At 36.8% G+C, this 119,021-nt stretch overlaps 2 protein-coding genes, 1 non-coding gene and 1 pseudogene across 5 annotated transcripts; 1 reads left to right on the top strand and 3 right to left on the bottom strand.

Annotated features, from left to right (window-relative positions):
* Positions 1–3,804: 3,804 nt before the first annotated feature.
* Positions 3,805–61,872, bottom strand: LOC113689139 (anthocyanidin 3-O-glucosyltransferase 2-like; annotated as a pseudogene).
* On the bottom strand, positions 36,567–41,230 carry LOC140007635 (zinc finger BED domain-containing protein RICESLEEPER 2-like). 3 transcript variants are annotated; one of them, XM_072050537.1, is made up of 3 exons: positions 40,822–41,230; positions 37,043–39,148; positions 36,567–36,950 (listed from the first exon to the last, which is right to left on the bottom strand). In XM_072050537.1, the coding sequence occupies exons 2-3, from the start codon at positions 37,967–37,969 to the stop codon at positions 36,882–36,884; spliced, it is 996 nt and encodes a 331-aa protein (XP_071906638.1). In that variant the 5' UTR covers positions 37,970–39,148; positions 40,822–41,230; the 3' UTR covers positions 36,567–36,881. The 3 variants fall into 3 exon arrangements, 2 of the variants coding, with proteins under 2 accessions (XP_071906638.1, XP_071906639.1); XM_072050538.1 differs by having other exon boundaries at positions 37,043–39,138; XR_011814970.1 differs by lacking the exon at positions 37,043–39,148 and having other exon boundaries at positions 36,869–36,950.
* Positions 61,873–67,768: 5,896 nt separating the features above from the next.
* Positions 67,769–76,169, top strand: LOC113690294 (110 kDa U5 small nuclear ribonucleoprotein component CLO). The gene is made up of 11 exons (XM_027208132.2): positions 67,769–67,909; positions 68,813–69,572; positions 70,316–70,384; positions 70,498–71,691; positions 71,807–71,905; positions 71,990–72,148; positions 72,888–72,973; positions 73,043–73,241; positions 74,673–74,783; positions 75,254–75,460; positions 75,708–76,169. The coding sequence occupies exons 2-11, from the start codon at positions 68,826–68,828 to the stop codon at positions 75,798–75,800; spliced, it is 2,964 nt and encodes a 987-aa protein (XP_027063933.1). The 5' UTR covers positions 67,769–67,909; positions 68,813–68,825; the 3' UTR covers positions 75,801–76,169.
* Positions 76,170–89,577: 13,408 nt separating this feature from the next.
* On the bottom strand, positions 89,578–89,685 carry LOC113691233 (small nucleolar RNA R71). Its single transcript, XR_003448642.1, has one exon. It is a non-coding gene; the product is annotated as a small nucleolar RNA R71 (small nucleolar RNA).
* Positions 89,686–119,021: the final 29,336 nt, after the last annotated feature.

The raw sequence follows: 119,021 nt of genomic DNA, 5'->3' as shown, positions 1-119,021 counted from the left end.
CCTTATTTCTGTTACTCATAATGGCTTCACAGAAGGGCCAGCAATTTACACTATTGAAAGATCAAAAGCCAAAAGTTTCCTCACAATTGTTGAAGGAATAAAACTTTATATGGTTAAAAGTTTGAGGGCCACTAGGACTTTTTTTCCTTTTAGGAATGGTTTACTAATTTTCTAGTAAACATATATATTACATCAAAAAGGCAGGAAAAAAACTTGATTTTATTTTGTTTTAATTAGGAGTGCTTTTACCATTCATAATAGGAATAGTAAAATTGGTGCAAATTTCTAAACAACAAGCAATGTACACATGACTATGGGAATTTTTTACGTCGATCAGACTAATATAATAAATGTATGCCACAAACTAGTTTTAATAAACGTATGCGATAAACTAGCTTTAGTAAATGTATACGATAAACTAATATATGGCATACATTTATTAAAATTAGTTTATGGTATAGATTTGTTACATTAGTCTGAATAATAGAAACAAATCCAATAATCATGTGTACGGTGCTTGTTATTTTGAAATTTGTACCAATTTTACTACTCCTATTATTATTGGTAAAAGTACTCCTACATAAAGCACAACCAAATCGAGTTTTTTTTTACCTTTTTGATGTAGTAGTTATGTTTACTAAAAAATTAGTAAACCATTCCTACAGTACATAGTTTCTCCTAAAAGTACTAACATTCTATAAAACAATTGGAATAATTTTGTGAAAGATTTTATGCATCAAGAGAATTTTGCACTTTAAAACATAAATAGAAAGAAAGAACAATGGCATGAGTATAAACGTGACCAAATGCGGTACATATCACATCATGAGTTCAGTTATGATTTGTTTAGATAATCAGTAATTTAATTCTGATCAATATATTGATTTCCTACAAATGAAAATATAATTTAGTAGTTATGCATTAATGGAATTCATAGTTTGAATGAATCAATCGAGCACCTATTTCCTTTATTTAAGTATTTATTACTTTTTTTTTTTTACTTAGGTTAAATAGTTACATGTAAAATAATAGAAACAACATGCCATTCTTCGACCAACAGAACATCAATTATTATTAATTACACTAATTTTACATTGATGAAAATTAGTCTCGAAAATGAAATGTCAATGGCAACAATTGCTAAAAACTAACAATTGTTTTTAATTTTGGGAAAATAAAAAAAAAGCTCCCAAAATATTTCACTTTTATTTTTTAAAAATATTGCAACTTTTTAATTAGATTCAAAATAATTCTATTATAAAAATATTATTTCTCAAATAAACATCAATGATTAGATGTGAGACACAAATATGGGCAAAAAGAGATAGAAATACGGTGAAATATCTCTCATACATATGTCATGAATATTTGAGACTTTTAGCAAACATTTTTTTGCTGTTAAAATAATTTGGTATTATAGTGTGCTAATTATTTTAGGATCATTTTATACATTAATTTAATTTAATTTAAATAATACAATATATTATATGTGCATGTAATTTTCATTTAGTAGTTGGATCTCATTTTTATGAACAATCTTCCTAGAAAAAAAGTCCAGATTATAATAATTTTGTCATTTTTATTATTATATTAATTGTTATACTATTTCTCTCATTTTGTTAGGTATATATTAATACAAGTTTAACTCTTATTAATTCTTATGTCCTAGACAATAAATTTATTAAAACTTTATCATCTTATTATATTCATAGATATTAAATTATAGAAATTATATAGACAACTGATATTCTATATACAAATAGGAAGATTTGTTGTTATCATTATCCAAACTTTCAAACAATTTCAAAATTTGAAAATAATTCAAAAATTATAATACAACAAATTATATTACATATTTATAAGGTTATGTGAGAAGTCAAAATATTTTTATAGTATTTAAAATGCATAAATACAAAATATTTTGAAATTATACATACAATTATATATTATATAGGTGTATTATGAGTACGTTCTAATTAGAGTACTAAGTTCCAATCAATAATAAAAAATCTTATTATTATTGAAAAAAACTTCCTAATACTAGTTTGATATAAGTTTTTTAAGTAAAATAGTATATTTGTGCCATAAATTAGTAGTTTTGATCATTAATCAAATTTACTATTTTATCAATAAGAATTACCATTTATGTATAAAATTTTACTAGTATTTGAACTAAATTTACTCTCTATAAAGAAAGCTTGGGATATAAAGCAGTAATTTATTCCTTTAAAAAGTAAGTTTCATATTTATTCCATTTATCTTTTGAGACATAAAAGTTACTATTTTATTACATTAACTTATAATTTTAGATGAGAAATTTACTTCTTTATTTTTAGACATTATTTTATTTAGGTGAATAGCTCCAATAGGTAATCAAATTGCTATTAAAAGTGTGATAATCTATTATATCAAATAAAAATTATTTCCTTACCATAACGATGGTTACCGGAGCATTTTTCTTAATTGAATCAGAATTTGCTTTCATCATTTATTCAAAACTAGCTACGACTTGTTTTGTCCTTTCCATTAATCTTTTTTTTATCACTTGTTATTATCTACATTTACTCCTATTCCTATTATATCCTATTTTGGGGGTGACCCAACATGATCATGAAAAATTGACGGGAACTAAATTATCATCCATATGAATCTAAAAAAATCATATTAAGTGACAATTTTGATGAGAGGTAAAGTTTGAACCTTAGACCGCTCACCCAGAAAACTTCTGGCTTCTTTTCCACTAATCAGTCAATGACCAGTTCAGTAATATAGCCTGTCCCATCTTGTGAGTTCCAGTTATAAGATCTACGAGGATATTGTCTAGCTGAAGATCTACGAGGATATCGTCTAGTCAAAGACATAAATTGCACAAACTGGCTACGTATTCAGGAAGTAGGGCAGGTAGGTTCATGTTGTGTCCGGTTCCATCTGGTTATTATACATAGCTGGTTATTCCATATGTCACAGCTCATGTATACAACTACATTATATTATTTTATCAAACATTTATAAAATATTTTTTTATCAAATTTTATACGAATATAACAATATAATATGATTATACTACAAATATGTTTTGTTTTTATGGCAACGATATTTGCATAATCTAATCTATCCTAATTTAGAAGAATGAGAGATTAAAGAGATTGTGTATAAGAGGCTAGTAGGTATAAAGATCTGACTAGACCAAAGGGATATTTTGATACTTCCTTTTGAATTTTTTTTGCCCGACCTACAATTCATAGAGAAATTTAGTTCCTTTTTTATGGCCAGTAAGCCAAAACTCAGTGGTTTTATACTGCAAATATTGCAGAAAACAAAACAACCGCATTGAACCAGAAGACAGTACAATTGCACTGATCCCCTGTCCTGTGTCCAGTCTCATATCATCCTATCATTTCCCTTTCTCGTTGCCAATCAAAGTACGTTTTACTCTTGGATGAGGCAAATTGAGATATCAGCCATGGTTGAGAAACTGGTACAGCTTTTTTTCCAATCACTACCTTCACCGCCTCGCACCAATGAAAACTCCTTATGGACTTTTTCAGTGGTAGTATTTTCTTTTTCCTTTTGTCTTTCTCTTTTTTTTTTCTGAATTTTAACTGACTGATAATATTTAGTTGAGCTTTGTGACAAATCTGTTTTATTTCAGGGAACCAACAGGTGTTGCCCATGAACAAAAATACCAAAAAACAAAAACGAAAGGAAAATGACTTGCTAAATATTACTATGCAGAGTTCATAGGTTCAGTCATGGTTGATCTTCAGCTCTAAGTGCCAAAAAAGAAAAAGTCCATTAGGACCATTACTGGATTTCAGATTTGACATGTAATTTTGGAACGTTATCCCTTACGTCGTCCAGAAAACGTCTCAAGGAATCAGAGGATGATCCTCCTCCATGGAGAGCCATCCTGCTCTTCTCCTTCATTTCCTATTTTCCTTCACCTTATTTCTGAATTCACTCTCAGAATCCATGAGCTGTTTAATCCCATTTTCAATCACAACTGCCCTTACAATCTCGTTATCCGCCATTAAAAAATCTTTTCTGAAATCCATCTTAATCTCCACAGCCATCCCCAAGTCCTTCACCATTAGGAAGGCATTCACCCGCTGCTCGGCATAGAGTGGCCAGGTTGCCATTGGAACGCCGCACCAAACGCTCTCCAACGTTGAGTTCCAGCCACAGTGAGAGACGAATCCTCCCACAGTAGGATGGGATAGCACTGCCACCTGCGGTGCCCATCCAATGACTTTTCCCACCTTTGCAGTTTCCTGCAAGAACCCCTCTGGCAGGACTTCTTGTGGGTCCTCATAATCAACTGGAAACTAAAACTTTCCTTTAGGTAGAGGCCTTCTCAAAGACCACAAGAATCGAACTCCACTGCGCTGGAGTGCATGAGCAATTTCCTTCACTTGTTCACCATCGAAAGATCCTGCGCTACCAAAGCAAAGGAACACCACAGAAGAATCAGGCTGATTATCAAGCCATTTCATAATCATCCCTGTGTCTTGGTTTGGACCATTGCTTCCCTTAAGATTCAACACAGGCCCGACTGCATAGACCGGTGGGATAGTTTTATCGTTGGATAAAGCCTTTACTGCATGGGATTCTAACTTGAGGAAAGTATTAATGATGATTCCCTTGGTCTCAGTGGCGGAGCCAGAAAAAATTTTCAATGGGAATAAAAATAACACTAAAATTTTTTTCTACTATTTTGTCAGTTTTTTATGTAAAAAAATATTCAACAACAAATTAAAATGAAAAAGATTTTTTGAACTTATTTCAAATGAAATTTTGTAACCCACATATCATTTTAGAATATTAATTTATGAACCAATTTAAAAGATCACGTAATTCTTTCACTTATTTCATAAAAAAACTTTGGAAGCACACTTAAGATAATATCAAAATTCTAGGATGTTGCTGCGTATGTTTATTAGTTAAAGTAGAGGTGTGGAAAGTTGGGGCTGCGTGATTATGGCCACAAACAGTAGGAGAGTGTGTTCACAGGGCACGTGTAAAGGGTTCTTGTGACCTGCAACCTGCGTTGAAGGGGATTGTGACCGTAAATGTGAAATGTGGAGTGTGTAAATTAAGCAACTTGCAAAGTGAGAGGGTCGCACGCGAAAGTAAGTGTGGAGTGCCTAAACTAAGCAACGTGCAAAGTGAGAGGGTTGTACGCGAAAGTATGGTCAGGCAAAAGGCAGCGAAGCTTGGCGGAGAAGCTAAACAGTGCCGGCATATTAGTAAGGACGAAGCGCGAAACCGGACCAAGAAGAATAGCAAAAGATAGGGATTTCTTATGAAGGGGGCGGTCGAAATAGATGCTTCGGATATGCAGTGGGATAGCGAAGCAGAAAGCGAAAATCTAGCATCGCCGATGCATAAAAGTGGAATACCATCGAATTGTAAAAGTTGCAGCACTGAAAGGAAGCTGCTTCGGCGGACGGCGGACGGCGGAAACAATGGTAAGCCACTCAACTCATCCCGTAAAGAATATGATGAATTGCCTTTTGGATGAGCAACGGTAGGCTATCAGAGAGTTTGGGTTCGGGTCAATTATGAATGTGAAGGGAGTAGAGGTTGACAAAGAGATGTTGAACTGGCTGGTGGATAACTTTGATGTAGATGGGAGGACATTGAACGTCCATGGGTACTGTCTACACGTGATGGCCGGGGATGTGGAATGTGTACTTGGCTTGAGCAGTGTGACAGCCCCACCTCACCCTAAGGTGAACCAAAGGGTTCGGCGGACCGCCTGCCCAACTCTCGTCAGGACTAGAGACTCGATTCACACAAACCCAGTATAGTACGCGTGATAGGACCCAAAGAAAATGAACAATCGGAAACTACTAAGGTGAGAACATGCCTACCAAACCATAAAATTATAGTCTCAATGGAATACATTTAATCGACAAGGTCAAACACTTATACATATATTTACATTGAAGTCTTGAACAAATTGACATACAGTGCGAGCCGAGGTACTCACACTACACAAAATACAATTAGGGTTTCGTTTTTAAAGAATTTAACAACATGACATATATACTAGCTTGCCCCTTTTCTTCCAAAATTATGATTTTCAAGTTTGTCCCCTATAAGGAAAACAAAGGCAACAGAAAGGGGGTAAGCTTACGCTCAATGAGGTACCAAATATATAGGGGTAAAATCATGGCCTTTCACATTTAATCAATCAGATACATATACCAGATATCAAGGAAAATATTTAGACACAGTGATTCAAAGGGAAAGAATACAAGTGGCTCTCAGGAGCCAGATTTTCATTTGCAGTACTTGATCCAAACCCGTTGACTCTCCGTCAACGTCAATAGAACCAACATATCCGTAGACCCCACTTTACACCAATTTTCGTCCACCAAATATACCCCTACCGGGCCCGAACTCCATTCAGGAACAGTAATGGTAATACTCGAGTATACTGGAATCAAGTGTCTTAATACCCAAAAATTCTCAAAACAGACTACCGTGGTTTGTTATCTAATCGATCAGACCCTTGCCGGCCCGACTTGAGTAACTAGTCACAGGTGTTGATCTCAGAGATGACAGAAAGGTCGTTGGATACCAGCCTCCAAACAACGTCTGAACAGATTTAGATACAGTTACCAGATTATACACAGTAAATAGGCATATGGACAGACAAGAGAACGAGTGTGATAAAGTACACCCTCGTCTCAAACAGAATAAACAGATAGTGCAGTCATTTAAATTGCAGATTGCAGGGGCAGGAACCAAGTTAAACAGCAAATGAGGGGAGTGGTACACTCACCGGTTCAAGTACAGATACTTCAAAAGTTTTCACTTCAAACTGGTTTTAATCGCCAAGAAACCCTAAAATCATCAAAGTAAAACAATTGAAGGTTTCACATCCAAAATCGAGTAAACGGGATGTACAAGTGAGGCTCGACTACACGTCGTACGCCTTTCCAGGTTAAGTACTAGTACAAAAGAATAAAATATGACTTTTGAGCAAAAAGATAACAGTTGGTCCTAGGGTTACAAACAACCCCCAAAATCCCACATTTGTACTAAGATCAACTCAATTGAAGGAATCGTGTAGCCCTAAAATTTTGGGCAGCATGCCCTCTATATTTACCTATTTTTCCCAGCCACTTATGGTTTCATTATTTTCTCAATCAATCCCAAAGTCATACGCAATATAAATTCATCACAACAGCCATTCAATAGGCTCAAAGTCATTCAAGTACAAAATTTAGCTAGGAAAAGGACCGGAAATGAAAGTTAAACCCTAAAACCCAAAAACAGATTTAACGTCATTTAGCGTATTGAACACAACAGTGCTACTATTATCGGATTGGGGTGTAATTTATACCATTACGAAGCTAAAACAGAAGGCTACAACTTTGATGAAGGCTACTCAGTCCAGTTTACAATGTATCTAGGTCAAATTCACCAAAACAACCCCAGATTTTCCAATTCGAAGTTTACTGTGGCAGTTCTGATTCATGCAGTCATATCTCAGCATATACAATTCCAATTCAAGTGATTCTAAAGCCATTTGAAAGCTAAGATACAAGGCTATAAGTCTTAAGAGACATCGACAACCAAATCAGTAGTATTCCTGGTCAAAACAACCAATTACAGAAGCTGATTAGCATGTTCGGATAGAAACAGGGCAGCAGGGGTATTTCAGTCTTTTCACAGGCTACGTTGCTCCGATTGAGCTAACATTTTGTAGGCTACTATAAAACATCATTCCCTACAACTTTTATGTTTTGTGATAAGGCCAATTCGGCCTTTAACTAGATGTAATAGTACCAGGCAGAATTGGGGAAAAATGAAACCCTAGTCTGAAATTTTCCGCACAAAGTGAAAATTTTCCGCAATTAGCTACAATTTATGCACAATAGCTTCATTCTAAGCTATCCCAAGTCATCATCCATGGTCACACAATATTAACTCTATGAAAACAGAAAAATTCAAGAATAAATATAAAAGTCACCAATCTCAACTAAAAGTCATGAAATCTTCCACCAAATCACATCTTTGACTAACACAAGCTACCAATTTCACATTAGCAAGACCAAAGAATGAACTCCTTAGCTACTCACCTTGAAACTCAAGAGAAGAGCCAACTAAGTACCTTTGTTTCTCAAACCACTTCACCAACTACCTCAAGACCACTTAGCAAAGGGATTTTATGGAGTGATTTGAAGTTTTATCGGTTTGATTTGAAGATTGGAGCAAGATTATGAAGTAGGAAGTTGGAGGATTTTTTTCTTTTCTTGAGCAAGAGGTTCGGCCAAAGGGGAGCAAAATGTGATGAATTTTTGGTCAAATTTTGATTAAATGGTAAAGTAGGAAAGTTAGTCAAAGTCCAAGAATAAATGGCATGGTGACACTTGTCACCTTTTGGCCCTAAAGCTTATCCTTTTTCCCTCCAATGCTAATCCAACAATAATACAACTAAGTAACCTCTAATTACGTCTTATCACCTAGTACATTAATCCCGGTATACAAAACTTAACCTAATTGGCCGAATTTTATCAACTTACCGCACAAGTGGGTCCCACATCCGGTATACAATCTTAAAATCTCATAAACTAATTTATACTAGAAAAAATGATTTCAAAACCATCTTTACTCATAAAAATTATTTTCACAATTTTTTTGAATAAATAAAATGTGGAAAAGCATGCAATTAATAGAAAATAAAACCTAACAATTATGAAAATTACGGGTTCTCACAAGCAGCCGTGGGAAAGATATTGAAATCGAAAAGCGAAGGCAAGAGATGGATACAGAGTTGGAAAGAGAATTGAATATCACAATAAATAGCGGAAAAATTGTAGTGGAGGAATTGAGTGACAGTCTATGTAGTTTGCATAACGAAGGCCAAGAATTCAAAGTGAAGTTGGTACTGTTTGTCGTTGGTAGGTTGTTAGCACCAACTTTGGATGACACAGTGAGTAGGGATCTCGTGGCTGTAGTGGGTAAAGAAGAGAATATGGAAAATTTGAACTGGTCGAAATTCATACTAGACAATTTGGTGAAGGGCATCCGGGAAAGAGACGGCAACGGAATAGCAGGATGTGCACTATTCTTGATGGTATATGAAGATGCCCCATTTTGTAATAGAGATAGGAATTGCTGGAATAATTAAATTTTACTTTGACGTAAAGGACCTGTAAATGATGATTGGAGTATTTGTCCGTGCAGATTTACTATCTGGAACGATTCTATATCGAAGGTAAGGACGAGTTTCGCAAGTTCCAGTCGAGAGGGCCGAGACTAAGATTTTGGGGAAGGTACGAGATGAATGAAAACGTGCGAATATTGTGGAGGAATCACATATTTGAGGGCGAACAGGTAATGTAAAATGTTGTCTTGTGAATTATTGTTGAAATTGCAATTGCATTATGTGACGTTACTAGTAGGACAAAACTGAAGGGTTGTATTGACAGGGCAATGTGCAGTTTTACAATAACGTAACCTGTAGAGAAGACATTGACAGAAGACTGATTGAAATTGAACGTGGTAATAAAGATGTGAAGGACAGTATTTGTAGAATGGAAGCAATGATTGAAAGTCGTTTTGAAACACTGAGGAGCATGTATGAAAGTGGAAGGGTGTGAGGACTCGTAAAAACTATTATTTTATGCCTAATTTATGGCTTAATAAATTATTTAATTGGATTTTATTTCCAAGGAATATTTTCTAGTCTTATTAGACCTAAATACATGGTAATATAACTTCATTATATTTTTAAAATGATTCGTTTCGAAAATTAATTTCCTAGAGCGCGTTTAGTAAAAATAGTGAATAGTACTTGGAGATTTTATCCGCGTAGTAGCACAATAAGCTTGGAATATTGAAGACTTGTACTATGGTCCTAAAATAGGTAATCTTATGAATAAATATTCAAGTGATAGTTAATAGTGCAATCGTTATAAGAAATTCTCGGAAGTTTCACGTTATAACGTTAAATTTGACGGTACGCGTTTTCACGCGCGCGACTTCAATTGAGGGACTTTAGACCCTTATTTCGGGACAATTAAGAGTGAATAATATTTACATGAATATATATGCCTTGGAGGTTTAGTGCACTAGTGAACCAAACGTGCGAGAAAATCGAGCCGTAATCGCACCAAACGGCCCCTAATGAGAGTTGACTTTTGGGTGAATTACCACCACTTATTTCACCTTCTCTTGGAAGCTAAAAGAAGTCAGATTTCCCTCCATTTTCTCTCTCCTCACAGCCGACCAAACACTCTCCTCTCTCTACCACATTTGCTTCAAAATTTCTGCTCACTAATCTCACTCAAAACCACCCCAAATCATCTCCAAATTTAACCAAACTTGCACCACACCTAGCTTGACACTTGAGGATCATTTTGAGCTGCAAACAAGGGCTGGAAATCACGGTTTTTCTGGTGCATTAGAGGGCCGAAATTTCTGCTTGAACACCAACCCAAAGTAAGTGATGATCCACTCTTGAAAACTTGAAGTTTGGAAGCTATCTTACCTTGTTAAGTTCATGCATGCATTTGGTTAGCTTGTGTATGGTGTAAAAATGTGATTGCGGGCTCTTGGAATTCCCACACTTGGGTTGTTGTTGCTGATGTGATGATTGATGGTGATTATATTGTTGGTTTAGTGGTTATAATGATGCTTTAGTGGTGGGTAATTAGTAGAAACTTCATTGGGTGTAAGAAGCTAAAATTTCCGATTTTGCCCCTGCCATGTTCGGCCATTTCCAGGCCAATTTTTAATGGTTTAATGACTTGAATTGGATGTTTATAGGATGTATTAGATGTGTGAAAAATTTCATTGGAAAATATTGAGGATTGATTGAGCAAATGAATTTTTCTTCAGAAACTAGCAATCTGGAAAACTGATTCGCGTATGTCTCTGACCAGCAGTAGTATTTTGGCTATAACTCTGTCCTCGGATGTCGAAATCATGTGCCGTTGGTGGCGTTGGAAACTAGACATTTCTGGCTTTAATTTTGTATATAATGCACGTTCTGATTCTTTGTGAACAAGCCGAACCAAATGTTTTAAGTTCGCTGTCCTGTTGCTCTGTTCGTCTGGAATGAAGTGTTCAGGCAGCAACTTGATGCCCGATTTTGAACCAGATTGGTGCCAAATTTGGAAACGATTTCTTCTGTGATATTTTAACTCTATGAATGTATTTTCCCACGGCGTAAGCCATGCTCTATTTCGAGCTATATTGACTGAGTTGTGACTGAAACAAGTGGACTGCTCTATTTTGAAAAACCCTAATGTTTGGACTGGTTTGGAACAAAATTTTGGGAGTGAACTTGTTAGTTGATGTTCTTGATATTAAACACTTACCAAAGGTATCATGGATGTATCTTAGACCCTTATTTCACAAATGAACCATGGTTGGATAACTTTCTTGGTTAAACGATTGGAAATTTGGAAAATGAAAGTCAAAGGCAGATTGCCTTAGGATTTTTCTTGAACTTTGGTTGGCTAGTTAACTACCTTGCCGAAGGTATTTTTCCCCGAAATTCGATAGAGAGATACTTTCCATATAGTATTGAAATACTGCCAATTTTGGTGCCAATTCAAGTTCGTTTCGATACCCAATTAAATTACTAAAGTTAGAGGTTCAAATCTGGAAAATTCTCATCCAGTCTTGAATTTGCTCAAATTTGAGCTACCGTATCTTGGTACTCGAAACTCCGATTCTTGATCCGCTTGTTTTGTTATAAACTTCACTTGCAACACTAATTGAGCTGCAAATTTCAGAGGCCGGTTTGCAACGTGTGAATCATGCCGAATTTTCAAAGTTGGCCGAAATCCAACTTAATTCTGCCATGAAAACCAACCCTGCGTCTTCAAGCTCATTTTTGACCACTTTTCACTTCGATTCATGGAAAAGTGTCCTCTAGGAACTTATAGTACTCTCTAAGAGGTTTCCAACGGTATAAAGTTTTCCAATTCTCGACTTATACCGAGCGAGTTACGATTTTTCAAAGATTCATCATAAAACTGGAAAATTTTCCAATTTCAAAGAAATAGAGTTTTTCAAAAACTCTTTATTCTTTTGATATTCTTAAACGTTTTGCTTACGATTTTCATGATAAAAACTCAAATAATATTGTACATAATAAAAGGCAAGTTGAACCTCGATTTACGTGTAATTGAGGTTCCTTTTTGCGAAATAATCCTTAGATTGTACTAGTGTACAATCTTCTTGATAAGTGGATTAATTGTGTGATTATCCACTGTTAATTGCCAGGCGCACAAGGAGACCTTCAAGAGGATCTCACAGTGGACACTTGAACTCCCAGAAAATAATTCTTATTGAATTGCTCGGTGAGTGTCAAGTGTATGAATTTGATACTTGCTTATTTGTGGTAATTGTTGGAAGTTTTAAAAATAAGGGCGGGTGCGTACTTTATCGCACTCGTTCTAATTTCAAATGAATGAATGAAATGTATTGAATGAATGAATGAAATGCAATGTTATGTCATGAATGCTTGTGTCGTTGGAGTGAACCTCCTCGACCTTCAAATGAATGGGGGACGCCCAAACTCATAGGCCGTCCTTAGACTTGAGCCAGCAATGGGCTTGGTCGGGGATTTGGGCGAGCCATGAGATACATATAAGCTCGACCTAATAAGAGGTCTTGCTTGGCATACTCGTCGAGTATCGCCTTATACTAGACTTGTGGGCCCTTGGGGTGTACGGTGGACGGAGGGAAGTAAGTGGTGATCTACGGAAATGGAAATACCGACCCGGTTGACAGGAGGGTTAATGCGGGAAGGTATACGAATGTCATCGGCAGAGCGAGTGGAATTTAGCTCCTGAGAGCTACTATATCCTTGAATTGTTTCTGATTACATTTCCTGTTTGAATAATTGATTGTTGAAAAGACGTGATTTTATTTATTAAATTTGGGATTGTTATTTGACTAAGTGCTTGCATGTGTGTTCTTGGCCTCACGAGCGTTTTGCTCACCCTATAGTTTTGTTTTCCTTAACAGGACCGAATCTTGGAGAAATATGAAGGAACCATCCGTTGTACTTTTGTTAAGACTCCTGTTATATATTTTGACTAGGCCCTGGTTTGGGTTGTACTTTTGGAAATTGTAAACTTGAAAAGTTTGGGGCCTTGATGTGTACTTTGCATTTAAGTCATTTCATGATTACCCGATGTACTGGTGATACATTAAGTGACTTGTTAAGCTTGAACGCTTCCGCATTATTGTATTCGTGTTGCTCTCATCGAAGTGTTTAGTTCGAGTTTAAATTGAATGGAATTGCTTGAGTCCTGGCGTGAGCTGGGCAGGCGTCCGCGGATACCCTTTGGTCCGCCTTAGGGAGATGTGGGGCGTCACAGTTGGTATCAGAGCTTAGGCTTCAGATCTCTGTAGCGTATCCTAGGCTTAAAGTTTAGGATGCTTGACTGTGGGATTAATTTGGATATTATGTGAACAAGGATCTATTGTATCTTAGGGGTTAAAGAAATTGATTATTCGGGAGTTCTTATTTGGGACTTGCAGAAGAAACTGAGGAATTAGGTGATGTTATATTGAAGGAAGATATGGGAAGAGAGATTTGAAGTGAAAGATTGGATGAATTTGAATTATCATTATATTTGTAAGTGTGGAAAGAATTGAAATAATTATTAGTACTGGCTATGGAGGATAAGAGACCGAGATTTGATAGTCAAACTCCATGTGTGATGATTTTGAACCAAGATAAAAGTACAAAGGAATAAAATGCATTTTCCGCCCAAATATCTTCTAAAGAAATTCTGCTTTGAAAATTTAAAGAAAAACTAGGATGTACTAGTTTTATTTGTAAGCGATGAGTGGAAATAAGATATATATGCTTTAAATATGTGTAATTTTCCGATTTTGGTAAAAAGGTGAGTTTTACTTGAATTTCAAATTTGAAAATTTGTGAATAACTAATGAGTTGTTGAACTTTGTATATGATGGGTTAATACAAGATTTACATTTTCTAAACTAAGTTTTTCCCTTGATTGTATATTGGTGTAATCTCACACTTGAATTTGTCCATTCTTTACACGAAGAAAAAAAAAATATATATATATCCTGAGTTTTCGAAAGAATGACAAGCTTATGTTTAATAATGTGAATCCTGAACTTGATAAGATTTCTGATTACTTGAAATACTCTTCTTATGTTTTAAAATTCTTGACTTTCAAGAAGAGTGAGCCAATTTTAAATGTACGGACTGAGGCAACTTTGAGATATAGAGCAACTGCATTCAAGAGTACAAGTTAGTGTGAATTGATTTGGTTTCCATTTGACACGTAAGGTAGCAAGTTGTACTTATTCTTGGGTTTGAACTTGGAGCTTGAAACTTTAATTACAAAACCCTAAGATTGGTTATTTTTGGAGATAATGGTGTTCCGACTGGTGGCTGGTTATTAAAGATTTTGAACTCCGAATGGATAATCTTGGTTTTAGCTTGCGTTATGGCTTTATTGGATCTAATTTCGTAAAGGAGTGTGATCTGATTGAAATTAGTGATGTCTGGACCCCTTTGGTTTAACTATGGGCTTAGAAAGGGGTAGTGCACGCTGTGAGGCCTTTTGTATCCTGCTTGTATGTACTTCTATATTTTTGTGGCACTTAATTGCCTATGTGCAATATTGGACATATTGGTCTTGTTTTGTAACTTCTAACCGTGTTATAACTTTTGATATATGTAACGAATCATGACCTGATTTTAAATGTGTTTGCAACTTGTATACGCAATGTGCTCTTTATGCTTAGTTATGCCTTTTCCTGTGCTTATAGACTTTTCTTAAGTAGGGTAGCAGGAACGAGAAAAGGGGACCGTGACCGAGGGCTTAGACAACCCTGTACTTGTGAGACAAATTGATAGACAGTTTCATATAATTTAATAGGTCCCTAGTACCGAATATGAATCGAACATAAACCCGAAGATCCGATCTACTAGTGTATAATGGATTAACCTAGCTAGAAACTTGGTGAGCTTTTCTTGTGCGCAACATATGTTATGATTGGTTCTGTGCCAGTATTTCAATCTTAGGAAGTTTGAACTCCGAAAGTATTGCAGTGGGTTGGTAAGAGAACTCGAACTGCCTGAAACCGATTAGACTGAGCTTACTTGAGACTTGAACCTGTTTAGGCTAGTGTGCTCTTGCGTATCCTCAATGGACCTAATTTGACTGAATATATGGAATGTGGACTTGAATTTTGTGACTGTTTAAGAATGTGAATTGCTGGACAGAGGTTAGGCCAGTGTGTTCTTACTCGTACTCATGACCCTTGAATTTGAACTCGAACTTGCACTTGAACTTGAACTTATACTTTTGTTCGTACTCATACACCATGAACCTGAAGTATTTGGCTCTGCTTTGACCCTACTCTTGAACTTATTCGTACTGGTGTGGTTGTAGACCGGCTACTACTCTTCTGTAGCGGTTGAACTGAACCTCTCTGGTGGGGCATTGCTTGTTGTGTTGTCCAGCACTACCAGGGATGAACTTTTGATTTGAAGCTTCGCTATATCCTGAATTTCTTCCAAATGTCTGGGACTTTACGTCCGACTTCAAGCCTTTTGCCTGTTTTATCTGATTACGCGATTAATTCCCTATTGGACCATGACTATTTGATAGGTTGGATTGGTGTGATATGTAATACTTGAACCTGATAAGTGATTATTATATAAACCATGCTCTACTGGATGTAAGGGGTAAGTTAGCCTCGTCTGCACTTATTTCGGGAATTCGGGCTAGAAAATTTTTAAATAAGGGAGCTCAAGGATATTTGGCTTTTCTTATTAATACCCCTAGCGATAAGGTGAATCTGGAGGACACACCGGTAGTGAAAGAATTTTCTGATGTTTTTCCTGAAGAATTGGAGTCTCTACCCCGGAACGGGAAATAGCTTTTAAAATTGATTTAGCTCCGGGAACAGCACCTATATCAAGGACACCATACAGGATGGCTCCGGCTGAGTTGAAGGAGTTGAAGTTACAATTACAGGATTTGTTGGAACGGGGTTTTATACGAGAGAGTGATTCCCCGTGGGGAGCTCCAGTTTTGTTTGTAAAGAAGAAAGATGGGAGTTTGAAGTTATGTATAGATTATCGAGGCTTAAATGATGTTACGGTTAAGAATAAATACCCACTACCCCACATTGATGAACTGTTTGACCAACTGCAAGGGGCGGTAGTGTTTTCAAAGTTGGATCTAAGACAATGTTACTATCAATTGAGGATTTTGGAGAAGGACATACCTAAGACTGCTTTTAACTCAAGGTATGGGCACTTCGAGTTTGCAGTAATGCCTTTTGGATTAACCAATGCACCTGCCGCTTTCATGGATTTAATGCATAGGATTTTTAAGCCTTACTTGGATCAATTTGTGGTGATCTTCATTGATGACATTTTGGTGTATTCTAAAAATGTGAATGACCATGAGAAACATTTGAGAATTGTTTTACAAATCTTGAGGGAACATTAGTTATATGCTAAGTTTAGCAAATGTGAATTCTGGCTAAAAGAAGTGATTTTCCTAGGGCATATAATTTCTCAGGAGGGAATAAAATGTACCAAGACTTGAAAAGTCTATATTGGTGGAAAAATATGAAGAAGGAAATTGCCCAATTTGTTCAGACATGCTTGGTTTGTCAACAGGTTAAAACCGAACATCAGAAACCATCAGGGCTTTTGCAACCTCTAGAAATACCTGAGTGGAAATGGGAAAATATTCCCATGGATTTTGTATCAGGCTTACCTAGGACACAGAAAGGCCATGATGCCATTTGGGTGATAGTGGATCGATTGACTAAGTCGGCTCATTTTCTACCGATTAACATGAAATACCCGTTAGAAAAGCTGGCCAAGTTGTACTTGGATGAGATCATCAGACTACATGTTATACCTGTGAGTATTGTGTCAAATAGGGATCCAAGATTTGTTTCGAGATTTTGGCAAAAGATGCAAGAAGTGTTGGGGACTAAGTTGAACTTTAATACCACCTATCATTCCCAAACTGATGGACAATCTGAAAGAACAATTCAAACTCTTGAGGACATGTTGAGGACTTGTGTACTGGATTTTGGAGAGAATTGGAGTAAGTTCTTGACTTTAGTAGAATTTGCCTACAACAATAGTTTTCACTCTTCTATTCAGATGGCTCCGTATGAGGCACTTTATGGTCGGAAGTGTAGATCCCCAATTTGTTGGGACGAAGTAGGTGAACGGAAAATTTTAGACCCGACTACCGTATCTTGGATTGAGGAGGCTAATGAAAAGGTGAAATTGGTACGGCAAAGAATTCAAACCGCTCAGAGTAGACGAAAAAGTTATGCCGACAATCGGAGGAAGGATTTGGAGTTCACCGTTGGAGATATGGTATTTCTCAAGATTACGCCTTTAAACGCAAGTTTGATGTCCGGAAAAGGAAAGAAACTACAACCAAGGTTTGTAGGGTCTTATAAGATTATTCAGCTAGTTGGGAATGTAGCCTATAAGCTGGAATTACCACCGAGCTTATCTCGTATTCATAACGTGTTTCATGTGTCCATGCTTAAGAAATATCATCCAAACTCCTCTCATATTTTACAACCGGAGAATATTGAAATTGATGAAACCCTGACCTATGAGGAGAGACCGGTAAAGCTTCTGGATCGAAAAGTGAAGGAATTGAGGAACAAGCAGATACCACTAGTGAAAGTTTTATGAAAGAACCATGGAGTAGAGGAAGCAACATGGGAAGTTGAAGAGACAATCAGAGAGAAGTACCCAGACTTGTTCATCAACCAAGGTAAATTTCGAGGACGAAATTTTCTTAAGGGGGAGAGGATGTGAGGACTCGTAAAAACTATTATTTTATGCCTAATTTATGGCTTAATAAATTATTTAATTGGATTTTATTTCCAAGGAATATTTTCTAGTCTTATTAGACCTAAATACATGGTAATATAACTTCATTATATTTTTAAAATGATTCGTTTCGAAAATTAATTTTCTAGAGCGCGTTTAGTAAAAATAGTGAATAGTACTTGGAGATTTTATCCGCGTAGTAGCACAATAAGCTTGGAATATTGAAGACTTGTACTATGGTCCTAAAATAGGTAATCTTATGAATAAATATTCAAGTGATAGTTAATAGTGCAATCGTTATAAGAAATTCTCGGAAGTTTCACGTTATAACGTTAAATTTGACGGTACGCGTTTTCACGCGCGCGACTTCAATTGAGGGACTTTAGACCCTTATTTCGGGACAATTAAGAGTGAATAATATTTACATGAATATATATGCCTTGGAGGTTTAGTGCACTAGTGAACCAAACGTGCGAGAAAATCGAGCCGTAATCGCACCAAACGGCCCCTAATGAGAGTTGACTTTTGGGTGAATTACCACCACTTATTTCACCTTCTCTTGGAAGCTAAAAGAAGTCAGATTTCCCTCCATTTTCTCTCTCCTCACAGCCGACCAAACACTCTCCTCTCTCTACCACATTTGCTTCAAAATTTCTGCTCACTAATCTCACTCAAAACCACCCCAAATCATCTCCAAATTTAACCAAACTTGCACCACACCTAGCTTGACACTTGAGGATCATTTTGAGCTGCAAACAAGGGCTGGAAATCACGGTTTTTCTGGTGCATTAGAGGGCCGAAATTTCTGCTTGAACACCAACCCAAAGTAAGTGATGATCCACTCTTGAAAACTTGAAGTTTGGAAGCTATCTTACCTTGTTAAGTTCATGCATGCATTTGGTTAGCTTGTGTATGGTGTAAAAATGTGATTGCGGGCTCTTGGAATTCCCACACTTGGGTTGTTGTTGCTGATGTGATGATTGATGGTGATTATATTGTTGGTTTAGTGGTTATAATGATGCTTTAGTGGTGGGTAATTAGTAGAAACTTCATTGGGTGTAAGAAGCTAAAATTTCCGATTTTGCCCCTGCCATGTTCGGCCATTTCCAGGCCAATTTTTAATGGTTTAATGACTTGAATTGGATGTTTATAGGATGTATTAGATGTGTGAAAAATTTCATTGGAAAATATTGAGGATTGATTGAGCAAATGAATTTTTCTTCAGAAACTAGCAATCTGGAAAACTGATTCGCGTATGTCTCTGACCAGCAGTAGTATTTTGGCTATAACTCTGTCCTCGGATGTCGAAATCATGTGCCGTTGGTGGCGTTGGAAACTAGACATTTCTGGCTTTAATTTGGTATATAATGCACGTTCTGATTCTTTGTGAACAAGCCGAACCAAATGTTTTAAGTTCGCTGTCCTGTTGCTCTGTTCGTCTGGAATGAAGTGTTCAGGCAGCAACTTGATGCCCGATTTTGAACCAGATTGGTGCCAAATTTGGAAACGATTTCTTCTGTGATATTTTAACTCTATGAATGTATTTTCCCACGGCGTAAGCCATGCTCTATTTCGAGCTATATTGACTGAGTTGTGACTGAAACAAGTGGACTGCTCTATTTTGAAAAACCCTAATGTTTGGACTGGTTTGGAACAAAATTTTGGGAGTGAACTTGTTAGTTGATGTTCTTGATATTAAACACTTACCAAAGGTATCATGGATGTATCTTAGACCCTTATTTCACAAATGAACCATGGTTGGATAACTTTCTTGGTTAAACGATTGGAAATTTGGAAAATGAAAGTCAAAGGCAGATTGCCTTAGGATTTTTCTTGAACTTTGGTTGGCTAGTTAACTACCTTGCCGAAGGTATTTTTCCCCGAAATTCGATAGAGAGATACTTTCCATATAGTATTGAAATACTGCCAATTTTGGTGCCAATTCAAGTTCGTTTCGATACCCAATTAAATTACTAAAGTTAGAGGTTCAAATCTGGAAAATTCTCATCCAGTCTTGAATTTGCTCAAATTTGAGCTACCGTATCTTGGTACTCGAAACTCCGATTCTTGATCCGCTTGTTTTGTTATAAACTTCACTTGCAACACTAATTGAGCTGCAAATTTCAGAGGCCGGTTTGCAACGTGTGAATCATGCCGAATTTTCAAAGTTGGCCGAAATCCAACTTAATTCTGCCATGAAAACCAACCCTGCGTCTTCAAGCTCATTTTTGACCACTTTTCACTTCGATTCATGGAAAAGTGTCCTCTAGGAACTTATAGTACTCTCTAAGAGGTTTCCAACGGTATAAAGTTTTCCAATTCTCGACTTATACCGAGCGAGTTACGATTTTTCAAAGATTCATCATAAAACTGGAAAATTTTCCAATTTCAAAGAAATAGAGTTTTTCAAAAACTCTTTATTCTTTTGATATTCTTAAACGTTTTGCTTACGATTTTCATGATAAAAACTCAAATAATATTGTACATAATAAAAGGCAAGTTGAACCTCGATTTACGTGTAATTGAGGTTCCTTTTTGCGAAATAATCCTTAGATTGTACTAGTGTACAATCTTCTTGATAAGTGGATTAATTGTGTGATTATCCACTGTTAATTGCCAGGCGCACAAGGAGACCTTCAAGAGGATCTCACAGTGGACACTTGAACTCCCAGAAAATAATTCTTATTGAATTGCTCGGTGAGTGTCAAGTGTATGAATTTGATACTTGCTTATTTGTGGTAATTGTTGGAAGTTTTAAAAATAAGGGCGGGTGCGTACTTTATCGCACTCGTTCTAATTTCAAATGAATGAATGAAATGTATTGAATGAATGAATGAAATGCAATGTTATGTCATGAATGCTTGTGTCGTTGGAGTGAACCTCCTCGACCTTCAAATGAATGGGGGACGCCCAAACTCATAGGCCGTCCTTAGACTTGAGCCAGCAATGGGATTGGTCGGGGATTTGGGCGAGCCATGAGATACATATAAGCTCGACCTAATAAGAGGTCTTGCTTGGCATACTCGTCGAGTATCGCCTTATACTAGACTTGTGGGCCCTTGGGGTGTACGGTGGACGGAGGGAAGTAAGTGGTGATCTACGGAAATGGAAATACCGACCCGGTTGACAGGAGGGTTAATGCGGGAAGGTATACGAATGTCATCGGCAGAGCGAGTGGAATTTAGCTCCTGAGAGCTACTATATCCTTGAATTGTTTCTGATTACATTTCCTGTTTGAATAATTGATTGTTGAAAAGACGTGATTTTATTTATTAAATTTGGGATTGTTATTTGACTAAGTGCTTGCATGTGTGTTCTTGGCCTCACGAGCGTTTTGCTCACCCTATAGTTTTGTTTTCCTTAACAGGACCGAATCTTGGAGAAATATGAAGGAACCATCCGTTGTACTTTTGTTAAGACTCCTGTTATATATTTTGACTAGGCCCTGGTTTGGGTTGTACTTTTGGAAATTGTAAACTTGAAAAGTTTGGGGCCTTGATGTGTACTTTGCATTTAAGTCATTTCATGATTACCCGATGTACTGGTGATACATTAAGTGACTTGTTAAGCTTGAACGCTTCCGCATTATTGTATTCGTGTTGCTCTCATCGAAGTGTTTAGTTCGAGTTTAAATTGAATGGAATTGCTTGAGTCCTGGCGTGAGCTGGGCAGGCGTCCGCGGATAACCTTTGGTCCGCCTTAGGGAGATGTGGGGCGTCACAGTGGGTGTGTAAAACAAACCAGCCAGTTGCTGTGAAGGGTGGGCAGAAGGACGATTGGCGCGATAATACCAGAAGAGGCGGTGAAATACATAAATTTAGTCCTAGAACGCCAGATGTTAGGTCCAAAAGCAGGAGTGAAAATGATAGAGTAACTAGGGGTGAAAAGACTGCGGCGAAAATTACAAAGCGGAGAAGTAGAAAGAGACTAAGGATGGACAATATGGAGAAGCCTGTGTTGGAAGACAAACAAAACAGAAGGCTAGGTAAAAGAACAAAGGTATGCGAGAGTAATTGACAAGGTATCTGGTAGCATTTAAAAAGTAACGTATAAATTGTAGTTTTATGTACAGATGGATAGCAGTGGGATAAAGGAGTGTCAAACGAATATGGTTGCTTTATTGGCAAAGGTGAGTATTCCAACGTTCCATAATTTCTAAAGGAAACTACTGTAGACAAGGAAAGATGACATATTTTTCTGGTAGCAGGAAACTAGGCTGGCATCAATCGGTGGAAAAGTGAGCGAGGGACGCGCTAAAATACTGAAGTTCTTGTTTGACACTCAGCTCTTTCAAGGGTATGTAGTGGCTCATGGTTTTGGTAAATCATCAGTTGTATTTTCCTTTATTTGAAATTGCAATGACATAGGGGGCGCAAAAGTAGTTAGAAGTAAAAGTTTGATTGAATAGGTACTATGATTCTCCCCACAGGGGACCGGGCATGTGAACAAAAATTTTAGAAAGTAGTTAAACTTGGATTACAAGTAAGCGTCAAGTTTACAATTTGTGTGCTGTCAATCATGCCTGGTTATATAAATAGCAAGTGTAGGTAAATTATGGTTGCATATAGAATATAAGGTGAGTATTTAATACATTAAGCGTAGAACTAGAGTGATAATTAACTATGGCAGTAGTTAACTGACCTATGTTTTTGGCAGACGCCCCTTTATGGTCATTGAGTTAGCCCTAAGGAAGTTCAACGTAATTGATGGTTGTATTAATGAGGAAGAGTGAACCTACTCCAACTTGTTAAGTCAAGTCATTGAAAATGATGATATCAATCTTGTAGCGCATAGAGAAAAGTTGAATGTAACTTTATAATAGCAGGGAAGTATTGATGTCAATTAAGGGGCAGACAGCAACTCGGGATGCAATGGAGTCCTTGCTGCCCGAAAAAGTCATGGCATGTGATGTGAGTAAATGGAGGAATTAAAATTGGGCGGTGCTTTGTGGACTGTTTCATTCCTGACAAAGTAATTTTACTTGAGTTTAGTGCAGATAATAAATTGTTATTGTGCGATGAAAACAGCAAGGCAGCAAAGGCGTGCTGTAGAGAAGTCAATTCGATAGTGGTTCATGCCAACTTGGTTTCAGGTACAAGTATTAGTCCAAAGTTGGGGGGTGTAAGTACGTATATTCATATAGAAATGACATAATTTTGTTTTGTGTTGTAGCAAGAGATTTTGGAGTTCAACAAATCTGCAGACGAACTGTATTATGCATATCTACAGGAATGTAAAGTAGGAGGTAATATAAAGAAGTGTGAGAAGGTACAACAACCCGCCCTGTTATGTAGCATAATGGAATATCGCATAATGTTGAATAACTAAGCGCTGCTATTGTCAGATTTTCGTGCCAATGTGGCACGATGCGCATTGGTATATGTGTGTGGTGGACATGGCAAGCGAAAAAGTATTAATTTATGATTCAATGAGAGGACACGAGCAAACGGATATGATTAGGCGCGGGTTTGTGGAGACAATGATAACCTAACTTGGTTTGTCAAACATTTCATGAACACGAGCATAAACTTTTGAATTGGTGTGAGTAAACTTAGTTTTGTGCATATGTTTTTCTACTATTGCCCTCAGATTGAAAGGTTGGAAGCAGCGCAGACTCATGGTTTGGAAGGGCAGTATTCGTCATGCCTTTGGCTGTACAAAATAAAAGCTGCATACACATGTCCACAACAACGGAATGCGTAAGCTGAGTGTGTATAGCTTGGCAGGTGTTTACATAGTTCAGCAACGGTTGTGTCTAAATTTGTGGTTATGGTTTGTAATGCAGGTGGGATTGTGGGTTATTCATGCTGAAGTACATGGATATGTTGTCAAGTGGAATTGGAAGCTGGAAATGGAACCAGGTAAGAAAAAAAAAGAGCGTTGTAATAGTAAAAGTGTGATTGCTTGGTTTAGGTTGCGAACGATGGAGATAGTAACAAATGAATCGGTGCAGTACAATTCGGAACAGGAGCGTCGCAAACTAGCACTGTGTTTGGTTCTGGATGATGCCAACGTTGTCCGTCATCAAATTATGCGCAAAGCGAATATGCATAGGAGCTTGGAGATGAATAAAGTCGAGGTTGGATGAAGGTGGAAACACAGAGAGACAGAGTTTGGCTAGTGGTAGCGTCATTTTGTGGAAAGGTAGGGGATATATACTGGGACGCACGTCGTCGTAGGCCAGAATCCAGAAGAGGGCAACAGAGATTCCACAAGCTATCATAGTAAGACAAGCGGTTAGTGTGTATCTATCATATGCATTAGAGGCAGGGCAAGCAATGTAATCAATAGCGAAGCTGAACTTGAACCCAGCAAAGTCGCCAGCGGTGGTGTTGGGAGGCCTTACCTTGGGGATAACGACAAGCACAATCCACAATGAATAAGTTATGACTAGCTTACAATGCTACATGCCATGAACAATGATTTTTGATATAAATACAAATAAATTAAATATTTGAATGGTGGTCATAATTTACGCGTATAAATTTATGTTCCGTGAGAGTTTATGAATTAGGTGTGTCGAGTGTGCAAAAACAATTTGTGCTGAAACGGAGTTTAAACTTGGTATGGGTTAGTTTGTTGCTTACCGTTGTATCCTAAAGGGTGATGTGGCATTCAACGTAATTTAGTTCTGATTTTATCGAACAAATAAATTATCCATAAATAGCTGGTGTTTGTATTGGAAACCGGGCTTAATTAAATTGTATCCGATAAGTAAATTTGTATTTTAGCAAAATGGAAACTCTGTTGTTGTGGCGTAGGAATTCCATAAAGAGCTGGTGTTTTATTTGAAAACGGGTTTAATTTAAATTTAGCCAAGAAATGAATATTTTTCTGACGGAAAATGGGTAGTCTGTAATTATAATAGGGGAAAGCCATAAAGAGCGGTTTTATTATCGAAGAACCCGTTTCAATATAATGTTGTCAGATAAATAAACATTTATTTAAGGGAAATGGGTACTCCGTTCTTATACTGGACCAAAGCATTGAAAAGTGGGTTGTCTTATTAAACACCGACGTGTTTATTTTTTTGCTTTTCGATAAATAAAGTACCCAATTTAAGGAGATTGGGTACTGCTGACCGCATGATGGACGAAAGCCATAAAGAGGTGGACGTTTGTAAGACAACGGGTTTAACCAATATTTTTTTTGGATAAATACATTTCAGCCTTTTGGCACATTGGGTACTGTCTCAGTGCAATGGACGAAAGGCATAAAGAGCTGGTTTTTTATTCATCCCTAGGTTTATTTTCAATTTATCCGAAAGACATAAGGCATAAGGCATAAGGCACCTTGGGTAAGATGTTGTAATGGAGGAAAGGCATAAAGAGGTGAAACATTTAAATTGAAACGCTCGTTTGGATATATGAATGGGCCTCTACGGAGAATGGGTTTAGTCTTTACTTGCAGTGGAGGAAAGCCATAAAGAGTTGGGGTTGTAAGGAACAAAGCGTTTGAATACAATGTTGTCCCATAAATAAATTTTTATTTAAGGCAAATGGGTACTCCGTTGTTATTATGGACGAAAACGTTCAAAGTTGGGGTTTTTTTAATAAAGTTAACGGGTTTATTTCGTATGCTTTTCGAAAAATAAATTACCGTTTAAGGAAATTGGGTACTCCTGACTGTATGATGGACGAAAGCAATAACCAGCTGGTCTTTTATAAGACAAGGGGTTTAATTATATTTTAGCTGATAACTACATTTGTACTCAAGCCCGCTTGAGTACCCTGTTGTTGTAATGGAGGAAAGGCGTAAAGAACTGGTCTTTTATTGAATAACGAGTTAATTTTGATTAAATTCGATAACCAAATTTTGTATGTACGCAAAAGGGGTACTGTGCTCGTATGATGAAACAGAGCGAACAGACACGATGGGACAAAACAAGCGTAGAAATGTTTACTATAGGCGCTTATGGTTTGGACTGGGCTAACAAGATTGGAATCATGTGAATTTAGTCATTCTTTTGTTGAACTCAAAACCATAAGTGAAAAGCTATGGAAATAGGTATAATGATGAATAATTTCATGTTAACAATCAATGCAAAAAGTAACCAACATCAACATCACCATCAGTGTTGCCATGTACACTTAGCTACCATACCATGGCATGTGTCTATACACATGCCATATATACACTTTTATACCAGTAAAACGGGCAGGAATCATAGAATTCAGCCTCGAACATTTTGATTTGCAAACCGTTCATAAATAAATTCAATCAAATTGCCCTTTCTAAACAAACACGACTTTGGGCAAACCAGGAACTTCCCATGAATTTTCTCCAGCTGCAACATTCCATTCCAGTAATAATACTGATTGCTTTCTTCATGCAAGTCAATCTCTTTGTTCCCTCAACTCACATCCCCAACCGGAAGTATGGCTAAGCTGTTGGGGATGTTACCTGTTCCATCCAACCATTTGCATCAGGGTTGACATGTGTGCCAGCGTCATGTGGATCCCTTCGATAACATATTCCAATTCATCTAAGGAATCCATCACGACAGGTCCATTTTAAAATGCAACTTGTCCAAGCTTGTCACCAGCATAGACATTCCCATTCCAAAGCTCCAAAATCTTCACCTCCTCCGCCAGCAGCTATGTTTCCCTATCCAATGATATAATCAACCATCGGTTAGCTAAAGGAATAGATTAGTCATACAGTCTTCGGGTTGGTAAGAGATTCCATTTCTGGACTTTATTTTGGTACAGACGCAAAAGGAGGAGCTTAGCTCAAATAATGTCAACCATTGCTCCCTTAGCCACTATGAGTATTGCATCTATCCGACAGGTTGACCAGATGGACAGATTCAGTGAGTGGCATTTATGATTTGTAATGGTTAGACAAGAAAAGTCGTCAAGAAACAAATACAATGAAAAAAGGCAAAGCTTACTACATTCCAACGTATCTAGCACGAGTTTATGATAGGCGGATCCCCTATATGTAAGCAATTAAACCCACAATCTGATATTCGTTCCTCATGTGCACTAGGGAACTTGCAGACCGCATACACCACTCCCAACTTCCACCAGTTTAAAATGACATTCATAAATTTACTCAGCGACTGCCCTTTGTAAACAAAGAAGAAGTGAGGTTAGAAAGTAGTACTGCCATGATCTGCAGTTTGCCATCCTAGTGTCCGACCAAAGCATACCAGTTTTTTGGGGGTTTGTCCAATCAGAAGAGAGCTTCTCTGCTTGCAAGGGTTTGCAGAAGCTTCCACTACAATCAACCGTCCATAACCTGATCTTCGTCAAACCTTGACATTTTTCTTTTTTTGCTTGCTCTGTATAGATGATTAGCGCAATTTTAGCTAACATAACTAGCCGTTGAAGTATTATGAATATATTCCTAAACATGTATGCAATGGATACCTCCGGAATATATCGTTTTGGAGCTTCCCGTTTGAGCTTCAATTGCTTTGGTGGGTCTCGCAATCCAAGAGTGCTGACAACATTACTGTAAAACTTCCAATCCTCACTGCCTTCTGTTATGGGTGATTGTCCAAAAGGGTTGTGTTTCCTGAATTCTAGTACATTATCAGCATCGGCCAATTTCTTCAAGTATCGTACAAAATCTCCTTCAGGATCTGCAAATATTTTCTTTGTGTAAGCAAAATATACATTCTGCGGTTACCGTAGCAAAAACAAAATTTCAGAGCAACGAAAATTGCGTCTTACCCAAATAATTGTCCTGGACAGTCCAAGATGTATAAGTGGTGGGGAAGATGGCATTGTACGCCTATAGAATTAGTAATATGGAAACAGTTAGACCTGATCTAACTTATTTGTAAAAACATGAGCATATATAACATAAGGATCAGTTGGGACGGTGCACTTACAGAATTAAGGAAGGATTTATATGGAGAATCATCTACTAATATTGTGTTAGAGCTATTATACGACTTATATTCTCCCCACACATGTTTCAGTTCCTTAAACATCACATTTTTGTTTGGATGGTCCCTAAGCTTGGTTTCTGCCACAGTGCAACGAGACTGATCCTGCAAAATATTGAATGTACCCGACTTGCATTTAGCATAAGTTGTACACAGTGACTTACATAGACAATCGTAATAATAACGGTTGCCGTCTCACCCAAACAAATAGCAGTTTCTGCTCCAAACGTTCATTCATTTGTGTGGACATACTGTCCAACACTGGTTGAATGTTATGCCTGCAGAGAACACAAATGTCTTGAATTTCAGCCGGTAAATAATTGTGGCCGTTTGAATCAATTAATTCGAATATAGGTTGGCGGATACCTTAGCTTTGATGACCAAATAGCCACATCAAAACATGACAAACAGACCTTCAAGAATTCAAAGCAATGTGGTCTAAAGTTATGGTAACGATTTCTGGTCCTCCTAGTAAATGCACTGCCCAGAAACACTCCATTCAAATCAAGAATAAGAAGCTTCTTCTTTGAATCATTGGTAGACGCTAGTTCAGGTATGCTTGTTGTTAGGGTTGTACCTTCGCCTAGGGATAAAACTTAAGGCATACAGCATTACATCACTTGGATGTGGCACGTGAAAAAAATTTTCTGATAACATAATGCCAGTTCAAACACAAGTGAAATTGGAAAGTGCAAAGCAAAGTTCTGGAAAGTGCAATTATTACGACTTCGTGATAAACACCCAGGCAACTAGTATGTTGCGGGACTACGAAAACAACTTCTGAATGCGATGGTCATGAAGAGATGCATTGGAACAGAGGCACATACATTTTTTCTGGTTTCCTTCATACAATGATTGATTTGGTAGCAATAAATTCCTAAAGCCGTAAAGAATTAAAAATCGATCGTAAACCCTTAATTTCAAGGAACCAATCACAGTAAAGGCGAGACATAATGTACCGTTCTTGGCCTGCACATGGCCCGTTTTATTGGTAGCATCATCTTGCAAATCTCCTCTGCCATCAGCCTCATTTGCATGTTTATGCTCTTTCAGAAAAGCAGCATAAGCAAACGGGTCTGCCAGTTTCCCCAAAGCGATCTCCCAGGCAATAGATTTTCTAGCAATGCCAACATCAAACTGTACATAAATGCAGAAACAATGTCAGAGGCAATAAAGTGAGCTTGCTGCAGGCAACACAAGGAGTTTGGACACCTACAACTTGTGGTCGACATCCCATTGCCCAGCATTGCGTAAACTTCAGTGCGAACACCCCACAACTTGACGCATCTTTCTGTTTCAGTTGGTATGTTACACGAATAAATGTCCAGGGGCGATTTTCATGGCAAATTTCCATCAGGATCCATTCCTAAAAACGAATAGAATTATCGCAAAATGTAATGTTAGAAATATGTAATAGTTGTTTCATATGAAGCTAAGCTACTATTTTGAATTTTCCTTACCACAGATTGCATTAAACCCTGGTAGAAGGTGCAATAATTGTGCATAGAATCAACTATGTACACTTCTTTCTCCTTCACATGTGCAATCATGAGAAACCAATTATTCGAATAAATTATTGGGAAAAAAATCTGCAATGGCACACAACATTTTGGAAGAATGTGTTAAAAGGTATGGAATATTAGGCTGCATCCAATTAAACTGACAAATAGATGCTACTTTTTTTGTATAATCTAATATTGACAGTGATAAGCAATGTTTACCTTTTCAGGATTTTTGAAGGAGTCGGCATTGGTTTCACCAACAAATGTCATCTTGGTTATGGGAGATATGCATGGATAATCTAACACGCATTTCAGCTACAATTGAAAGTAAATGACAAGCAAGTCTTAGGTATACATTTTGCAATCCACAGCAACATATATACAAATTTTCTTTACGTACCAAGAACATAGGAGTGAAGAAAACAAATTGCTAATACTGTCTCTGGAGTAAATGAAGGTACTGGGTCACGACCTTCAAAAAATGGAACAAATTCAGACATTGAAGACAATGTGAATGCAAAGACAGGTTGCGAAGAAGCTATTTGTGTGTAATCGAATAAACAAATTAACCTTGTTTGAGAGACATTGCTCATCATGCATGATGAGCTCCAATTCTTGTCTTGTAATATCAAAGACATGCTGCTTATCTAGCACATTGACACAGCTGTGTACAAGATGCAGAAAATTACAATAAGCAGATGAAAGTGATATCAGTGTACAATGATTGAAAGTACCGAGGTTTTTACATACATCTAAGGAACAAGTTCTCTAAAATGAAAGAAAACAGCTTCTTCCAAATCCTCATGTACGGCAGAACCTTCTGCCTCACCCTGAATAATAAAGGAATTAGCACATAAAAAAATAAGTTAAGAAAGCGCACAGAGCATGTCTTACATCTCGTAGAAATGGCAATGTCGCAAATCCGAACTCCTTCACTTGGACGGAACCAACCTTTTGTAAAATTTGTATCACTTTATGTTCAACCTAGTAATACAACAATCAGGTTATGCACCTGGGTTACCATACAAAAGCACATACAAAAAGGAGCAAATTAACATTTTGACATACACTATTCTGAAATCTGGCAACTTGAGCAATTATAACAACATCTTCGTCGTCTGATTTTTTTCCCACCACTGGGAGCATCTCGACCCCAGCACACTCCCCCCCTCTTATCCAATACTTTTGTTTCTTGAACTTTTTTATTCTCGTCCCCACTCTGTCCAATGGCAGCAGGAGCAGTGCTAGATTTCTTGCACATCCAATTCCCATCTTCAGTCTTGAATGCTAGTTTCTTGAAGTACGATACTTCGATTTTCTGACTGTAAAATCCTTTGTCAATGTGATCAGCATAAAATGGTGCGCTAAACCACCTAAAGATCTTGGTCAGCAATACACCAAAAGGGAGATGGGATTTCTTATTCTCCCTACTCTTAATCTTCCTAATCATGTTGAACATTGTTGCAATGATCAATTTGCCTGTGTTCACTGGTTGTTTGTGTAAGAAATGCCACAATATAACTCTTTCCACTGCACTAACGGAGCTCAAACTTCCAGCTTTAAGTACAATGTTATGAGTTATTACCAGATGTAACAGCCTTGGCAACACTTTCAAATCAGGCCCATAAAATTTACTTTTTTTTATCCATGTTCATCATTTTGTCACCATTTTGCCGACTTTCTCGCAGAAATTCAATGTCACTGTACCCAGCCACAGCAACCTTATCAATGTTCTTTACACTAATTTGTTTATATTCAATGGTATATCCAACATCAACCAAACCAAACTCTGAAAACAAAACCTCACTAGACACCTCGAGTTTTACATTCCTAACCACTGAACGCACAACAGACTTCTGTTGATTTGCACTACAGTTGGTGTAGAATTCTCTAACTAGTGCATCATAGCACTTATCATTATTTGCTAGCAAATTCAACAAATTTTGGGCATGAAGGTATTCCTTTATATTAATACACTCACTATCGAGTGTTTCTGCATCTACCCACATACCTAGAGAGACAGGAAGACTGAAACAGGCCTCCATATTCGCACCTACGTCTACTTCGGGATGCGATTTAAATTGTTGAGTACTATCAGCTGACTTAGACAAGCAAATGATTTAAAACTGATTTCCCGTCGCCTTGCCTCCTAAACAGATTGAAACTGCTCAATTTTTGAAAAGCGGGGAAAACTTACACCGCATCTTTTGAGGAAGTACTAACAACAAGCGAGCTTTTTATCGGTTGGAAAGGAGAAAGGAGTTCCGCCTGTGAACAACACCAGCTTTATGTGGAGAATTGAACAGGTGGAACGGGTTGAACCTTGTTAAAACCTGATTCAGCCTTTCGGAACGGGTTTGGATGGGATTCAAACCCGATTATGTGGGAGAATTGAACCGGCGGGAATGGGTTTGGATGGAATTAAAATCCGATTCAGCCTTCAGGAAGGGGTTTGGATGGGATTGACACCCGAGTGTGTGGGAGAATTGAACAGGTGGAAAGCCGGTAAATAGCTGGTGTTTTATTGGATAAAGGGTGATCATGCATTCGGCACGGACAAGAGTACTGGGTATTTAGGGCAAAATCGTACTCTGTTTGTTATATGTACGAAAGTCGTAAAGAGCAGGCATTTTATTCCATGGAGGGTGTATATTGAAAAAAGGAACTTTTTTTCTTTTTTTCGATAAATGAATTTATGTTTGGTAAAATGTGTACTCTGTTCTTATAATGGAAAAAAGTCATAAAGGGCTGGTATTTTCCCGCAAAAAGGAATTATTTTTGTTGTATTCTAAAAATAAATTTGTTCATGGGAAACTGATTACCTGTTATAATGGGGCAAAGCCATAAATAGCCGTTGTTTTATTAGGAACTGGATTTATTGTTATTCTATTCGACAAATTTATTGATTTAACGGCAAATGGCTACTGTGATGTTATGAGGGAGAAACCCATAAAAAGCTGGCCCTTTACAAGGGAATTATACTGTACACAAAGTGGACGCGATTTGGTCCACGTAATTATCCGAAATACAAATTTATAACACATTTGTCTATTTTGAAAACATTACTTACGCCACATGGGTGCTCTGTTCCGCTGAAGGGGGAAACCCATAAAGAGCTGGCCTTTTCAGCTGGTGTTTAGACTTTACAGAAAGTGGACGCGATTTGCTGTACGCAATTATCCCAATTAAAAATTTATAACACATTTGTTTGTTTTCAAAACATTACTTACGTCACATGTGTGCTCTGTTCTGATGAAGGAGGAAACCCATAAAGAGCTGGCCTTTTACCGGGGAATTAAACTTTACAAGAATTTGCTTGTTTAAATCCGTTGCTTGCTTATGCCACATGGGTGCTCTGTTCTTGTGAAGGAGGAAACCCATAAAGAGCTGGTCGTTTGCCGAGGAATTATAGTCTATAGAAAGTGGACAGCAAAATGGCCTATGAAAGCATTACTTACACCACATTGGAATATCAGCCCTTGAAAAAATGTCGAAAAAAATAAAGACCTGGTTTTTTATTGGGATACGGCTTACTTTTCACTCTTTCCAGTTACTACATTGTAATGTCAGGATAATGGGTATTTTGTTGTGGCTAATGGAGGAAAGCCACAAAGAGGTGGGTATATATTTTCATTTTGTCTTATCCTTTCATTTTTCCGGTGTTTAAATTTGTACTCAAGGACCATGGGTGCTCTGTTCTTGTGAACGGGGAAACCCATAAAGAGCAGGTCTTTTGTTGATGTAACTAAGTTCTCCCGATGTGGTTTAAAATCCAAAATACATTTGTAATAGAATTAAATAGTTATAGTCGTGAAATGAGATGAATAAACCTTTTCCACTAAGATTGAAGTTACGCACGAATGTTTTTCCTTCTGTTAACACGAAGAAGGGAATACATCTTCATTCTTCTAGCTAGTTATGTTCACTGCAGATGCTTATCAATTGTTAGCTGGCTCATCTTTTCCTTGCATACATAGTTTTTTATTAAACTATTCTAACACCATTTCTTATGTATTTAATAAAGTTCTAACTACAGTAGAGTAACCATACAGATGTCCAATACTTTATATCAAAAGCCTAACATATTTGGATGTCAATTCAGTTCATAAACATAACGGATTTGCAGGTGGTTACAAAGTTGTGCATAAAATGACATTGCAAACATTGAAACTTACACAACCAAAACAGGTAAGGCATCACAAATTGCTGCAATTTCATCATCCCAAGCGCAGTCGTCACATGTGATGTCCTCTTCGTCAATTTCATGTATAAGCCACGAACATCTACGACTGTTATGCTGCATGCCACAACAAATGGGCCTTTGGCTTAGAACCACAGGATTTTGGACCCAAATCGTCCTCAGAATCCTTCGCTGCCTATCACGGCAATGTTTCACTTTCCATTTCTGAATTTCTGAATTCTTCATGCCGCCAATCAGAGCCATACCTTTCGACTTTAAGTGGTCCCCACCAAAGAGGAAAATTATTCCTAAGGCATAGGCAGCTTCGTCGTGGCCTGATTGCGCAGCTCCTTGTAGGCATTCCAATGCTGCTTCCACATTCTTACCTCTAAAATAATCAACCTAAGCAGATCACGGTTGAAAGTACAATGTTACGTAAAACTTATTGAAATATTTACAAGACAATGAAAAGGGCACTGATAGTGTTGGGGAATTGTTTGGCGGCTAATTTACGTGGCATGACCAGATTTTTTATTTTTTCCCTTGGGTACGACATTACTAGACTTTCGGGTATGCATACACAAATTCTTCTAACAAAAGAGATCAATCCATGATCTCTTTTGTTTCTTGCTGCTTACTTTCCAAAGAAACCGAAGTTGTCCCAGTGCAGAGCTGGAATTATAATGTCATAGACTAAGTTTATCATTGATAGCTTGAATGTAAAAAGCAGAATAAAATGAAGCAACTTGCCAAAAACCATGATGCCTACCACCCCTTTCCAATACAAGGCTTCTGCATCTTTGCTCTGTCTACACTTCTTCAAGAACCTGGACAGATTGTGATTTTATGTCACGGAACGATTTCAAACTTGTCCAGGGACACACGCTGGTACACATTGTTGTCTTCCGAAACATCGCAAAACAGCTTACAGCTACAAGATATGAATCATGATCCAGTTATTGCATAAGAAAATGACATGTTTCGCAAAATTTAGGCCACCCATGTTTCTATCCTCAATAGCTGAATGAACCTTAGTTTTGCCTGGAAAAGATCAGTGGACGAAGAAGCTGCGACACGTGCAAGAACATCAGCTAGCACCTCTCTCGGAAGGGAGGAGATGGAGGTTATTTTCGATAAATTCTATTCGTTGGCCATGTTGGGTTGCCTCCTTTTCTTAGCCGCAGAGAATCCCGGGTAGCCCCAATAATGATGTAAGATTTGATCCATCACTGTTTCCTGAAAAACTAAAATAACAATTGAACAAGCAACATATCCTAAAATATGTGCATTCGTAGATAACACTAACGGTTTCTGGCCTTGCATGGCGTCAAGTTTCGAAACATGGTACACGTTATATAATGTCGTATCAGGAAAGTAAGCTGCATTAGTTTTGCAATTAATTTCCAAAACGGAATTGGATTATTGAAGCTTCAAAAATCCAATTATGTAATTGTTCTATTTTTGCTATCTGGTTTCATTAAGGAATCTTTTACAACAAAAGAAAAGAAAAAGGAATTTGCGGGGGCGATGGAGTGGGAAATGTACCACTGCATTTGTTCAACTACAGTGTATATTTTGACAATAACGTTATTTTTTTTTCCACCATATGAAGTGCTCAGACATAATTTTTGTGGAGCGTCTCGTTATAGCAATAACCAACTGCATCGGGAAAATGGCGATTTGTACTGAAGACGAAATACCAAACACACGTGAAAAAAAATTCATCCCAAACGTTTGTTGATAACACAGCAAATTATACACCGCCAGCAAATCCGACAACAGCATTCAAGTACAGTAGTATAGTTATGCAATACGTCTAGAAACAAGCAAAGCAGGTGCCATATTGATAACCGGCCAAGATGAGCACGTACTTGTAATCGATCGTCAAACGAAATCCAGAACTCGCTAACAGCGCTTTGGCAGACGGGTTCCGCGGGGCAAATGGTCAAGAAGAAAGTCGCGACTCTTTGATATATACCCGTCTGACTCCTCAGCTACCGCCACGGACGTCCTAACTAGAACCCATTTTGCGCCCCCCCAAACACACACACACACACATGCACATAATGTAATTATGTGATTAAGTAAATCATTAATTTTGGAAATAGTTAGTTAACTAATTTCTGTTATTCTAATTAGCTAATTGTCTAATTAACTAATTAACTAAAACTGTTGGCGGTCCGAAACTTACAAACAGTTTGGTCGTTTTCTTAAACTTTCACATATTAAACTTATGTTAAATACAAAACATACTAATTTTTCTTTGGGCTCTATTTCCCATAAAGAGTTGGTATGTTTCCCATAAAGAACTGGTACAAAACATACAACAAAATCTGCCTTTTTCCCATAAAGAGCTAGTTTGTTGTGCGCTATTTAACCAAATTTTCATATTTAAACAAATCTATTAAAATTAAAATAACGTATTTGAAAGTTGCGTTTTTATTTGAAAGAACGCATTCCTTGGATTTACTTTTCACTCTTTGGGAAGAGACTAAAAAATCGCCACCCTTTGGAAAGTTAGTTAAAATCCTCTCTGTTTTTGGGAATTGACTCCTTTTTAATACAACGACTATATTTACTTTCTAGTAGTAATTTGTTTTATGGTTTATGATTTTGTTATGTTTTATCAAAAAGGTTAATAACTATCATACTAACATTTATGGAGATGTTAATTTGTCGTATGTGTAATTCTTTTATTTTATACAAATTGTTATGGCAGGGGTAAATTTGGAATTTAATTACATTAACTTTAAGAAACTCTCATCAAACCAAGCATCAGAAATAGAGTTGTTAAACGAGCCGAGTCGAGCTCGAGCATATGACAATCGAGCTCGGCTCGAACCTCTAATCGAGCTAGCTCGAACTCGCTCGATTACTAATTCGAGCTTCACAAGGCGTTCGAGCTCGACTCGATATACTAGTAGAGAGCTCGAGCTCGAGCTCGAACTCGAGTTTGAGATCGAGCCGGTCCTGTCGAGCTCGAAGCTCGAGCTCGAACTCGAGCAGAGCTTTTCGAGCTCGAAACTCGAGCTCGAACTCGTTTACGGGTAAGAGCATATCAGTTCCTGGCAAACTCATATTTAGCCGGACAAAAGAAGAGCACATTCCCTAATATATCATCTTCAATTCCACAAGCTCGAATTGAAGCCAAATATTGCAAGCCAGGTCGAATATAAAAACTCAGATTACAATATCCAAACCAAATCAGATTACAACATGTCCAAAACATATCAAATAACATATCCAAACCAAATATCAGATTACAACATGAAAAGTTTACATAAACAGCCACCAAACATATCAGATAACATGTCCAAACCAAATATCAGATTACAACATGAAAAGTTTACATAAACAGCCCCCAAACATATCAGATAACATGTCCAAACCAAATATCAGATTACAGCATCAAAAGTTTACATAAACAGCCACCAAGCAACATTAACAGCCACCAAATCAGCTCGTGAATGATTCAGGAAGTTCAACTTCCTCAAATGTGATTGATTCGGCCGCATCAAGTGATTCCTACAAAACAAAAGTAAGAAAGTTATAAAATTCTTTAAAATCAGATATAAGGAAACTATAACAACAACAAAAACATCCAATTAGTTACTTACGCGAGACTTAGTCTTTAGGCCATGAAGACTGCGGATCCAATCGTTGCCACAAAGCAACATTTGTACCGTCTCAACTAACATAGAAGCTCGTCGATCATCAATTACTCTACCTCCGGCGCTAAAGGTAGATTCTGAAGCCACAGTTGTAACAGGAATGGGGAGTATATTGGCAGCCATTCTCAACAAGATAGGAAATCTCAATCTTTCCCCTTTCCACCAAGCCAAAACATCCAGATTTGCATTTGCATCACAAGCATACATACTTTCCTCTAAATAAACATCTAAATCTGATTTTTCTGGTGGAGCCCTATCAATTTCACTCACATGCATGTGAAACTTTTCTTTACCAGTTAAAACGGCAGGTGCAGCCATTTTCTGTTTCTTACTAGAAGAACTAGAACCTTCATTTTGTCTCTTTTTTACAACCTGCCTCTGTTGTTGTTCAGAATGAGAAACAATGTGACAATCAACATATTCATTGTAAAACTCATAAAGAATGTCTCTAATCTCAGCCATGAATCTAGGAGCTGCCTCCTCACCATAAATCACCGAAAAAGCATGATTAATAAGAAACATTTTGTATCTCGGATCCAAAATTGCACCCAAAGACAGCAGCACATTACTTTCCCCCCAATACTTATCAAATTTAGCAGACATACTTCCAGCCATAGCCCGAATATGCTCAAAAGGGTCAAGAGTTTTTTCATTTAAAAGCTCTTTAATCCTATAGAGCTCCACAAGAAAAATGTTAGATGTTGGATACTCGGACCCGGAAATCATATTAGTGATTTCATGAAATATTCCTAGAAATTTGCACACTTCTTCCACTTTCATCCACTCAAAATCAGTAAGAACATAGTGAAATCCGGGGTCAATGTCTGCGTATCGTGGAAAGACATCCTTAAACTCTAAACCCGAAGCTAACATCAAATAGGTGCTGTTCCACCTTGTTGGGCAGTCCAAAATTAGCTTTCTAGAGGGCAACTGATGTTGTTTTTTAATTTTGGCAAATTAAAGAAGCCTAGATTCAGAATTGTTCAAATACTTTATCCCTTCTCTAATAACATCAATCACACCACCAAGTTGACCAAGACCATCTTGCACTAAGAGATTAAGTATATGTGCACAACATCTAACATGAAAAGTTTTTCCTCAAATACTTAATCTCTTTCTTAGAGAAAAATCCTCTCTAAGTCTCCTAATGCATACATTATTGTATGAAGCATTATCAACAGTTATGCTAGAAACCTTATTCTCAATCCCCCAATCAAGAAAACACTTGCTTAAAGCATCAGCTATAATAACTCCAGTATGAGGAGGAGGAACATTGCAAAAATTCAACACACGTTTTTGGAGCACCCAATCAAAATCAATAAAATGACCAGTCACAACCATATATTGAATTTTTTGACCAAATTTCCACAAATCTGTGGTAACACTAATCCTTCTAGCACCTTTCAACAATGATTTCAGCTTTCTTTTTTCAATTGTATAAGTACTCATACAATCTTCCTTAACAGTCTGCCGATTAATCTTTTTATAAAATGGAGAAACTGCTTTCATGTATTTGTTGAAAACTACATGCTCCATCATAGAAAAGGGGTACTCATGTGCAAGAATCATGTGTGATGCAAGCTCTCTTACCTTGGCATGATCTTACCTTGGTATCACTTCCACCTTCGGTGAATGACAACAATTGTTGCTTTTGTTTGCTTTGCTCCCCAATGGCCATCTTTCTTTGTAGGCAAGAATTCAGGTGTCTCTTGTGCTGAGATGTGGCTTCGGTTGCACTCTTGGTGAAAAGTTCCTTGCAATGGTTGCACTTCACTTTGACCGTCCCATTATCTAGCACTACTTCACTCATTTCATCCCATATGCCGGATTTCTACTTTCTTTGCTTTTTCTCAAATGGACCAGCTCCTCCATCTCCATCTACTTGCTATCCTCCTTCATTAGTATCATCTTCTATCATTTCTATCTCTTTTTCACTCATCTCATCAGCTCTTTCTTCGTTGTAATTCAATTGTTCCATGTCTTCATTATTTTGCTCCATCACAGGACTTGATGATGAACCTTGAAATGAGTTGAATGGAGAGCTGTACATTCCTTAATCAAAAACATTTAATAACCAATACAGATTTTGATTAGCCAAAACAGAAATTTAGAATAATGTTTCTAAGAAATAAGGTACAAAAGTAATAAAACAGATTCCAAGAAATAATGCCCACTTCATGCCAATTTTAACATTTCTTTAACTTGTTCCTATCTCAATTCTCAACCTTACATTCAGATTAATGAAATAATAGAGAAAAGATCTTAAAAACTCTTAAAATGGCAATCCAAACAAGGGACAGCGATGAATTCCAGGGAAATACTGAATCCATAGTTCCAATTAGTTTGTGCATGGGGACAGTGATGAAAGAAAGGACAGTATAGTGGCTTTTCCAATAAATTAAATACGAATAGTGTCATCTGAAGATGGTACACAATTCACATGCGCTCCAGTGGTCTGACTATAGTCTATAGCCAACCATCTCGAATGAAACTCAACCAGATCATCAGAAATAGAAAAGCAAAGCAGTTTTTTACTAAACTAAGGAAACAGGAAAAACAAAAGCTGAGCATGGGCAATGAAAGATAATCTGCCTGATTTATTTTCAGAGAGACAAATATTTGCTATAATTCATTTTTCAAATTGAAATGGGAAGTCAGTCTACTTCTTTTGATTGGAAAGCATACATAGAACGTAGTGTACGTGAATAGTTGGTTGCTCAAAATTGATAACGAAAGCACTTATTACATATTCAACCACTTTTTCATCAAGTTGGGTGTATGGAGCCATATATAGATCCTAAATTCATTTAATTCTAGCAGGCTAGCCCAGAGCTATATGGGGACAGCTATCCAAGATTTTTACATATTGGACAGTAAGTGTCTAAGTGGCAGTGTCACTAATTATTGCCATTCATTCATCTTCTTTAAGGAACTTATGATTAATCGTAATTAACTTGACCAAATTCATCAAGCTAATTCAATGAATGATGTACAGAGTGATGCATATCAAGCCACAGGTTGTTAAAATTTGCTATGCTTAGGCTTTGCCTAGACCAATAATCGAATAGCAATCGAAGCTGCAATTTCTCCCACGTCTTCATATAATGGTCCCAGTATATGTGTGTGTGTGGATATATATACTAACTTTGCTAGCTAATTTTCAAGAAAAGGAAAAAAATGTGATTAAAAAAGAAATTAAGTAGATAGAAATCAGAGAAACTGGTACCAATTAAACACACATCTCTTACCACAAAAAGAAAAACTAATTAAACAAACTAATGACCCAAATAGCAATCAGCAGGAACCTACTGATGCAGATGTTACCATCCTTGGCTAGTTAATTAGTGCAAAACTTGGAAACAGCCATAGGGCCAAAAACATTATCTCGTTTATTGACGTCAACATCCAACTCCAGCGATAAAAAATAGAACAATTTGGATGAATGTGAACAATAATCATTCTATATAAATATTGTAACAAACACTCCAGAAAAAAAACAGTACTTGAAGACAATTTCGACGTTCACTATTAATTTACTAGTATATTTGCTAGTCTTCAATACCATCTTTTTCAGATACAACAATCAGTATATAATCATCAAGCACACTCTAATCTGCTCGATACATGTGTGCTTGTTAAATTGATTGAAATTTAAATTCTTGAACCCAAAAACAAAGAAAGAAAAGGAAAAAAAAAAGAAAAAAAGAATCGGGGTCACTACTTACCAGAATGCAGTGAATCGGGGTATGGTAGAGGCCCCTGGCTCTACCGAGGTGGCTCCGTGTGGCTGCTCCGTATGGTGAGTCAGTGACGGTGGCAAGAATCAGGCGAGCTACTGGCCAAGGAAGGAATTCAGTCGCTTGATTCAGTGGGCTGCTTTTGTCAGGAGGGTGCGGCTGCGGCTGCAGGTGTGGAACGGGAACAAAGTTGACAGAAAGGGGAAAAGAAAAAATTAGGAGAATGGAGGCTGGCGGTGAGAATGGAGGCTACGGGGTGGGGTGAGAATGGAGGCTGCGGTCAGTGCGGTGAGAATGGAGGATGGCGCTTGGCGGTGAGAAGGGAGGCTGCGGGGAATGGGGTGCGGGTGCGGGTGCGGGGTGACAGCTCTGGCCTGTGGGATGGGAAAACGAAATACCAAAAAAGGAAATGAGGAATTAGGGCCACAGCAGACGGGAGATGGCTTAGTGTACCACATACACGCTGAAATGACGAAAATGCCCCTATCTTTCGAGCCTACCGAGCTTATACGAGCCGAGCCTGCTCAGCTCGTTTATTAAACGAGTACTCATTAGAGCTCGAGCTCGGCTTGTTTCTCTCTGTTAACGAGTCGAGCCGAGCCCTTATCGAGCCGAGTTGAGCTCGGCTTGCGAGCTGCCCGGTTCGATTAACAGCTCTAATCAGGAATAGGAATGCACAACATTTCAATGTGTGACCCAAGCTAAGTATTGGACGCCAAGTTTAATTCCAAATTCAGAGTCTATGATTTTATCTCCATTTCCAATTCCAATCAGTTAAACAAGCACCCCCGAGTTCAACATTTTTAAAAATTTGAAAAACATCACAACAAACATTCCAAAAAATGGTGTATTTGTAAATATTCCCAAATATTATACCCACACCGCTTCCCGAAACGTCGTTCCTGGTAAAAAAAAAAGCAGGGAACGAGGGCTGAACACCGCGGGAAAGTAATTTGTTTTAAAAAAGGACAAACCAACGGGAGGGAAGGCTCATCACCCTTCGCATTTCAACTTCGAACGCGTGGATCGAAATGTAGCCAACTCCGGGTCCGCAAGGGGTCCAATTGTGCATACATTCATTAGTCTAACGACCCGTTTGGTAAGACGGTTTCGAATGGGTTCCCGGTTTGCATTGTATCACTAATATTTTTATAGTTATGTAGTTATTTTTGAACTTTTGTATATTTACATTGGATTAAAATATTTAATTTACCTACTTACGCACAATTAATGATATTCTTATTAAGTATACACAATTATGTAATGCGTTTTCATGTACGTAATCTAATTCATACTATGAATTATACTAATAACTATACATACTTATTGATACAATTTATACATTAGTTATTTCATTTTATAAATACATTTTCTCCAGATATGTTTAGTGAGACAAAATCTTTACAAAGAACGAAGCGCGGCTCGAAAATGCGAACCAAACGCTACAACAACAAATCCACCAGTTCCTCCCCCGTGTTGTGACCCATCCCTTGACCTCCTTGCCCCCATTGGGTAGCAGTATGTAAATGGTGGGGAATTTTGCCACACCCGGGAAGAAAGGCCGCCCGCGCCCCTCCCCCACCCCTCATACCAAACAAAAGTGTGTTGTCTGCTCACCTGATTTATTTGAACTCAGGTGGCCTTTCCAACTCCCAATTTTCCCATCCCTCATCGTCCGACCTTGGCTGCTTGCGGAATGCATTTTTTTGTAACTGTTGATTTACAAAGAATTACTATAGCAATTTGAAATTCGGATCCGTTCATATTTTATAATTATGTGTTCATGGACGACGCTGTAGCAAGACACCTATAGTAATGCTGTGATAATTTATGGTAAAAAAAGAACGCCACGGGTCCTCCAAAGCAAACTTACACAAAGCAGTTGAAGGTTACAAATTAAAAAAGAACAGTTATCAACAATAGTTTTCGTAAAGTGCTTGAAATTGTATCGTAATTACACAACAAATGTGGCGATTGCAACATCAGGGTTTTTTTTTTTGCGAATGCGTTGTTGGAATGGTCATTGCTCCGGCTACACAGCTAACGTTTTGCAGTTATGGGCCTTGGGTGCTCATTCTTTGGCAATGTCAATAATCGTGGCCTTTGTTTAAAACAAGCTCATCCGTAAATGTTTGCATCCCGGCACTTGTGTGTCGCCACTTACATCAGAAGGTTTCCCGGCGAGCAATTCCACAGCTACAACAGTGTTTCCCTGTCCGCTCCTAGAGCTTCAATGCACTTTGCAAAATGAGCTGTATTTGTTCTAGCCTTTGCTCCACCACATGTGTGTTCTGCGATACATTCGATGTTAATCGAAATATTTCTGCACTTTTTTCTAACACTTTCTTTCTCAGCCCCATGCATTGTACAAGTAGGTCCTCGTACCATTGTCTGGGCACCTAAGTGGGAAAAACAAATGTGGCTGTATGAATTTTAAACAAATTGCTCAAACTTAGTTAATAGCTGAAATATAGGAGGAAGAAGGCCATACCACATCACCAACAACACCTGGAAGAGGCAACCCTATTATATCGCCACCAACTCTGTGAATGCCCTCTTCCTCCAGTGATCCATCGGTTTGTATGCACATCACTGACCAGGGAGGGTAATTAATTGGATGTTTCAGTGACGATGTCGAAGCCTCACTTAGTGGCAACTGGTCACATATATGCATTACGCACGCTTTGCCACTGGGTGACAAGGAGGACGAAGTCAGTGGTTTCATTAGCCTGTTGCGCACAAATTCGTCATAAGAAGCATCTGGCGGGGATTCTGGGTATAGTGTTGCAATGGCCAGTCCATGAAGCCCGTCATGTAGCGGGGTTCCCGAAATGGTATCGGTGTTGTACATATTTGGTGGCCGATGAGGAGGTTGCTTTGGAGATACACCTACATACACCTGCCTAATCACCCTCTCACCAATGTAGTAAAATCTTCCCATGGGCCCATCCAAAATCAATCTCGTTGCAGTTAGTTCCTTCAATTTGAGATACCGATTCAGCATTGGCATTGCAGCCCAGGGCAGCCAGTTGACCTACGATACAGAATTAAAAAGCGATTTAACATTGCATTGTTCAAGAGGAGGAAATAAATCTGATTAGTGTAAAATCTTGCAGTGGTTTCAAAACTAATAGAAGTTCTTAGTACGGTAACAAACATTTTCCGGGTTTCGGGTGTCAATAACGCGGTGAAAATGTTCAACCGTAGATGGTGAATGGCGGATGCCTCTGTTGGACGAACGCCATCGCCACATTCTGGGCAATACGTCCCTCTCTTCCTATTTCAGTTTATACGGACTTAACTGAAGAATTTCATAAGCCCACACCTACACGTTGTCATACAAATTATGTCCACCGTTGTACATGAAGAAGTACCTGCCACACCGTTGGTTTAACGGAACATGGAATTCTCCAAATGACATATAGTGAAGTCAATTTTGGACTTACCTCCCATACAAAGCTGTAGCCGCCAAGGCTTTTCGTCAGGCGTCGGGAGACGGCAGACATAAATCTGTACAAGGTTGCCATTCCCGCCCCTCCCAAGTTAAAATCCCCTATACGATCTACGTCCTCCAACGCAGGCAGACACCACAGGTGAATTGTATCACCCGTGTTGCTAAGAAAAGTGCGGCCAAGCATGTATAGAACGAAAGCTCTAGTCAGCTGTGACACCTGAATGTCATCGTTTTCGTCAATCGCTTTGTCTTTGTAGAATGACAATATATCTGTAACTCTGATCGCACCCCCAGAAGCAAAAGCTGGCACCCAATCCAATTGCTCCTCGATGTAATTGGCATTTTCCCTAACATTATAATCCCACGGAATGGGCAAGCCGCCAACTGCAACACCGGTTATACAGGAGAAGTCCAACGGTGTCAGTGTCATCTCTCCGAAAGGCAAATGAAAAGAGTTTGTTGAGTCTCACCATCGCTCCGCTAGTGCGACAGGCAACTTTCTATCTCTTTTGGCCACGGGTAAGTGGCTCAGAAAATCCCCAAATCCGGCACTAACAACTTTCGCGGTCACCTTTGGAGGCAGCCTCTTCCACCACTCCATAAGTTCCAATGACGACCCTCTAGGATAAATTGAGTAGACTTCCTATGCAGTAATTTAGAATAAATTCAGCCATTTTTTATTACATGTAAGCGAAATGAGAGGTTGGGGCTTGTAAGCAGAACTAATTAACGAGATTGATTTTGCAACATGTACCCCTTGTGCAAGGAAAATGTGTGATTTGTGGCTGTTCCTATCTACCAGCAGGTCTTTCGAGTGTTCTTCATCCCGCGGTGGCCGGTAACGATGCAGCCTTCCCATCGCAAGTCTGTTCGTCTTGGATGTTGAACGAATACTGTGACGACGCGTACTTTCAGAAAATCCCTTTCCTCGCAGCCGCGATTATGAACAGTTTTGCCGTTAAGTGATGCGTCCTTGTATGTGCGTAGGGGTCCGTACTCATGCGAAATCTTTATATCAAACAGTTTGGAAGGCTGTTCGCTGGTTGGGCGAGCAATTTCGTTGTAATACCATTTGGCAAATTAGGGTTGGAAATTGGGAAAAATCTGTTACAGTGACGGTCGGCGCATGTGATACAAGTGTTTGCAGTAGCCCTGACGTGCATAGCCTAAAAAGCTTGTATTGTACGCCAACCCATCCAGTATTGTTGCCAACCTGCGCAGCCAAACCAATCCAAACTCTCGTACCTTATTTTGATTGTACTTGCGATATCACGCTCGCAAGGGAAAAATTGGAAAACAAAAGATTCAACAGTGGCCATTTCGACTAACCGCAAATTCGGGAGATTAAAAGCTAAAATGGAAAAGCACTTGCTGTTCATGCTTAGGAAGGTGCGTAAGTACGGGTTGTCCCAACTCCAATCACATGCTTCGACAAAAATTATTAGTTGTGTATTACGGTGTCGTAAAGAATTGCCTGTTACCTTGGAAGGCATAATACAAGTTGTGGGGCAAAAGTGGTCAAAGCAAATGTTGACAGAAATTTTGTGTAAGGGATAATACATTTTTTAAGGGTGAAATTGTCTAGGATTAATTTGTATCATGTAAATCATTGTAGATTAATTTTGTATTTAAGAGTGCAAAACCCAAACACATTATCACTGAACTTTTTGGTTGCATTAATCATTTTATGTACTGTTATTGCCATCTTCGTATGTAAATATGTATTTGCAAAGTTAAATATATACATATATATTGATGGTAGTACTTGAGGATATTATACATATTATCAGTTATTCAATTTCCATTTTTAGATCCTAATGAATGCAACCATCGTAATCAATTTTCAATCTTATACTTGCATTATGATTGGTAAACCTAAATACATTGGGTCAGAGGGATAAGAATTTAGAGGTTACATATAGAGGGGGAAGGGTTTAAAAGACAACGGTGAGGCATTAAAAAGTGACTGGAAGGGTTGAAAAATTATGGGTTACAAGGATGGGGGGAGAAGGGAGAGAAGAAGATACGGGATTGCAGGAATATGAAAGACATTAAAAAAAAAATTAGAGAGACTGGTACCATGATACAATATATAAAAGTCGAAAGAGGCATCTAATGACTAGGTGGCCGATAAGAGAAGAGGGAAAGGATGATAACTTTTCATAATTTTGAAAACTAAGCTAACAAATTACATGAATTTTTTTCAAAATTTATGTTCAAATGTATGGAAAATGCTAATCTAAATGCAGTCAACAAATTGATGGGCACAACATATGAAAAAGATTTCTTTTTCCAAAAATGGAACTAAATAAAAAGAAGTTATACTTTATTTTTTAATATGTTCAATAGTGATAGATGGGTCCCGGATATCGATACATTATTTTTTGGGAAAATTGCAGAAATCTCCCCTGAGATTACTACATTTGCACTGATATCCCCTATCAATTTTAAAATAGCAGTAACATCTCCTACAAAAAGTTGGAGTCAATTAAAAAGGTAAAAATGTGTGAATTTACTAGAGTACCCCCGATTGTATTTAACTAATTAACTAATTTCTATTAATCTAATTAACTAATTAACTAATCAAACAATTAGTTAAACTAATCAAGTAATTAGCGATTAACAAATTTATCTGATTAGCTATTATCTAATTAACTAATTATCTAACTAATTAATTAACTAAATAACTAATTCGTATTTATGTCATTAAATAACTAACTAATTATTAAGTATCTAATTAACTGAAGCTGTTGCATGTCCGAAACTAACAAAGTATTTGCATGTTAAACTAATTAACTGATTAACTGCTTAACTAATTAACTAACTAATGATCTAATTAACTAGTTAACTAATTTCTATTTGTCTAATTATCTAATTAACTAATTAAGTAATTATCTAATTAACTAACCGAACTAATTTCCATTTATCTAAATAACTAATTATGTAATTCTCTAATTAACTAATTAACTAAAGTTGTTGTCTGTCTAAAACTAACAAACTATTTGCATGTTAAACTTATTAACTAATTAACTGCTTAACAAATTAGCTAACTAGCTATCTAATTAATTAATTAACTAATTAACTAACTAAGTATCTAACTAAGTAATTAACTAACTAACTAATTCGTGTTTTTCTAATTAACTACTTTATGTTTGTCTAATTAAATAATTTCATATCAAAACCTCTCATGTGAAAATTAACATAACGTATGTGTAATTTGTCATATGTGTAATGCTCTTGTTTTATAAGAATTGTGATATCAACGATAAATTTGAAATTTAATTGCAATTAATTCCAAAACACTCATCAAACCAAGCTAAATATTGGAATGAAAAATATGTTGCATTTATACCCCTTGAACTTGCTTGAGGCTAGAGGGCCTATACCCCTCCCTTGTTAACACTAATTGTCAAGCAAGATCAGGGGTAAAATTGGAAGAGACTTCTTATCTCATTTCTACAAATAATTTTTTAATGGGACATCAAGCCTCAGGGGAGGTTTCTGCAACGATTTGTTCCTATTCAGGGGTGCTAAATGCAATTGCTAAACCTAGAGGGGAGGTCAGTGCAAGTGTCAGAAACCTCAGGGGAGGTTTCTGCGGTTATCCCTTAATTATTTTTTTCAAACCTCTTTTCATCTTACCACCCAATCTAACCCTCTCCTTAAATGTGTTAACAATTATTGTATCATGTAAATCATTGTAGATTAATTTTGTTTAAAACATCAAGCATCACTTCCGATAAATTTTTAGTGTAAATACATATATATATTTTTATTAATCTGTACCATGTATATTAACATACACAATATTATTTTCATTTGAAATTGACACCTGTGCATAGCACGGGTCAAAATATTAGTGTGTTAAACCACGAATAAGTTTGGGGCAAAATTCAGTAATAATTTTTGTAAATTTAAATTTACACAATCACAGTGTAAAGGGACCATGACAAAATGAAAAATTAACTGAAAGATCATTCAACCCTTGCAAACAAAATAAAATGAACAACGCATTTCAAAACCAATTCTTTCATTCTTTCGCTAATCGGGTTATCCGCCAAATGTGAAGTACTAGTAACAAGACTAATGTCCAAGGCTGCACATTACACATGCCGTGTAATGAATTACGTAATTGGTCACATTATTCATTAATTAATGCTACTCAATTTAATGTTACGTAACCGCAGCTTAAAACTGTACAGAATTTTAGTGCCCACATACAGATTGGGTGCTTCATAAAAAATGTTATATAACATAATTTCAAGCTCCTGTTAATCAGATCAATTGGTCGCAAAATTATGTAGATGTTGTAATATATTTGAACCATTTTTTAAATTTTGGATAATACCATCATAAACATTCGGTTTGAACACATTAGCTGCAGAAGTTTAATCACATTACACTTGCATCCTTGAAGTCACTGGACAGATGAACTGGAGTTTGGATATTATAGAGGGGCATTGATCGATGTTAACCCCTTCACAATTGCCGCCCTACGCAAATGTGAAGGGGCAAGTGGCCGGCAAACACGCAATCCATGACACCGTAGCCAAAAGCTGCACTGTTGGTAATCACGTCGATAGGTGGGCCACCATCGAAATATTCACCGTTCATGCCCTGTCGATGCATGTTATCCGACTGAATGTAGTGATGTAACCGTACAAGTCAAAGCAGCTTATCCAACAAGCATCACTGGCGCCAGTCTTATCGGACCAACCCCAAGAAGCTAAATCTTCTATCTAACCTAAGCTAAATGGACCATGCGACTCGGTTTGATGACCGTGTGCAGGCTTTAATCATTCGGCAGCACAATTTTGGCCCCAATTTTTAAGTTTGTAATCTGGGTGTTTGTCAACAAATTTTCCTATAGATTTGAGCAAAGAATTTGTAGCCAGTCATTTTTTTTTTTGGTAAACAATATCTGAAGCTATTCGAGGGATGGTCATAGAAATGCAAAAAAAAAGTTCTGTGAAGGTACTGTAGCTCAAGTTTGATTAATCTTGTAGGAGACAGAATTGGTCAAATGCAGTTGAGGCCGTGCAGTTGAGGCCAAACACAGCCTTGGGCACGAATAACTCCTGTCTTGCATGCCCCATTGAACCGTATTTGTTTCTTTCAATGGAGGAAACACTTAAAGAGCTGGTGTTTAACACTTTTTCAGATTATGTTGCCGGTACGTAGTCTGAATTCAAGCAAAAATTGCTTGGTTACCTCCAAATGGGTACTGTGTGACTGTAATGGACCAAAGCCATAAACAGCACGTGTTGTATTGGACAACGGTTAATTTTTAAGTCAATTAAATACTATCGTTAATTGTATTCGGGTTAAATGTGTACTGTATGCTTACTTATACTGGAGGAAAGCCATAAAGAGCTGGTGTTTAACCATCTTATAATGACTTTTTGTAAAATCCACAAATTTGTTGATGCTCAAAACGGGGTACTCTCTTCTTGTAATGGAGTAAAGCCACAAGCCACAAAGATGCGGTGTTATATTAGAGAACCACAGTCTGACATTGTCACTGATAAAAAAATTAATTTAACGAAAACAACTGCTATGTGCTTGTTCCCGTACAAAGCAAATAACAGATTGATCTGTAACGGAAAACTAGAGGTGGCAAAATGAGCAGGAAGGGCGGGATTTGTTTGGGTTTGAAATAGAATGGAGGCATATGGGTTTGGGTTGAACCTTACCCATATGTGCTTTGGGACTAACATGGGCGGGATCGCTTTGGGATGGGTTTAGATTGATCCCGTCCAATACCTAAATCTATTCTCTACATATTTTTTTCCTTTAATTCACTTTTTATTTTTTTATATAACTTTAATATTTTTCATCTTTTAAATTTCTTTTAGTTTTATTAAATAAACATGCAAGTGTTTTATACTCAGGATTCCCATTTCAAAATTGGATTAACAAATAAAAGAAAATATGTACAGTCATATTCCAACATATATCAAGATGGCCAAGACACCTAGGGTGTTCAATATTTATCCTCGTCATTATTTAAGGATGACAGATCTAAACTGACTGAAGTACTGAAAATTCTAGTATTTAATGACTAGGAAGACTGCTAGATTATATCCGCTGGTATGATTATGAAAAGTATTAAAGATAATTCTTCAATCTAAGACTTCGTTTGGATTGACTATTTTTTCAAAAAATAAGTTTTTCAAATACAATGTTACGGTAACATACAATAACTTAAAAAACATCTCATCCATATTAATATATCAAATATTTCAAACATATTTTATAGTAAAAAATTTTCATATACACTACTATAATAAAATAATTCAAAAATACTCAAAAAACAGCTATTCCAAATGGAGCCCTTGCTATTTGAGTCCAATGGGTACCCAAGTATTTCTCAAGATTTTCCATCAATTAATGTCTACAATTGGGATTTGACCCATTTTAAACCCAATATCATATTCCAATACTCATCCCACCCAATAGCCATAAGGAGCTGGTGCTTTATTTTATAACGGGGCAAATATCAATTTTTTTTCCAACGGAGGAGGAAAAGCCTGAAAGGGCTCTGGAGTATTCGAAAGCATTTTCAATCTTACAACATGCAGTGCCAACTGTAACCCATTTTCCCCCTAACCTAAGTTACACTCACTAATCATACAGTTTGTTAACCGTAGTCAACAAAAGGATGCCTCCAAGAGCGGCAGCGTAGTCTAACCACTCAATCGATGCACTCCATTTAAACTGAGGTCCATGAACCCTAACCTCTCCTATATAAGACCTTCACACAACCAAAACTTGTTCCTTGCATACCCATTCTACGCCACGTTCACTTCACACAACAGCTTTCGCTCTTGCATGCGGCATGCCCATTCTACTTCATACCACAACCTTCTCTAACCTTCACATGTTTCTGTATTTGCTGTAGTCTCTAGCTCCGCCAGACACTCGCTTCCTTTGGTATCTTGTAAACGCTGCACCGAACCATCGTCTTCCACTATTATTCTGCCCAGCAGACTCTACGCATGGCGCTTGGACGATTTCCTCAAATGCATGTGCTCGACAACGGGGCAATGGTCGGCTACTTCCAAGATGAGCACAATCCACTTCACCACATTGGAGTGAAGTGGATTCTTGAGGAAGCACTGGTGCATTTGGATAGGTTCCCCGGAGCTGAGTATCCGCAGTTGCTGCTCGTTTCTTGCATACCCGTGCGCAACCCCGTTGCGAACGGGAAGTGTTCCGGTCGCTGGCCAAGTGGCGACGTCGTCCTCTCTCCCTTATGCACAACCTGAAGGTTTTTTACATCATGACCTACAATGCATGGTTTGTGGGCAAGGACACATTTGTTGCACACTTCCTCAGTTTGAAGACACTGCTTCACACGGACGTCTGGATTCTCTTCGGCGCCCACTTTGAAAACTGGTCGGTAGCACGGTTTATAGCTGAATAGGGACTCCACGCGAGTATGACCCATAACGTAGCCGTCGGAGACAACCTTCACACCGCAACCATTTGCTGGAACCCATCGGCTATTGAGATCACGTTTGAAGACAGAGGTGCTACTAACAGTCTTCTCCACACTGTGCGCCGCAAGAAATACCGCAGCTTTCTGAGAGTAGCTACCACGGTTGCCTCCATTAACCCTATGTTTGGGCTTATTGTGGAGAGGTTTGAGTGAAGGTTCACAGCTAGAGTGGTGTGCTTTTAATTCTGGTTTTGCAACATCATATTTTGTCTTTTTGGTTCGCAGTTAGAGCGAATGGGTTGTTTTTGGTTCAGTCGAATTTGTCTTTTTGGCCGTAGCATGCTTGGTTTTGCTTGTTAGCGTTACAAGAGTGGGGGTCCGGGGCTGCTAATATGTAATGCTTGATAATTAGGAGTGCACCGTTTCATCGTCATAAGGGGAGCAACTTGAATTCCAAATTTAAATGTTTGAACTTCTTTCGTCATTCTACTCGACAAAATTCGCTGTTGTGAGCCTAATAATGCCGTTGTAAGCCTAATATTGTAAGGGGATCATAAATGGTTCTACATAAGCTTCCGATTGTTCACCTGTATGGCTAAGCAGAAGTATGAAAGTAACAATACTGTGATTGCCCGTATAGTGAGTGATGAAGTTCATCGCTGAATCAACGTTCCCTACTACCTCATCCTCACACATATTTCGGGGGAAAAAAGCAATAGGCGTTTTAGCAAAACAAATATAATGCACAATGTAAACTGGCGCCAAAAGCGCATTCCCTCGTGTAATATATGATGCAAAATCGTCATTTACACAGACACACTCCGCCAGTTTCGGTGGGCAGACGCACATGCGCCACCGTCTGCCTGACGAAGGATGGACAAAAGGTAAGGCCACGGCACTAGCAAACAAAGGCCAACAGGCTGTAAATAACGCTAAATGCCCATTCTATGCTATTGGACACCACAGTTGAGTACTGTACAGGGGGTGGGAGGGAATGGAATCAAAACGAACAGAGCACTTCACGATTTTAGAACCACAACAACGAGTATTGCCACGACAGCAACCACAACAATGTTAAGGATCGTCACGTTCCTTTGCATGCTTCTCAGTTCAGCTATGATGCCGGGTAACTCTGCCGCGGATCTATTGCTGACAGGGTCGGCACTTGAGGGGGCGGGATCGGGAACTTGAAACCCTGTTGCTCGAGCAAACTCATCACACCAGGCAATGAATGTTCGACATAGCCTCTGCAATACAAGTACCTTAGCAATCGAAAAATTGTGCCCGGAACAGTACTACCAAAGAACTTACCTGAGCGTTAGCGTGGTGGCCCCTATTTGCTTCAGACTTCCAGACAACCCGAACTACACAGCTACGATCACAATTGCAATATAATGTCGGCCATATCGTGCTATTGACCGACCTAGCAGAAGAGGATAAAGCCATTCACAAAGGTTAATCTCCTCCGCTACACCGCCTAACTTTATCTCTGTCAAACAGAAGAGCACGGCGCTCCCACGGTGTCGAGGGACAACGCCTTTAACAAGAATTTGGGGTTTGGGCGAATAGGTTTTCCCCAACAGTAATGAACAATCAAACAATGGCGGGGATAAGCCTAATGTTTCGCAACGAACGACACACACAAAACGACTCTATGTAAGTCCATTACAAAAACGATAAATATACTACTATATATAGGTCTACCTCTAATGTTAATTCGATAAATATCAGTTAGGCACGTACGTGGGTTGAATAGTTTGTGATGTTAATAGACATTTAATGGAAAGGTTATTTGGATAGATTGCCATGTTATGCAACAATTTATCTTCATTCATTTGTTGTCCGCATTTAGTTTATGATAATGCGGCAAATTTATTTGTATACACGTACTTTTTTAGTTTAATTGAATATTTGATATTTAATAATTGTAATATATATCACAATGTACCTATTCCGCTTTTGTGCAAATACGAGTGTAACAATGTTCCAATTCGACATACAAACATTTACGTATTTAACTTAAATGTAATGTTTCAGAGTGAAATGGCCTTCATTAGCTAGTATTTCGCTGATGTAATGCAAAAAAGCCATAAAAAGCTGCTATGTTACGGCCAATATCATTTTTAGGTACTATCCGATATTTAAAATTTGTTTAAAAGCAGCATGTACCAGTTTCCACTTCATAACAATAGTTGTGGAACACTTTTTCCAGTTTCATTCAACAAACATTTTAGCAATCCACTTAATGTAATGTTTCATGGTAAACTGGCTATACAAAGCTAGAGTTTTGTTCATGTGATGCAAACAAAACCCGTAAAGAGGTGGCATGTTATGCGCAATAAATAACTACAAATACAATGTATCTTCACAATTTGTGATATATCAATATCTACCAGTTTCGCTTTCGTACAAATAAGAGTCTAACACTTGTTCATTTTCAATTACAAATTTTTACGTTTTTTACTAACATGTAATGTTTTAGAGTGAAACATTACGTGTTAGGCTAGTATTTCGTTGATGTAATGTAGAAAACCCATAAAGAGCTGCTTTGTTATGGCCAACATCTTGTATTCATACTACCCCATATTTAAAATTTGTTTAATACGAAATCTACCGATTTCCGGTTGCGAAAGATATTACTTTCACACTTTTCCAATTTTAGTTACAAACATTCACGTATTTAAACACGTATTTAAATGAAATGTCATACATTAGAGTGAAATGCGCAAACATAGCTACTATTTTGTTGGTGTAATGCAAATAGGCCATAAAGAGCTGGTACGTTTTGCCCAATATATTTTTTCCACATTTTATGTTTAACATGTGTTAAATACATCTACCACTAGGCGAGCATCCCAAAAATTTTCAGTTTGGATACACGTTCTCAATCCTAATATTTTATAACCATTTATGTATTTTACCTAAATGTTATGATTCAGCGTAGAATTGGCAAAAATAGCTGGTATTCTTTTGAGGATTACATAAGAAGCCGTAAGCAGTTGGTCTGTTACGCCCAATATCTTTTATTCGTAACTTGACATTTAAAATTTGTTAAATACAAAATCTAGCAGTTTCCTTTTCATAAAAAATATTTGTGTGGAACTTTTTCGATTTTAGTTACCAACATTTATGTATCAAACGGAAATTAGATTTTGCACAGCAAAATCTAATGACAGCGGCGACAATGTATTCATGTCACGGAACGAAGTCATAATAAACACGTAATACTTTTAAGTGGACATGTACGCACAAAGTACGTACAAATACACTGGAATCACAAAAGAATCGGAACAGACAATTAGAATCCACAGTTCCTGAGCCTTGGACGCTTCGTGTAAAGTACAGATACGTGTATTCAATTAAATGTGAAATAGGCAACAATCTATCTTCCCATGAACCCAGTTTTTGCAAATTATAATATTTTAGTAAAATAACAGTTCAAATCAATTTCAATTCCGCGAATGTTGTTACAAAAGTCGGAAACCAACACAGAAACGACTCCAATTTATTAAAATTCGGAAAAAGGATTATGTACTTCAACTCTACAAGTCCCCTAAACCGTCTACACATTACAAAATCTAAAATCAAAATATATTACATAATTAAATAGCTTAATATTTAGAACTAAGCATTGCATTAATTCAGATATTAAATAATGACCATACGTTGCTTCAAAGCCGAACATCTTCTTAGTTGTAAACCTTAACAGACCAAAAACTAGTGCGATGAAGAGATGCATAAGTATTATGAGCAATGAAAAGAGGCGGGGAGAAATGTTAGTTACTGTTCTCACAAATGAATGGAACGATGGCAAAAAAGTGAAAAGGCGTTGGGCCTTACTGTTCACATAACAGCTTACAATGGCCCATCAGACATTCAACCTTACATTATTTCCACTTTGATGGTAACGGAATCAAATTTTATTTTGCTCCATCGCAAGCTGTTGCCAGAATTCTCCACATTCACGAATACCATGTCGCCTACTCATGCTCAAAACAAATTAATGCGAAGGAAACATATAAACTGTTCCACTTCTACAATTTCCTACGTGTTTGATGGAAAGATTACTCTTCGACCTGTACTCATCAAAGTACACCTGTCTGATTTATTGCCTAACTGCACACCGCAGCATCACAACAGCAGTGGCTCATCTTTGTCCTTCACTTCTTTGCTGGCCACCTGTGTCCCTTCCACCACTATCGCATGGTTGTGCTACAAATTCTTGTCCTATCCATTCGCCAGAGTGGCTCCAACCCGTACCAGTTTCAAATGATTTTTCCAGCGACTCATCCAAAGAATTTTCCATCCATTCAGCATAAACTGCTGTGTTGTGGGAATTCTTTTTGTATGGGCATGTTTGTTGGTTGTGACCTGCCTGCAATTTTCAACCCATATATTACATGTCAAATCATTTCTGACTACAAGTAATCACGTTAACTAAACTGTCGGAATGCTAATATTACATCACTTCAACTTTCTTGCATTTCCATTAACAGATATATACTTTGTAGGCACTTTTAATTATTTTTTAAGGTTTTGGTGTTGATAATACCAACGAAAAATACCAACTTTTTCATTATTACCTTCAGTGTCCGGTTCATGTATTACATCGAATAACTACTGTATAACTACGTATGGAATTCCGATAGTACCTGCAATGTCCGCACTTTCTTTTGTTCTTTGCTTCCGCTTGCTTGTGATCACCTTTAGCCCGAGACACCCTGGGGTCTAACAATATGAATGTTCTTCTACTTCTATCGATCCTCACTCTTGAATCCATTGCAAATTCGTCTCCCCCATATCCTCTGTCAATTCACTTCTCCTTTAGGTCCACAAAATGCTTGTCGAACATCTGCTGCAGGTCATTAAACTCATCATCCATGTATGAGGCATAGTAACACATACTATTACAGCTGGACTTTAAAGTGCCATATCTGGCCATTTGTGTCATCTGTTCGTCTGCAACAAATGCTGTCATTCTATTATTATTACAGTAAACTCCCTTTGTCCACCGCTCTGAAATGCATGATTCTAGGATTCTATTCATTTCTTCTACCACCATCACGCGAAACATATGAACACACGGAATTCCCTTTGACTCGAATTTTATGCAAGAGCAGGTTAGCTTCTCCATCGACCTATCATAATCCACCCTCCAAGTTGTTTCATGTTCACCATATTTCGAGTAATAATATGTACAACTCTCTCCCTCCTCGCTCCAGCTCTCAGAAATTAAAAGTCCTTGCCTGTTCAAATGCTTCCTCACCATGAAGAACACATTCCTTGTAAACACCTCCGCTGCGCTTCTCTCTAATTCGGGCAGAATTGTGGTTAACACTGGTTTTGTGTTTGCGCTTGTGTGAACTGCTTTGCTCTCAGTATGTCGAAACCATGCTATTGCCAAGTCAAAACTTCTAACGAATTCATATAGTCGCATTTTTTCATTCAGGTACTCGTTCAGAAAAGCATTCATTTTCTCACACCTTTGAATACTTCTCATACCTGCGAAAAAATTACCGCGTAAATAGGCCTTTGCCCATAACCTTCTCCTCCGGTACAACTTTTTCACCTAGTCATTCTCTCCCACCCTACATTCATTAGCTAACCTAGACCACCGATCCTCAAACTCATGAGTGCTGCACTTTCTCACCATCAGATTATACAACTTGTTATTAAACTCTTCGCAGCGAATATTACTTGGTGCATTTCTGTGCAAGTGCCACGAACATAGCCTGTGACAAGCATCCGAGAGAAGATTCTTTATGACTCTTTGCATTGCACTGTCCCCATCTGTCATCACTGCTACTGGCTTTCTACCTTTCATAGCCTCTATAAATATACTTAACACCCATTCATATGTCTCAATCCTCTCATCTGACAACAGTGCACAACCAAAAACAGCACTGTTCAAATAGTTGTTTACTCCTGCAAGTACAACTAGTGGCTTGCGATATTTATTTGTTTTGTATGTCGTATCAAACACCAACACATTTCCAAATATACTGAAGTCCACAAGAGATTTAGAATCTGCCCAAAACAATCTTGCCAATCTTCATTCGTTATCTACATGATATTTATAAAAGAACATGTCATCGGCATCCTTTTTCGCTGCCAAGAACCCAAGTGCCCCTTTTGCATCGCCATTGAAAATATCTTTTCTACGTTCCTCGTCCATTCGGTTATACAGATCCTTAATGCAAAATCCCACGTTACTGTATCCTCTGGCTTTGATAACAAAATGTTTCATTATTTGGCATATTCTGGCCCTAACCATCTTCAGACTTTTGGCCTGCGCATATTCCGCATCACTGACTTTTTTATGCGACCTAATGTGTTGCACACTTGCCTCTGATGCCAGCGGGTGATTGTGCTCCATAATGAAACATGTCACCACATACTTTACCGATTCTATGTCATATTTCACGCGAAAGCAAGCCCCACACTCGATTCTTGTGATTGGTTTTGCTTCTCTTTTTCAGTTTTCATAATTAAACCACTTTACATCCCTATGGCCTTCACAACAACATACCCATTTTCTAAATCTTGAAATGCCATCTGCATCTCGTTTGCCATTACTTTTACAAATCCCAAATCCGCTTAGTTTCGCATACAAATTATAGAATTCCCCAACTTCTTCTTCCGTGTCAAATGTTAATTTCATTACGTCATCCACGCCTATTGCGCCCACCAATTCATCTGTCTCCTCATCTTCATGTCCTCCAATTGAACCAACGATTTCTGGAGTGTATGTGTCTCGGTCACACTCAGGTTCCATGTTAAGGTCAAATGACCTTTTTTGGCTGCAACCATCCATCTTTATTTTTCCATTCTCTGTTTCCTGCACCATGTCACGAGTTTGAAGCGCCTAATCCTGCCCAATAGTTACAAGCCCTGTGTGGGTCAACGTTTTTTCTAACCATGATCGCTTAACCTTTTTTTTCAGCCTCCCCATATGCTTTTGTTTGTAACATAAATATTGATCGTCTATTTATGGAAAAAAACAGATATACACGATCATTTAAGTTAAGAAACGATACTGTACCTCACAACTTTTACAAAATGCAGACGATAAAGATTACTCTAACATTCATATACACATTATGTGGAAGTGTAACTGATGCAATTATATCAACCTTTAGCACAACATACCACTATCGCCATGCATATTCATTTATACTAAACTACTCAACTTGTACTGGGAGTTTTTTTAATTCTCTTCACAAAAGCATTCGCAATGCAATCTGGGAGCCAATGTCTATGTCCACACAGCCATCCAAATCACTCTGTTTTTAGTCCTGTTACAACATCTTCTTCACGTGCTTACTCATTTCTACTTAATTTCCTTTACACAATTTAATAAAAATTAGTAGACCAACCTTTCAGTTGGTATCCTACGTACACAATGCTCGGTGCACAAAAAAACATCGATAATTTTCTTGCATCTTTTCCTCTTTGTTCGAAGCCAGTGGGTCTTACTCCCCGTATTTCGTATTCCTAATTCCTCTATCATTGCCTCATACAACAACTGTAAACTTCACCGTAGTAGACGTACAAGTACTCGCTATTTTAATCCAATTTTTAAAGTTATGGACGAAAGTACTCACCTTTGATTTCTCTGCTTCTGTTTTACGGCGTTGCATTCAGTCAATATAGTTTCGGAAGGTCCTTCCTCAGATATATCTACCGGCACAGCCGGCGCCTGAAGTTACGCCAGTAGCCACCCCCTCTGCTATTCCGCCTTGCTTTCTTCTTTACCAAATTTTTTCTTCACTTCTGACCTCACCAGCGGTGTTCAAAAACACCTATCACTGCTGGCCCCAGCATGGCTGTGTTTAGTATGTAATACGCTTCCTCTGCGGTGGCACCAGCATGGCTTTGAAAGGGAATAATTTCACAAACCTCCCCTGAGGTTTCTAACACCTGCACTGAGACCCCTCCCTATATTTGTACAAGATTGCTTGTTAATAAAAGGGTAGAGATGATTATGCACTAATATATTCAAACTAGTATGTTTTGTATTTAACAGAAAATAAATATGTGAAACTTAAAAAAAAGAAGAAAAATTGCCCATAACATACCAGCTCTTTATAGGAAACTGGCAAAACTATATTTTGTACCAACTCTTTATGGGAAACATACCAACTCTTTATGAGAACAATTGGTTAAATAGTGCCCAAAGGAAAACTAATATGTTTGGTATTTAACGGAAAATAAATATGTGAAAGTTAAAAAAAAAAAGAGGAGAAATTGCTCATAATATACCAGCTCTTTATGGGAAACTGGCAAAACTATGTTTTGTACCAGTTCTTTATGGGAAACATTCCAACTCTTTATGAGAAAAATTGATTAAATAGCGCCCAAAGGAAAACTAGTATGTTTGGTATTTAACGGAAAATAAATATGTGAAAGTTAAAAAAAGAAGAGAAATTGCCCATAACATACCAGTTCTTTATGGAAAATTGGCAGGTTTTGTGGTATGTTTTGTACCAGCTCTTTATGGGAAACATAACAGCTCTTTATGAGAAAAATTGGTTAAATACCCCTCAAAGGAAAACTAGTATGTTTTGTATTTAACAAAAATTAAATATGTGAAAGTTAAAAAAATAGAGAAATTGCCCATAACATACCAGCTCTTTATGGGAAACTGGCATAGTATGTTTCGTACGGGCTCTTTATGAGAAACATTGGTTAAATACCGCACGAAGGAAAACTAGCAAGTTATGTATTTGACGTAATTTAAATATGTGACTGTTAAAAAAAAATGGCCCATAACATACCAACTCTTTATGGGAAAAATGGTAGACTTTGTAGTATGTTTTGCCTAGGAGAATTGGTTTTTTAATCACCTTCATTAGACATTAAATTTCGATTATTCTAGTTAAATGTAATTACCAACCTCCTGATGCTTTTGTCTACTTAATTAATGTCAGTCATCTAAACCATCCGCTGAGGACAAATAGGTCATTTCAGCGCTCTGCAGCGTGAGCAATGGACCCCAACACTCTGCCAAGGCAGCTAGGTGAAAATTTTAAAACGCGGTCATAGTCTCAGTGCAAGTGTCAGAAACCTCAGGGGAGGTTTGTGAAATTATCCCCTTTGTTTAGTACTGCTTACGCTTCCTCTTCCGTGTTTTATTCCTAAGGCCACTACATTTATGTTAATTCTGTGATACCCCAATACATTTCCAGCAACTACAAACGCAACATTTCCAAACCGCCGTTATCGGTCACCACTTGCTTTCTTACAAATATTCCCTTCATCGTCCCTACTTGTCAGGTTGCAACGTGGCGCCTTCGTTGCCATATTCTTTACTTTCCACACCTGTGTTGGATATGCTGAACACACTACAGAATTTACCTAAAATTCTATGCATATTGTAGAAATTTAAGGGGAGCAGTGGGGCCCGTGCCCCCAGTGCCCCTACCTTAAATCCGCCAGTGCTTGGTTGGTCTCCCTGTATCTTTTGGCTTGGTTGAGAAACATGTCGCAACCTGCGTCCTTGTCAAGGATTACCGAAGGTAGAACTTTAGCCGGAACAGGATTAATATAAGTTCGAATAGCTAACTCAACATCTGAATTCTTGTAATTAGTCACATCTTCATTAAAATCATCTCTCAGACTCTGCATATGCAATACAAGGCCAAGCATTGCAGCACCAGATGTATAGAATATATACGAGGGAACCCCAAATTCATTGGCCACATCAATCATGGAGGTGCAAAACATGTCAATGACAACTCCAGCGAGATTAGACGAGGCAGAATTAGACATTTCTGCAAGAATATCCCTTACACTACTTTTGTGGTTGTCGATAAAATGATACAGAAACGTACTAGAAAATGTCAATTGCGAAGAAGACTCTTCTGGTTTGAGATCAAGAAACCTTATGCGTGAATCTGAAGACTCTGACAGCATACTTGTGTAGCTACTCACCTTTTTATCAAAAGGCAGCTTCATAATCAGAACCGTGATCGATAATTGTTCACCACGATCAATAAGAAGCTTTGCTAGTTCAACAGTTGATACCAGGTGACCCATCCCTGGTGAAGGAATGAAAACCAGCTCTGCTTTCTTCATTTCGTTGATCTTCTGGTTATGTATTTGCTTCAATCACTCGATTGAAGATGAAATTGGAAAGTTAGGCTTTCTAATGTCTACCGAGCTTTTAATAGAAGTGCGTGGTTGTGTGTATTTTGTCCTGTTTACTGCAAGTCTTCATCGTATTCAAATGAATGTGTGCAGATTCTAGTCTTTTGAATAAGAGATGAACGTTCTGGACTCGTCAAGTGTAGGTGAAGTCACTGCTCACATATTCAAGTCTTATGTACTTCTATGGTCAACTTGTCATGCTACAAGTTTCAAAATTTCTCCTTTTTTCTTAAAAAATAATTAAAAAAAAAGTTTGAAGGACCTTTGGTCATTGCCTGATTTGGGCCATCATTTAACTTCAACCGGTAATCCTGCAATTGCGCAAGCCCATATCCACGTTGACACCTGAAAGTAGGTATCCTGCTGTACTTTAGAGTTTTTTCACATAATTCTCTTATAATTTTAAAAATTATATATAATCTCCTAATAATTTGAATTGAAGTATCAAATTGACGAAATTTGCATTTCATAATGGAGTCAATTAAAATGTGGAAAGTGCTCATATGTTAAGATGAAAATTATCTGTTAACTATAGGAGGTTTATGTATAGATCTTAAAAACTATAAGGGAGTTATATAGTAAATCATTAAATCATAAGGGACTAAAATGTGATGCATATTATATTTATATATCTTGGATACTTTAATTATTTTAGTTTCTAAGTAAGAGTAATCAACATTTCAGTTAGTTTCATTACAGAAGACTATTTCTGTCACCTTGACACTTTAGTCCAAATAGTGAAAGGGTTTTGTATAACTTTAAAATATAGGAAAGGTTTTGTAGAAAACGCTAAACCATAAGAGGTAAAATGTAATTAAGACAAGTTTTCAGCAACTATAAGAAAAACCCTTCCTTCAAACTAAATTGCACCACCCAACCAGTATCAGGTTCTCTTTACACTAACTATGATTTCTTAAATTCCTGGCTAAAAGAAAATTACGGAAAATAAAAAGTTTTGGTTTATGGACATGAATATACTCTGCTTCTTCAAAATTTCTTAATGGATTCCCTTGGTGAAAAATTAACTGAGTAGCTAATATCTTATAAGACATGCAACTAATATTATTGCTAATCAAGTAGTCAAGCTTCGATCTCACGACTAATCCTACATTTGCTATGGAAACAAAATTAATAGTACAAGTGTAAAAAGAAACAAAGAAACTAAAAAGGGCATTCAAGACACTGGCTGCCAGTATATAGAATCAAACTAATCAAAATACTTAAAAGAACCTAGTTTTTACTTTCAACATTGTTAAGATGCAAGCGCGGAACACACAACTATTGACATATCAATTGCATAACAATTTAATGATAAACAAATCACAAGTATGACAGATAAACGACACACAATATTTAATATGGTTCGGCTCCACCATTGAGTCTACGTCGTCCACAGGGAGAAACCCGTTCTTTATTATGAGAGGAAAATCCTATACAAGAATATAACTTGAACCCAAATCCAACTCTTATATACTATCTCTTATCTCCTATGTATAAGACTACATATCGCCTCTTGTGTGTCCCTTTTTTTTTTTTTTTTGTATCTCTTGTGTAGTATGGCAACTCATATATTTATAGGGAACATTGTCTGATCAAAAACCTAAATAGTAACAAGAAACCAATTCTAATTTCTAAACTTGTACATAATAGGAAATAACTTCCACTCTTAAACAATATAGGAAATTTCTTGACTACTATTTCAAGTAACTGAAACTAATTAGAAAACTAATTACTTCCACATAAAACAAGAAACCTGCTTAAAAGAAATTAAACCAATTTTCTAAATTTTTTAGCAACCATTTGCCTTCAATTATCAAATAATATGGTACCGAATTGCACACCCGAATCAATATAGTTCTGATATCAAATTGATTCAATCGATAAATGAACATATATAGTTATCCTGAATCCAACCTCCAGTTGACTCGTGAGAAGATGTCTCAATTCACTATCTCCCTTTGTAAGATTTTTTCTCACCACCACTTGCAACTTGAGATCTCCTTCTGTGAGTTCTAATCCTAACCATTGAGGCAATCAAGTGGTAAAATCACCATATTTCTTCCCATCCTCAGGACTGTCTGGCCACGTGTGATTTTCAAAATTCCACATAAAACGAAAAACTTGTAACTGTCAGAGTCTTCTGGCGCATGAAAATTAGATCTCTTTATTTTTTTAGGACACATGCCATACCATCCAAAGAACATAACCAAAATATAAAAGTCACTGGGATGAGATATCAACCATTGGAGGTGTGAGAAAGTTTCCACTGATTCACGCCCAAAAATTAACATTGGATTCCACCTTTTTCTTGACCCTTGATTCACCTACTTAAATTCACCGTCAAGTGTTTTCATGCTTTTCGGCTTCTCATCCTTCACCATCAATGTTTTTTGCCAAATCATTGAAAAAAGGATACCGCCCATTAAATTGTTCAATTGATCATAGCTACCAACTCACTTGATTTCAATAGTTAACCAGGATCCAAGTATGAACCTTGCTCTATTGCACGTGAGCAGTCCAGTCTAGCAACCAATCTCTGATATCACTTGTTAGGATTCAAACACGGAACACACAACTATTGAGATATCAAGTATATAACAATTTAATGGCAAACAAGCCACAAGTATGAAAGATAAACAACACACAATATTTAACGTAGTTTAACTTCACCATTGAATCTACGATCACAAAGAGAAATCCATTCTTTATTACGAGAGGAAAATTTTATACAAAAATACAACTTGTACCTAAACCCAAATTTTGTATACCATTTCTCATCTCTTAAGAATCCTTTCTCACCATCCATGTATAAGACTACATGTCGCCTCTTGTGTGCTCTTTTTTTTTGTGTCCCTTGTATAGTATGACAACTCACCTATTTATAGGGAACATTACCTGGTCAAAAATCCAAATAATAATAGGAAACCAATTCTAATTTTTAGACTTGTACAGAATAGGAAATAACTTTTAATTCTAAATAAAATAGAAAATTCCTTGGCTACTACTTCAAGTAACTAAAACCAATTAGAAAATTAGTTACTTCTACACAAAATAAGAAACCTGCCTAAAAGAAATTAATCTAATTTCCTAACAAACATGAGCTAATGGTTTATAAAATATGTGATGGCAGAAAATTTGCTGCTCAAGTTGCCCACAAAAACAATCTTGCATGGAGGTAATATTACAACTTTTTTCTGAATGTGGAGATTTAGATACTAATTTGTCCTTCCCACCCCTTTCCCCCCTAAAAGTATTGAACTAGTTAGTTGATAGTAATGTGGCACAATGACGTTGAACATGAAGCCGACAAACCCAGATTACCAGCTAAAGAATTTAGTGTATGGAAGGACATCCCAACTAACAAATATGAATGAACATGCAGCTCCAGCAAGAGACCCAAAATTGCCCATCTTTTTGGAACAATCAGGAGTTATAGGAGAAAAGATCAGATGGTAACTGCATTTGACCAAAAATTTGTCCTTTGTGACAACTTTTGTTGTCACTAAAACCCTTACTTCTTGTAGTGACATTAAATGCCTAAATTAGTTTACACAATTATTACACAACAAAAGCAAAGTTTGAGCTTATATTTTATTATCAAATAAAGCAGAAAGAAATGATGTTCAAAATAGCTTGTGACCACTTCCTTTTCTTTTTTCCTTTTTCCTATAACTCATTTCAATTATTCTTTTATTTTTGTATGGAAGATATTGGTAACTTTTTAATAGCTGAGATTGGTTATTGCCTGTATTTAAGGTTCATTAGTTTTCTTGGTCGTGCAGGACCAACTTGAGACAGACTCCATTTTATAGCACAGGTGAATTGAGTTACTTGCCTAATTGTTGTCGTCTCTAATGTCTTGAATCGGGATTAAATTGTAGATTCTTTGGGGAAAAGAAGCAAATTGGTTGTCCTGAATCGGGATTAAATTGTAGATTCTTTGGGGAAAACAAGCAAATTGGTTGAATATGCATTGTGTGCTGGTCTGCTATGCAGTCGCACATTAAGTCTCATGGCACACATTAAATCTCATGGGCTGGAATTTTCCATTTTGGACAGCAATAGAATTTTGGTTGAATATGCTTTCTCAGTGCAGATTATGCTAACCCTTCAAAGTGGATGATCTCTCACAATCATTCTATTAACATTAGCTTTGTAAAGTTTGGGGCGACTTCTTTGTCTCACTTTGTGTTCACGATTGTATGTAAAGTATAAAAAATCCTTCAAATTTGGATTAATTTATACAAAACACGGATTCTATGGCCTCCAACTTTAATGTTGAACATACTTAAAGTAAATTTAAGTATGTCCAAAAAAAAAGTCGTAAACCATTACCATAATCATATAGATTCTATAGATTCTGTGATATATCATCATCACATTAGATGCAATGAAAAGATTTAGAGAACGTATTAGAACATAAATACTACAAGTAGGCTATCAAGCTATGCAATAATATGTGTGTATTAGAGAATGTTGCATAATTTTTTAGTCGACCAAACTAATATAGGCCACAAAGTAGTAAGATTTAATCATTTGTAAATTCACAATTTTAGCAATTTACATACTATTCACCTATAAAAAAATATGATTATTATAAAATGACATTTTATAATAATTTAAGTACCATTTGCCAATAAAAAAATGAGTTTGATAAAAAAAAATGCATACAAATCCATAATGTAAATGATACAAAATATATTTGAAAGTTACGAAACTTAATATATGGGTAAATTTACTGTAATTTCAAAGATTATACTACATTAATCCAACTTTTATACTTGTAACCCAGAAAATAAATTTATTAAAACTTTAGCATTTTATTATATTCATAGGTATGGATATGAAGAAATTGTGATGTATAGACAAGTGATATTCTATATATAACTCAAAAAATCAGTTGTTATTGTCTTCCAAACTTTTAAACTTTTCAAAAATTGAAAAATAATTCAAATTTTATAATATGACAAATTGTTATTACATATTTTATAAGGTCATGTGAAAAAAAAAATAGTTCTCATAGTATTTTTAAAATATATAAAACACATAAGATTTATAAATGATACGTACAATTGTGTATCATACATGTATATTACGAGTAATTACTAACTGTAATACTATATTTCAATCATTATTACGAGTATCATACATGCATATTACGAGTAGTTACTAATTATAATACTAAATTTCAATCATTAATAAAAAACCTTAACATAAGTTCAAATAAACTTCCTAATACTTGTTTCATCTAAGTTTTTTAAGTAAAATAGTAAACTTTTGCCACAAACTAGTAAGTTTTTGTTCATTAACCAAATTTACTAGTCTATCAATAAGATTTACTATTAATTTATAAAATCTTACTATTATTTGAACGAATCTCTAAAAGTAAGTTTCAGATATAGAGTAGTAATTTATTTCAAAAATAACGTAAGTTTCATATTTTTGTAATTTACTTTCTGAGACATAAAAATTATTAATTTATCTAGTTAACTTACTATTTTTTATGCAAAACTTACTAACGGCCATGCTTGGATTACATTTTTCTAAATTTTTTGTAGAAAAAATACTGTAACAATTTGATATATTTAAGGTAAAATTGTGATTGAAAAATGTATTCATGAAAAAGTAGCAAAACCTGAATATGTTTGGATTGCATTTTTTTTAAAATTTTTTGTAGAAAAATACTGTAGCAATTTTTCAACCAAAATTTTTAAGCATCATCTTATTATTCAGGTGATTGATCCAACAAGTAATTAAACAGTCACTTAAAAGTGTAATAACTTCGTACAGTAAATTGCTTCGTTACCCCAGCGAGGGTTACTCGAGCATTTTCCCCAGTGTTAAACCTCAGTCGCAAGCCCGCTTTATCATAAAAACCCGCCTCGCCTCTCAAGCCCTGCCGGTTATGTACCATTTGCATCTTCCCTCCTACTCCACTTTCCCCAGAACGCCCTGCAAGTCCCATCTGAAACTGCCTTGCCTCTCCAATTCACCACCCTACCAATCGTTCTCGTTCACTGACATCTCTCCAGGTTTGCTGCCCTTTTCCTTCCCTTCCCCTATTATACGGTGCCTACTATGTTTGAACGCGTGCTTAATTATTTATATGCTGTGATTTTTGATTCTTAACATTACACCACTGAATCCCACTCCTTTGCTTGCTGTGCCTACCATGTTTGAACGCGTGCTGTGATTTTTGTTATGCTTCATAACGCGAGCTTAATTATTTATGCTGTGATTTTTGATAAACTTCAAATGATGTTTATGAGTATGTGGAATCAAAATTTTTGAGCTTTGGGCGAGTTCTGAGCTACGTAAAGACCTTGGCGTGCAGCAGTTTTTAGGTTTTATTGTTGTGCTGGTAGTGGTGGTCTCTGGGTTTCTGAAATTATACCGTCAGGCTTTCATCTTTTTGCCCTTTTATTTTGCCTTCTCTTTCTCTTCAGTCTGTGGCACCCACTTGCTGTTTAGTGAAGAGTCTTCAAAGGGAGAATTAATTTTGGGTTAAAGATTGATTTGTTACGGCTGTCTTTCTGTGCAATTTTTCATAAATTGGGTACGGGTACGGGTAAGGTATTTTTTTTCCCAAATGTATTTGTTTATACCCTAAAGTCTCTGAAAATCATGGTGAAAGCTCCCGTTCATGAATTTTTTGAGTCAAAACGGGTTGAGTCAGCCGCTTTTTTGAGTCGTGGAGTCAACTTGGCCCCGAATCTTCCAAGTCTGAATGAGTTTCCTGCAGAACTAACGTCTCTGGGATATGGCGGACTGGAAGCTGAAGTTCCGGTGGTGACTCGACCAGGTCAACTAGGACTTGGCCGAGTCTTTAAACCATGACTTGGGACTTTTGTGAATTGAGTAATTTTTATTTTTCTTTCCCCCCACCCTTTTCTGTAAGTATAGGAAATAACTGATTTGGCCATTAATGGTGGCAGATTTTACAGAATCATGGATGATAGTTTGTATGATGAGTTTGGGAATTATATTGGGCCTGAAATTGAATCTGATCGAGAGAGCGAAGAAGAGGAGGAAGATGATGAGCTCCCTGATAGGACAGGGGATGAGGAGGCTGGATCGGATGCTGAGCGTGAACCTGGAGGTTCAAATGGGTGGCTGACTACTACTGATCATGACATTGATATGGAAAACCAGGTGGTTCTTGCAGAGGACAAAAAGTACTACCCAACTGCTGAGGAGGTTTATGGTGAAGAAGTTGAGACATTGGTTATGGACGAGGATGAGTTGCCTCTGGAGCAACCAATAATCAAACCTGTCAAGAACCTCAAGTTTGAATTAGGTGTAAAGGATCCATCCACCTATGTGTCAACGCAGTTTCTTTTAGGTTTAATGTCGAACCCAGCTTTGGTTCGAAATGTAGCTTTGGTGGGACACCTACATCACGGTAAAACCTTGTTTATGGACATGCTGGTGGAGCAAACACACCATATCTCTACTTTTGATGAGAAAAGTGAGAAGCACATGAGATATACAGATACCAGGATCGATGAACAAGAGAGGAAAATATCAATCAAGGCGGTACCCATGTCATTGGTGCTTGAGGATAGCAATTCAAAGTCGTACCTCTGTAACATAATGGATACCCCTGGCCATGTTAATTTCTCTGATGAAATGACTGCAGCTCTAAGGCTCGCTGATGGTGCTGTGCTGATTGTAGATGCTGCTGATGGAGTTATGGTAATTTTGATTCCTTGAAAACTTCTGTTGGTATTTTTAAGCATCTCCTAAAAGAAAACTGACAGTTAGGTGCTATTCACTCTGTTATAGCTATTATTCTAAAACTCTTTGCGAGTTGCCTCAAATATCATGTTCTTGTTGCTTTTTATCCAACCTGTCAACACAAAATAGAAAAGAGAATTTGTTGCAGTCTTGAGAAGTGTTTATGTTTTTCTTGTAATACAGATTATTCCAATGTGGTGCAATATACTTTCTTTGCTGCGTATATGTTTGCTTTCTACTTGTCTTTATGGAGTGAAGTACTGTAATTGGTTCTCTGCATTCTTCAGTTGTTCTGGCCTCAAGTAGCAAACATGTCTGTAGATGTGAGAATATTTTTGCCAGGTTGCCATATAATGTACTTGATCTGGGAATAGCTCCAGTGCTGTCCAATGCCCCTTCTAATCATGCGAGGGTGAAATTCAGTTTGACTTTCTGTTGCTCTATCATCTGAGCACATTGTTAGATAGTCAGGTTGCGTTTAATTCTGGACCAATTCTTAATATTTGAGTACATTGTTAGATTGTCAGGTTGTACCTTGCATACTCTATGGTTTGTGTAGGCACCAATAAGCCATGCTGTGTACGACTCGTTGACTATTGAACTTTTTGTAAAAGTTAGTCAATGTTATAAGTTATTGTCTCTGTAGTTTTTGGATACTGGGCATTAACCTTTAAGCATCTATAATTCTTATGTCCTATCAGGTTAATACTGAGAGGGCTATTCGCCATGCAATTCAAGAGCGCCTCCCCATAGTAGTTGTGATAAACAAGGTACTCTTTTTGCTCCCATTGGTTCACTAAAGAAAACATTATCCTGCTTCCTTCTTATAACTTGCCTTTTCTCTCTGCTTGTCTTGTCTACGCATATTTTTATTCTTCACAAGGTTGACAGGTTGATAACTGAACTCAAGTTGCCTCCAAAAGATGCATATCATAAGCTAAGGCATTTAATTGAAGCTATCAATACCCAAATAACTGCTGCTTCGTCAACTGCTGGAGATGTCCAGGTTATTGACCCCGCTCTTGGGAATGTTTGTTTTGCAAGTGCGAGCGCAGGATGGTCCTTTACACTACAATCGTTTGCTAAGCTATATGTCAAGCTCCATGGCATTCCATTTGATGCCAATAAGTTTGCTTCTCGTCTTTGGGGGGACTATTATTTTGATCCTGATACTAGAGGTTTTAAGAAGAAACAACCTACCAGTGGGGCAGAAAGATCATTTGTCCAATTTGTGCTTGAACCTCTTTACAAAATATATAGCCAGGTAATTGGAGAACATAAGAAGAGTGTGGAGGCTACACTTGCTGAGCTTGGTGTGACTCTTAGCAATGCAGCCTACAGATTAAATGTACGGCCTCTGCTGAGGTTGGCTTGTAGCTCAGTTTTTGGTACTGCTACTGGCTTCACAGACATGTTGGTCCATCACATTCCTTCTGCCAAAGCTGGTGCAGCTAAGAAGGTTGAGCATATCTATACTGGGCCTACGGACTCGATGATTTTTCAGGCCATGGAAGATTGTGATCCCCATGGTCCTTTAATGGTTAATGTGACAAAACTGTATCCTAAATCTGACTGCAGTGTTTTTGATGCTTTTGGTCGAGTCTATAGTGGTAGAATTATGACTGGGCAGACTGTTCGCGTGCTGGGAGAAGGTTATTCCCCAGAAGATGAGGAGGACATGACAGTGAAAGAAGTAACAAAACTTTGGGTTTATCAAGCTCGTTACAGGATACCGATAAGTGAGGCCCCTCCTGGTTCTTGGGTGCTGATTGAAGGTGTGGATGCTTCAATTATGAAGACTGCTACGCTTTGTAATCAGGACTATGATGAGGATGTATATATATTCCGAGCCCTTCAGTTTAACACTCTTCCAGTTGTGAAAACGGCAACTGAGCCTTTAAATCCGAGTGAGCTACCCAAGATGGTTGAGGGTCTGCGGAAGATAAGCAAAAGTTATCCTCTCGCTATCACGAAGGTAGAAGAATCAGGAGAACACACAATTTTGGGTACTGGGGAATTATACCTAGATTCGATAATGAAGGATCTTCGGGAACTTTACTCGGAAGTGGAGGTGAAGGTAATGTAAAATGCTCATTCTTTGTTATGTATATTGGACCAATTGTTATACTGCTTTGAGTTGGCTCAAGTTGATACTTCTCAAATGGGAACTTCACACTTTCAAATGCATACAGGTCGCAGATCCTGTTGTCTCCTTCTGCGAAACAGTGGTGGAGTCATCCTCAATGAAATGTTTTGCTGAAACACCTAACAAGAAAAATAAGATTACCATGGCAAGTAACTCAAGTAGTAATTTTGTATCAAAGTCATGCATGGTTTAACAATTCTGTTTGTCTGATTCAAAGTTTCGATGCTAGATTGCTGAGCCTCTGGAAAGAGGACTTGCAGAAGATATTGAGAATGGTGTTGTTAGCATTGACTGGCCTAGGAAGAAACTTGGGGACTTCTTTCAGACGAAGTATGACTGGGACTTGCTTGCTGCAAGGTCCATTTGGGCATTTGGACCTGATAAACAGGTAATGTAAAATGCTTAACAATAAGGTGTCCATATCAACTAAACCTGATTGATGCATTCAGAAAACAAGTTCTGTTTGCTTCACAACTTATTCTTGTTTGATCTATCTACTTTTATGTCATCTGTCAGTCTTATCTGATTTTATTTGTTTTGACTTTTTTTTTTTAGACACGGAACACTTTCAAGTATATTAGATGTCTTTATGTGACTGTATATGCTGCGAAAATTATGAATTATCTCTTGTTTACTGGGTTGTGGCAGCTATCAGCTATCATGCTTTAGGAACAGTTTCGGACTATTTGTAGCATATATGTCTCTTATGCATCATGTACTTTGCTCCACACAGTGGTTGAATGGTATTTTTGACTTATATGAAGTAGATGGCTAGATAGATAAGATAGCACGCGTTATACATGTCATGTTGGCGAGGCGGATTGTGAGTTAAGTCATTCACGTTCAGCTAACCTGTTTAAGAGTTGCATAAAAAGGCTCATTGGTTGCTGTTAGGTTTGTGCGTTTGGTGGTTACCTGGCTATTAAATTGACATAAGAACCTACTATGACTTTTCCTTCTCAGCCTGTAGTAGCAGTTTTCTGCAGCTCTACATGTAAATTTTGGATTCATCTATGACTTAATAATTATTTCTGTCATGGGTTTCTGGAATTATCTGAGCTTTTGTGCAAAAGTGTATCATTTTCATGTCTAATGTTGTGATTTTCAACATTTTTGGAAATGTACAGGGACCTAATATCTTATTAGATGACACACTGTCTAGTGAAGTGGACAAGAGCTTGCTGAATGCCGTGAAAGATTCCATTGTACAAGGGTAATGCCAGTATTTACTGCTTTGATTATTTTGTTCTTCTATCACAAGCTAACTTAGTGTCTTCGTCAGGTTTCAATGGGGTGCTCGAGAAGGACCTCTTTGTGATGAGCCCATCAGAAATGTTAAATTCAAGATAGTCGATGCAAAAGTTGCTCCTGAGCCATTGAATCGTGGAACTGGTCAGATAATTCCTACTGCTCGTCGTGTGGCCTACTCAGCTTTCCTTATGGCATCTCCAAGGCTCATGGAACCAGTTTATTATGTGGAGGTAAGTAGTTCCTTCACGCATCAATCTTGGATGGTTTCACCCATTTGAGGGTTAATGCAAAAGGCCTTTAAGTTATTAAAATTTGTCACTTGAGCTGTAGTGATGCGGGCTTATTATGTTCAATGGCATCTGGTACTCTTAATTATCATATAAGCGAGCATTGCTTGACTATCATGTTTCAAAAACATATTAAGGGGCCGCTTGGTACAAGGGTTTGGGAATCAAGAACTGGTATCACCACCATATTTGTTGCTTGTTAAATAGGTATGGGTATTGGAAAATTGGAATGAAATCTGAAAATCTGGTGACTCTCAATTCCCGGCTATATTGGGAGGTTTTGGTTGATTACCAAATTTGACTCCCAACCACCATCTCACTCACCCCACTTCCAACAATACTGCTGCCACCTCTTCCCTTCCCCTCCCCCCAACTAAAAAGCCTCACTCAACCCCCACCAACACTCCAAATCTTCATCTTCTTCTTTGGTTCCGGGTATCTTTTTGAGTGATACAGCACAAAACAATCCAAATTTCCAGGGAAAAGAAATGCATTAGAAATTCATATAATTCCAAAGGCTGAGAAAAACTTAACCAAAAAAGGGAAGAAATCACGAGAAAAAAGTGGAAACCTGAGTTGCGTAATAGGTGATGCGGTGGCGGAGGCGATTTACTTCTTTAATACGGTGTTCGATGAGAGCAACGAGAGCTTCCTCTTGCTCTTTCCTCGTTGTTTCCTCATTGTCTTCTTCTTTGTGATTACCGCCATTGTTGCTTCTCTTTTCTTCTCCTGCTCCGCTTGTTTTTTCGATTTTAGACTTTCTGAGAACCAGATGGGGAAGGCCATTCATGTTCATTTAGTCTTGTTTCTTTTCTTCTATGGTTGGCTCTGGTTTTTATAGTGTTTGACCATTTGACCAAAGAAGAAGATGAAGATCGTAGTTTGAATTTAGATCTATCTTAGATTGGAAAAGTTCGGAAATCTTGAGGCTAAATACAATAATTGCAGGAGCTCAAAGGTAGCAATTAATTGTGATTCTGTCTTGAGTTTGCCAGCAGTTGTGGTTCTTGGAAAAGCTGCTATCAATTGGCCGCCGAAGCTGGCGGTATGTGCAGCGAGGAAGAAAGAAAAAATAAATATTTTATTCTGATACCTAAGCCTAGAAAGTGTTTACCAAGCAATATATATATTGAAATGATGACATAGGGTCATACCCATACTAATTATTTATATATGATACCAATTCCAATTACAATTCCGGTTCATGAACCAAGCGCCCCCTAAGTACTTCTGTGCTTTTTTGATTTTAAGTTATCTATATCAGTCTAAGAATGCTCCTTTAGATTGAATTTTCAGCTGTTTTTGATGAGCTCAAGCTTCTTAAAACTGGAGACAAACTTGGTTATTTGACTTGATGTGGCTGCTCTTATTCAGATACAGACCCCTATAGATTGTGTGTCTGCTATATACACGGTGTTGTCCCGCAGGCGTGGCCACGTTACAGCAGATGTTCCTCAACCGGGGACCCCAGCCTATATTGTGAAGGTCAGTTTTTCAAAGTAGTTCAAATGATTACTTTTTCTCTATGAACTCTCTTGGAAGCATTTCTAGCGCTGAAAAAATAGTGAAAAAGGGAAACATTACCATAACTTTGACAGCAGAGTTCTCTTAAGAGATCATAGAAAGGTGTTTTCTTGGAATTGCATCTTCTCCAGACATCACTGAAACAGAAAATAGTTTGTTTTTTGGTGTTACTTTCAATCATTGTTGAGGCCTTTTCTTCAGTCAATTGATCCATTTGCTAGCTTGTCTCTAGCAGTGTTAAGGCTGTCTACGCTTGAAACTGTATTCTGTAGTGTTTAAAACAAAGGGTACTCAGAGCTTACCCTCATATATATGTTGTTTGCTGCTATTTGTATATGACTTCTTGTCTTTCCAGTTGGTTATACTTGTTTGCAATGCAACACTGTACTGTGGGTGAATTTATTTGACCTCTTTCTTTTATGGGGCTGTAGGCATTTTTACCTGTGATTGAATCATTTGGCTTTGAGACAGACTTGAGGTATCACACTCAAGGGCAAGCATTTTGTCTCTCCGTGTTTGACCATTGGGCTATCGTTCCTGGGGATCCTCTGGACAAGACCATAGTTCTACGACCACTTGAACCTGCACCTATTCAACATTTGGCTCGTGAGTTCATGGTGAAGACACGGCGTAGAAAGGTGTGACCTCTTCTCCTCATTCCATCTTCTTACAAGATATTCTTAAGAAGACATTGATTGAAATGATTCTAGTGTTCTTTGCTCGAGTTAAACTCAAGTTAATTGGTTCTCAGATGATTGGTGGTAGAAAGTTTTTATTTTTCCTCGTGTTATTCTTTGAATATCAAGAAACATTAAAATCTTTGACACCATAAAAGAAGAATATCACAAGGAACAGAAGTTTGAGAAACTTGTGTTGTCCTCTCAGGGCATGAGTGAAGATGTGAGCATCAACAAATTTTTTGATGAGGCTATGGTGTTGGAGCTTGCTCAACAGGATGCTGATCAAATGATCCCTTGAAGAGAGAACTCTTCAGCTCTTATGGTGGTATATTCATGGATGGAGGTGAAGCATCATCATTTTACTTGGATTCTGTGTGACATCTGGATTTCTCATGACACAGGAGAGGACTCATGAAGTTAATATTGCTGTGTTTGATTGAAGGAACCGCATGGACAGCGGAAATGATGATTTTTATTGTGCACTACCTCCCCCTGTCCCTTACCTTTTGAAAGCAGAAAAATGTACCCGCTGATGTAATTAACTACTTCGATTAGTAGTTTTTACATTTTCCGTATAATTGATTTGTGCATCTGCTGCAGAAGATGATACAGTGGACCAATCAAATTCAAGATAGTGTTAAACACTGTTGAAGATTTCAAATGGAAATCCGAATCTTGAGTTGCAGGTGAAAAGTTGGGCTGAGGGTTTCTCTGCAACACTAGGTGGGGAAGGGCAAAGCTGGGGGGACAACGGGTAGGAGAAATGGAGGTTTGGGCACTGCCCTCGCTTCGCTCACCCCCTCGGGAAGTAGTATTACATTTTTTGGTTGAACAGCAAAAGATGTCTTTCCTTCCTAGTTCTACTCTCTCTCTCTCTCTCTCTCTCTCTCTATGACCGGAGATTTCTCGCACCACTTATTTTTATTTATTTACTTAGTTTCCTGGTGCTGCAATGGGCATTGAGCGATATGAGGATGATCCCCTCAAGAAAATGAATTTGCTATCTAAATCATAGTCACTAATTAGCTGAAAATTGTGGTGGTTGATGTTATACGATAATTAAACTGGAGATTCTATTTATTGTGGAGCGGCAATAGGTAATCTGTCTGGAAGTAATGACTGCAGATGTTTGAGATTAGATTTTGACATAAAAATTATTGGGGTGGTAAGATGAACATCTTTGAGGCTTCCGACATTTGTTTAGTTCTTGCTTTTGCTGCCAACATAAACTCACCTCGAACATAAGACGCAATAAATAGTACTTTTAACAGCCTAAGCTAGAAAGTGTTTAGCTACCAATAAAAAAAGGGAAAATGACTTATTTCATTCTTCATTTTTAAAAGCGTGATTTTAAGTTCCTTATAATTGGTCAAATTTGGTTCCTACCTAAATTTCTGATTAGTTTTTAGTCGAAATCTACCATATACCTTGCACGTGATTATTTTTTAAGGGCAAAAATATCAAATCAAATTTTACATAATCCGATTTATAGTCCCTCACATTTTATAAAATAAATTTTTTTCGTCCTTTATATTTCACAAAATGAATTTTTTCATCCTTCACATTTTTCAAAATGAATTTTTTTATCTCTCATTGATCATGTGTGCGAATAAATCTTTTTTAAATCCATGTATATATCTATTTGATTTGAAATCAAATAGAGATATATTACATACTATTTGTACTGTTCAGATGAAATCAAATATAGAACCCCAATTTTAGGGTTCTAATAATAATCAATGCATGCAGGGTTACAAAATTAAAGGGATAAAGCAAACACTCAAATATATGTGGGGAGAGAAGAAATAATTAACTCACAATATTATTGAAATCTCAAACAATGAAGAAAGTTACACCACAATAGAAAACCTAACAAATTCTTCTAGACTCTCTTAAGAAAATTGTCTAAACTAATGCCCCATTCATAACTTATCAAACTTGTTGGAAAAGAAACCACTTGCATAAGAAATTACCAAATAAATTACGAATTCCTAAATCATACAACTACTAAAAACCTAACTTCAATAAAACTAATAAACAAATAAATAAATACTTCTAAGCTTGGTTTAGTTTACCAACAAAATATATATATATATATATATATATATGGATTTAAAAAAATTGTTAGTTTTTCACTCATATTCATTTTCTTTTACTCAAAAATTGAAAACAAATAAGACATTTAATCTTGAATATTATTAATATTTATATTAAATTAAATTTGGATAGAAAAAATAAACAAAGGAAAACTATGACAAAAAAAAGTAAGTGATTGGCACTTTCAGATTGAAGACAATCATAAGACAAATAATTCAATGGTTGGTCTTAAAAGTGGTGAGTAAAAATTTTAGATTTAAATTGCAATTTGTTAGCATGACTATAGAATTTGAATTAGGATCTATTAATTAGATGGCCTTATTATACAACTCAATAAATAAATTATTACCAAAAGAGGAAGTCACAAATATTATTGAATAGGTTCATATGGTGAAATCATATAGATATTTACACGAGTTTAAAACCAAATTGTTAGTTTTAAACCCCTGTACATATCTATTGAATGGAATGTGTATAACTGCAAATACAATTAGTCTGTTTAGGTGAAATCAAATAGAAATATATTATATACTATTCATATTATTCAAAAGAAATCAAATAGATATATACATGGGTTTAAAAGAAAAAAAAAAAAAAGCTATTCGTGCATATGATCAATGAGGGATGAAAAAATCCAGTTTGAAAAAATATAAGGATAAAAAATTTATTTTGTAAAATATGAGGGACGAAACAATTTATTTTGTAAAATGTTAGAGACGAAAAAATCATTTTATGAAATGTGAGGGATTATGAATCGGATTATGTAAAATTTGATTTGACAATTTTGCCCTTAAAAAATGATTACGTGCAAGGCAAGTGATAGATTCCGACAAAAAACTAGTCGGAAACCTAGGTAGAGACCAAATTTGATCAATGTCAATTTGTAAGAGATGTAAAATTATACTTTTAAAAGTGAGGGACGAAAAAAATCATTTTGCACAATGTGAGAAATGTTTTGAACGATTTTCCCATAAAAGAAATATGATTTTCATATTTGCAAAGGGATAATTGTAGAAACCTTCCTCAAGATTTCTAACAATTTCACATAAATACCCTCTAATACTAAAATTACACTGACCTTCCTTTCATTGACATGTTTTATAACAAAGTCAGCCTCTGTTATAAAAAATAACCTCAAAAGTGGAGCAAAAGTATTGACGCGCAATTTTCTTCTAAATTTACCCTCCTTGTCTTTAGAAGAAAACAATTAACACTTTTGATGAAGAAAATGTCAATAAAAAAAGGAAAAAGATTGCCATCATTCTAATCCTCTCAGGATAGAAAAAAAAAACATATAATAACTACACTTTTGACTGTTAAGCATAAGAAGAGCCGTTGGTAGGGTTACAAATCTTTCATACCAGCATATAAAGCTAGTGAAAATGCCAAAAAAAAAAAAAAAAAAAAACTCACCCCAACTTGTAACTAAAGAAATTCTATAAATAAAGTCATCTGTGACCATCATCAAGTCGTATAGAGGCACATTCATAAGTAGAATATATAATCTTCTGAGAAATTTAAATTATATCCACGACAATCATTAGGTGCCATTAACATGATAAATAACAATCAATACTTAGAAAATTTGTAAGTAGGTTTAATAAACCCAAAAAAAGTTTTCATCTTTTAGCTTTAGTGATTTTGATGGAGCCTAAATTGTGGTATATTTGTCACCTTTTTGTACAAGTCCTTCATCAAATGAAGTATCACGAACGGCAGAGCCTCTTGTTCACTAATTTTTTTTTGAAAGCTAATTTGATTTTTCTTAGATAATGTTATTACAAGTGCTATTTGTTGCTTTAGACATATATACCTCCAACTATTTGGTGCCAAGTAGCAGAAAAAATTACATTTTAAAGCAATTCCTTTTTCTCATATTTTCAATATTTGTTGGCACAAGATTTTGAGGGCAATTTGGCCATTTGAAGGCTCTTGATGGTGACATTTGGTCATGTCTACATGAAAGGGGAGGCCAGCATAATTTCTAATATTAGAGAGTATTTATGTGAATTTGTCAAAACTCTCGAGGGAGGTTTTTGAAATTATCCCATTTGCATAAGCTTTACACCCATTAGATGGAGTTTACTATTCAAATGTCTAGAAATCAGTGATAAGAAGTAGGATTATTGCTTCTATGCTCATCGTTGGTCCAAAATCACATGGTGGAAGTACAGGTCCTATAGGATGATTTTGAACTATCCCGTGCAAATTTTCATTTGCTCTGTGTCCTTTAGAAGTATTTAAAAAGAAAAATTGTAGTATGTTCGAAAATATGATGCATGCGAGATGAAAACTTAATTGCAATGTATACTAAGACAATACTTTAAAATATTTTGTAAAATATGGAATATTCAAATTTCAACTCAACAGTGTAATTCATTAAGGATTCTCTCCTCTTAAGAGTAAATGGCTAAAAAAGTCACTAAACTATTTAAAATTGCAACGATTACTCATCGAATTTTTTATTTGCCGAAAAAGTCACTAATCACTTTAAATGGGTCCTTTGAGTCATTCTAGCTAGATTAGCTCATTTGGTAACTGGATGACCTACTATTGTAGGTTTCTAGGAGTAAAATTATCGAAAAATAATTGAAGCAAATAGAAAAACACCCAAAATTTCAAGATTGATACGTATTTTGCCAAACTTCAAAGGTGGTAAAAATAATTAACCAAAGAAAAGGCATCAGCACCATCATCTCTTTTTTCTTTCTTGCCACCTACCTAACCCTGCTTCTCCACCATCACTCCCCTATCCCACCCACCTCAATCCTTATCACTGATACCCCTCCCCTTTCCTCTTCATCACATCCCCTCCTCCTTTCTCTTCATTTTCTCATGACTAGATTTGGTCATGCAGGAGATGGATGGAAGTAGGGAAAGGATGAGGAGTTCTTCATGTGGAGGAAAGTTGAAAGCAAAGAAACAGAATGCTACAGCAAACCAACAATTAGGATAGGAACTATTGTTGTTGTTTTTAACTTTTTGTAGATTTGGGTTTTGGATTGTGAGTAGGGTTTGCAAGTAATGGGTATTATGAATTCTAATGATACTACTAGTTTATTGATGTCCATGTAAGGCCTGGTGCAACCCAATGAGTACAAACAATTTCACAATGATGCACAAAGATATATCAAATTTAAGCACAATAAAGGAAACTTAATTAAAGAGAAAAGATGAGAAATGCAAACCAAATATCAATCCAATAGCCTCTTCAATAGATGGCGATGCTAACCAAGATGTACAAGTGAAGGCTCATCCTTCCTCACCCCAAACACACTTTGGTTGAGCCAAGGAGTTTTACAACTATTCTAGTTAACCCTCAACAACCTACACTTGAAAGATCACTCACCCAATTAAGAACTATTTTATACAAATGAGGCAACCTTCACCAAGGTTTTACCACTTCAAGTGATAGGTTCACCTTCACCAAGGTTTTACTCCTCCTAGAGAGTAACCTTCACTTGAGCAACCTCACAACCCAACTTTCCCAACCCCTTATACAACCAACAAAGAATCTTTCTACTCAAAAATCTCACTTGTAAGCTTGTATTTTGTGTTGGCAAAAATCCCTTGTCTTCTTGTGCTTTGGGGTTTTTATAGAAGGTGAGAAATGGCTCCAAAAGGCTCTCCAACGGTCAAATATTAAATGCTGTCAAAACTAGCCATTGGCCTGTCGGACGTCCGAACCCTGCGTCCGAACGTCGTCAGAGAGTCATCAAATCTTTGCGAAATTTCTCGGACGTCCGATGCGATTGATGTGCGTTCGATGCGTGCGTCCGTTGATGTTCTTCATCCTTTCGGACGTCCCACATGAGTGCCCTGTTTTTGCTTCTTCTTTTGTGTCACAAGAATCTGTTCTAACAAATTGCTCACATAAAAATATTAGCCCAAATCTACATTTTGTTTTGTTAATCATCAAAACCAAGGATTGATCGACCAAGGTCAACAATCTCCCCCTTTTTGATGATGACAAACAAAATGAAGATTTCTTTTATCAAATAAGTTCAAATAAAGCTCCCCCTTAGAAAGTGCCAACATACAAAGAAATTTCAATAAATTCTACTCCCCCTTTTGGCATCAATCAAAAAAACAAACTCCCCCTTTATTTTTCAAATCAAGACCATATTGAATATCAAAATTTTCAAATGTACTTACAACCATTCAGCACACCTTGGATCAAATCTTCATGATGTACCTAAATATGAGAAATTTCATTTGGTACCCTTTCTTTATAGGGTCCTTGGGAGTTAATACGACATGATCTAGCAATCCACATGGATTTCATGCCTTTTCTCATATTTTTCTTTACATAGCAATCATTTTGCATATGTCCAAATTTGCAACAAAAGTGACACACGATAGAAGTATTTTGCACATAAGTGGATTTAATGCAACTAATTTTCTTACTTCTTATCATAGCAAACTTATTTGTGTCTTGAAAAGATTTGCTTTCTTTTGTTTGAGAAAACTTTTGTTTTTCATTTTGGAGAAACTCGTTCAAGTCATTAATTCTTTTCTTTAACACATTTTGTTCCTCCAACATTTTTTCATAAAACTTTGTTTTCTCTTCCAACTTCCTTTTCAAATTATTTTTGCAATCAAAAACACTTTTTTGATTTTTTAAATCATCATTTTTCATTCTCAAACATTTGTTTTCTTGAAAAAGTTTGGAGTTTTCTTCCAACAAATCATTTATTTTTGTTTTTAAATCTTTATTTTTAGCATAAGATTTTCTCAAACTTTTATGCATTTTAATCATAAGAATTTTCACATCATCATCTTCATTATCTTCATCACAAGAAAAGTGATAAGAACTTACCTCATCTTCTCCAACGGCCATTAGTGCCATTTGGGCCAACTCTTCTTTTTCTCTTTTTGAATTGCATTCATCCCATGTAATTTTGCAATCTCCTCTTGAACATCTCTTGTTGAAGATCTTCTTGAAACTTTTGATGTGAGGAGTTATATCATTGTCCACTTCCATGATTTCATTACCCATGAAGGATGGGTTATCCCCCACTTGAGATGCTTTAAAAGCTATGCCTCTCTTATACATTCTTGCATTTTCTTCCTCTTGCACTTTGAATTTCAGCTTTAATTCATAAGAGGTTAGTGTATCCACAAGAGATTCAATGGACATAGAATTTAAATCCTTTGCCTCTTCTATAGCATTTATTTTGTTTTCCCATTCTTTTGGCAAGGCATTCAAAATCTTTCTATTTTTCTCACCCAAAGAATATTCTTTTCCAAGCAATTTAAGATCTTCAATAATGTCACAAAATCTACTACACATCTTATCAACATTTTCAAGAGGATGCATTTTGAAAAATTCATATTGAGAAATAAGCAAAGATTTCTTTTGTTCTTTAATATCTTGGTTACCTTCATGAAATACACACAATTTATCCCAAATATCTTTAGCTGATTTACAACCTTTAATCCTACCAGATTCATTTACATCTAATGCATTGTACAATATACACATGGCCTTGGCATTCAAAGAAAGGTATCTCTTGTCTTTTTCATTCAATTCTTGTCTAGTCTTTAATCTACTCAAATTGGTGGTAGAGTCAACTATTCTAGGTTCATAAGAACCATCTTCTACCACATACCATAATTCAATATAAACGGATTGTAAGAAAATCATCATTCTTTGTTTCCACATGCTAAAATGAGAACCATTAAACATAGGTGGTCTATCAATAGATTGCCCTTCTAAAAAAGAAACTTTTATGGTTGCCATGATCTTTACTCTAAGCAGTTAAGTTTGATCAAAAGAGACAAAACTCTGATACCAATTGTAAGGCCTGGTGCAACCCAATGAGTACAAACAATTTCACAATGATGCACAAAGATATATCAAATTTAAGCACAATAAAGGAAACTTAATTAAAGAGAAAAGATGAGAAATGCAAACCAAATATCAATCCAATAGCCTCTTCAATAGATGGCGATGCTAACCAAGATGTACAAGTGAAGGCTCATCCTTCCTCACCCCAAACACACTTTGGTTGAGCCAAGGAGTTTTACAACTATTCTAGTTAACCCTCAACAACCTACACTTGAAAGATCACTCACCCAATTAAGAACTATTTTATACAAATGAGGCAACTTTCACCAAGGTTTTACCACTTCAAGTGATAGGTTCACTTTCACCAAGGTTTTACTCCTCCTAGAGAGTAACCTTTACTTGAGCAACCTCACAACCCAACTTTCCCAACCCCTTATACAACCAACAAAGAATCTTTCTACTCAAACATCTCACTTGTAAGCTTGTATTTTGTGTTGGCAAAAGTCCCTTGTCTTCTTGTGCTTTGGGGTTTTTATAGAAGGTGAGAAATGGCTCCAAAAGGCTCTCCAACGGTCAAATATTAAATGCTGTCAAAACTAGCCGTTGGCCTGTCGGACGTCCGAACCCTGCGTCCGAACGTCGTCAGAGAGTCATCAAATCTTTGGGAAATTTCTCGGACGTCCGATGCGATTGATGTGCGTCCGATGCGTGCGTCCATTGATGTTCTTCATCCTTTCGGACGTCCGATAGCTTCCTTTCGGACGTCTCACATGAGTGCCCTGTTTTTGCTTCTTCTTTTGTGCCACAAGAATCTGTTCTAACAAATTGCTCACATAAAAACATTAGCCCAAATCTACATTTTGGTTTGTTAATCATCAAAACCAAGGATTGATCGACCAAGGTCAACAGTCCATTACATAAAGGAAAAAGACAAATGAACCACAGGTGAAAATAGATGTGAAGTGCTAAATTTGCACGCCTATTTCCTCCGTTATTGGATTTGGTTGCAAGGAGTTGAAGGAGAGAGGGAGAGGAAGGATAGAAGGGATGGAGGGGAAGGAGGAGGAAGGTGAATGGGAAAGGCAAGGGTGAAGGGAAGGGGTTGCAGGGTGCCAAGGATGAGGTAAAGTGAAAGAATAGGATAAGAGGTGGTGGAGATGGAGAGAAAGATGGTGGGAGAGGTGGTGTAGGTGGAGGTAGGGGAGAAAGAAGTGATGGCAAGGGTCTAAGAGGATGGTGTGGCTAGGAAGGAGAGTAGGATGGCACAATTTACGGCGGAAAAGTTTGTGTTAATTATTTTTGGACATTTATGTCCCTGAAAATCTATGTTAACAGGTAATATGTGCTTATTTCTAGTTACACAAGAGTTGATCTCAGTGAAATGACCCGAAAGGCTCGTTTTAAAGAGATTATTGACTTTTTTGGCAAAAAAAAAAGGTTGAGTGAGCAACTGGTGCAATTTTAAATAGTTTAGTGAGTTTTTTTTTTGACTATTTACTCCTCCTTTTAAATAAAGTTTTCAAGCCATGTCTCTTTTTTGTACCCATTCAACTTTGAAGAAAGTTGTATAGCAAGGTTAAGATTATGTGAAGAAACTTAGACACTATTAATTAACAGTTAAGCCTTACTTGTCATCGAAAAATGCACTAGAACAATGATGTGCTCAAATTTCAACTTCATTTGCATAGGATGTTTATTTATTGCTCTTTACTTGCTTATTTAAGTGCTTTACTTGCTTTACCTTTATTGTATCTTACTCAGTCAAGTGTGTGCTCATTTAGGTTATTTCTGATTAGTTAAAATTGGGTGAAAATTTATCATAATTTGATTAGTTAGGATCCAACTTAAGAGATTTATCCCCCTCTTAGATTGTTTTGAGCCTTACAATTGGTATTAGAATTTGGTCGTTTAGAGATTAGACTTAACAGACTTAGGAATAAAGATGGCAACTAACAATCCCTTGGTTCTAGAGGGTCAATCTATTACTGGACCTCCTATATTTAATGGTATCAATTATGTTAGTTGGAAAGAATGTATAAAAATATTCTTTCAATATATTGATATTGAATTGTGGTATATTGTTAATGAAAGTCCTTATGAAACCACTAATTTAGATGCAGATTTAGGTAAGTTTAGACCTAAAGTTAGAAGTGAATTGGATACACAAGATAAGGCTAATTATACTTTGAATGCCAAGGCTATGAATGTTATATATGATGCTTTAAATGCAAATGAATCTAGTAGAGTTAAAGGATGCAAGTCGGCCAAAGAAATATGATAAATTGAAAGAGATTCATGAAGATAGTGTTGATATTAGAGAACAAAAGAAATCATTGCTTGTCACAACATATGAATCTTTCAAAATGGAGTTACATGAAAAAATCGATAAGATATATTGTAGATTCGATGATATTATCAAAGATACATGAATATATTGATAAGATATATTGTAAATTCAGTGATATTATCAAAGATTTGAAATACCTGGTAAGAATGTTCCTTAGGTGAGAAAAATAGAAAAATTGTGAGTGTTTTATCTAAGGATTGGGGAACCAAGACTACACCCATAGAAGAGGTTAAAGATTTTAATTCTATACCTATTGAATCACTTAAAAATTCTCTAATCTCATATGAATCGAAACTAGATTCATAGGTATAAGAAGAGGAAGATGCTAGAGTCGAAAGAAGCATTGCTCTTAAAATTTCTCAAGAAAAAGATGATACATTCTCCCTATATAGTGAAGATTTGGAAATGGATAAGAATGATCTAACTCTTATCACAAAAGGCATCAAGAAATTCTTGGTCAACAAAAGAAGATTTAGAAGAGGTAGACCAAGCAACAACAATAACAATTAATTCTTCAATCCTCCCAAGCGTAAAGGAAAGCAAGAGGTGACCAAGAAACAACATAAAAAATGCTATGAGTGTGGTCAACCAGAACACTACATTAATGAGTGTCTAATGAAGAAGGAGATGGAAATTAGAGGTGAAAGAAGACAAAACTTCAAAAACTTTCAAATTTCATGGAATGATTGCAATTCAGATGGTGAAGTTAAAGAAGAAGTGGAAACGCTTAAATGGCATTTATGGCCATTAGACATGATGAGATAACTTCTATCTATTCTTCTCTTGAAAAAGATTATGATGATCTTGAGACATTTATAATGATATTGCATGAAAGTTTGAATGAATTATATGCTAAAAACAAGGATTTGAAAATCAAAATAAATGCCTTATTGAATGAAACTCCAAACTTTTTCAAGAAAATAAAGAAAATGATGATTTGAAGAAAAATAAAATTGATTTCATTGCAACAAGAATGATTTTAAAAGAAAGTTGGATGAGAAAACTAAATTTATGAAAAAAATCAAGGAAGAACAAACTTATTGAAATTCTTTGGCATCAAAGGAGTATAATTTAATTTATGAAAAATTCAAGGAGTATAATTTAATTTCGGAGCAGGAGGTGATTCTTTGGTATCAAAGGTCCAAAGTTTAGTGGCTGGACCATGGTAATAGAAACACAAAATTTTTTTGCCTATCCACAGTCATCTGTAGAAAGAAAACTGGTAGCATGATCTTGAGACAATGAAGTAGATTGTGTTAAATGTTTTCAAGGAACTCTATTATGAGGAACATGACAAGTATATATTTTACGTGTTTTTAGTGTATTTTATAAGTTAGTTTTGGTGTGTTTTAACTAGTTGTATAACTAATTAGCTAGGGTTTTGGTAAAAATGTACATTTTGTGGTTTAAATGGCAAGTATTGCATTTCTATAGATTTTAATGGTAAAAACTTCATGTTTTTGTAGGTTTAGTATTTCAATCATCAAAGGATGTGAATTGAGAAGAGAATTGGATAATTGATGATGATTTGAAGTCCTTAAAGAAGACATGAAGTGCAAAATATTCAAATGAAGAAATGCAAAGTGAAGACAGTTTTGACACATCTTTGTATTTTAGCAATATCTTGAGCAACACACATCAGATCGAGGTGATCTTTACACCATTTTAAAGTAAGAGATAGATCTACATTTGGTATGAAGATATCAAAGTCCAATTCAGTTGTTTTCCTCGACAAAAAGTTGAAACACAGAAGCTTATTTGTATGGTCGAGAGCTGAAACAGGGGATTGACTAGTCAATAGTATTTCGACCATATCTCAGTCCATAGAGCTCCAAATTGGATGATTCTTGAAGAACTAGAAAGAAACGCAAGAGGCTACAACTTTCATGTTTTGCACAAAAGCTAGTACTGCTTCCATCATAGAGAAAATAGCAATTGAAGTGAGGCCAAATTCACAGAAGTGAATACGCGACTTGAGAAAACGAGGGTGAAGTCGCATATTGTAGCCTGATTTCTGCAATTTGCTGAGCCACTTGCCATGTTTTCACACTACTTTCTAGCTATAGTTGCAGAGAGAATTTTGGCTGCACATGCTTCTGAAGCAAAAAGGAAGAGAAAAGGAGTTTTATGTCTTGTCAAGAAACACCTTTTTTACTCTCTTAACATTTTTAGATGTTAGAATCATTAGAAGAGAGAGGAGATCATATTAGAAGTAGCTCATATCAGATTTTAGGATTGGAGTTTAAAAGTTAGTCTTGTCTTGTTCTCTCTAGGTAGCACTTTTGGTGAGAACAATTGGAGACTTCATTGTACACCATTTTATTGAAGATATTGAAGATCATTGGGAGCTTGTTCATTAACTTGGTTAAGATTTCTTTATCTATCTTTTACTTGTGATTTATGATGTGTTTTTGCAATGAAACTATGAGCTTACTTGTTATATCTTATATGAGTAGCTAAATTTCTAGATCTAGGGAGTAGATGAAACTTATGCCTATTCGATATGAAGTGAATACGATTTTCACTTGTTACATCTTGTATTAACTTGTCTATTTATGCATGCTTATCATTATTGTTACTTGATCACCAATAACAAACTCTTAGTTGTTATTATTCAATAAAAGTTGGTAATAATGATGGAACAACATGAGTAGAGTTTGAGTAGTAGACTCATGAGAATAGAGGTATACTTAAGTGGATTAAACTTGCATTTTATGAAGGAAACAAGAGTAGATCTAGTTATTCTCCATGAGAAGGGAATACTAAACTATTCTAGGCCATTTCATTATGAAAATGAGATTTGGTAATATTGGAAATAAATATCTAATTAAACAAGGGTTGTAACAAGAGATAAATCTATTCATTTGTGTCGTTTACGCTATAAGTGGAATCTACATCTGTAGACTTAAATATTTAGTGAATTTTCTTTATTTGTTATCTTGCGATCGTCTAGTTAAGATTTGTAGATCGTCTAGTTAAGATTTGTAGGTAGTAGTAATTATAGTTTCTCTTGCTTGACTTGATTGTTAGTCTAAATAATAGAGTAAGTGAAGACCTAGTACTTGAAATATCGCTCTCCGTGGGATCGACCCGATATTTGCGCTAAACTACTAATTTGACCTATATACTTGTTTTAAACAGGTAAAATTCGGAATTAAACTTGTACTTATATCTAAATCCCGCCAAGTTTTTGGCAATTTAGACATTATTTGTATTTACTAGTTAATTTTTTTATAATTCAGTTACGATTTTTATTGGTTTTTGTGAATTAATTGCTATATAATCTCTTTTACTTTTGTTTGTAGTGTATGCATCGAGTGTTACGTGTAGTAGCACATTTTGATCCAGAAATTGAAAGGACACTACGTGGACAAAGAAAGCGTACACCATAAAAAGAAGAAGAAGAGATTCAACCAATAGAAGGAATTGCAATAGAGCTATCTTTTGAAAAAGAAATCGGAAAACGAAGCAAATAGGCGAGCTCTAAGGGATTTCGTTCTACCTGGGACTCAAGGATCCCAAACAAGTATAGCACGGCCGACGGTAAACACTAATAATTTTGAGATTAAACCATCATTAATCTAAATGGTGCAATAATCTCAATTTGAAGGTAATGCCGTAGAGGATCCAAATGCACACTTAGCCACATTTTTTAAGATATGTGATACTATTAAAATGAATGGAGTTAGTGAGGATGCAATAAGGCTAAGATTTTTCCCATTTTCATTAAGATATAAAGCTAAAATTTGGCTATATTTTCATGCTTCTAACACCTTCACCACTTAGGATGATTTATCTAGGACATTTTTGAATAAATATTTTCCATCGGATAAAACGGCTAAATTTAGAATAGATATTACTAGTTTTAGTCAATTTGATGGGAAATCGTTGTATGAACCTTGGGAACAGTTGAGAGAGTTGTTTTGAAAATGTCCACATCATGGACTTCTCGATTGGCTCATTGTACAAACATTCAATAACAGTTTATCTTTTTCTACTAAAACTACTATTGATGCTGCCGCAAGTGGTGCTTTAATGGGTAAATCACCTGAAAAAGCTCAAAATATGATATAAAAAATGACGGCCAACAATTACCAATGGCCTAATGAAAGAGGTAATCCAAGACGACAAGCAGGTATGATTGAAACTAATGCTATCAATATGCTTAGCGCGCAAATGAATAATTTGATGCAAATGTTACATCGTTAAACCAGATGTGGTCTGAGTTCTTCTACTAATGCACATGTTGCTTGTTGTTCTATATGTGGAGGAGAGTACGATCCTAATGAGTGTGTTGATGTTGAGCAGGCTCAATTTGTTAATAATTACAACAGAAATGTTCAAAACAACCCATACTCGAATACATATAATCCGGGGTGGAGAAATCATCCAAATTTTGGATGAAAAGATCAAGATAATCCTCAAAGGTCAACCAACCCACCGGGATTCCAATCAAGGCAACAACAAACAAATACTAAATAGGAATGGAAGATTACAATGGAAAAATTGGTCAAAGAAATATTGGAAAGGTTTGAACGAATAGAGGGACGGTTGGACCAATTGACCGGGATGTATAGAAATTTAGAGGTTCAAATTGGTCAAATCGCCAACTTTTTAACAATAGAAACCCTGAGAATTGTCAAGTAAAATCGAAGTCAACCCAAGAGAACATGTCAATGCTATCACTCTTAGAAGTGGTAGAATAGTTGAGGGACCTAATATTGGCAATTCAAGTGGTGAACAAGATAAGGAGCGGGCAGTTGAAGGGGAGAAAGAAACCCGAAATGATCATGTTGTCATTGATATTGATGCATTTCCCCCCAAGTTAAATTTTAACGTGATTTCTTTTCCTCACAAGTTGAAGAAAGATGGAAAGGATAGGGAGTTTGACAAGTTCCTTAAAATTTTTAAACAATTGCACATTAACATTCCTTTTATTGATGCTATTACATAGATTCCCTCTTATGCGCATTTCTTGAAGGATATCATTCCAAAAAGGAGGAAAATTGTGGATAATGAAATGATAGCGTTAACGGAAGAATGTAGTGCATTGATTATAAACAAACTCCTTCCTAAATTGAAAGATCTGCGAAACTTTCTATTCCTTGCATTATTGGTCAATTGCATTTTTCTAATGTTTTATATGATTTAAAGTGTGTCACTTATGTCACTATCAATTGCCCAGAGATTGGGACTTCAAGAGTTTAAAGCTACCAATATTACACTACAGTTGGTGGATCTGTCAATTACATATCCAATTGGTATTTTAGAAAATGTGCTCATGAGGGTAAGGCAATCTATTATACCGGTGGATTTTGTTGTCTTAGATATTGAGAAAGATGTGAAAATGCCAATTATTCTAGGAAGACCATTTTTAGCTACTGTACAAATCATAATTGATGTGAAAGAAGGTAAGCTTAAATTCCGAATTAATGGTGAGGAATTAGAGTTTAATTTGATTAATAAAGAAGGGGGTATAGAGCCTATTGCTCTTGTTTCTAATATGCTGTGTGACAAAAAGGGTAACCAGGAATTGGGTGAAGATGTAAAATCTATAAATCTTCTTGGTACTAACTTCAATGGTGTAGGAGCAAAAGAGGCGAGGACAAGAATGGAAGTTGGCTTAATCAATTAGCTATTCCAAAAAGGAATAGGTGAAAAGTTAAGTCGATTCGAAAAAGGCAAGCAATTTCTACTTCAAGGTGAAGTCAAGCCTTTACATGACAAGTCTAATACTCCTCCTTGGCATTTGAGGAAGTTGGACGATGGTGATAAATGCACAGCTCATCACACAGTGGAATGGCTTGGGAGTTTTGACCCGTGGGGAGAAAATCACTCTTCAATGTCATAAAATGAGCAGAAACCTTTTGAGTCAAGTCAACGACTATAAACAAAAACGTTAATTGGGAGGCAACATAATGTTTTTGTAAAGATGTTAATTTAGTATGATTTTATGTTTAATGCGTGTAATTAAATTAGTTTGTTATTTTTGTGTATAGGTTCGGCAAACAGAAGCAAAGATGACCATTTGAAGTGAAAAAAGTGAAGTTTGATCAAGAAACTCAATCCCGCGATTTGCGTTAAATGTGTGTTTGATTCGTTAAAAAGGGATAAAATGCATGTTTTGATCATTTTACATGTGCATGTGATGATAATTTTGGCAAAAGAATGATCTATGATGCATTTTAAAATTTTGGGGTAAAATGTATAAATTTTGAGAAATGGAAGTTTCTGCAAAAATTGCAGATGAAAATGTGATTGCAGGCAAAATGACTTCAGTTGCGTATTGCCTAAATCGCATTTTCAATTCCACGTTGTCATAAAAGAAAACGCGACTTCGAATACGCGACTCCGCATATTCAAATCTGCACCAAATCAACGGAAAACGCGCCTTTAAATATGCGACTGAAGGTGCGTATTCCAAGTCGCGTATTCAGTACTTGGTACAAAAATAGAAAACGTGAGTTTCACTTTCACTTCAATTCTTTCTTCTTCTTCTTCCTTCAACCCAGCCGCGTATTCCCTTCTTTTCTCTACACAAATTCTCAAATCTCCATTATTACTCCATTTTATTACTAAAAAACATCAACTCAACATCTTTTGATCATCCTAGAGCCTTTCTAACTTATTAAAATTCAAGATAAACACCTAAAAATCGGTTTCCTAGAAGATTGGGAGCTAGGGTTCTTAGATTGACAATTCTTCAATTGGAGGTCAATTGGAGTGAATTTCATAGGGCTTTTTGTACAATCCTCATCTTCAAACATCCTACTACGTAATTGAGGTAAGTTTCTTCATCAAATTTTTGTATTTTAGAAGTTGGTATTTTCAATTTCCTGAATTTTCTGACATCTTCTAATTTTTAATTTTTGATGCATATTATGGATGTTTTGGCCTCTACTATGTCTATTATGATTGTTTAATCATGTTTACATGTTCAAATATAGCAAATTGATGATTAATAGTTTTTTAAATTTTTAAGATGCTATATATGGTTAAAATTGGAAAGTGGGCTTAGAATGTTGTTGAGCCATTGGCGATCAATGATTATGGTCAAGAATGGTTAGTTGATGATGTTTTAGTATGTGCATTATGTATAGAGAGTGATTTGATGAATTTTGTGAGTTATTAGAATCATTCTTACTTAACCATGTTTATAGTTAATTGTGCATTATTGTTGCTAAAGTTTGGTTGCTACAATCATGATTAGTGCTAATTTCACTGATTTTGATGTATTTGTGGTCTATTTTGATAGATTGGTGAATTTAGTAATTTTTGACATTTTGACTATGTCCCGTCGCGTATGCCATAATAGTGATAGTTTAAGGATGTTTATTTGATTTCTTATGACTTGGAGGGCTGTATTTGTGGTTATTTGAGTCAATCAATGTTACGTAGTATATGTGGATAATTGAATACTTTTTATTAGGTACTATAATTAGAGGAAAACAGGTTGTATATTCGTCCTTTAGTAGTGATGATATGAAGGTTAGTGAGGAGGTTGAAGTAAGTGAGGAGAAGAGGTCACCTTCTTCTCTACCGATTAGCTGACAACCGGGTGAGAGCACTTTTTGCAGTGCCACATCGTCCGTTTTTGACAGTGCCAGGTTTTCTACTCTGAGGAATCAAGAGTGGCAGAAGAAGCACGCTAATTTGGAATTCATTTATGAGATGCACGTGAGTCCTGAAGTAGAAATAGTTTATCGCATCTCTGAGGCGTTCAATCAACTTGGTTGGGCGCCGATTCTCACCTTGCCAACTTACTACTATCCGGACTTGGTGTGCAAGTTCTATAACAACATTGAGTACAAAGCGCGCCATAGTGGTGAGATGGTGGAGTCTTGGGTGCGTGGGAGACGTATAGTCTTGTTATGTGAGCGCCTGGCGGCCATCTGGGGTGTAGTGATCAAGGCCGGACGGTCGACTTGAAAAAGGGATTCGTGCACCAAATAGGTGGGTGGGATCTGTTGTAGGCCATGTCTAGGTTTGGTCTTGAGTACCAACTTTTTCGATCCTCAAGAAAGGAGACAATATTGGCAAGTGTTTTCAAACCTCGCCATCATCTCATTATCTACATGATGGCCCACAACGTCATACCTAAGAAGATGAGGCATACAGAGGTTCGAAAGAGCGACATCTACTTTCTCGACTACATGATTCATAATTGGAACTCCTCCTACGCTCAAATTCCCTTGCCGAACATCATCATTAGTCATATCAGGTCTACAGCGAGGTAGCGGACAATTTCATTCAAATTGCCATTTCCTCGTCTCCTCTCTTTGGTGTTTGAGCGTTTTGAAGTTAATTTGCAGGGTATAAGGCAGCAATTTGTTATGCCTAGAACCGAATTATCGGCTTCTATCGTTTGTCGTCTAGGTATTGGCATGGAAAACATCCCTCGACCTGGTCAGGAAAGACGACAAAAGATTCGACATGCTCAAGGAGAAGCTGGGCCGTCTACCGTGGCACCACCACCTCCTTCGCCGGTGCATTCCTCCCAATCCAATTGGCAGCAACTTTTTGGACGCTTGGACCACATTGAAAACCAGCTTGCCGGATTGAGCACCCGCTTACTTCGCATTGAAGATCATCTTGGCATCCATCCACATCCCACGGGCGATGAAGATGACGATGAAGAGGTTGATTAAAGCAGTAACTCTAGATTCATTTTTTGTTTCTTTTATTTCTAGTTCTTTTAATTTTCGTTTTGACGGATGTTTAATTTGTCCTTTTTCTCTTCCATTTCATCTTTGGAATAGTGTGAGTAGATTTTATGCATTTTGGCAGTAGTTCATGATTCATGGTTGATCTAGATCTCGGCCATTATACTGGGGAGTGTACTTCTTTCTAGCTTTTGTTTCTTTTGTTTCCCTACACATTGAGGACAATGTGTATTTTAAGTGTGGGGAAGGAAATGTGTGGTACTTGTAGTATTTTTGTGTTTTTTGTTTGGACATGTTATTGAACATATTTCTTGTGCTTAAGTGTTATCTCTTTTGGGTTTGCTGGCAGGGAGTTTCGTCCAATTTTAAGGGAAAACTCCGTCAAATTTTTTTAAAAATCTTGTCCAAAATTGCCAAATTGCCCCAAAAAGGGGCAACAAGTTTCACACTATTAGTAGTTCAAATTTCTTCTACTTTTGAGATAGATATATGTTTCTCATTTAACTTGGAAATGACTATTATGTGATAATAATTTTTGCATTTGTAGGAAAGTATATCTAGTAAAGTGGAGAAAATTATGCCTACATTTTGCATGTTTAGTAAAATTTCTTCTCTTTACTCGATTTTACATAGTTAAGTGATAAATATGGTCAATAATTATAATACTCTTCTCATGATTATTCTTTTGAGGGAATGTTTATTATCTTACTTAAAATAAAAAAAGGGTAGAAAAAGAAAAAAATGAATGAACTAAAAAAAAAAGAAGAAGAAAGAGGAAAACTGAATAAGAATGGCTCTACTCCAATGGTTTTTGTACTTAGTAACCGAGAGTCTTCGTCTACAAATATCGACTTTGGCATAAAACGGTACTCGAATTAAGAATATGTAAGGCAACTTGAATATGTGAAGTGTTGAGTAACCGGTGATCTTCATCTAAAAATATTGATCATTGCGTCAAAAGGTACTTTCAAAACATGAGTAATATTTAGCTATATTATATGAATAAATTCCTCCCTAAGATGAATAAGAAAATGATCATGGGATTATATAGCATTTTTATTGACCATATGAGTTACTTACTCGTGACATTGGGTAAATGTGAGAAATTGAGTTGAACTAGTATAATTAAGGTATAATTAGCTCTCTTTTACTTGATATTATGAGTACTTGAGGATTAATGAATGATTGCATAATGGTTATTTACCTTGTCTTGAAAAAATGAAGTCGACTTGTGCACATATGTTTATTTTCAAAATGTTGGATCATTATTGGTTTGTATATCTTATTGCTTGAGGACAAGCAATGGTTCAAGTGTGAGGGTATTTAGCAAGTATATATTTTACGTGTTATTAGTGTGTTTTATTAGTTAGTTTTGGTGTGTTTTAACTAGTTTTACAGCTAATTAACTAGGATTTTGGTAAAAATGTACATTTTGTGGCATAAATGGCAAACATTGCATTTCTATGGATTTTAATGGTAAAAACTTCATGTTTTTGTAGGTTTAATGATTTAATCATCAAAGGATGTGAATTGAGAAGAGAATTGGATGATTGATGATGATTTGAAGTGCGTAATGAACAAATGAAGTGCAAAACATTTAAATGAAGAAATGCAAGTTAAGGCAGTTTTGACACATCTTTGTATTTCAGTAATATCTTGAGCTACACACATCGGATCAAGGTGATCTTTATATTATTTTGAAGTAAGAGATAGATCTGCATTTGGTATAAAGATATTGAAGTCCAATTCAGTTGTTTTCCTGGTCAAAAAGTCGAAACACAGAAGCTTATTTGTATGGTCGAGAGCTGAAACAGGGGATTGACCAGTTGATGGTATTTCTATCATATCTCAGTCCACAGAGCTCCAAATTGGATGATTCTTGAAGCATTGGAAAGCTAACTCAAGGGTTACAAGTTTTATGTTTTATACAAAAGCTAGTTTGGCCTCTATCATAGATAAAATAGCAGTTGAAGTGAGGCCAAATTCACAGAAGTGAATATGCGACTTGAGAAAACGAGGGTGAAGTCGCGTATTCTTAAGTCTCATATTGTAGCCTGATTTCTGAAATTTGCTCAGCCACTTGCCGTGCTTTCACACTGCTTCCCAGTTATAGTTAGAGAGAGAATTTCGGCTGCACATGCTTCTGAAACAAAAAGGAAGAGAAAAGGAGCTTTATGTCTTGTCATCATATTAGAAGTAGCTCATATCAGATTTTAGGATTGAACTTTAGAAGTTAGTTTTGTCTTGTTCTCTCTAGCTAGCACTTTTGGTGAGAACAATTGGAGACTTCATTGTACACCATTTTGTTGAAGATATTGAAGATCATTGGGAGCTTGTTCATTAACTTGGCTAAGCTTTCTTTATCTATCTTTTACTTGTGATTCATGATGTGTTTTTGCAATGAAGCTATGAGCTTACTTATTATATCTTACATGAGTTGCTAAATTTCTAAATCTAGGGAATAGATGAACCTTATGGCTATTTGATATGAAGTGAATACGATTTACACTTGTTACATCTTGTATTAACTTATCTATTTGTGCATGCTTATCACTTGTTGTTATTTGATCACCAATAACAAGCTCTTAGTTGTTATTATTCAATGAAAGTTGGTAATAATGATGGAACAACATGAGTAGAGCTTGAGTAGTAGACTCATGAGAATAGAGGTACACTTAAGTGGATTAAACTTGCATTTCATGAAGGAAACATGAGTAGATCTAATTATTGACTATGAGAATAGGGAAAACTAAACTATTCTAGGCCATTTCATCATGAGAATGAAATTTGGTAATGTTGGAAATGAATCTCTAGTTAAACAAGGGTTGTAATAAGAGATAAATCTATTCATTTGTGTCTTTTGTACCATAAGTGGAATCTACATCTCTAGACACAAGTATTTAGTGAATTTTCTCTATTTGTTATCTTGCGATTGTCTAATTAAGATTTGTAGGTAGTAGTAATTATAGTTTCTCTTGCTTGACTTGATTATTAGTTTAAATAATAGAGTAAGTCAGGATCTAGCACTTGAAACATCGCTCTTTGTGGGATCGACCCGATATTTGCCCTAAACTACTAATTTGACCTGTATACTTGCAGTCCAAACGGGTAAAATTCGGAATTAAACTTGTACTTATATCTAAATCCTATCGAAACACAATAACCATCACAGGTTGAGAATGCAAGGATCTAGAAGTTGACTCATAAAGAAGCTAGAGGAATGTCATGGAGGGTACCTGAACCGGAATTAAAAAGGGCAGTTTTTGGAATCAAAAGTGACAATGCCCCAGGTCTAGATGGCATCCCGCAAGTTTCTTCAACTAGGATTGGAATGTGGTAAGACACTACTTAATTAGATGCATTTAGGGTATTTTCAGCACTAGGAAAATTTCTTAGCAGTATGAATGACACACTCATATCCTTGATATCTAAAATAGCTTACCCAGAAATTGTCTCTCATCTCCAGCTCATATTTGTTTGTAATGTCACATGTAAGTTGTCGCAAAGCCATAGTCAACAAGTTAAGACCATATATGGGGAAATTGATTGGACCTACCTAGTGTAGCTTCATACTGGGTAGGAACATACTAACTTACATCATCATTGTACAAGAAATTCCTCACTCGATAAACAATAAGAAAGGAACAAAAGCAGCCATAGCTTTAAAGGTAGATTTAGAGAAAGTAGATGACAAAATAAACTGGAATTTTTTGGAGGAAACATTGACTCTTATTGGGATCCTTGAGGACCTAATCACACTTAATATGAACTGTATGAGAATGGAAAATATAGAAATGCTATAGAATGGATTAAGTTTGAGGCTTTTACTCCCACAAGAGGCCTTCGGCAAGTGGATACACTATCCCTCTAACATTTTTGTGCTATGTATGGAAAGCTTAAGTAACTTAATCTCTAATGAAGTGGAGCAAAAAAGATGGAAATGTGTTAAGGCTTTATATTATAGCCTAGTAGTTACACAATTGCTCTTTATAGATGTTCTGATCCGATTTGTAGAGTAAGCTTCAGTTATAGGTCAAACCATGCAATTGTTTTGCCAAGCTTTTGGACAAAAATTCGAAACAACCTCCAAGTTTTTCTGCTCTCTTAATTAGGGATGACAATGGGGGTGGGTGCCCGCGGACAAACGCCCCGCGGGGGGCTCTCGGGGCGGGGGTTGGGGCGGGGGGGGGAATTTTTTCCCCCCGTTTAAGTATACCCCCGTCCCATCCCCCGCCCCGCCACCCGCAAAAAATAAATAAATATATATATAATTATATATAATATGTAATTTAATTAGTTATAAACTTATGATAATGATATTATTAGTTAGATGTATTATATAATGTATATTAGTGTATGTAATATAATTGATATTATCAATTATACGAATAATTAGACATGTCTACTAATAGAATTTATTAATTAGTTATACTAAATTTACTAATACTTTTATACTAAATTTCTAATTACACTTAATAGAATAACACTTTTTTCTCAAAAAAAAAGCACAAACACAATAATGAATTAGTGATTGTATTTGTACCAAAAGTGAAAACTTAACTATTTTAATTGTATTTATTTCATCATGTTGGATTGTATTCAAATAACTTTTGTTTGATTGTTTTTATGAGTTTCAATTGTAAAATTAAAATGAATAATAACTTGATGATGTATTGATATTTTAGTACTTGATTATTTATTAAAATTTAATTATAATAAAATTTTATTAGCCCCGCGGAAAAAATTTTATTAACCCCGTGGGGGAAGCGGGGCGGGGCGGGGGGAGTGGGAGGCAGGGGACGGGGCGGGGGCGGGAGGAGTTTGTAGGCAGCGGGGCGGGGGATGGGGGAGGGGTCCCCCGCCCTAACCCCGCCCCGTTGCCATCCCTACTCCTAATGTTCTCGCAAGTGTAGCTTGGGACATCAACCAAATGATAGGGGTGAAAGAAACTAAAAATTTAGGAAAATATTTGGGATGCCTCTAATTGACTCTAGAGTGACCAAAAATACCTTTGTTGATTTATTGGAGAAAATCTAAAATAGGCTCACTGGATGGAAAAACAACTCCTCTCATTTGCAAGAAAGGCAAGATTGATTAAATCAGTGATCTCTGTCATCCCAACTTATGCCATGCAAACCACATATGTCTCAAGCTTAGTAATAGATGAAATAAAAAAGTATGTGAGAGACTTCTTATGGGGGTACACTTTGAGAAAAAGAGACTTCAATATATTAGTTGGGATAAAGTCATACAACCTAAAAACAAGGATGGGTTGGGCATTAGAAGATCGAAGAAAGATAATTTAGCAATGTTAGCAAAATTAAGTTAGAAATTCACTAGAAATTAGGATGCATTTTGGGTAGAGCTACTCAAGAAGTACTGTAGAGGGCAAGCTCTTACATTTCTGACCAAAGCAAAAGCATCTTATATATGGAGGAGCATGAAGGTTGGGAACTAACTTGTGAAAAAAGGTATAAAATGGATGATAGGAAATGGGGACTCAATCCACTTTGGGACGACAAATAGCTGCTGGATCACCATTTACTAGAGGAAGTAGTGCAAGAAATTCCTAGGAAAGATGTTGGCAAGAGAATCAGTGATTATTGGAAACACAACCAGTGATAGGATTGGTTTGCAACCTTACTTACCTTTGTGAGGACCCGAAAGTTGTTGATATTGATTCCTATCTTTTGATGTTTACAAAAAAATGGATAATATTAATATCTCCTCAAAGATTTTTTCAGTAATGAAACAAATCAGGTTTAAAGATTAAGTACAATTGAAAGAGACAAAGAGTGCTGAATGTTGTCGGACGCTCGTGAAGACTGGATCGGACGTCCGATAACTATTGCGCAACTTCGGATGCATGAAGAACTCCATCACCGGACGTCCGAAAGAAATAAGACATTCCCCCTAACTCACTGACCTCGATCGGACGCAAGCATCGGACGTCTGATAGGATCCTTCAAATTCGACGAAAGCTGTCGGACGGTCACAAAGACAATACCGGACATCCGATAGAATTGAGATATTCCTTCTAACTCATCGTCTGCTTTCGGACGCAAGCACCGGACATCCGATAGAATTGAAGAAGATTTTTCAAACTCATTGCCTACTGTCGGACGCATGCTTCGGATGCACTGGACGTCCAATATTCCCAATGGCTAGTTGGCTCTTTAGCTACTTTCTATCCGTTAGAAACATTAATGAAGCACTTTCTTGGTCTCCTATAAATAGAGCATGGTCAGAAACTTCAAATAACTTTTGCACACTGAAGATACAAAAGATCTGGAGTAATTTTAGTCAGAAAATACTCTTCAAGAAAGATTTGTAGTCTTGGTGGTGTGAAATTCGTTGTAAGCTTTTCATTTGTGAGTGAATATTTCAATAGTGTAACTCTATGAGGGTTGTCCTGAGGGATAGTAAAACTTCCTAACTTGACCGAGTGAAGCTTGGGATAAGGAGGAAGTGAACCTTCCTTTATACATAAGATTGGTTGTATTTCATCAGTTTGAAGAAACTTATTCTATAAATTGATCTACAAGCTCAAAAGGAGTTTGGTAGTCAATTGGTTTGCAATTTTTCCCTTCTTATTTACTTATTGTTATCTTGTGATCTTTAAATTGTTTATCTCTTCTACTCCCAAGCAATCTTACTTTTTTACTAATTGCTTCATTGTGTGGTTATCTAGAAACGAGGGTAAATTTCAAATTGAGGAAAAAGGTGTCCATGACTTGATTAATTTTTATAATCAACCTAATTCACCCCCTTCTTAAGTTGTCTTCAGACCTTACAAAAGTTATTTTCACATTTTATTTATTTATTTATTTTATCTAATTATTTATTTATTTTATTTATTTTTATTTTATATTACTTGCCTTAAATTCTTGGTTGCTTTAATAGTTAATTCATGATTTTTAACTTTTTGTCTTATTTAATTTGGTGTATGTTGATTTTCATAGTGTATTATATAAATATGACCAACTAGTGAGGTGTGCGCAATAAATTTGGAAGACAAAAGGGAATTATGTACCAAAAAGTGTTAAGAGTTAATTGGGGGAGTACTAGATATGTTGGTGATTAAGGACAAAGAGATAAGCATTCACCATGCTTCGCCAAGTGTCGATCATCCAAGAAACCTTTTGACCAAGATAAGTCTTGTATTAATCCAAGTTAGCTTTCATTTCACAACAAAAAATCTTTATTTTCTTCTTCTTGTTAGCCGACTTTGAGAGAGAGAAAGGGAGAGAAAAAAACCTCAAGTTCTAGCCTTGATCTCTTGCTTGATTCGTGGGAAATCCAAAGAAACACCCCAATCTACTCCACTGATCTTTGAAGCAAGTGTGAAAGGAAGCTTTTAGTGAAGTTCTTAGTGGAAGAAAGATCTTGATTTGCTTTCCATCTTAGGGTTTTGAGGTAATTTGCTAAGAAACTTCTCTTAACTTTAAGTTTATTCGATATATGAAGTGATAGAAGTTAAAGGGAGGATTTTTATGGAAGATTTCATGTTTTTGTCAAGTTAGATTGCTATTTTCAGCTTTGGTGCAAGATGTATGTAACTGAGTTTAGAGCTTTATATATGTGGAATTTTGATAGATTTCTTTGCATAGAACATGTACCATACACCCATGACATGTTATCTTGATTGCTAGTGATTTAGCCTTGAAAATAGGGCTCAAAGTTTGAGGCTTTCCTAGAGGATCTTGGGGTTATATTGTTGTGAACTCTTCTTTGGTTGGTCAAGTGAGAGAGGGAGAGTTTGTATTTTAAGGTTGGGCCGATCTTGATATATCTTTGCCCGAGATATTTGAGAAACCCTTGTTCTTCATATATAGGTTGGATTTGAACCAAAGCAAAGCAATTTAAAAGGAAGAAAGTAATGTTTACCCCAAAAATGTTTTATAGTTAGAAATGTCCAACTTTAAACTCGAGATTTTTGTCACTTTTCTTCAAAAGTCAGGCCTACACTTACCATATGTTACTCCATATTAGGCTTGCGGTATTGAGCTATATCTACGTGGGTTTTCCTTTGATTTTCACAAATAAAAGGTGTGATTTTTGAAAAGTTATGTTGGAAGTTTGATGGCTTCTTGTTCTATTATATATAATCACAAATTTCGAAAGTGGTTAGGAAGCAGAGTCTGAACTTGACATTGATAGACCTTGATTAGCTAGTGAGTGTCCCAATTGCATGGTAGAACTTGCTGCTTGATTGAAATGCTCTTTTGATGCGATTGATCAATACTTGAGATCGTTGATTGAGTGAATGTTATTGCAATGCTCTTGACTTGTTGTGGTTGGGCGAGTGTGTATTTTATTGCACTTGCCCTAACCGAGCAAAAGTACTGTACATTGTTTGCAAGTGAATTGATGTTCATGTGCATGACTTGAAAGTAATTGCCTGGGATCCAAAACCCCATCGACTAGTTAGTCGAATCGAGCCAGTAAGGGTTTGGTCGAGGAGATTGATGAATCATGGGTAGTGTTTATTGTTTATTCCACTAGAATCGATATACTCGAGTATTACCTCTACTATTATCTTTGGAGTTCGGACCTGATAAGGGGTTGATTAATAGACGGAGACTGGAGATAAGCAGTGCTCTACTAGACTTGTTACTTTATTTTCATGGTTGACAGAGTGTCAACGGATCCTGGACAAACTACTATCGAACTAGCTCGCAAGAGCAAACTGTATCCTTATGCATGAAAGTGTTAATTTTTTATTTGACTTGTTACTTGAAAAATAAATGACTAGTCTCGTGAATGTCTACTCTCTTCACTTTGAATTGTGATATATGTAATTGCCAGCTTGCTACTTCATTTGCATGTTGTCTTGGAACCTCATTGGACAAAAACTCATTTCATTAGTTTGTTTTCCTTATAGGGGACGAGAACGAGGGCGTGTGAGTTAGAGAAGGCTGGAGTTTTGTCTAAGTCCTTTATCAATTGTCCTAGTGTACTTCTTAACTTTGTCAATTTCGACTTGAATTTGAATATTTTGTTAACTTCTGGGTCTGTATGGATATTCGATGCCAATGCATGTATATATATATATATATATATATATGTATTTAAATTTGGATATGGCTACTACTCTTGTTATTAAGGTTGTTGTTATTATTTCTGGGGTTGCGAGTGAGTCCTGGCGAGAACTAAGCAGATGGTCCGCCAAACCTTGGGATACGCCCTAGGGGGAGCTAGGGTCATCACGACCTTATCAGGGACTAAAGCAGCTACAAGCACGTACTGTGTTGGAGGACAACCTTGACCATAATAGCTAGAATCCAGAAGTGAATGGTAAGTTTTCTACAACATCAGCCTATCTCCTAACTTGGAAAAAAGTTGAACTAGAACTCTTGGCAAGGGAATAGGAGAAAATTTGGAAGCTGAAGGGCCATGAGAGAGGACAAACATTCTTTTGGATCATAAGGAATGACAAATTGCTTATGCAGCATGGAAAGAAAAGAAAACCCCTAATAACAAATGACTATTGCCTAATATGCAAGAGTGGCACTAAGACAACTCTTTATGCATTTCGAGAATGATATCCGATCCAAAACATTTCAAAAAAGCTTTGTCAAACCTGATCATTGGATAGAATTTAAAAGTAAGATCTACAGATTGGCTGGATTAGTACATAAAAGAAGATATGGCGGGCAAGGGAGGTAGGACCAGCTAGTAGACAACTTTCCAGTTTGTGCTACATTTCAATTAGAGAGCAAAAAATAGCTTTGTGCGCCAAAGAGATGATCATCTAATATGTACCTCTACTGAATACATCATGGCACAAGCAAAACAACCAAAAAAATAATATCACTAGAGTCAGGGAATGAAATAGTGTTCAGGAATGATTCATTCCTTGGGTAAAACCACCAAAAGGATAGATGAAAATCAATGTCGATGGAGCTTCATGTGGCAAGCTAGGCCTAGCGGGCACAGGAGGACTAATTGGGGATGAGCTTGGATGATGGAAAATAGGTTTTTCAGTGTTTCTAGGCAATTCAACAGGTATTGTGGTAGAATTGCGAGGGATTATAATTGGGTTGCAGCCAGCTTGGGAAAAAAAATTCGAAAGGTCATACTGGAGATGGACTCACAATCAAGCCTCAACTTCATCATTGATGCTAGAACAGATTCTCCTCACTATAATCTAGTCAAGCAAATTTGCGAGATGACTTAAAGAAATTAGGAGTGCAAATTGGTTCATGTTTGGAGGGAAGGAAACAAAAGAACAAATTGGCTAGCTAAGTAAAGCAGACATGTCCAAGCAATCCAAAGTGAATTGTTGGAACCTCCTAGCAGAATTTGGCAAATTTTGGGTACTGATGTAAGGGGTTATGTCCTAGAATCTATAAACTTTTCCTTGTAACAAAGAAAGCCAAAGAATAGAGTACCAGTTGTGCTAGATAAGTGCATGAATTGTGGGTTTGTGCTTGTGAGACCCTGAAATTTTACTTGTCTTTATAGCTCTTATTTGAACTTACTTGCCTTAGATTCTTGGTTGTTTTAATGGTTGAGTTTGAGTCAAGGAAGTGAATTTTGTTGAGAAAAGTTTCACAATATCAAGTTGCTAGAAAATCTAGAAATTTTCACAGGAGGCTCTGCGCAGCTTTGGGAAATTGGCTATAATTTCGTATAGGAAAGTCGGAATTGAGTTCCGTTTGTTGTGTTTGAAACTAGACTCATAGGGTTTCCTACAGCAAAAAATTCAGAGTTTGCTTCAATCTCTATAAATTTCGGAAAATTGGCAAAGTTGACTGAAAATTCTGCCCTGCACAAGTAAACATAGGAATGTTGTAGTAGTTATGGCTCAATTTATGAGCTGAATTTCTTTGAGGTACCTTTCTTTGAAACAAGAGAGAAAAGAAAAAATTTGACCTCAAATCAAAGTTTGACACTTGTTGGAAATTTAGTAAAGTTTGACTAAACAAAATTCCTACATTCTTATCTTTCTTTTTGGCTCAATTTCCTTCATTTTTGCTTCATGTTGGCCGAAACTAAGAAAGGGAAAAAGAGAGAAAAACAACTTTAACACCAACCTTGATTCTTCCTTGTTGAATTAAAATCTCAAAAACTAAATCAATTAAACTTACCTTTTGGTGTTTGGAAAGCTTGGTGTGGTGAAATTTTTGGAAGAGAGTGATTTGGTTTTCACTTGCAAGCAGATTTTGGAAGGTATAAGGCTTGACTTTCCTTTTCTCGTGCTTAATTTTGTTAAATTTGGGATAGAAGCGTATATTCTTGGTTTGCTATGGTTACTTGTTTAATTTGGGATATGATTGTCTGAATGTTTGAGATTGAAATGAATGTACATGAACGTTCCAAACTTGGAAATTGTTATTCCATTTACGCTTGAGGTTGTGAACTTTTTTATTTGGAGTGAGTGAGTGAGTCCTGACGAGAGTTGGGCAGGCGGTCCGCTAAACCCTGGGGTATACCCTATGGGGAGGTGGGGTCATCACAGATGGTATCAGAGCTGTTTCGCGTGGTCTTTACGCGGTGTGAGCTTGAGTCAAGTGGTGATATGGTCCCAATTATATGAATAGGTATAAAAGACTTAGTGCTTTTCATGAGCGTAAGTTGTGAATCATGAAGGTTATAGACGTAAAACTTTTATCATGATACTTGAGAAATCTAGATATGTATGTCAGGTAAGAATCTTAACTTGGATGATTTGCACATGGAGTGTACGGCCTGAGATGTGAATTCTCCTAATTTCGGATTCTTGCACTCGAGTACCAAAGGTGGAGAGCACCAGAATTAGCATCTATATCTCGATTGAACTTGAGATAAATTTGGATGGTAAACGTCAAGACGCGAAAGATTCTAGTATTGGACTTGAGATTGAGATGATCAAGGAGAACGGATCAATGAGTGTCGTCATGGACTATTCTCGTAATTGTCCGGTTAGGATTTCTATAGATGGAAGCTAGATTCGAAACATAATGATTGTCGTAAATGTCTAAAGTGTTAGCACTACAGACCTGTTTAATTGCTCCAATGAATGTGTGGCCTTGTCCTGTGTTTATTTTGATGTAGTCTAATTACAATTGCCTATGTATTTGTCTTGTGATTGGTTTGGACCTAGATTGACTACCCTTGCCTATCTGCTTGATTCCTATCCCTCTGAGGTTGAGAGTTTTTGGTTAGGTATGGAAGTTTCGGAGAAAAGAGGAACTTATTATGAAGGATAGAGGGAAGAAGAAAAGAAAAAAAATGGACATATCAAGAATTAGTAATGTTACTTGAAATTGTTGTATCCGTAGGAAGATAAGTGGTGAACGTCTTATGTAGTAAGTTGTATTTATTAAAGGAAGGGTGATTAGAGAGGGTAGTAAGTGTCTAGAGATTGTAGTCATGAGAGAAGATGTACTTTGGAGATTATTTGCCAATGCATAGTGTTTTATTTCACGATTTAGCAAGAGTAGTAACCAAGTTTCATAGTTACGAATTTTCCTTTTCATCAAGTTCCTAAATTTCTATCACTTTGCACAATCTGACGCTTCATTGAACTTCCTTAGCATATCAACTTAGCCATTGCGACAGCAAGATTTTTCCTCTAGGTAAGTTTGTGGTAGCGCTATAAGTGAGAAAAAGCCGCTTGAAAATTGGAGAAAAATCCGGTAGCATCAAGTTTTGTGCGACCAAAGGTTAGAATTTCGAGGATGAAATTCTTTTAAGGGAGAGAAAGTGTGAGACCCCGAAATTTTACTTGTTTTCATAGTTCTTATTTGAGCTTACTTGTCTTAGGATTTTTGTTATTTTAATGGTTGAATTTGAGTCAAGGGAGTGAATTTTCTTAAGAAAAGTTTCATAATCTCAAGTTGCTAGAAAATCTAGAAATTTTCACAGGAGGTTCTGTGCAGCTTTGGGAAGTTGGCTATAATTTCGTATAGAAAAGTCGGAATTGAGTTTCGTCTATTGCGTTTGAAACTAGACTCATAGGACTTCCTACAGCAAAAAATACAGAGTTAGATTCAATCTCTATAAATTCCAGAAAATTGGCAAAGTTGACTGAAAATTTTGCCCTGCACAAGTAAACATAGGAATGTTGTAGTAGATTATGGCTCAATTTGGACTAACTTATGAGCTGAATTTCTTTGAGATGTCTTCTAAAGATTATTAGCGTTTTAAATCTAGTTTTTAACAGGCCAAGTTGTATGAATGTTTGACATTTATAACTCAAGTTACGATTTTTCTAAAGGAATAGCATAAGTTAGGGTTTTTTGTGCATACTCGGGTGTTTGGTGTGTTTTTTGTGTATTTTGATAGTGTGATCACTTGGTGAGGTGTGTGCACCAAATTTGGTGGTTAAGAGTGAGTTTTAGATAAGAGAAAGTGTGTGATTAGATGTGCTAATAATAAGTTAGTGAATCATAAGTGAAAACATTAGTATGCGCGAGTTAAGGGAAATAGGTTTGAATCGACGTGCACCGTTTGCTACCAATTGAATGCACCACTTGAACACTACTTTATTACCTTAATCTCTTTGTTATTAATTGAGCAAAATTCGCCCTAAATATCTCCTTACTTGAATCAACATGCACTGTTTGCTACCGATTGAGTGCACCACTTGAACACTACTTTATTACTTTAATCTCCTTGTTATTAATTGACCAAAATCAGCCCTATATATCTCCTTATACCAGCCGAAATTTGGGACTAAAAAACAAGATAGAAAAAAAATTGACCTCAAATCAAAGTGTTACACTTGTTGGAAATTTAGTAAATTTTGACTAAACAAATTTCCTACCTTCTTATCTTTCTTTTTGGCTCAATTTCCTTCATTTTTGCTTCATGTTGGCCTAAACTAAGAGACGGAAAAAGAGAGAAAAACAACTTTCACTACAACCTTGATTATTCTTGTTGAGTTGAAATCTCAAAAACTAAACCAATTAAACTTACCTTTTGGTGTTTGGAAAGCTTGGTGTGGTGAAATTTTTGGAAGAGAGTGGTTTGGTTTTCACTTGCAAGCAGCTTTTGGAAGGTATAAGGCTTGACTTTCCTTTTCTCATGCTTAATTTTGTTAAATTTGGGATAGAAGCGTATATTCTTGGTTTGCTATGGTTACTTGTTTAGTTTTGATGGAGCAGTGGCATGTTTAGCTAGGGTTTGCATCTTTTTAGTTTCGATTAGTGTTGCTTAACTAGTAAATGATGTTATTGAGGTTGGAAATGGAACTTGTGAAGTGATTTTGGGCTTGAGTGTAACTTTGTTAGAGTAAAAGTTGAATTCTAGCATTAGGTAGAGATTCTGCCCTATTTTTGGAACCGATTTGACCTGCATATTCATCCATGATAAAGGCCAAATCAGTTCTTTCTCAAAACATGAAAATTGTAGGGAATTGAGTTGATTATCTACCTGCAAAATTTCAGTTCAATTAGAGTACTGTATCTTGTGAAATGACTAAAATACCCCTGACTGTCCAAATGCCCTGTTTCACAGGCAGCTTTCTGTTTTCTCTGAGATTTCAAATTTTGACCCTGGAAATGCGAGAAATGGGTGTGGATGTCTCATAGTAAATGTAGGTCTGTGTCTTAGCTTCGAAACGCCATAAAATTTGCCCCAATCCGATAAGTACAGCTTCAGTTGTAACCAAATCGCCGAAAGATGACAAATCTGCCACTTAGACATTCTTCTTTAATACTAGTTTCCAGTTTCAGTCTTGGTGGTTTCATTGCTAGAATTGACTTGTATTTGGATGCTATTGTGCCAAATTGAAGAGATATTGTGTTAAGATTGCTTATGTGTTGAATTTGGGCTGAGTTGTGGAAAATAATAAAGTCATAAATGGCGGGAAAATAGTTAAATACAAAGGGCGTGTTGCCCAAATTTTCACTCGAGAGTTAGGCGTAAGTACTCGCGACTTGAGCAACGATTTGAGGTCGAATTGGACTTGTATTGTTTATGGTATTCGAGTTTTCTTTAATAAGAGATACATCAGCTAAACATTTTGCCAAAACTCATACCTTAACAAAATGATAGTAGCGAGCACTCGAAATATGTTTTCCTCTTCTTTTAGACTCAAACGCGAATTTTAAAGTTTTATTCATTTTTTAGCAACACCAAAAGAGCGAACATGAATACTACCTCAGTGAATTTTAGTTACTTCATTTTCTTTACGTGAAATTGTTAAGTTTCGAACCCTAGTTGATTTCAAACTTTTCAATGATGTTTTACCGCAGATTTAGACTCCAATTATGGAGTTGTACCTGAACGTGAGTTTGACAAGCACTAAATCTTTGGTGAGTGCTTCCAACTACATGATTGAACATGATACTTGATTTAAATACTTGATATTTGATTGGTTTGGTTGGGCAAGGGTGTACTTTATCGCACTTACCCTAATGTGATATATACTTGTCTATTGTTGCAAGTGACCTAATATACTTGTGTATGATATGTGCACTCTCTGGAATTCCTGAAAGTTTGCGGCTAGTTACTCGAGTCGAGCCGGTATGGGCTTGATCGATTGGGTAACGAACCTTGGGTCTCTTGTTTTGTCGAGTGGAGTGATATTTCCTCGACTAATCGGTATACTCGAGTATTACCACCCGTGTTTATTGAGGATTTTAGGCCCGGTAGAGGGTTTGGATGGTGGACGGAGATTGTAGTTAAGTGGTGCTCTACTGGACAAGTGGCTTTACTTAAAAGTTGACGGAGTGTCAACTACTATTTGATCAAGCTCTGGTGAAGTAACGGGAACTTGGCTCCTGAGAGCCATCCGTATCCTTATATTTTGAAATGATTATTACTTATCGGGTTATTGTTTCTTTTTAAAAACTTTACACTCGCTCATTTTGAGATTTGATACTTGATGTGTTATTGTTCACTTTTATGAACTTGTTATGCTCGCTACTTTGCTACTTTGATACTTGTACTTTTAAATAATAGTCAACTTGCTATTTAGGAACCTTACTGAATTTGAGCTCACCCTATTCCGTTAAATTTTTTTTTCTTACAGGGTGAACGAGCTAAGGCGTGAGAATGATACAGGATAGCATAGTCTAGTTTTTAAACTTTTGTGATTGTACTCGCGCTAGTGCTCGATTAGCGTTGAATGTATCTGGAACTCAAATCTTTTGTTATATTTGGGATTGTCTGAATGTTTGAGATAGAAATGAATGTACATGTACGTTCCAAACTTGGAAACTGTTATTCCATTTATGCTTGAGGTTGTGAACTGTTTTATTTGGAGTGAATGAGTGAGTCCTGACGAGAGTTGGACAGGCGGTCCGCTAAATTCCGGGGTACGCCCTAGGGGGAGGTGGGGTCGTCATAAATGGTATCAGAGCTGTTTTGCTTGGTCTCTGCGCGGGGTGAGCTTGGTCAAGTGGTGATATGGTCCCAATTATATGAATAGGTATAAAGGACTTAGTGCTCTTCATGAGCGTAAGTTGTGAATCATGAAAGTTATAGGCGTAAAACTTTTATCATGATACTTGAAAAATCTAGATATGTATGTCAGGTAGAAATCTTAACTTAGATGATTTGCATTTGGGAGTGTACAGCTTGAGATGTGAATTCTCCTAGTTTCGAATTCTTGTACCCGAGTATCAAAGTGGAGAGCACTAGAATAAGCATTTATATCTCGATTGAACTTGAGATAAATTTGGATGGTAAACATCAAGGCATGAAAGATTCTAGTATTGGACTTGAAATTGAGATGATCAAGAAGAACGGATCAATGAGTGTCGTCATGGACTAGTCTCGTAATTGTACGGTTAGAATTTCTATAGATGGAAGCGAAATTTGAAACCTGATGATTGTCGTAAATGTCTAAGGTGTTAGCACTACAAACCTGTTTAGTTGCTCCAATGAATTTGTGGCCTTGTCTTGTGTTTATTTTGATATAGTCTAAATACAATTGTCTATGTATTTGTCTTGTGATAGGTTTGGACCTAGATTGACTACCTTTGCCTATCTGCTTAATTCCTATCCCTTTGAGGTTGAGAGTTTTTTATTAGGTATGGAAGTTTAGGAGAAAAGAGGAACTTATTATGAAGGATATAGGGAAGAAGAAAAGAAGAAAATGGACATATCAATAATTAGTAATGTTACTTGAAATCGTTGTATCCGTGGGAAGATAAGCGGTGAACGTCTTACGTAGTAAGTTGTATTTATTAAAGGAAGAGTGATTAGAGAGGGTAGTACGTGTCTAGAGATTTAATTGTAGTCATGAGAGAAGATGTACTTTGGAGATTATTTGCCAATGCATAGTATTTTATTTCACGATTTAGCAAGATTAGTAACCAAGTTTCATAGTTACGAATTTTCCTTTTCATCAAGTTCCTAAATTTCTATCACTTTGCACAATCTGATGCCTTCATTGAACTTCCTTAGCATATCAACTTAGCCATTTCGTTGGCGAGATTTTTTCTCTAGGTAAGTTTGTGGTAGCGCTATAAGTGAGAAATATCTACTTGAAAATTGGAGAAAAATCCTGTAGCACCAAGTTTTGTGCGACTAAAGGTTAGAATTTCGAGAACGAAATTCTTTTAAAGGGGAGAGAGTGTGAGACCCCAAAATTTTACTTGTCTTTATAGCTCTTATTTGAACTTATTTGCCTTAGATTCTTGGTTGTTTTAATGGTTGAATTTGAGTCAAGGGAGTGAATTTTGTTAAGAAAAGTTTCATAATCTCAAGTTGCTAGAAAATCTATAAATTTTCGCAGGAGAAAAGTCAGAATTGAGTTCTGTTTGTTGCGTTTGAAACTAGACTCATAGGGCTTCCTACAGCAAAAAATTCAGAATTTGATTCAATCTCTATAAATTCCAGAAAATTGACAAAGTTGACTGAAAATTCTACCCTGCACAAGTAAACATAGGAATGTTATAGTAGCTTATGGCTCAATTTGGACTAACTTATGAGCTGAATTTCTTTGAGGTGTCTTTCTTTGAAACAAGAAAGAAAAGAAAAAATTTGACCTCAAATCAAAGTGTGACACTTGTTGGAAATGTAGTAAACTTTGACTAAAACAAATTTCCTACCTTCTTATCTTTCTTTTTGGCTCAATTTCCTTCATTTTTGCTTCATGTTGGCCGAAACTAAGAGAGGGAAAAAGAGAGAAAAACAACTTTAACTCCAACCTTGATTCTTCTTTGTTGAGTTGAAATCTCAAAAACTAAACCGGTTAAACTTACCTTTTGGTGTTTGGAAAGCCTGGTGTAGTGAAATTTTTGGAAGAGAATGGTTTGGTTTTCACTTGCACATAGCTTTTGGAAGGTATAAGGCTTGACTTTCCTTTTCTCTTGCTTAATCTTATGAAATTTGGGATAGGAGCTTATATTCTTGGTTTGCTATGGTTACTTGTTTAGTTTTGATGGAGTAGTGGCATGTCTAGCTAGGGTATGCATCTTTTCAGTTTTGATTAGTGTTGTTTAACTAGTAAATGATGTTATTAAGGTTGGAAATGGAACTTGTGAAGTGATTTTGGCCTTGAGTGTAACTTTGTTAGAGTAAAAGTTGAATTCCAGCATTTAGTAGAGATTCTACCCTGTTTTTGGAACCAATCTGACCTGCATATTTGTCCATGATAAAGGCCAAATCAATTCTTTCTGAAAACATGAAAGTTGTAGAGAATTGAGTTAGCTATCTACCTGCAAAAGTTCAGCTCAATCAGAGTACTGTATCTTGTGAAATGACTAAAATACCCCTGACTGTCCAAATGCCCTGTTTCACCGGCAGCTTTCTATTTTCTCTGAGATTTCAAATTTTGACCCTAGAAATGCGAGAAATGGGTGTAGATGTCTAGTAAATGTAGGTCTATGTCTTAGCTTCGAAACGCCATAAAATATGTCCCAATCCGATAAGTTCAGCTTCAGTTGTAACCAAAACGCCGAAAGATGACAAATCTGCCACTTAGACATTCTTCTTTAATACTAGTTTCCAGTTTCGGTCTTGGTGGTTTCATTGCTAGAATTGACTTGTATTTGGATGCTATTGTGCCAAATTGAAGAGATATTGTGTTAAGATTGCTTATGTGTTGAATTTGGGCTGAGTTGTGGAAAATAATGAAGCCATAAATGGCTGAAAAATAGCTAAATACAAAGGGCATGCTGTCCAAATTTTCACTCGAGAGTTAGGCGTATGTACTCGTGACTTGAGTGACGATTTGAGGTCGAATTGGACTTGGATTGTTTATGGTGTTCGAATTTTCTTTAGTAAGAGGTACATAAGCTAAATATTTTGCCGAAACTCGTACCCTTGAAAAAGTGAAAGTAGCGATGTTGACCTTGGTCGATCAATCCTTGGTTTTGATGATTAACAAATCAAAATGTAGATTTGGGCTAATGTTTTTATGTGAGCAATTTGTTAGAACAGATTCTTGTGGCACAAAAGAAGAAGCAAAAATAGGGCACTCATGTCGGACGTCCGAAAGGAAGCTATCGGACGTCCGAAAGGATGAAGAACATCAAGAAGGAAACTCTGTCGGACGCTCGTGAGAAAGCATCGGACGTCCGGAAGAATCGGACGCACGCCTCGGACGCACATCGATCGCATCGGACGTCCGAGAAATTTCGCAAAGATTTGATGACTCTCTGACGACGTTCGGACGCAGGGTTCGGACGTCCGACAGGTGGTTTGGACGCAGGGTTCGGACGTTCGACATGTGGTTCGGACGTCCGACAGGCCAACGGCTAGTTTTGACAGCATTTGATATTTGACCGTTGGAGAGCCTTTTGGAGCCATTTCTCACCTTCTATAAACACCCCAAAGCACAAGAAGACAAGGGACTTTTGCCAACACAAAATACAAGCTTACAAGTGAGATTTTTGAGTAGAAAAATTCTTTGTTGGTTGTATAAGGGGTTGGGGAAGTTGGGTTGTGAGGTTGCTCAAGTGAAGGTTACTCTCTAGGAGGAGTAAAACCTTGGTGAAGGTGAACCTATCACTTGAAGTGGTAAAACCTTAGTGAAGGTTGCCTCATTTGTATAAAATAGTTCTTAATTGGGTGAGTGATCTTTCAAGTGTAGGTTGTTGAGGGTTAACTAGAATAGTTGTAAAACTCCTTGGCTCAACCAAAGTGTGTTTGGGGTGAGGAAGGAGTGAGCCTTCACTTGTACATCTTGGTTAGCATCGCCATCAATTGAAGAAGCTATTTGGTGGATTCAACTCCAAGTTTGGACGAAGTTTGGGTGTTTGATTGGTTTGAATTTCTCTTACTTTATTGTTACTCTATTTTTGTGCTTTAAAATTGCTTATATTCTTTGTCATTATATTTACTTGACTACTTGTCTGGTTGAGTATTTTGGTTGTATTTGGTTGCATCGGGGCTTACAATTGGTATCAGAGCTTGATCTCTTTTGATCAAGCTTAACCGCTTTGAGTAAAGATCATGGCAACCATAAAAGTTTCTTTTTTAGAAGGGCAATGTATTGATAGACCACCTATGTTTAATGGTTCTCATTTTAGCATGTGGAAACAAAGAATGATGATTTTCTTACAATCTGTTTATATTGAATTATGGTATGTGGTAGAAGATGGTCCTTATGAAGCCAGAATAATTGACTCTACCACTAATTTGAGTAGATTAAAAACTAGACAAGAATTGAATGAAAAAGACAAGAGATACCTTTCTTTGAATGCCAAGGCCATGTGTATATTGTACAATGCATTAGATGTAAATGAATCTAGTAGGATTAAAGGTTGTAAATCAGCTAAAGATATTTGGGATAAATTGTGTGTATTTCATGAAGGTAACCAAGATATTAAAGAACAAAAGAAATCTTTGCTTGTTTCTCAATATGAATTTTTCAAAATGCATCCTCTTGAAAATGTTGATAAGATGTGTAGTAGATTTTGTGACATTTTTGAAGATCTTAAATTGCTTGGAAAAGAATATTCTTTGGGTGAGAAAAATAGAAAGATTTTGAATGCCTTACCAAAAGAATGGGAAAACAAAATAAATGCTATAGAAGAGGCAAAGGATTTAAATTCTATGTCCATTGAATCTCTTGTGAATTCCCTAACCTCTTATGAATTAAAGCTGAAATTCAAAGTGCAAGAGAAAGAAAATGCAAGAATGTATAAGAGAGACATAGCTTTTAAAGCATCTCAAGTGGGGGATAACCCATCCTTCATGGGTAATGAAAATATGGAAGTGGACAATGATATAACTCCTCACATCAAAAGTTTCAAGAAGATCTTCAACAAGAGAAGTTCAAGAGGAGATTGCAAAATTACATGGGATGAATGCAATTCAAAAAGAGAAAAAGAAGAGTTGGCATAAATGGCACTAATGGCCGTTGGAGAAGATGAGGTAAGTTCTTATCACTCTTCTTGTAATGAAGATAATGAAGATGATGATGTGAAAATTCTTATGATTAAAATGCATAAAAGTTTGAGAAAATCTTATGCTAAAAATAAAGATTTGAAAACAAAAATAAATGATTTGTTGGAAGAAAACTCCAAACTTTTTCAAGAAAACAAATGTTTGAGAATGGAAAATGATGATTTAAAAAATCAAAAAAGTGTTTTTGATTGCAAAAATAATTTGAAAAGGAAGTTGGAAGAGAAAACAAAGTTTTATGAAAAAATGTTGGAGGAACAGAATTTGTTAAAGAAAAGAATTAATGACTTGAACGAGTTTCTCCAAAATGAAAAACAAAAATTTTCTCAAACAGTAGAAAGCAAATCTTTTCAAGGCACAAATAAGTTTGCTATGATAAGAAGTAAGAAAATTAGTTGCATTAAATCCACTTATGTGCAAAATACGTCTATCATGTGTCACTTTTGTTGCAAATTTGGACATATGCAAAATGATTGCTATGTAAAGAAAAATATGAGAAAAGATATGAAATTCATGTGGATTGCTAGATCATGTTGTACTAACTCCCAAGAACCCTATAAAAAATTACAATTGGCTTTTTGAATGTTTTGACATTCTATATGGTCTTGATTTGAAAAATAAAGGGGGAGTTTGCTTTTTGATTGATGCCAAAAGGGGGAGTAGGATTTATTGAAATTTCTTTGTATGTTGGCACTTTCTAAGGGGGAGCCTTATTTGAACTTATTTGATAAAAGAAATCTTCATTTTGTTTGTCATCATCAAAAAGGGGGAGATTGTTGACCTTGGTCGATCAATCCTTGGTTTTGATGATTAACAAACCAAAATGTAGATTTGAGCTAATATTTTTATGTGAGCAATTTGTTAGAACAGATTCTTGTGGCACAAAAGAAGAAGCAAAAACAGGGCACTCATGTCGGACGTCCGAAAGGAAGCTATCGGACGTCCGAAAGGATGAACAACATCAAAAAGGAAACTCTGTCGGACGCTCGTGAGGAAGCATCAGACGTCCGGAAGAATCGGACGCACGCCTCGGACGCACATCGATCGCATCGGACGTCCGAGAAATTTCGCAAAGATTTGATGACTCTCTGACGACGTTCGGACGCAGGGTTCGGACGTCCGACAGGCCAACGGCTAGTTTTGACAGCATTTGATATTTGACCGTTGGAGAGCCTTTTGGAGCCATTTCTCACCTTCTATAAACACCCCAAAGCACAAGAAGACAAGGGACTTTTGCCAACACAAAATACAAGCTTACAAGTGAGATTTTTGAGTAGAAAAATTCTTTGTTGGTTGTATAAGGGGTTGGGGAAGTTGGGTTGTGAGGTTGCTCAAGTGAAGGTTACTCTCTAGGAGGAGTAAAACCTTGGTGAAGGTGAACCTATCACTTGAAGTGGTAAAACCTTAGTGAAGGTTGCCTCATTTGTATAAAATAGTTCTTAATTGGGTGAGTGATCTTTCAAGTGTAGGTTGTTGAGGGTTAACTAGAATAGTTGTAAAACTCCTTGGCTCAACCAAAGTGTGTTTGGGGTGAGGAAGGAGTGAGCCTTCACTTGTACATCTTGGTTAGCATCGCCATCAATTGAAGAAGCTATTTGGTGGATTCAACTCCAAGTTTGGAAGAAGTTTGGGTGTTTGATTGGTTTGAATTTCTCTTACTTTATTGTTACTCTATTTTTGTGCTTTAAAATTGCTTATATTCTTTGTCATTATATTTACTTGACTACTTGTCTGGTTGAGTATTTTGGTTGTATTTGGTTGCATCGGGGCTTACAAGCGACCACTCAAAATATGTTTCCCTTGTCTTTTAGACTCAAACGAGAATTCCAAAGTTTTATTCATTTCTTTAGCAACATCAAAAGAGCGTGTATGAATACCACCTAAATTAGTTTCAATTTTTTTTAAATAGACCTTTTATTTATTTATGCCAAATGAAAACGAAAAACTTACAAGAGATAAAAACAAAAAGGAGGCCAACCATCTATCGTGGCACTAGTCTAAGGCTCGAAAATTCCTTAGCATCCAAGGCCAGGCAGCCATGAATCTCCCGAGAGAGCTAATGAGAAGCATCGAAAACCACACTAGAGTACCCCTGCAGGGCAGCTAGTCTATCTGCGACCATATTTGCTTCACGGAAGATATGTTTGAAAGAGACAAATACCTGATCCAGCAGCCGACGAATCTTTCTCAGCAAATTGCAATTCGACCAACCCCTGATAACCGAAGATTTGATTAGCGCCACCAGAACCGCCGAGTCCACCTCTACCAAAACATCCTGTATCCCCTTTGCCGCACACATTTGCAACCCTTCTAACACTGCTAGTGCCTCTGCCTGCAGGACCCCCTTCTCCCCAAACTCCTTGTAAAATGCGAAAATAAGTCTACCATCAGAATCACGCAGTATCCCACTTCCACTAGCCCTCCCATTGGCCACACTAGCATCCGTGTTCAATTTATATTGGGGGGACGGAGACTTCGACCATGTAACCACCTCAATATGATGCTTACGGTTCCCCGAAATTGCCAAGCTTGCCCACGCAGTATCGAGGTCGCCAGAGAATTGAGCCTTCTCCAGTTTCCTAGCCCGTCCCATGTCCCATATGATATGAACCATCTCCTGAATGACCCTCATGGCGACAAAATCCTGTCCTTCAAATCTCACCTCATTGCGTCCCTGCCAAATGAACCAAACCACCATTATTGGGAGGAAGCATCTGATATGATGGGCCGAGAGTCGCGGTCACGATGTGGCCCACTGGCCCCATATTTGCTGCAGATCAGCATGGGGCAGGTGAGGTATGCCAAACATATGCCCAAAATGCCCCCACACCTCCCTGGCCACCGGGCCGCTAACAAATAGGTAAGACCTTGATTCCTCTGCCGCGAGACAGCAGTGGCACCTTGACACCAAGGGCAGCCCCCTGCGATGGAGAACTGAGTCCAAAGGGACAATCCTGTTCAGCAGCCTCCAGGCAAATATCGTCATTTTCAGCGGTACTCCCTTATTCCAAACCATACCATGCATCGAGAATGTGCTTCGACGTTGGCGACACAGGGCCCATGCTGAAGATAGCGAAAAACCTCCCCTCTCCGACACTACCCACAGGATCTGATCCTACCCATCCAGGTCAAAAGGGGTGTCCACCATCAAATCCACGTGGTGCCTCAGCAGCCATCTCATGAGCCTTTCCATGTTCCACCTTTCTCATCCCAAAAACTCTGTCACCAAAAAATAAGGTTTGTTCTGGCCTGGCGGCACCAACATACTCAAGGGCCCCAGCTCACACTAGGTGTCTAACCAGAAATTAACCATACCTGGACTTAGACTCC

Source organism: Coffea arabica, chromosome 5c, assembly GCF_036785885.1.
Source record: "Coffea arabica cultivar ET-39 chromosome 5c, Coffea Arabica ET-39 HiFi, whole genome shotgun sequence".
In the NCBI taxonomy this organism is placed as follows: domain Eukaryota; kingdom Viridiplantae; phylum Streptophyta; class Magnoliopsida; order Gentianales; family Rubiaceae; genus Coffea; species Coffea arabica.
Note: the sequence above shows the minus strand (reverse complement) of the source record. Positions and strands in the feature narration are given on the sequence as shown.

What these genes read in the sequence shown, in the direction of transcription:
- LOC140007635 (XM_072050537.1), bottom strand. Translation starts at nt 37,969, where the DNA reads ATGTTAGCTTCGGGTTTAGAGTTTAAGGATGTCTTTCCACGATACGCA. An exon ending in GCCTAAAGACTAAGTCTCGC is followed by an intron (nt 36,951 to 37,042) that starts GTAAGTAACTAA and finishes TTTGTTTTGTAG; the next exon opens with GAATCACTTGATGCGGCCGA.
- LOC113690294 (XM_027208132.2), top strand. Translation starts at nt 68,826, where the DNA reads ATGGATGATAGTTTGTATGATGAGTTTGGGAATTATATTGGGCCTGAA. An exon ending in CATTTGGACCTGATAAACAG is followed by an intron (nt 72,149 to 72,887) that starts GTAATGTAAAAT and finishes GGAAATGTACAG; the next exon opens with GGACCTAATATCTTATTAGA. An exon ending in AACCAGTTTATTATGTGGAG is followed by an intron (nt 73,242 to 74,672) that starts GTAAGTAGTTCC and finishes GCTCTTATTCAG; the next exon opens with ATACAGACCCCTATAGATTG.